The 144,179-nt window shown below is 43.6% G+C and overlaps 1 protein-coding gene across 1 annotated transcript; it reads right to left on the minus strand.

The window, feature by feature from the left end:
* Positions 1-6,245: 6,245 nt before the first annotated feature.
* Positions 6,246-103,455, minus strand: LOC149436390 (gonadotropin-releasing hormone II receptor-like). The gene is made up of 5 exons (XM_089661666.1): positions 103,347-103,455; positions 70,507-70,584; positions 55,804-56,320; positions 33,752-33,953; positions 6,246-6,724 (listed from the first exon to the last, which is right to left on the minus strand). Exons 3-5 carry the CDS (start codon positions 56,311-56,313, stop codon positions 6,321-6,323), a joined length of 1,116 nt encoding a protein of 371 aa, XP_089517792.1. The 5' UTR covers positions 56,314-56,320; positions 70,507-70,584; positions 103,347-103,455; the 3' UTR covers positions 6,246-6,320.
* Positions 103,456-144,179: the final 40,724 nt, after the last annotated feature.

Consider the following 144,179-nt stretch of genomic DNA (forward strand, 5'->3'; position numbering starts at 1 on the left):
GCATGTTATCCTATGTGTCCATCCCCGGCATGTTATCCTATGTGTCCATCCCCGGCGTGTTATCCTATGTGTCCATCCCCGGCGTGTTATCCTATGTGTCCATCCCCGGCGTGTTCTCCTATGTGTCCATCCCCGGCGTGTTCTCCTATGTGTCCATCCCCGGCGTGTTCTCCTATGTGTCCATCCCCGGCGTGTTCTCCTATGTGTCCATCCCCGGCGTGTTCTCCTATGTGTCCATCCCCGGCGTGTTCTCCTATGTGTCCATCCCCGACGTGTTCTCCTATGTGTCCATCCCCGGCGTGTTCTCCTATGTGTCCATCCCCGGCGTGTTCTCCTATGTGTCCATACACACATAGACTGGAATCAACGTTTTTTGGCTGGAAAAAAAACCCAGAACTAGTGGGTGTCTACAGGAGTTTTTTAGCTGGAAAAACGCTCTAATGTTGAAAACCGCTGAAAAATGTGGTAAAATGCTGAAAACCAGTGTTTTTGGACTTTTTTTTACCAAAAAAAAAGCTAAACCCCCCAAGGACTAGTGAGTTTCTAGAGGAGTTTTTTTGCTGTAAAAACGCTCTATTGCTGAAAAACTGGGTAATATATTTTATGTGCCCTGAAATTAACTTTAGTCAATCCATTACTGGAAATGTGTGCTTGATAAGCTATTGAAACTATGAAATGTAAACTAACCACCATTTTATTCTACAGGATGTCTGCATTCAGACAATATATTCTGTCTGGGGGTTTTATGTAAACCTCACACATAAAATAATTTTATAAATGTGTTTAACAAACGAAAATGCTGCAAAAACTGAAAGTGTTGCTAAACCCACAGCAGTAAACTCAGTCTGTAGATGCAGTAAAGCATGCTTGTTATACTCACTCTGGAACCTAAGGGGTTAATCTTCCGCATTGTGTAAAAAGGCTGTTTGATCCTGTCTTCTCTTATTCTCCCCTTCTTCTACTGTCCCCAATCCATCTGCTGAAAGAACAGAGCCTTGGGGGCAAGCTGGCCATGCTCAGTTTTTATCTTGTAAGAGTGCGCGTGATCAACACAGGGCCAATCAGCACTGTCTGGACAGAGGGTCAGGGATTTTGCAGCATCACAGGCAGGCCCAGACTGGGACAAAAAATAGGCCCGGGTATTTTAGACTGAGCAATCAATTTTTCCGGCGGTAGGGGGTGCAAGGGCGTTTGCAGGGGCAGTTGATGACGGAATATTCACGGAGTCAGTCCTCCGCACTGTAATGTAAAGGAGTACTGTGATATAAAGGGGACTGCACTGTAAAGGCGCACTGTATTAATTACAGTGCCCCTTTACAGTGCAGCCCCCTTTATATCACAGTGCAGCTAGAGATCTAATCACAGTGTCCCCTATATATTCAGCAAAGAGACATCCCAATCCAGCAAAGAGACATCCCCATATAGGAAAGAGACATTTCAATCCAGTAAAGAGACATCCCCATCCAGCAAACAGACATCCCCATAAAACAGAGACATGCCAATCCAGCAAAGAGACATCCCCATCCAGCAAAGAGACATCCTAATCCACAAAGATACAGGATGTCTCTTTGCTGGATTGGGGTGTTTCTTTGCTGGTTTGGGCAGTCTCTTTGCTGGATTGGGATGTCTTTGTTGGATATGATGTCCCTTCTTGGACTGGGCTATGTCTTTGCTGGATGGGGATGTCTCTTTGTTAGATGGGAATCCAGAAAAGAGACAGCCCAGTCCAGCAAAGAGACATCCCCACCCAGCAAACAGACATCCCGTCCAGCAAAGAGACATCCCAATCCAGCAAGGAGACATCCCATCCAGCAAAGAGGCATCCTGTCCAGCAAAGAGACATCCCAATCCAGCAAGGACACATCCCATCCAGCAAAGAGACAGTCCATCCAGCAAAGAGACAGCCCATCCAGCAAAGAGACATCCCTTCCAGCAAAGAGACATCCCAGCAAAGAGACATCCTGTCCAACACAGAGATATCCCAATCCAGCAAAGCGACATCATGTCCAGCAAAGAGGCATCCTGTCCAGCAAAGAGACATCCCAATCCAGCAAGGAGACATCCCATCCAGCAAAGAGACATCCCTTCCAGCAAAGAGGAATCTTGTCCAGCAAAGAGACATCCCAATCCACCGCCGCTACAGAGTGGGACTGTTTGGCTGTCACAGTGTGCCAGCTGGTGAAAGAGAGAGGGTGCCGTTGTACCTTCAATGCGGCTTTGTGTGCAGCGGCCAGCTGAGGAGGTGTCTGTGTGTCCTCTGTGGTGCTTCCTACATGTCAGCCCTGCTTTAGGTATAACCCCATAGTGGGAGTTGAGCCGCAACCGCAGTCCATGTTAACCCTGTTCAGACCAAGGTAGTCGCTTACCAGGATTGTTCTCATGAAAACTCTCGCTAAGTACTTAATACCCATTACTGTAAACTACTTTCTGATATACGTATAATTGTCACAGTATTCTGTTGCTCACATCATCCAAGAAAACACTACAGTAGATTTAAGTTTGCTTAGTGAATACAAAAATACTTTACTTGTGCCAATTAGACCCCAGGGATCTCTGAGATATGACAGTGTGACTTCAGATTTCATTTCATTTCATGCGCCAAACAGATAAAAAAAACAAACATTCTTACATGCACCAACGTAATAAACATAATTCACAGAGAAGGCCAGGAAGGGCATGTATGTGTATATATAGAACTCAGTATCTGGAAAATGTTCAGTGGAGAATTGTGATAAGGTTCCGGTAATTACTCTAATTGGACTCTCAGAGAAAAGAACGCATTTCCAGAGCTAGGCTCACCCATGAGAGACAAACAGAAAAAGTAAAAAGCTTCTTTCCAGGTATCTTGTTATTAGCAGCAGATTTTCCTCCTTTTACCTACATAAAGTGGATATCGGCCTTCTTCTGGGCTTACAGGCTGCTTTCTGTTCAGCCCAGTGGTGGACTGACCATTTGGGCACTCGGGCACTGCCTGAGGGCCCAGGGTCAATAGGGGCCCCATACGATGCCCCTAGTACCTTTCATAGGCTTTTTTTGGGTGTGGTTTGAGTGTGTGTGAGGACACAGGGGCCCTTATGATCCCCAATTACCCAGGAGCCCCATGAGTTGTCAGTCTGCCCCTGGTTCAGCCCATGAAATGGCCAACTTTTTAACTTACTTTGTAGAAACAAACTAAATAAAAAAAAAATGCCTGCTTATACCCCTGATACAGGGGTGGACTGACCATTTAGAAACTCGGGCACTGCCCGAGGGCCCGAGGTCAGTAGGGGCCCCATGAGATGCCCCTGGTACCTTTTTCATAGGCTTTTTTGAGTTTGGGCAAGGACACAGGGGCCCCATGATCCCCTATTGCCCAGGGGCCTCATGAATTGTCAGTCCGCCCCTGCCCTGATATACAGTAGGTGGGTTGTTGCGGGGCCCTTTCACACTGATCTTGTTTTCCTCCATTATTGCATTACCAGAAGCGGAAGAAAAATGCATGACCATTGGGGATGGGCAGCACAGTGGATAAATGGTTGGCACTTCCACCTGGCAGTACTAGGGTCATCAGTTCAAATCCCAACCACAGCACCACCTGCCTAGAGTTGCATGTTCTCCCTGTGTCTGCATGGGTTTCCTCCGGGTACTCGGTGTTCTGTCCTAATATTGGGGTGGGGGGTTGTTGATTGATGTTATGTGGTTTCATCCCATTGTTCTATTGTTTGGGAGCAAACTATTATGGGATGTGTGTGTTTATGTGTATTAGCTTAGTGTGTGTGTGTGTGTGTGGGGGGGGGTGTCTCCAGCAGCCCTCCCTCCTGATGGGACTGTCTGCTGTCTAGCACCCCCTAGATCCGGCCCCGCTAGAAAGTTGGTTGAACTACAACCTAGATGGACTTGTGTCTTTTTTGCAATCTGACAATGTGACTAAGCTCACAACCTGCCACAGTTCCTTCTACAGCCTTCAGCCTCCCACAGCCTCCAGATGTGACTTAAGCTGTGACTTCAGTTGCATGATTGACAGCTGCTGGGGAGCAGTGCCCTCATTCACAAAAACACAAGCCAATAACAGCACAAACACTGGAATTTGTCTGAGAGAGACTAATTCTCAACCCCCCACCTCACCCCTTCGGTCTCTGCCCGAATCACACACCTACTGAGCGACATATCAGACTGGATGTCGCTCCACTTCCTCAAACTGAACCTCTCCAAAACCGAGTTTCTTGTCTTCCCCCCATCCCGGACACCACCCCCCATTGACTTCTCCATCACATCCAACAACGCCACCATCAAACCCGCCCCGCAGGCCAGAGTACTTGGTGTCATTCTGGACTCCAACCTATCCTTCCAGCCCCAAGTCCAATCTTTAACAAACTCATGCAGACTCCACCTCCGCAACATTGCCAAAATCCGCACGTTCCTAACCCCAGAAACCACTAAACAGCTCATCCACTCCCTCATCATATCATGACTCGACTACTGCAACTCCCTCCTCACTGGCCTGCCTCGCCGCTGGCTATCCCCGCTTCAGTGCATCCTGAATACGGCTGCCAGACTAATTCACCTTTCCAACCGCTCCATCTCCGCCACCCCCCTCTGCCAATCCCTCCACTGGCCTCCGATTGCGCAACGGATCAAATTCAAAATCCTAACACTGACGTACAAAGCCGTCCACCATACTGCCCCGAACTACATCACTGACCTAATATCCAAGTACCACCCAACACGCACACTCCGCTCCTCACAAGACCTCCTTCTCTCTAGTTCCCTGGTCTCCTCCTCCCATGCCCGCCTCCAGGATTTCTCCAGGGTGTCAACCATCCTCTGGAACTCCCTGCCCCAACCCATCAGATTATCACCTACTCTCCTCTCCTTTAGGCGCACCCTGAAAACCCATCTCTTCAGGGAAGCCTACCCCACCCCCTGCTAACTTACCGGCCTCCTCCACTCTTCCTACCACTCCATCCCCCACAGCTATCTCCTCCTCTGCCACCATCCCCTCCCTCCTAGATTGTAAGCTCGAAAGAGCAGGGCCCTCGATCCCCTCATGTTTTGCATTGTATTGGTATTGTTCTGTCACATGTTCTGTCCCCCTTTGTAATGTACAGCGCTGAGCGAACTATCGGCGCTTTATAAATACTGTATAATAATAATAATGTAGTAGCTTTTGGAGTGTGCTGTTGTCAGCTTGTGTTTTTGTGAGCTTCAACATGGTTTTCCCCATTTATGAACAACTGATACACTCTTATAGACCTTTCTTTAAGGTGATGCACACAGGTGAATAGCTACGCCTCCCAAGATTGGCAGGTAGATTTAAGATGGTCATGCACAGCTCAACAATGGTCAATATGAATTTTCGAAGAAGCCGGACAGAAAATTGTTGGCCGTATCCAATTAGATGCAGTCACTGTTTGGGTATTCAAGCAGCTATGGGTGCTCCGGCTGTTTAAAGTGGTTGTAAAGGCTCAAGGTTTTTTTGCCTTCATGCATTCTGTGCATGAAGGTAAGAAAACCTTCCCTCTGCAGCAGCTCCCCCAGCCCCCCAGATACTCACATAAGCCCCTTCTCAATGTGCATGGAGTTACGGCAATCCCAGGACTCCCTCTCCTCATTGGCAGAGCCATTGGCTCCTGTTGCTGTCAATCACAGCTAGTGAGCCAATGAGAAGAGAGAGGGGGTGTTGCCAAGCCACAGCTACGTGTGTGAATAGACACACGGAGCCGAGGGTGCCCCCATAGCAAGCTGCTTGCTGTGAAGGCACCCAAAGGGAGGGAGGGGCCAGTAGAGCCGGCAGGGAACCTGAGAAGAGAAGGATCTGGGCTGCTTTGTGCAAAACCACTGCAGAGAGGAGGTAAGTATGATGCAGGGGCGGACTGACCATTCGAGCACTCGGGCACTGCCCGAGGGCCTGGGGTCAGTAGGGGGCCCCATGAAATGCCCCTGGTACCTTTTTGTAGGCTTTTTTGGGTGTGCTTTGAGTGTGGGCAAGTAGACAGGGGCCCCATGAGTTGTCAGTCCACCCCTGGTATGATATGTTTTTGTAATTAAGCCTTTAATATTCCTTTGGATACAATGCCAGCAGTGTAGATTCCTGATGCTGTTTAGCGTGGATGGGGAATTCACTGATTTTTTTCAATGATCCTGTGGGGCAGAACAAGAAAAATCTAAGCATGTATGGCTAGCCTTATCCTATTTCGAGATGAAAGAATTATGGAGATTAGCAACCTGAGAACTTTTCTTATTCAATAAAGGATGTAACAACCTGATAAAATAGATCTCATATGTTTTCTAGATTTTGAAGACAGCCGCACAGTGAAAATTCAAAGTGGGCAAAACTGGTTTCAAAAGACAGACTGTACTGTGGTGGCAGTAGTTGTTGGCCCATCCATGGAGGTAAAGTCTTTGATGTTCATCTCAGAGTCTGCAAGGGGCTTGCTGTCCTTGGCTTTCCTTGTCAGCAAACCTCCAAGTCTCCTAAACCATGTGCGCAAATCCTCTTTGAATGAAGGGGTGTATAATCCATAAACCAGAGGGTCAGTGCAGGTGTGCAGGAGGCCAAAGAGAAACAGGCTGTGGTGGATATACTCGGGAGTCAGGTGGATCATCTCTGGTTGGAACCAATACCATATTCCCAACAGGTAGTAAGGGGTCCAACACACCATGAAAGATACCACAATAACCAGCGTCATCTTCAGTGTTTTTAGCCGAGCTTTGGAGATGAGGTCATTCTTACTCCTTGCGAGCTCTGGAAAATATTAAAAGACACATCAATTATAAAGTGTTTGCAGGTCACTGCCTACATCATCCAGGGAGACTCAACTGCAGACAAATACATTCACCATTGCTTCAAACAGATACAATCCCACCACATGTTTAATATTTTACAGAACAGGTGATCTGCAACATGATTGGAGACTAAACTACGTAATTCTGTTATTCCCTTGTTTACAATGTATCTAATCTAAAGAACAAAAATGTAATAAACTTGCTGCTTACGCATCCTTAGTTGTGGTGACTGCATTTGTTTTCTTTACTCACCTATTTTATCCTTTATTTCCACTGGCTGATTCTGCCAGTAAAACACTTCCTGTCGTAGGGTGACAGTTCTTACTCACTGTACTCTACCTATAGAGTTAGATTGTAATCATAGGACAAGACTACAGAACACCTCCCCCTTCCGGCTGGGGAAAAAGAGCAAGGTGCATAACACAGATTGGGATTTCATTGCACTGTATGTTAGAAGCTCATTTGATTTCTGGTAGACCCACAAGTATTTTTCTGTACATCTCACAATATATGCACATGAGAAATTTGCATGTACAGTATTGTGTCAGGGAAGAAGAGCTTTGCATCTGTGCACATTTGTGCGCCAACGTGGGGTTCCCGATGGCCGTGCCGGTGCGCATGCGCACACTGCACTGGTGGGCTATTTAAACCCCTGCTGCAAACAGAATGGTGCCTTCTGGTCTACTGTGTGCTATATCTGTATCCTGAATCTGTCAGGAATGGACTCAGCACTGGTGGTGGGACTCACCTGCCGTGTGGGCTGCAGTACCAGGGCTGACCAGCGGGTGCTCTTAACAGCCAGAAGCTCACTCCTGTAGTCAGCCAACACCTGGGGCTGATTGCAGGAGGTGTATTTAAGGAATGACCAGGCCTGTGATCAGTGCCTTGGTGTATGTTTCCCATGAGCCCCTGTACCTGGTATCCTGTGTTCCTGCCTCGTTGCTGACCCTGCTTGATCCTGACCTCTGCTGACCGTCTCCTGCACTCCCCTGCCAGTACTCTCTACCACAGCCGGACGCACTCAGGGGTCGCGACCTGGTTCCAGTCTGCACCAAGTCCATCCCCACTATCAGGGGCCCTGGTGAATAGCAGGCTGGGACTTAGACCCCGCGCCCTGAGGAAATCCGTGCTGTGGGCTGCTAGAGACACTGCCAGGCGGCACCTGACAGTACCTTACGGCCTGCCTGACCATTCCACCTCTCCAGCCTGACTACGCCTGTGTTCCTGAAGCCTGCTACTTCCCTGTGTCAGTCCACACATTTCTGGTCATACCCGGATCCCTAACAGAATCCTGTGATCTACCTGCTTGACTCTGACTATGACTGAACTCCGCCTGCACCGACCCGGCTCTCCCTTTGACTATCCGCTTGTCTATTCCTCTGTACCTGATCTGTTCGATTGATCATGACCCTGCCTGCCTGACTATTCTACCTCTCCTGCCTGTGACTACCTCTGGCTATCAGCTGCCATGGTCATCCGCATCTCAACTACACCTCTCTGCTGCTGCACATGCTCACTTGCATCATGGTACCTGCATCCTGGTGTTCCGGGTCTTCACATGGCAGCTGTCACCGCAGACCCGTCAGGCACTCGTGTCCCTCCCAGCTCGATACCTCCTGTCTACCCTATCAGGGGTCCCAAACAGGAGTGGAGAGAGAACACCCTCTCTCCACATCAGGCTCCACCACCAGGTACGTTACAATTGTGAGATGTACTGAATAATTGTTGTGGATACATAAACTTTCAATACAACTTTTTGAAGCAAGAGGTTTAATTTGTGGATATTCTATGAACTGCTCTAATTTTATAGAAGCAAACTAAACAGTTCTTAGAATAGTTCACTTGTTATATTTCAAACTACTGTAATTACAAAAAAGCAAGATTAAATCTGATTGGTTGATAAGATTTGGCAAGTCATCACTGCTCTTTGCCTGGATCATGATATCCAAGCTGTGACAGTGCTACACCTTTTCATGGTATCAGAAGGGGTATATGTCACACTAGGTTCTCAATGGTGCAGGTCGAGGGACTCCAGGATGGCTATTCTTAGTGGAGAAAACAGTTTTTACATTTAGTTGGCAATTTGTTTCGACTGGTAACTCTTGGATTGAGCACTGGAGTTCAGAGGCTTTGAAAAGTCTTGGGAAAGTTGAATTCTCTGGATTCCAGGACCCAGTTCTTGAGTTACCAGTCCTAGAGCCCTTCAACCTGCACCATTGAGAACCCTGTGTGACATATACCCCTTCTGATACCATGACAAGGCATAGCACTGTGACCCAAAGAGACAAAATTAAGCGCTGCTCAGGTAGGGAGATGAAGTCCAAACTAGATCGCTGACAGGAATAGGGAGCTCGTCCTAGCTCCAAGCTGCAACAATGTCAGATTTGGCAAGTCATCACTGCTGTTTGCCTGGATCATGATATCCAAGCTGTGACAGTGCTACACCTTTTCATGGTATCAGAAGGTGTATATGTCACACTAGGTTCTCAATGGTGCACGTTGAGGGCCTCCAGGATGGCTATTTTTAGTGGAGAAAACAGTTTTTACATTTAGTTGGCAATTTGGTTTCGACTGGTTACTCCTGGATTGAGTACTGGAGTTAAGAGGCTTTGAAAAGTCTTGGGAAGGTTGAATTCTCTGGATTCCAGGACCCAGTTCTGGAGTTACCAATCCTGGAGCCCTTCAACCTGCACCATTGAGAACCCTGTGTGATATATACCCCTTCTGATACCATGACAAGGCATAGCACTGGGACCCAAAAAGACAAAATTAAGTGCTGCTCAGGTAGGGAGGTGAAGTCCAAACTAGACCGCTGACAGGGATAGGGAGCTCATCCTAGCTCCAAGCTGCAACAATGTCAGATTTGGCAAGCCATCACTGCTGTTTGCCTTGCTCATTATATCCAAGCTGTGACAGTGCTACACCTTTTCATGGTATCAGAAGGGGTATATGTCACAAGGTTCTCAATGGTGCAGGTCGTGGGGCTCCAGGATGGCTATTCTTAGTGGAGAAAACAGTTTTTACATTTGTTTGGTAATTTGATTTCGTAAATCCTGGATTGGGTACTGGAGTTCAGAGGCTTTGAAAAGTTTTGAATTCTCCGGATTCCAGGACCCAGTTCTGGAGTTACCAATCCTGGAGCCTCTCAACCTGCACCATTGAGAACCTTGTGTGACATATACCCCTTCTAATACCATTATTATTATTATTATACAGGATTTATATAGCGCCAACAGTTTGTGCAGCACTTTACAATATAAGGGAGACGATACAATTACAATACATTTCAGTACAGAAGGAATAGGAGGGCCCGGCTCGTGGAGCTTACAATCTAAAGGAAGGGGGAGGTGATACAAAAGGTGATAGCTGCGGAGGATTATCTGGTGGAGGTGATTCAAGCACAGTTCTTAGGTGGAGGTGGGGTAGACTTCCCTGAATAAGTGAGTTTTCAAAGATCGCCTAAAGGCAGACAGGGTGGGGGCTGACCGGACATACTGTGGAAGGGAGTTCCAGAAGATGGGAGAGGCTCTGGAGAAGTCCTGGAGGCGAGCGTGGGAGGAGGTGATGAGGGAGCTAGAGAGGAGGATATCATGGGAGGAGCGGAGTGGGCGATTTGGGTGATATCTGTGGTTGAGGTTGGTGATGTAGCTAGGGGCAGTGTTGTGGATGGCTTTGTAAGCTGTGGTTAGTATTTAGAATTTTATACGTTGGATTAGTGGAAGCCAGTGAAGAGATTGGCAGAGAGGGGCAGCAGTCGCTGATCGGTTGGTAAGGTGTATGAGTCTAGCAGCAGCAGATACCATGACAAGGCATAGCACTGTGACCCAAAAAGACAAAATTAAGCACTGCTCAGGTAGGGAGGTGAAGTCCAAACTAGACCGCTGACAGGGATAGGGAGCTCATCCTAGCTCCAAGCTGCAGCAATGTTAGAAGGAAATATCCATAAGCCACACATCTAAGGAAAACCCATGTGCATGAGGTGAGATGAATGGCAGCCTGTAATAAAAAATGCTGGGTGCAATAACTAAAAACAAGTCATATACACACACACAATCAACATGTAGTCATGCAGGTACCTTTTAATCAGCATTTAAACCATTACATGTCCTACGCATTGTGAAAGACCAACTACCAAATGAATACCTGCCCTGGCACATCATAGCATTCACCCGGCACTCCAAGAAATAACAAAATCCAACTGCAATATTCTTGCACTGTCAAAACCTCCACTTTTATTATCACACGACACAGGAGGATATATCTTATAGTCATCACAATCTGCATAATAACACACACCAATAATAATGTGAGCATTACAGCATGAAATAGACACATCATTGGACAGCGTCACAGCATAGAATTAATACATTACCGAAGCTATGTGGAAGCTGGGAGGAACAAATCCCATCAGAACCAAACTGCCCGGGGGGTAATGGAGAAGCCGCAGGCGCGACCAGTCGATGAGCCCATATAGCCTTGGCAAAAATCCCAGCGTCAGAGCATCCTCTGGCCACTAAAGGGGAAGGGGGGACTTCTACTGGTCTCGCCCAGACTTCCTCCATATAAACCCATTTTCTGGAAGATGTCCAATAGTGGGTGGCGCCATACCCACCACAGGAGCTAGCAGAAGGGTTCCTCGAGGATAACAGAGTCACGTTCAACCACCATATTCGTTATCTGAAAAGTCACACTTTTCCTTCTTATCTACCCCAAAACCTCTTTTCATCTCCCCCAGACTTAAGGATTTCTAACTTAGATGTCCTTAAACAGGTTTTTTTTGTCTCCTAATGTGAGGTTACTAGATGTCATAAGCACGTTTCTTTCCATAAACAAGTATTTATCTTGCTCTCAGCAGAATATCTTGTGACTTTGTTCCTTTGACCTAGAGAAAGAGACACATCAGTCACCTCTCATGCCCCTGTCATTTGGGTACAATGCTTTATTGTAAAAATTACCCAAGAAACAAAGGGTCCAAGGCCAACACATTTCATAGGCATTACACAGCCTTAGCCCGCACTCTAGCTAGGCCACGAGGCATGGCCTGGCTGGAGTCCAGGCTGAGGCTGCCATTCATCTCACCTAATGCACATAGGTCTGCCTTTGATGTGCGGCTTATGGATCTTTCCTTTTGACAAGGCATAGCACTGTCACAATGCACAGAATATGATTGTCAATGGTTTCATCCAACCTTCACTTATGACTTAGTAGCTAGCAACTGAATCCCCAGGGTGACTGTTCTAAAAGGACCTAGAAAGAGCTTAGTTGGATTTTTTTCAGCTGACTGACTTCAATTTCTCTAAAATAAGGTTAGTGCCATCCGTGTTTGGATGTTTTCCCGTTTGCTACTCCACAGTCTGAAGAGCAGAGCACAATGTACCATGGTTGCAGATCACCAAAGGCAATTCCACGCAATATGTTAAATAACTTGGTTAAGTTACTAATGCCATCCAGAAAGTGCTGCAACTATGCTAATGTCTTATTATGTATTCAATGCACCTTAACGTGACATTAAAGAAAATGTATTCAAGTATATATTCTTAATTCAAAAATATCTCCTCTATTGCTCTCAGCCTCCTCCAAATCTCCAAATTCCTTTTTCCTGGTGCCTACACACCTGTGATAAAGCTCTGCCCAGGGGCGGACTGACCATTTGGAAACTCGGGCACTGCCCGAGGGCCCGGGGTCAGTAGGGGGCCCCATGAGATGCCCCTGGTACCTTTTTCATAGGCTCTTTTAAGTTTGGACAAGGACATAGGGGCCCCATGATCTCCTATTGCCTGGGGGCCCCATGAGTTATAAGTCCACCCCTGGCTCTGCCTCTAACCTCTTCAGGACCAGTGAATAGCAAAAAAAAGGTTATGGTCCCCCAGCAATTGCCTTTTTTCCCTCATGCACAAGCGAAGCAAAGCAGTTATGTCCCTACCTCTCCCTTTGGGCAGAATCTGCCCGGATTCAGCCTCTCCCAGGAGCAGTCCAAGTTCTTGGGCTACTAAAGGTGCCAAAAAGTCTTGGAGCCCATTCTGTCGGTCTTTTAGGACATTCAGTGTCTCCTAACTAGGAGCAAGCCCACCTGGCGTTAGGTGCAGCATGATGATGACTGCATTCAAACAGAATATCCAGATCTCGCTCTGAAAATGAAATCACTCTTCCTCACCTCTTGAGCATTCTCATCTCTCCAGAAGGAAGACCGAGACAGGAAGACAGATATAAAAAGTCGACCTGTAACATCTCTCCTTAATCATGTGGTACGAGACTCAATTTCAGAGTTCCCTTCAAGATTCTCAGTACAAACATCTTCTCAGTTTCCTCATCAAGATAGCTAGTGTCAGGGCCAGGATCTGAACCTGCAGATTTTGTTGTGTCTGGCGATGTCTCTTCTTACTAAGTGCTCCCGGAATGCTGGCAGAGCTCCCTGCACAATTCCTTGAATGATCATGCCTTGAACCTGGTTTGTCTTGAACTTTGAAATCCTTGCTCCTCCCATGAACTTCCTATTTAAAGTGAAGTAAAGTGAAGTGAACTTCCTATTTAAAAGGTGGAAGTTCCACGTTAATGCTTTGTTCCCCCGCTCCCCATTAAGGATTGGCACCTTTGGTGTGCAGGTACCTGAATTTGACAGGTACCCACTCCCACTTCTGCTGCAATTGCCTAGGCGATCGGAAGTGGAAGTTTTCATCCCCCCTCCCTCCCCGTAGTCTTCTGGGACACGTGACAGGTCCCAGAAGACTGCGGGGCCATTCACAAAGCTCAGCGTTTCTCACGCATGCGCAGTGGGCACCAGGCTGTGAAGCCGCAAGCTATCACAGCCGGGTGCCCACACTAAAGATGCTGGCGCCAGGGAGAGAAGACAGCTGGTGAAACCAGTCCGGCCCCCCAAAACTCTGAAGGACAATAAACTGGCCCTTTGTTTGGAAAGTTTGGAGACCCCTTGTGATGGGAGTCACTTTGGGTGGGGGGCCCATGGAACACAGCCCCCTTTGGAGAGACGGGGAGACCCCTGTCTCAGCTCCCCATATCCCTCCTATGTGTAAGTCACCCTATGCCTGTTAGGGGTACAGGGTGAAATGTCCTACTATTGTGTAGACATGTATAGGTGGGGTGTGGGGGTTGTTCATTGTTTACTGCCAAGTGGTCCCATTGTTCTATTGTGTCTTGCTTGTGAGCAAACTATTATGGGATGTATGTGTTTATGTGTATTGACTTGGTGGGGGGGGGGGTTTCCAGCAGCCCTCCTGACGGGACTGTCTGTTGGGATGTGTCTCTTGTTACTAAATGTATTGTCCCGCCCTGTGTATACATCTTGTGTCTGTGTTAAAATAAAGCAGTCTATTTCCTGTTTTAATACAAGTCTGGTGCTATCTCGTCTTGTATGGTCAGCGGTGGTGCCCGTGGATCTGTGTTCGGACAGCTAAGCCGGAGTCTAACGGAAATACCCTAGTGCAGTCTAGATCAAGGGGTTAAATGTGTGCCTAACTATGTGTAATGTGTGTAAAGTGTGCTGCTTTTACTAAGAGATTTCTATGTTTCTCATCCCTGCTTTGCAGGCATGAGAAACAAAGAGATTGTTCTCTCTGTACTCTGATTGTCAACACAAAGCTCTGGGCTGTGATCAGACTGAGCCGATCAGCAGATCCAGCTGTGAATCAATGTCCTGCTGAGCGGGAGGGGGGGGCATGCATGTACGCAACAGAAACGGGTACGCCGATTTGCCTACAATGGTAGCCCGTCTGCTGTACATTGCGGGTGGATGGTCGCTAAGTGGTTAAAGAGACTAAATTGTTACAAATTCCTCAAAAAAGATGCCAGCTGAAATCTCTACAAACAATAACCAGGAGACTGCCCCTATGGAAGAAAAATATATTTGAAACATATTTAAAAAATATTCTTCCTAAATATATTGACATATATTTGAAATACTACAATTTTGGCCATATTCAATATATTTCAAAATTAAAATGCGTTTTTATTACAAAATATATGAAAAATATTTTTAAAAATACATTTCAAATATACTGTATGTCTTTAAAAATACAAATCTATATTTTTGGAATGCATTTACAAATATATGTAAAAATATATGTTAAAATTACTTTTTTATATGTTAAAAAAATCTGAAGAATATAATTAAAAAAAATCTATTTAAAAAAATATTTTTCATCTATTTTGTAATATGTAAAAAACGCATTTCAACATTCAGTATGTATATATATATATATATATATATATTGTTTTTCTTTATATATATATATATATATATATATATACATATATATATATATATATATAATTTTTTTTTATCTATTTAATATAATTATAATATCTAATAATATATAAAAAACACATTTCAACATGCAGTATGTATATAAATATATATAAAAATATAATTTTTTTTATATATATATATATATATATATATATATATATATATGTTTATTTTCTTTATAAATATACATATATATTTATATATATATATATATATATATATTTATTTATTTTTTACTTTTTAAATATATATATATATATTTTTTTTTTAAATATATTTTGAAATATATTTAAAAAAATATTTTTCATATATTTTGTAATATATAAAAAATGCATTTCAACATGCAGTATGTATATAAATATATATAAAAATATAATTATTTATATATATATATATATATATATATATGTTTTTTTCTTTATAAATATATATATATATTTTTTAAATATATATACAGTATATATATATATATATATATATATATATTGAAATATATTGAATATGGCCAAAATTTTAGCATTTCAAATATATGTCAATATATTTGGGAAGAATATATTTTAAATATATTTCAAATATATTTTTCTTCCATGTGGGTGGCATTTGCAATGGCATATTTCACCATAGTGTGTTGCGCTCCTTATTAATTAATATCTCTTTAAATACTTATAATCTCTTATTTATACCCAAAATAAATAATCATATATTTCCTAGTGATCTAATTTGCAAAAATGTTTAAACATGGATTCATACCTTTAACCAAAATTCATATATAATAATAACTTAATATACTTTAAAAAATAAAAATCCTCAATAAGTCATATTATTAATCCATATCCGTGATTAGAAAATTAATTATAATTAAACCAATTGTGCATCATAATTAGTGAAAATAATAAATTAATATAAAAAAAATGTGAATAAATACTCATATACAGTCAGGTCCATAAATATTGGGACATCGACACAATTCTAACATTTTTGGTTCTATACACCACCACAATGGATTTGAAATGAAATGAACAAGATGTGCTTTAACTGCAGATTGTCAGCTTTAATTTGAGGGTATTTACATCCAAATCAGGTGAACGGTGTAGGAATTACAACAGTTTGCATATGTGCCTCCCACTTGTTAAGGTACCAAAAGTAATGGGACAGAATAATAAACATAAATCAAACTTTCACTTTTTAATACTTGGTTGCAAATCCTTTGCAGTCAATTACAGCCTGAAGTGTGGAACGCATAGACATCACCAGACGTTGGGTTTCATCCCTGGTGATGCTCTGCCAGGCCTCTACTGCAACTGTCTTCAGTTCCTGCTTGTTCTTGGGGCATTTTCCCTTCAGTTTTGTCTTCAGCAAGTGAAATGCTCAATCGGATTCAGGTCAGGTGATTGACTTGGCCATTGCAGAACATTCCACTTCTTTCCCTTAAAAAACTCTTTGGTTGCTTTTGCAGTCTGCTTTGGGTCATTGTCCATCTGCACTGTGAAGCGTCCAATGAGTTGTGAAGCATTTGGCTGAATATGAGCAGATAATATTCCCGAAACACTTCACAATTCATCCGGCTGCTTCTGTCAGCAGTCACATCATCAATAAATACAAGAGAAGCAGTTCCATTGGCAGCCATACATGCCCACGCCATGACACTACCACCACCATGCTTCACTGATGAGGTGGTATGCTTAGGATCATGAGCAGTTCCTTTCCTTCTCCATACTCTTCTCTTGTACTCTGGTACAAGTTGATCTTGGTCTCATCTGTCCATAGGATGTTGTTCCAGAACTGTGAAGGCTTTTTTACATGTGGTTTGGCAAACTCTAATCTGGCCTTCCTGTTTTTGAGGCTCACCAATGGTTTCCATCTTGTGGTGAACCCTCTGTATTCACTCTGGTGAAGTCTTCTCTTGATTGGTGACTTTGACACACATACACCTACCTCCCGGAGAGTGTTCTTGATCTGGCCAACTGTTGTGAAGGGTGTTTTCTTCACCAGGGAAAGAATTCTTCAGTCATCCACCACAGTTGTTTTCCATGGTCTTCCGGGTCTTTTGGTGTTGCTGAGCTCACCGGTGCGTTCCTTCTTTTTAAGAATGTTCCAAACAGTTGTTTTGGCCACGCCTAACGGTTTTGCTATCTCTCTGATGGGTTTGGTTTGTTTTTTCAGCCTAATGATGGCTTCACTGATAGTGACAGCTCTTTGGTACTCATCTTGAGAGTTGACAGCAACAGATTCCAAATGCAAATAGCACACTTGAAATGAACGCTGGACCTTTTATCTGCTCATTGTAATTGGGATAATGAGAGAATAACACACACCTGGCCATGGAACAGCTGAGAAGCCAATTGTCCCATTACTTTTGGTCCCTTAACAAGTGGGAGGCACATATGCAAACTGTTGTAATTCCTACACCGTTCACCTGATTTGGATGTAAATACCCTCAAATTAAAGCTGACAGTCTGCAGTTAAAGCACATCATTTCATTTCAAATCCATTGTGGTGGTGTATAGAGCCAAGAATGTTAGAATTGTGTCGATGTCCCAATATTTATGGACCTGACTGTATAATTAATTAATTTTGTGCAAAAACAATGTCCCATTAATCATAAAAATAGTGACTCTGTGCTTTATTTAATCTTCAATCCGTGACTGTTTGTGAATCCTCCAATTAGTGCAGATGTAAGCTCACCTCCTTATCTGCCTACAATTAGGCTATATGCGCTTTTGGTTCACCTCCTTTGGAACCTGCTTGATTAAGATTTCTCCTCTTTAGATTGTGGAATAGGGATATCCTTTATCACTGATTATCCCCTCTGGGATTAATCCGTCCTCACGATGATACAAGCCCCTATACTCTTCTCTCCATGCGTCCCTCCACATACAGGGAAAAAATGCCAAACATAGTGTTTTATCCTTTTAAAACACTGCTTTATTCCTTCCAAGTAGTACACTCACATTTACTGCAATCAATATAAGGCAATCTAGTGTGTAACGAATCCTCCGCCGACCATTGAGTCATGCACCCGCCGTCTGTCAAACAATCCGGCTGATCTCCGAGTGACGTTGCAGCCCCACCCCTACGCGTTACGCCACTGGTCACGTGGCTTCATCAGGGGGTTTTGATAGGAATGACATAGACTTTGCAATGGCATAGACTCATCTACAATTCTGAAGTCTCCCATTCGGCCTTTGCACATTGTCCAAGGACTTTCCCCAAAGTGTTATTTTCAGTTTTTGAAGAATCACTTTAAATCACTGAGCTGGCAAACAGAGCCCCCTATACAAAGTCTATTCCCAGCTTTGACTGGAGTGTATATTTAGGTGAAGTAGACACCGAGCAATGGCTGTTCCTCTCTTATATCCTCCAACACGTGCTGCAATTAGATTAGTAGCTCTTCATCAGATGGAGAGGCACAGTTTGCCTGAAGTTTCTTATGGCATTTTAAAAGCTTTTTTGCTGCACCTCCTGAGGAAAGACTCTCAGCAATAAGCCATTATCTCTCGTGTCGTTTGCGATGAAATAAATGAGATTTTCAAGCTTCCACTGAGCGTGGCATTAAAGGGCTGTCAGAAGTGCCAATTAGCAGACTTTCTTTACATTAAAAAAGCCGCCGGGAGTGCGTGGACATTGGATGGCAGCAGGGAAGACTTCACAAGCTGTACATTGCGTGGGATAATACGAGAGGATTTTCACGTCTCCGTTCCCAGACATTGACCTCTTATCTTCCATGTTGTTTACTGCAGTTGGTGTCTGACGGCATGTTCTGTGCAACCGTATGGAATCAGTAAACTCAGAGAATGTAACAATACGAAGAGCGAAACTGGACTGAGGACATACGAGTGCTGTGCCGAAAGTGGTGCAAAACTTAACTTACGTAGGTCATTCGGATTTCACAGGTTGGTAGAGTAACCTTTCCTCTAGATAGTAACCCTTCCCCTAGATAGTAACCCTTCCTCTAGATAGTAACCCTTCCTCTAGATAGTAACCCTTCCCCTAGATAGTAACCCTTCCTCTAGATAGTAACCCTTCCTCTATATAGTAACCATTCCCCTAGATAGTAACCCTTCCTCTAGATAGTAACCCTTCCTCTAGATAGTAACCCTTCTTCTAGATAGTAACCCTTCCCCTAGATAGTAACCCTTCCTCTAGATAATAACCCTTCATCTAGATAGTAACCCTTCCCCTAGATAGTAACCCTTCCTCTAGATAGTAACCCTTCCTCTATATAGTAACCATTCCCCTAGATAGTAACCCTTCCTCTAGATAGTAACCCTTCCTCTAGATAGTAACCCTTCCTCTAGATAGTAACCCTTCCTCTAGATAGTAACCCTTCTTCTAGATAGTAACCCTTCCCCTAGATAGTAACCCTTCATCTAGATAGTAACCCTTCCCCTAGATAGTAACCCTTCCTCTAGATAGTAACCCTTCCTCTAGATAGTAACCCTTCCTCTAGATAGTAACCCTTTCTCTAGATAGCAGCCCTTCCTCTAGATAATAACCCTTCCTCTAAACAGTAACCCTTCCTCTAGATAGTAACCCTTCCTCTAGATAGTAACCCTTCCTCTAGATCGTAACCCTTCCTCTAGATAGCAACCCTTCCCCTAGATAGTAACCCTTCCTCTAGATAGTAACCCCTGCTCTTGATACTAAACCTTCCTCTAGATAGTAACCCTTCCTCTAGATAATAACCCTTCCTCTAGACAATAACCCTTCCTCTAGAGCAGTGGTTCTCAACCTTTCTAACGCCGCGACCCCTTAATACAGTTCCTCATGTTGTGGTGACCCCCAACCATAAAATTATTTTCGTTGCTACTTCAGAACTGTAATTTTGCAGTGGGAGGAATAGTGCCCCATCATTGGTATCAGTGGGAGGAATAGTGCCCCATCGTTGGTATCAGTGGGAGGAATAGTGTCCCGCCATTGGTGTCAGTGGGAGGAATAGTGCCCCATCATTGGTATCAGTGGGAGGAATAGTGCCCCATCATTGGTATCAGTGGGAGGACTAGCGCCCCATCACTGATGTCAGTGGGAGGAATAGTGTCCCATCGTTGGTATCAGTGGGAGGAATAGTGCCCCATCGTTGGTGTCAGTGGGAGGAATAGTGCCCCATCATTGGTATCAGTGGGAGGAATAGTGCCCCATCATTGGTGTCAGTGGGAGGAATAGTGCCCCATCATTGGTGTCAGTGGGAGGAATAGTGCCCCATCATTGGTGTCAGTGGGAGGAATAGTGCCCCATCATTGGTGTCAGTGGGAGGAACAGTGCCCCATCATTGGTATCAGTGGGAGGAACAGTGCCCCATCATTGGTGTCAGTGGGAGGAATAGTGCCCCATCATTGGTATCAGTGGGAGGAATAGTGCCCCATCATTGGTGTCAGTGGGAGGAATAGTGCCCCATCATTGGTGTCAGTGGGAGGAATAGTGCCTATCATTGGTGTCAGTGGGGGGAGGAATAGTGCCCCATCGTTGGTGTCAGTGGGGGGAGGAATAGTGCCCCATCGTTGGTGTCAGTGGGGGGAGGAATAGTGCCCCATTGTTGGTGTCAGTGGGGGGAGGAATAGTGCCCCATCGTTGGTGTCAGTGGGGGGAGGAATAGTGCCCCATCGTTGGTGTCAGTGGGGGGAGGAATAGTGCCCCATCGTTGGTGTCAGTGGGGGGAGGAATAGTGCCCCATCGTTGGTGTCAGTGGGGGGAGGAATAGTGCCTATCGTTGGTGTCAGTGGGGGGAGGAATAGTGCCTATCATTGGTGTCAGTGGGGGGAGGAATAGTGCCTATCATTGGTGCCAGTGGGAGGAATAGTGCCCCATCGTTGGTGTCAGTGGGAGGAATAGTGCCGCATCGTTGGTGTCAGTGGGGGGAGGAATAGTGCCTATCATTGGTGTCAGTGGGGGGAGGAATAGTGCCCCATCGTTGGTGTCAGTGGGGGGAGGAATAGTGCCCCATCGTTGGTGTCAGTGGGGGGAGGAATAGTGCCCCATCGTTGGTGTCAGTGGGGGGTGGAATAGTGCCCCATCGTTGGTGTCAGTGGGGGGAGGAATAGTGCCCCATCGTTGGTGTCAGTGGGAGGAATAGTGCCCCATCGTTGGTGTCAGTGGGAGGAATAGTGCCCCATCGTTGGTGTCAGTGGGAGGAATAGTGCCCCATCGTTGGTGTCAGTGGGGGGAGGAATAGTGCCTATCATTGGTGTCAGTGGGGGGAGGAATAGTGCCTTATCGTTGGTATTAGTGACAGAAATGATGGAGCACTATTCCTCCCACTGACACCAATGATACTTACCTTGCTGACCCCTGCTCCAGCCTGGGCTCGCTCTCTCCCTCTCCCATCTACAGCCTGCAGAAGCAAAATTTGCACTTACCTGTCAGCTGTCTTCCTTCTCTGGCCTCTCTCCTCTTCACTCGGTCCTGCAGCTCCCTCGATCTTCTTCGATCTGCGCGCTCTGCCGCTCGGCTCCTCCTCTCCAAGCTCCACCTCCTCGCCGGTGATTGGCCGCCTGTGTGCCTCTCCTGAGCTACAGTTCCGGTGGCAATCAGCGGCGAGGAGGCGGAGCTGTTGAGTGATCCCGGAGGTGTGGCCAGGTGACAGGGGCAGCATATCATCCCGCCCACAGATCGCGAGACAGAGCAGCGGTGTCTCGGTTCCTAAGACCATCGGAAATATGTGTTTTCCGATGGTCTTAGGCGACCCCTGGGAAATGGTCGTTCGACCCCCAAAGGGGTCGCGACCCCCAGGTTGAGAACCGCTGCTCTAGAGAGTAACCCTTCCTCTAGATAATAACCCTTCCTCTAGATAGTAACCCTTCCTTTGATAGTAACCCTTCCCCTAGATAGTAACCCTTCCTCTAGATAGTAACCCTTCCTCTAGATAGTAACCCTTCATATGACGTCCTCACACTCTAACCGTGCGCAGCGCGGGGATCGGCAGTGCGCTGTGTCCCTTGGTTACAGCGGATCACCTATCAACGGAAAGAGCCAAAGATGTCGGCTCGGTCATGTGATCAGCTGTGTCCAATCACAGCTGATCCCATGTAAATAGGGAAATGCCGGTTATCGGCATTCCTCTCCTCACGAGCCGTCACGCTGACAGGAGAGGAAAGCCTGTAATCAGCTTTACTCAGAGGGGACATGATCATCAGTGTAGCCCCAGCAGTGCCACCTGTCAGTGTCCATCAGTGCCTTGTGTCAGTGCTCATCAAAGCCACCTGTGCCTACCAGTGTACATCAATGCCACACATCAGTGTCCATCTGAGCTGCCTTTTAGTGTTACCTTTAAGTGCCAGTCAGCGCTACCTATCAGTGCTGCCAGTCAGTACCAGTCAGTGCCGCCTATCAGTGCTGGTCAGTGCCGCCTATCAGTGCCCGTCAGTGCTGCCTATCAGTGCCACCTAACAGTGCCAGTCAGTGCCACCTATCAGTGCCATATATGAGTGCTGCCTTTCAGTGCCCATCAGTAATGCCTGTCAATGCCCATCAGTGCCACCTACTAGTGCCTCCTCATCAGTGCCCATCAGTGTCCATCAGTCTCATTAGCCTCATTAGCGTACATCAGTGAAGGAGAAAAATCACTCATTTGCAAAAGTTTATAACAAAAATTAAGAAAACTTTTTTTTTTCAAAATTTTCAGTGCTTTTTGGTTTGTTTAGCAAAAAATAAAAAACCCAGAGGGGATTAAATACCACCAAAAGAAAGCTCTATCTGTCACAAAAAATGCTATAAAATTCATATGGGTACAGTGTTGCATGACCGCACAATTGTCATTCAAAGTGTGAGAGCGCTGAAAGCTGGAAACTGGCCTGGAAAGGAAGGGGGTAAAAGTGGCCGGTAGGTGAGTGGTTAAAGCCGAGTTCCAGTTGAAAAAAAAAAGTCAGCAGCTACAAAAACTGTAGCTGCTGACTTTTAAAATACAAACACTTCCCTGTCCCTCGGTCCAGCCGTGTCCTCACCACGGTTGGTTTCACCGGCCGTCTTCTCTCCCCGGCGCCGCCCGGCTATGACAGCTGGCGGCTTCACAGCCGGGTGCCCACTGCGCATGCGCGAAAAGCGCTTCACTTTGTGAATGGCCCCGTAGTCTTCTGGGACCGGTCACGTGTCCCAGAAGACTACGGGGAGGGAGGGGGGGAGGACAACTTCCGCTTCCAATCACCTTAGGCGATTGCAGTAGGAGCGGGTACCTGTCAAATTTGGGTACCCAGCCGGGGACACAGCATTTGGGTAGAGCTCCGCTTTAAGTGCAGAGGAGAAATTTGGGGTTTTATAAACCTCCGATCTCCCCATAAAGAGTACCTGTCATGTGCCTATTGCTGTCACAAAGGATATTTACAAGCAATAAAAGTAATAAAAAAATAAAGTAACAGTATAAAAAAAATGAATAATTAAAATAAAAATTAGTGTCCCCCTGCCCCTTGGTGCTTGTGCGCAAAGGCAAACATATGCGTTGGTCCCACTCGCACGCAAACAGCGATCGTCCCACACATGTAAGGTATCACCGCAAACGTCAGATCACGGGCAGTACTAGCACAAGACCTCCTCTGTAAATCTGAAGTGGTAGCCTGTAAAGGCTTTTAAAGCATCGCCTATGGATAGTGAGATTTACGTTGTTTGTCACGGGCGTGCGCAATTTTATTGACATGTTTGGTATCTATTTACTCAGCATAACATCATCTTTTATATATATATTTTTTTAAAATGGGTTATGTGTTGTGTTTTTTTTGCATTAAAATTCAAATAAGTGTATTTTTTCCCAAAATATTGTGTTTGAAAAACCGCTGCGCAAATACCATGTGACATAAAAATTTGCAAAACCCACCAATTTATTTTTTAGGGCCTCTGTTTTAAAAAAAATATAGAATGTTTGGGGGTTCTAAGTAATTTTCTAGCTAAAAATAAAAGATTGTTTCATGTGAACAAAAAGTGTCAGTAAATGCCTGGTCCTTAAAGCGATTCTAAAGGTTCATTTTCTTTTTTCTGTTAATAACAAACATGTCTGAACTTACCTGCTGTGTGCGGTGGTTTTGCACAGAGCAGCTCAGATCCTCCTCTTCTCTGGTCCCCCTCCGGCTCTCCCTGTGCCTCCTGTCTGTCGGGTGCCCCCACAGCAAGTAGCTTGCTATGGGGGCACCCTTGGCTCCGTGTGTCTATTCACACATGTAGCTGCGGCTTGGCAACGCCCCCTCTCTCTTCTCATTGGCTCATTGATTGACAGCAGTGGGAGACGATGGCTCCTGCTGCTGTCTCAGCCAATAAGGAGAGGGAGTCCTGGGATTGCCAAAACTCCAGTGCACATCAAGAGGGGGGCGCGGCTTGGCCCTGCCCCCTCTCTCTCCTCATTGTCTGACTGGCTGGCTCCCTCTTGCTGTCAGCCAATGTGAAGGCAGAGAACCCGGACAGCCAAGGATCGCAATGAGGCTCAGGTAAGTATTGAGGGGGCTGGTGCACACAGAAGGTTTTTTACCTTCATGCATGGAATGCATGAAGGTAAAAAACCTTCAGCTTTTACAACTGCTTTACAGTGTTCCTAAACCCAGGACCCTGCATTCACTATATCCGCTCTCCCCGGACCCTGCATTCACTATATCCGCTCTCCCCGGACCCTGCATTCACTATATCCGGTCTCCCCGGACCCTGCATTCACTATATCCGGTCTCCCCGGACCCTGCATTCACTATATCCGCTCTCCCCGGACCCTGCATTCACTATATCCGCTCTCCCCGGACCCTGCATTCACTATATTCGCTCTCCCCGGACCCTGCATTCACTATATCCGCTCTCCCCGGACCCTGCATTCACTATATCCGCTCTCCCCGGACCCTGCATTCACTATATCCGGTCTCCCCGGACCCTGCATTCACTATATCCGCTCTCCCCAGACCCTGCATTCACTATATCGTGTGTCCCTGGACCTTGCATTCTCTATATACGTTCTCCCAGGACCCTGCAGTCTCTTTATCCCATCTCCCCAGACCCCGCATTCACTATATCTGGTCTCCCCAGACCCCGCATTCATTATATCTGGTTTCCCTGGAGCCAGTATTCACTATACTTGGTCCCCCTGGACCCTGCATTCACTATATCTGCTCTCCCCGGACCCTGCATTCACTATATCTGCTCTCCCTGGACCCTGCATTCACTATATCCGCTCTCCCCAGACCCTGCATTCACTATATCTGGTCTCCCTGGACCCTGCATTCACTATATCTGGTCTCCCTGGACCCTGCATTCATTATATCTGGTTTCCCTGGAGCCAGTATTCACTATATCTGCTCTCCCCGGACCCTGCATTCACTATATCTGCTCTCCCCAGACCCTGCATTCACTATATCTGCTCTCCCCAGAACCTGCATTCACTATATCCGGTCTCCCCGGACCCTGCATTCACTATATCTGCTCTCCCCAGACCCTGCATTCACTATATCTGCTCTCCCCAGAACCTGCATTCACTATATCCGCTCTCCCCGGACCCTGCATTCACTATATCTGGTCTCCCCGGACCCTGCATTCACTATATCTGGTCTCCCCGGACCCTGCATTCACTATATCCGCTTTCCCCAGAACCTGCATTCACTATATCTGGTCTCCCCGGACCCTGCATTCACTATATCCGCTCTCCCCAGAACCTGCATTCACTATATCTGCTCTCCCCGGACCCTGCATTCACTATATCTGCTCTCCCCAGACCCTGCATTCACTATATCTGTTCTCCCCGGACCCTGCATTCACTATATCCGCTCTCCCTGGACCCTGCATTCACTATATCCACTCTCCCCGGACCCTGCATTCACTATATCCGCTCTCCCTGGACCCTGCATTCACTATATCTGGTCTCCCACAGTACACAGAACATGGAAATGCAATTATTTTAGTAAATATAAACTGCTAAATACCTTTTCTCATCAGCAGTATATAGCAATTTTGTGACTTCTATCAGTGTCCAGCAGAGCACTAGTTAATCTTGTAGGAGGAGTTTTCATTCTCCTCTGATTGTCCTATGAGGCTACATGACCTCTGTCCCCTCTGTCTGGACAATGCTGATTGGCCCTGTGCTGATCACATGCACTCTTCCCAAAAAAATAAAACTTCTCTAGCAATACACACTAAACTGAGCATGTGCAGAGTGACTCCTAGAGCTCTGTACCATCAGCAGCTGGATTCGGGACAGTAGAAGAAGGGGAGGATCATATGAGACAGGATCAAACAGCCTTTTTACACAATGTGGAGGATTAACCCCTTAGGTTCCACAGTGAGTATAACAAGCATATTCAGACTGATTGTACTGTGGTGGGTTTAGTAACACTTTAAATAAAGGAACCAACATATAAAATTTAAATGACCTAGGAAGGCAAATTCAAGGTGGTTTTTGTTGGTTTTTAAAGATGCAAGGTGCACCGAACCGTTTGGTGATCCCAACTGAAAACCTACTGGACTGAGATATTTTTGGTGGACTATCATATATTTACATTTGGACACTATATTTTTGGATATATATTTATTTCCATTAATCTCTGGATATTTATTTTTGGAATTTTTATTGTTTATTTATTAAGCTATTTAATTTATTTTAATTTCATTTATTTTGTATTCCTATATACGGGTTTTTGAGCGTAAGTGAAGGAAAAGGTTTATTATTTTATTTGCTTTCAAGGGTACCTTATATTGTACGCCCCTTGAGGGTTAGGGACCTTAGATTGTACCCCCCTTGAGGGTTAGGGACCTTAGATTGTACCCCCCTTGAGGGTTAGGGACCTTAGATTGTACCCCCCTTGAGGGTTAGGGACCTTAGATTGTACCCCCCTTGAGGGTTAGGGACCTTAGATTGTACGCCCCTTGAGGGTTAGGGACCTTAGATTGTACCCCCCTTGAGGGTTAGGGACCTTAGACTGTACACCCCTTGAGGGTTAGGGACCTTAGATTGTACGCCCCTTGAGGGTTAGGGACCTTAGACTGTACACCCCTTGAGGGTTAGGGACCTTAGATTGTACCCCCCTTGAGGGTTAGGGACCTTCGATTGTACACCCCTTGAGGGTTAGGGACCTTAGATTGTACACCCCTTGAGGGTTAGGGACCTTAGATTGTACACCCCTTGAGGGTTAGGGACCTTAGATTGTACACCCCTTGAGGGTTAGGGACCTTAGATTGTACCCCCCTTGAGGGTTAGGGACCTTAGATTGTACCCCCCTTGAGGGTTAGGGACCTTTGATTGTACACCCCTTGAGGGTTAGGGACCTTAGATTGTACACCCCTAGAGGGTTAGGGACCTTAGATTGTACACCCCTTGAGGGTTAGGGACCTTCGATTGTACACCCCTTGAGGGTTAGGGACCTTAGATTGTACACCCCTTGAGGGTTAGGGACCTTAGATTGTACACCCCTTGAGGGTTAGGGACCTTAGATTGTACACCCCTTGAGGGTTAGGGACCTTAGATTGTACACCCCTTGAGGGTTAGGGACCTTAGATTGTACCCCCCTTGAGGGTTAGGGACCTTTGATTGTACACCTCTTGAGGGTTAGGGACCTTTGATTGTACCCCCCTTGAGGGTTAGGGACCTTTGATTGTACACCCCTTGAGGGTTAGGGACCTTTGATTGTACACCCCTTGAGGGTTAGGGACCTTAGATTGTACCCCCCTTGAGGGTTAGGGACCTTAGATTGTACCCCCCTTGAGTGTTAGGGACTGATGTGAATGTACAATATATATGTAAAGTGCTGCGTACATTGACGGCGCTATATAAGTACCTGAAATAAATAATAAATAAGGGTGAAAGTGTGATTTTTCTTAGGGGTGATTGCAGTGGCAGTTTCACTATTTTATATTAGGGTAGAAGTTGCTGAGTGATCATTTGTCCTACTGAAAACCCGTCTTTTTTAGAAGAGATGGAACCGTCTGTGTTAATGAAACCAGAAGCCCCAATGAAAGAATCTATCTAGTTGGCTCTGAGGAAGAGGCAAAGCCCTCGAAACGCGTTAGCCTGTTGGAAGTCCAGGGTTCCCATTGAGGCTGGACATGTAGTGTGGATTGGACGGCGCTGCTCTTTGTGATGGGCCTTTGACATTTATGTTGATTGTGAGCACGGTACCTATTTTTTATCAGTTCAATAAATGTTTTTTACGGTAATGCACAGGGCTTCTGTTTTCAGAAAATAAAATGCAGGTCTTTACCATGTGCGGAAATTAAAAAATGTTTGCAGCCAGATCCTAGCTATTCAGTGAAAGTGATCCAGGTGGCTATAAAGCCGCTCGATCATTTTTATGTTTGTTTTCTTTATATCCAGTGCATTTGGACTACCCCGGTCTGTTGAGGGCAGCAAGGAGTGCGCATTCCATAAATATATATATATATATATATATAAATATTCAATATAAATCCTGTATAATAATAATAATAATAATTCCAGGACATCCAAGATGTAGCCATAGCCCCAGGGAGTCCATCCCCAAGTGCAGGAGTATTTGAGTTTGCTGGTTTTTGAAGTTCATCTACGGTCTGAAGTGGTAAACTAAGGAGACGTTGGCTAGCTCCCCAACAGAGACTGTGTTGCAGTGGAGGCTGTAAATATATATATCCTGGCTATTCAGTAAAAGTGATCCAGGTGGCTGTAAAGCCGCTCGATCATTTTTATGGTATTATGAAGGGAAGCTCCCTTGCAATAGCAATCAAGTTAAATGAAAAAGAAAGTGTTTAAAATGTAGATTATAATAAAATGGATAAAAACAACAAAACATTTTTACAAGCACCTCCATTTCCTTGCGCGCGCATGCAAATACAAATGGACGTGCATTAATGCTTTTGTGTTTTTACTAATTTTTTTTTTAATTTTACCAAAAATTGGGTATTATATTGTTTGTATGCACTAACTTTCTTTATATTGTATTTTTTTTCCTGAAAATATGGATTTGATAAGCGCAAAATATCATGCAACATACAAAATTGCAAATACCACCATTTTATTCTACAGGGCCTCTGTTTTCAGAAAATAAAATGCAGGTCTTTACCATGTGCGGAAATTAAAAAATGTTTGCAGCCAGATCCTGGCTATTCAGTAAAAGTGATCCAGGTGGCTATAAAGTCGCTCGATCATTTTTATGGTATTATGAAGGGAAGCCCCCTTGCAATAGCAATCAAGTTAAATAAAAAAGAAAGTGTTTAAAATGTAGATTATAATAAAATAGATAAAAACAACAAAACATTTTTACAAGCACCTCCATTTCCTTGCACGCACATATAAATACAAATGGACGTGCATTAATGCTTTTGTGTTTTTACTAATTTTTTTAAATTTTACCAAAAATTGGGTATTATATTGTTTGTATTCACTAACTTTCTTTATATTGTATTTTTTTTCCTGAATAGCGAAAAATATCATGCAACATAAAAAATTGCAAATACCACCATTTTATTCTACAGGGCCTCTGTTTTCAGAAAATAAAATGCAGGTCTTTACCACGTGCAGAAATTAAAAAATGTTTGCAGCCAGATCCTGGCTATTCAGTAAAAATGATCCAGGTAGCTGTAAAGCCGCTGGATCATTTTTATGGTATTATGAAGGGAAGCCCCCTTGCAATAGCAATCAAGTTAAATGAAAAAGGAAGTGTTTGTTTAAAATATAGATTATAATAAAATAGGTAAAAAAAACAGCAAAACATTTTTAGAAGCACCTCCATTTCCTTGCACGCGCATGGAAATACAAATGGACGGGCATTAATGCTTTTGTGTTTTTACTCATTTTTTTTTTAATTTTACCAAAAATAGGGTTTTATATTGTTTGTATGCAATAACATTCTTTATATTGTATTTTTTTTCTTGAAAATATGGATTATATAAGAGCAAAATATCATGCAACATATAAAATTGCAAATGTCACAATTTTATTCTACAGGGCCTCTGTTTTCAGAAAATAAAATGCAGGTCTTTACCATGTGCGGAAATTAAAAAATGTTTGCAGCCAGATCCTGGTTATTCAGTTAAATATGTTTGAATTTTAATTCTTTAGCTGTAAATTTCCACTTTTATATATATATATAATAAAAACAAAAGACGAAAAAACAAAAGCTTTGTAAATCTCTTTACAGTCAGAAAATCCCTAAACTAAATTGTACATGAATCTCTTGCCGTCCACAGACTAATTATAAACAACTTGGAACACAAGTGGTTAAAACAAGGTCATAGCTGCAGAGGCCCTGTGCTTAGAGCCATTTTTTACAGCCAGATACTGGCTGTTCAGTAAAAGTGATCCAGGTGGCTGTAAAGCCGCTCAATCATTTTTATGGTATTATGAAGGGAAGTCCCCTTGCAATAGCAGTCAAGTTAATTTTTTTTTAATTATTCTACAGGGCCTCTGTTTCAGAAAATAAAATGCAGGTCTTTACCATGTGCGGAAATTAAAAAATGTTTGCAGCCAGATCCTGGCTATTCAGTGAAAGTGATCCAGGTGGCTATAAAGCCACTCGATCATTTTTATGTTTGTTTTCTTTATATCCAGTGCATTTGGACTACCCCGGTCTGTTGAGGGCAGCAAGGAGTGCGCATTCCATAAATATATATATATAAATATTCCATATAAATCATGTATAATAATAATAATAACTCCAGGACATCCGAGATGTAGCCATAGCCCCAGATGAGTCAATCCCCAAGTGCAGGAGTATTTGAGTTTGCTGGTTTTCGAAGTTCATCTACGGTCTGGGGTGGTATAACAAGGAGACGTTGGCTAGCTCCCCAACAGAGACTGTGTTGCAGTGAAGGCTGTAAATATATATATCCTGGCTATTCAGTAAAAGTGATCCAGGTGGCTGTAAAGCCGCTGGATCATTTTTATGGTATTATGAAGGGAAGCTCCCTTGCAATAGCAGTCAAGTTAAATGAAAATGAAAAAGTGTTTAAAATGTAGATTATAATAAAATAGATAACAACAACAAAACATTTTTAGAAGCACTTCTATTTCCTTGCGCGCGCATGCAAATACAAATGGACGTGCATTAATGCTTTTGTGTTTTTACAAATTTTTTTGTAAATTTTACCAAATATTGGGTATTATATTGTTTGTATGCACTAACTTTCTTTCTATTGTATTTTTTTTCCTGAAAATATGGATTTGATAAGCGCAAAATATCATGCAACATAAAAAATTGCAAATACCACCATTTGATTCTACAGGGCCTCTGTTTTCAGAAAATAAAATGCAGGTCTTTACCACGTGCGTAAATTAAAAAATGTTTGCAGCCAGATCCTAGCTATTCAGTGAACGTGATCCAGGTGGCTTTAAAGCCATTCAATCATTTTTATAGTATTATGAAGGGAAGCCCCCTTGCAATAGCAGTCAAGTTAAATTTTTTTTTTTTATTCTACAGGGCCTCTGTTTTCAGAAAATAAAATGCAGGTCTTTACCATGTGCGGAAATTAAAAATTTTTTGCAGTCAGATCCTGGCTATTCAGTAAAAGTGATCCCTGTGGCTATAAAGCCGCTCGATCATTTTTATGGTATTATGAAGGGAAGCTCCCTTGCAATAGCAATAAAATTAAATGAAAAAGAAAGTGTTTAAAATGTAGATTATAATAAAATAGATAAAAACAACAAAACATTTATACAAGCACCTCCATTTCCTTGCGCGCGCATGCAAATACAAATGGACGTGCATTAATGCTTTTGTGTTTTTATTTATTTTTTTTTTATTTTACCAAAAATTGGTATTATATTGTTTGTATGCACTAACGTTCTTTATATTGTATTTTTTTCCTGAAAATATGGATTTGATAAGCAAATACCACCATTTTATTCTACAGGGCCTCTGTTTTCAGAAAATAAAATGCAGGTCTTTACCATGTGCAGAAATTAAAAATGTTTGAAGCCAGATCATGGCTATTCAGTAAAAGTGATCCAGGTGGCTGTAAAGCCGCTGGATCATTTTTATGGTATTATGGAGGGAAGCCCCCTTGCAATAGCAATCAAGTTAAATGAAAAAGAAAATGTTTGTTTAAAATGTAGATTACAATAAAATAGGGAAAAAAAACAACAAAACATTTTTAGAAGCACCTCCGTTTCCTTGCACGCACATGCAAATACAAATGGACGTGCATAAATGCTTCAGTGTTTTTACTAATTTTTTTTAAAAAATTACCAAAAATTGGGTTTTATATTGTTTGTATGCAATAACATTCTTTATATTGTATTTTTTTTCTTGAAAATATGGATTATATAAGCGCAAAATATCATGCAACATATAAAATTGCAAATGTCACAATTTTATTCTACAGGGCCTCTGTTTTCAGAAAATAAAATGCAGGTCTTTACCATGTTTGCAGCCAGATCCTGGCTATTCAGTGAAAGTGATCCAGTTGGCTGTAAAGCCGCTTGATCATTTTATGGTATTACGAAGGGAAGCCCCCTTGCAATAGCAATCAAGTTAAAATTTTTTATTCTTTATTCTACAGGGCTTTTGTTTTCAGAAAATAAAATGCAGGTCTTTACCACGTGCGGAAATTAAAACATTTTTGCAGTCAGATCCTAGCTATTCAGTGAAAGTGATCCAGGTGGCTATAAAGCCATTCAATCATTTTTATAGTATTATGAAGGGAAGCCCCCTTGCAATAGCAATCAAGGTAATTTTTTTTTTTTTAATTCTACAGGGCCTCTGTTTTAAAAAAATAAAATGCAGGTCTTTACCATGTGCGGAAATTAAAAAATGTTTGCAGCCAGATCCTGGCTATTCAGTTAATATGTTTGAATTTTAATTCTTTAGCTATTAATTTCCACTTTTATATATATATATAATAAAAACAAAAGACGAAAAACAAAAGCTTTGTAAATCTCTTTACAGTCAGAAAATCCCTAAACTAAATTGTACATGAATCTCTTGCCGTCCACAGACTAATTATAAACAACTTGGAACACAAGTGGTTAAAACATGGTCATAGCTGCAGAGGCCCTGTGCTTAGAGCCATTTTTTACAGCCAGATACTGGCTGTTCAGTAAAAGTGATCCAGGTAGCTGTAAAGCCGCTCAATCATTTTTATGGTATTATGAAGGGAAGCCCCCTTGCAATTGCAATCAAGTTAATTTTTTTTTTCTTTATTCTACAGGGCTTCTGTTTTCAGAAAATAAAATGCAGGTCTTTACCATGTGCGGAAATTAAAAAATGTTTGCAGCCAGATCCTAGCTATTCAGTGAAAGTGATCCAGGTGGCTGTAAAGCCGCTCAATCATTTTTATCGTATTATGAAGGGAAGTCCCCTTGCAATAGCAGTCAAGTTAATTTTTTTTAATTATTCTACTGGGCCTCTGTTTTCAGAAAATAAAATGCAGGTCTTTACCATGTGCGGAAATTAAAAAAATGTTTGCAGCCAGATCCTGGCTATTCAGTGAAAGTAATCCAGGTGGCTGTAAAGCCGCTGGATCATTTTTATGGTATTATGAAGGGAAGCCCCCTTGCAATAGCAATCAAGTTAATTTTTTTTTTTTTTTAATTCTACAGGGCCTCTGTTTTCAGAAAATAAAATGCAAGTCTTTACCATGTGCGGAAATTAAAAAATTGCTCTGGACACAAAAGTCGTTTAATAATTATTGACTAGAAATTAATTGTTACACAATTCCAGACTAAAGATTGTCAATGGAGAACTAAGATCCCTGAGAGTCCTGGGTTAACCATGCTTCATGAAAGGACCAGCGGCACAGCCGGCTGGGCAAGCAGATGGTAAGCCAGAAGTTTCTCAGTCTAGGTCTTGGGTTCTAAACCTTTCTCACCGTTCTTGTGCTTCATCTGTTTGCCGATTTCCCAGAGTATCCGCGTGTAGCACACAATCATGACGCCCAGCGGAGTGACAAACAGAGTGCAAAACGTGAACATGTTGTAGGCCGTCTCCTGCCAGCGCTGGGCAAAGCTCCCATGTGTTGCACATTGTGTGAAATTGGCTCCCGGGACCGTCCGCAAACGGAACAGGAAAAGCTGAGGAAACAATAAAAAAAGAAAACTTGTCATGTCATTATTTCCGATAAAACCCACATTACTATTTCACAGGTTTAATCCTTTTTATAAAGCAGCGTGATAGCTGCCTACTAAAGAAGTCCTACCTTTCCATCAGATGTGTGCCTGGGGCCAGGGCTGCTGTTAGAAACCACGGGGCCCCATACAGCCAACCTGACAGCCCACCACCCGAAAATTTTTCTTTTAAACGAGGATTTAGGTATGAATGAACACAGTGATTGATCGGTACCAATCACTCATTGTGTTCATTTAGAAAATGAAGGGCCTGGTAGTTACATAGTTAGTCTGGCTGAAAAAAGACAAAAATCCATCCAGTTCAACCATTAAAAAAAAAAAATTTATAATCCTACACCCACAGTTGATCCAGAGGAAGGCAAAAAAACCCAGCAAAGAGTGATCCAATTTGCTCCTGCAAAAAACAATATTTTTGACTTTTTGCTATTAAACATGTGCAGTAAAAAAATAAAAAAAATCAAATTTCATCATAAATTTAGGCCAAAATGTATTCTACTCCTTGTCTTTGCTAAAAAAATCCAGATATGTGTAAATTAATTGGTTTACGCGAAAGTTATAGCGTTTACAAATGGCGGTATATATGCTGGAATTTTTTATTTTTTTTTTACTACTAATGACGGCAATCAGCAACTTATAGCGGGACTGCAGCGGGCATTCTGACACTGGTGGGAGAACTGACCAATACAGTGATCAGTGCTAATAAAAAGCACTGACCAGGGGCGGACTGACCATTTGGAAACTCGGTCACTAGGGGGCCTCATGAGATGCCCTTTTTCATAGGCTTTTTTGAGTTTGGGCAAGGACACAGGGGCCCCATGATCCCCTATTGCCTGGGGGCCCCATGAGTGTCAGCCCTCCCCTGGCACTGACACTGTACTAATGACATTGGGCAGGCAGGGGTTAACATGTGGCTGATCAAAGGGTTAACTGTGTGCTGTTTCACTATATGGGCTGTGCCCATGTCCTCACTGTAAGCGCAATGCTTTGCATGGCTCTGCTATGCACAGCCATACAAAGCAGTGTTCAGGAGCTGAGAGAGGAGAGAACTGTTTTGTTTACATACAGGTCTCTCCCCCCGTCAGAAATGCTCAGAGATCACTGGATGTCGGCCAGGAATCACTGGACCCAATGATTGACTGCTGAGGCCGCCAATGGCAGAGCGGGTAGGGAGTGCGCGCTCCCTGCCCAGGACTGCAAAATCACGTATATATTGATTTTGTTCACCCATGCCGCACTGTAGCAGTATTTCTGCTATACGGGGCACGGAAGCGGTTAAAGAGGACCTTTCATGCATATTTCTATTGCAAGGGATGTTTACATTCTTTGTAATAGGAATAAAAGTGATAAAAAAAATAATAAAGGGATGGTGTAAAAAAAAACAAAAAAAAAAACAAAACTTTTTTTTTTAAGTGCCTCCATCCCACCATGCTCGTGCACACAAGAGAACACATATGTAAACTGTGCACGCATCTCGATCTCCCCCAATGAATACAAGATCGCAGCATATGCTGTTGGTCTCTTGTTTAACCTTACCAATCCAGAGACCTCCATACTAGAATTTCTTTCCCTGTTCAGTCAATATGGGGAGCCTTCCAATTTTTACATTCATTTTTCTAAATCAGTGGCACTTGACATTAACTTGGCAAAGGACCGTGTGGCACATTTGCAGCGCTCATACCAATTTCCTTGGGCCTCATCCTCTATGCGCCACCTTGGCGTTAACATCACTTCCGACACTTCGGCATTGTATGAGGTGAACTTTAGCCCTCTGTTATCCAAAATTAGGTCAGATATGCGCCTAACTCTCACTTGGTTTGGACCCTGTAATGCCTACAAAATGACGACACTGCCTCAGATCTTGTACCTCATACAGGTATTACCCATACATACCCCTCAGACGTTTTTTGCATCCTTGTGGACTATGCAGCTTGACTATATCTGGGGGTGAAAAGTGGCTTGGATGAGATTCACCTTGTTTACACTCCCTAAGCTGAGAGGTGGTGTGGGCCTGACGGATCTATCATTGTATTATAAAGCCTTGTGCCTCCAGGGTGGTATCCTGGTGAGCATCTACAAGATACAAGCTGTGGGCCCAAATTGAACAACAATCAGCGCAGGTACACTTGCTGCTTTGCTCTGGTTACAGATGAAATATTATTGCTCTCTTAAGAGTCACCCCACTGTGGGAGCCATGATTAGGGTTATCCATCAGATTTTTCAACAAAAGGTATTGTCCCCATATCCCTCTCCCCGTACCCCATTACTTTCCAACCCCAACTTTCCTCTAGGAAATGACAATAGGCAATTACGTCACCTGGAGGAGGCGGGCTTTACGTAGTGTAGACCTTTTACGACTACTGGATGTCCCTTCAGACCATTAGCACTCTTGTACAACCCCCATTAAGTGTCTGGTTGGCTTACCAGTTGCGCCATTTTTTATAATCAATTCCAGACTCGGGCAAATATGCCAGATCCCTCACCCCCTTTGAGCACATGTGCCACTAAGGAGTATACACCTCACCTTTAATCAGTAATTTATAAAATGTTAAACGCTCCAGAGGGGACGTTTGTTCCCTTGTACGTGCGCAAATGAGAAGCAGACCTGCAAATGTCCTTTTCGGGAGAACAAGTGAACCGGATCATTCAATTAGCTCACAAATCCTTGATAGCAAATCGCTTCCAAGAGAGGGATACAAACTTCTGTCTAGGTGTTATAGGGTCCTGGTCAGGGGCGGACTGACAACTCATGGGGCCCCCGGGCAATAGGGGATCATGGGGCCCCTGTGTCTTTGCCCAAACTCAAAAAAGCCTATAAAAAAGATACCAGGGGCATCTCATGGGGCCCCCTACTGACCCCGGTCCCTCGGGCAGTGCCCGAGTTTCCAAATGGTCAGTCTGCCCCTGGTCCTGGTGTTACTGAACAAATTTTACCCCTCAATCTCCTGGTTGCGTTGGCACTGTCAGAAGGAAGAGGGCACTTTATTGCATATCTTCTGGCAATGCCCTTTGTGAATCAGTTCTGGACAGGAGTGAGTAACTTGGTCTCCCAGTCAGGGATGGACTGACCATTTGGAAACTCGGGCACTGCCCGAGGGCACGGGGTCAGTAGGGGGCCCCATGAGATGCCCCTGGTACCTTTTTCATAGGCTTTTTTGAGTTTGGGCAAGGACACAGGGGCCCCATGATCCCCTATTGCCCGTGGGGCCCCATGAGTTGTCAGTCCGCCCCTGCTCCCAGTTGACTTTAGTGGATTTGGGAACAGATCCATTGGCCTATCTCCTTCATTTCAGCCCAGTACCATTACGTTGATATAAACGCCCCCTGACAGTTCATCTCCTGAATGCGGCACGGGCATGCATTCCAGATCTGTGGAGGCAAACGTCTCCCCCAACTATGGGTCATTGGTTTGGGAAGCTGAATGAAATTAATTCTATGGAAAGTCTAACTGCCTCCCTTAACAACAAAGCAGATGAATTTTCAGGAAACGTGGCGGCCTTGGACAATGTACACTTGCACGGCACAACACCTGGACATGGTGCCCACATCCCCCGAGCGCGACTGAGTCCTTCTCGGAGTTACTTTTCAGAGGTTAAATTCTGAACACATTGACTGGGCAGGTTCTTTGGGGGGGGGAGGTGCAGAGTAAATGGAGCAAGGACCCCTGTGACACTCTGCCCCTCCATCCCCCAGATCTTCATCCAGTACTGTCAGCATGTTCCCTCTCTATCCTTGCTGCTTGGTCTCTTTTTTCTTCTTTTTATTTATTTATTTTTAGTTTTTCTTCCCATTATTTCCCCTTTCCCTGAGAGTTGTGATATGAAATTTTTTTGTGTACATTTTTTTCTGCCTTTTCATGATCCCAATATGTGTGGGATAACATTTGTGTTTTATAATGGAAAACGTGTGAGCCAGGCTTTGAGTATTTCAGGTTCATTACCCGACACTTCCAGTATGAGTGGCGTTATTATAGTTTCTGTAACGGACAAATTGCATCTAGCCTGACATTCCTGGTTACTGGATTACTGTGACATGTTGTGCCATAATGCGCTTGTAAATATTTAATGTGAAGTTTACGTTCATGCCTTTTGTATACTGTGTGCTGGAACTTCTTTGTAAATGCACAGTGTCTAAATAAAGATTAAAAAAAAAAAAAAAGAGAGACTTTGCAGAAATAAGAGAACAACTTTTGTATGAGTATAAGTCCAAGGATGGGAGAGGCAATACAATTACTAATTCTGTGCAGCACAGTGTATATACAGTCCTGGACAAAAGTTTTGAGAATGACACAAATATGAATTTACCTGCAAGGAAACACGTGCTGTCATCCACTGCTTTGCACAAAAAGGGATTTGCAGGCAAGGATATTGCTGCTACTAAGATTTCACCTAAATCAACCATTTATCAGATCATCTAGAACTTCAAAGAGAGAGGTTCAGTTGTTGTGAAGAAGACTTCAGGGTACCGAAGAAAGTCCAGCAAGCGCCAGGACCATCTCCTAAAGTTGATTCAGCTGTGGGATCGGGGATCCACCAGTACATAGCTTGCTCAGAAATGGCAGCAGGCAGGTGTAAGGGCATTTGCCTGCACAGTGAGGTGATGACTTTTGGAGGATGGCAGCAAAGAAGCCACTTCTGTCTAGGAAAAATATCAGGGACTGATACTATGCAAAAGGTACAGGGATTGGACTGCTGAGGACTGGGGTAAAGTCATTGTCTCTGATGAATCACCTTTCCGATTGTTTGGGGCATCCAGAAAAAACCTTGTCCGGAGAAGAAAAGTTGAGCGCTACTGTGACGGGAGTGACTTTTGGGGGTGGGGGGACCTCTGTATCATCTTCCCAAATTCCCATTATGTTTAAGGCACCCTGTGCCTGTTAAGGGTTACAGGGTGTGTATGTGAATGTCTGAGTCTTGTGTATAGTTTGTGTTCCTTTGTTCTCGGCCACATGGCTGTCCATTGTCTGTTTGCCATGTGCTACCCCCCATTGTGCTGTGTCTTCCTGTCCAGCCAACTATTATGGGATGTACTGTTTGTGTATTGGTGTGGGGGTTGGTCAATATCCTTTGCCATGTGTTTCATCCCATTGTTCTGTGTCTTGGGTTGGTTCCCTGTAGCCCTTCCCACTGATAAGGCGGGCTGATGATGTATTTCCTGTTCCTGGTTGTGTTTCCCCGCCCTCTGTATATATTCTGTGTTTTGTGTTAAAATAAAGAGTTGGCTTTCTGTCTTAAGAGCTGGGTGCTGTCTTTTTCCTGAGGGATTTCAAGGGTGTGGTCCGTGGATGGTGTCCGGACAGGGGAAGCTGCAGGATAACGGAATATACCGAAGTGCGGTCGGGTACCGGTTCCGTTACAGCTACCATCAGTCCTGTGGTAATACCAACAGTAAAGCATCCTGAGACCATTCATGTGTGGGGTTGCTTCTTAGCCAAGGGTTTTTGCCTAAGAACACAGCCATGAATAAAGAACAATACAAACAGGTACAAAAACATCCTCCGAGAGCAACTTCTTCCAACCATCCAAGAACATTTTGGTGATGAACAAAGCCTTTTCCGTCATGATGGAGCACCTTGCCATAAGGCAAATGTCATAACCCAGTGGCTTGGGGAACAAAACATCTAAATTTTGGGTCCATGGCCAGAAAACTCCCCAGACCTTAATGCCATTGAGAACTTGTGGAAAATCCTCCAGAAGATTGAACAAAAAACCCCCACAAATTCTGACAAACTCATTGATTTGTCATTGATTATGTAAGAATGGGCTGCCATCAATTGGAGAAGTTGATTGGCAGCATGACAGGGAGAATTGCAGAGGTCTTGAAAAAGAAGGGTCAACACTGCAAATATTGTCTCTTTGCATAGATTGAATGTAATTGTCAATAAAAGCCTTTGACACTTATGAAATGCTTGTAATTATACTTCAGTATACCATCAGCAAAACACTGAAGCAGCAGACTGTGAAAAACTAATATTTGTGTCATTCTCAAAACTTTTGGCCAGGACTGTAGACATCATTAGGAGATGCAAAGCATGCTTATGTTATCAGTAGGGATGAGCCAAATGTACTTGGGTTTGGTTTGAGGTAGGTTCACCCAGCCGTGCTGAACACTAATACTAACTCTTCTGAAGTCAATTGGAGGCTATCAGTTCTGGGTGTTTGCAAGGCTAATAGGCAAGGGGTTGTCAAAAAAGGTCATCAGGAGTGGGGCACTCAGCTCAGGAACATGTACCAGTGAATTGAACTCAGGTGCCCTGCATAGAGTCCAGACCTCAAATCTACTGAACCAGGGGCGGACTGACAACTCATGGGGCCCCCGGGCAATAGGGGATCATGGGGCCCCTGTGTCCTTGCCCACACTCAAACCACACCAAAAAAAGCCTATGAAAGGTACCAGGGGCATCTCGTGGGGCCCCCTACTGACCCCAGGCCCTCAGGCAGTGCCCGAGTTCCTAAATGGTCAGTCCGCCCCTGTACTGAACAACTCTTGGTTGAATTGAAAGGCCAGTGGTGAGCCAGGGCTTCTCATCCAGGAGTGGGATGTGCAAATAAATAGTAAGGTGGGTGTTTCAGTGCAGCTAAGGTCTGAGTTTGTTTTAAAGGGAACAAGGAGTGCTGAGATGTATGTAGCCCTAGGCAATGCAATGCACAACTAAACAATAAATTACTGAGCAAACGGCATAATAAAAAAAGGTTGCCATATAAAACAGAATCAAAAAGACATTTCATCCTCTACATTTCAAACATGTATATGAATTACCCCCCCCCAAAAAAAACATAGAAAAGTATGGGCTTACTGGTACTCTTCACGTTTTTATAAGGCCAATATCTTCCCATACGCCACAAGGTTACAGACAGTAATTTCCAATATAGAAAATAAATATTTTATTCACAATATAATATTCATAAAATGTACCACTAACAATTCATTAAAAGTCCATCGTATAGCACACAACTGCAGAACATACATAATGCAGAGCCCTGCGTGAGCAAAGAAACAGCAAGGCAGCTAAATGGTCATCCCAGAAATATCCAATTAGTTCTGGATAAATAAGTGCATAAAAGACCAAGGAAGACAGCAACGCGCTATGCCGGGTAACAAAAATGAGTAAAATAACTCAAAGGCTTACAAAAACATTTGTTTGCTACAGAATTAATCAAGAGAATGGGAATTAGGATGTAGAACCCTCCTAATTTAGAGTAGGCCGCTAGGTAAAAGTAGGCTTAGGTTTGCCCAGTGTTTCACAGGCTGCTGTTCTGCTACTTCTCTCTGTCTTCTAGAGACTTCTGGATGTATAGTAGGAGGGACAGCAGAACAGGCAGCCTGAACATTTATGGAACTCCAGCCAATCCCTGGGAAGGTGTGCCCAGAAGGTGGAGGGATAGATAGTCTGAGGCCTGAGTGGCAGTGTGGAGTGTTCCTGGGTCCATTCCTGCAGGAGTAGACCCCCTCCCCGGAGGCAAGAGTCTGGGAGGAAGCCAGCCTGAAGACACTGAGGTCCCAGCTAGGTTTAACTGGGGGAACTATTCACAAGATCTAGTCCAAGGATCCAGTTGGGTCAGGAGAAAGCTCACGGGAGAGAGCCAGGAGGAAGCAGTGGGAGAGAGCCCAAGTTGTCCAGAGGTGGTGTTAGTCTAAATCTACCTTACTAGGCGGATATCTGCAGGAGGCAACTGATGAGTTCAAGACCCCAGTGCTGCAGAGTGTGACAGTGTGGTGCTTTGAAAACTCTGGAAGTACAGGTCGCAGTCTGTCTAGAGATCCAGTGGGACATTTTTTTTGCAAGTGCAGTACAGTCAGGAGTTGTGAATACAGCCAGGAGTTGTGCAGTGCCGCAAGAGGTTGTGTAATACAACCATAGGTTTGTGCATAGAACAAATCCCCATAGAGCCTAAACCTTGGACAAATGTATCGTCCATCAAGGACACAACCAGTGGGGAGCATCTTTTCTCCCAGATATCGTTGGTGCACAGTGGAGGAGCAGTGCTTTTTTGGTGGAGCCGTGATCATTTTCTGCCATCTAGTGGATTTCTTCTGCCCAGCTCTGTACCATCGTGTGGACCTTCATTGACCAAGGGAATACATCTACCCTTCCCATGCTGATGACTACTTTATGAACTCCATCCTTCCTACACTGCACTATTAATGTGCACTTCTGGTTAGTGTGCATTGTTACCCTAGGTCACCGCAGTTGGGACTTTCTTTGATCATTTTTATTGTGTCACATTTATTTAATTTTCTAGCGCTGCACTTTTATTTTATTTTCATGTGAGGATTTTTTTGGTTATCCTATGTGTCTTAGCTGCTTGTTTATTGAAAGCGCTCACTTATTATTCTTTGTTTTATAGGTTTGTGCTTAGCAGCCAGAAGTTATGCAATTTTCAAGTTGTACATTTTTGCAATTCCGGGGTAGGAACACTGTGGCAGTGTAGCTGGAGCCCCGTGCGGCCGCATGGTTTTTAAAAAGTGACAGCTTGAACAGGAAAGTTCTCATACTGCTGTCACAGAGAGGGGAGCAATCAGGGAGCGGCTGCAGCATTGGAGACATGTTCCACCCTCAAAACATAAATGAGTGCAATAAGCATTTCCATTTTGTCATCTTGTTTGGTATGAGGATCTCTCAAAGCGTATCTCAGTCCAACAGACCTCCTTCTTCAGGAAGTATAAAGAGTTAAGTATCTCAGTGCAACAGCAAAATATTATAATACTGAATGAAAGATTCTTTAAGTTCTAGTTAAGAGCATTTAGAAATAAAGCTTAATGACTTTTAGATATTATTTAACCTCCCTAGCAGTCTGATTATGTCCATATTTCTGTGCTCAAAGCGGTACATTGTTTTGAATGGAAATATGTATTTTTTTTTATTGTAGGCCTGTAATTTTTAGGAATATCTCACTGAAATCTGTACGAACAAAAGTCTAGTAAACATCCCGGGTAGGATAAAATTTGAAACACGAAATCATAAATTATAATTTAATAAATAATCATAAAAAATAATAATATAATAATAAATTTAATTCAATAATGTAATCAAACCAAAAACACTGAAATGTGAAATAGAGCGCCAAGTTCGCACATCGCTGAGCTCAGTCACAGAATCGTTTTCAGTGTCTGATGAGGAATTTCCCCCACGAATCATTATCACTCAATTCTGCAAGTGGTTCTGATTTACTATCGCTGTTCTCTAGCCGGTCTAAAACCGCTTTTGACCTAAAGGGACACTTTTTGGACGCCATGGATGTTTCTCAGTTTCCAGGCAGAAAGAACAGTCAAAATGCAGGCAGGGCGCCGGACAAAGCACTCGGGACAAAATGTATGTGAAATGGTTGGATACAGTAATGTTATACTATGTGTTATACTATGTGATTTTAGTGTATTTAGTGAATGTCACTTTTAAAATTTCTCACCAGTTCCGTCCCCCGTACATTCCGACGCTCGCAGGGAAGACAGATGCTGGCATCGGCCGGAGGACATTGCCGGGGACACTGCAGGGGACATATTGCGGGAGCGCAGAACAAGGTAAGTGCAGGAGGGATCCTGGAGCAACGCTGCAGTGTATTCCCAAGTGTAGATCGGGGTTACCGCTTGTGGTGCTGAAACTTTACCCTGAGCTACACTCGGGAATACCGCCAGGGGGGTTAATGAAAAACAAAAAAATGATGCATGCAAAATATTTACAGAAAAAGATTTTCCAAAAATAAACAACAGCACACATAAAATGAACTGGATGAAAATAGAAGATCCAGTTCAGTGTAGCATGAGGCCAGTTCTGGCATGTGCACTTGCGCTTAGAGATGATTCAGAATTTGCAAATAGTTTTGATGGAAAATTGAGAGCTCCAGCTGCCAACTGCAGCTGTTTTTTTGTGGACCTTCTAGAACAGTCATTCTCGACTAGGGTTGCATGGTACCTTTGGGTTCTTACAGAGGTGACTAGGGGTTCCTCAAGCTGTGGCTAACTGACCTCCCATGTGATGGTGGCTTTAAATTTCCAGGTCCAATGCCACTTTGCAGAGACCATGAGGTTGACATTCTGGCCACCACCGCAAATGAGTTATTCCTCCAACTGACCTCCCTCCCTCCATGTATGAAGAAGCTTCTAGAAGTCCCTGAGAGCTGAACATTATTTCAAGGGTTCCTCTAGGGTAAAAAGGTTGAGAAAGGCTGCCTTAGAGGGAGATACTTATCCAGCGCCCCCTTAATCAAAAGCTTAGGGGAGTGAAATAGGAGGGCTGCAGTGTTTATGATATTTTTAGAAAACCCTCCTATAATGTCAGTTTTTATAACTGTATTGATATCTTGACTACTAGGGATGATATTATGGATAATAATTGGTATTATTGCCATTAATAAATTGATACTTCCAGTGTGCAGGTAACACAGCATCATTGGTTACTAAGATGCAAGCAGTCGCTGATGTTTTAGCAACCACTATCCTGCTACCTATTGGCTTGTAAACAAACTGGTGGACATTCTTGGAGCTGTCATTGAACAAATATGTTCATGCCCATATTTGGTCAAGAATTTCAGATAGCTCCACCCCCCCCTCTTGTTTACATTCAGCTTCAGAGCTTCTAATTGTAATGCAGATTTTGTCAGGATTGGATCATCATGCGTGGTTGCCTTTTTTTTTTTGATGGGTAGATGAGGTCAAGATTTGTTTTGTTTGCCAAGGATCTTCTTTGTTGGACAATGTGAGTGACGACGGATATAATTTATGGGACATATTTTTGCATATTTTTTTTTTTATTAAAGGGTATGTTAAAGGTGTCTGTGTGGTTTACTTACATTATAATGTTTTTGTGTGTATGAGTAATCAGCGGTACTTTGTACCTGGGGAAGGATATATTTCCCTGTATAAAGTCAGTTTACTTTCACTTTCTGCTATTATGCTGAATGTTGTGTTGCACTATGCCCTCCAGTCAGCAGAGGGAGAACTATATCCAGAAAAGTCTATGGATTCCTATGCAGAATGCTGAGGATCATGGGATTTGGAGTCCAGGATGTAAGTCATATTGTGGAGCTTATGGACCCTTTGCACTATAATTCCCAGGAAACACTGGGACAAGGAGGAGCAGTGGAGCAGCTTTTCTGAAACTGTTCAGCTGAGCTCTCTCTCTTGCCACAAGGGAACCAATGAGAGCACATCTGCTATATACTGACCAAACTGCTGAAAGGGAAGACCAGCAGAGACACCTGAGGCAGCACAGCACAAACTGCAGCAACAGCATCTGAACCATTGCTGTAGGGAGACCAGAGCATCCTCTCTCCCTCTTCTTCCCAGCACTAATCACAGGAGGCATTCTATGAAGAGCCAGAAGGGGCTTCTTTCTACAGTAAGATTTCACAGGGACTGGTGAGAGTGCACTGCACATTGTTCACACTGCTAGCAGGGACTAAGTTACTGGAGGCAGGACATTATGTATACTGCACCTTTGCTGCACTTTTACTGTACTAATACTGGATGCTAATTTATTGAAACTGTTAAGTGCACCAACGCATCTTAAAGGGCCCAGGCGATAGCCGGCAGAAAAACAACATAAAGGACAGCCCTTCCTGTAAAACCATCCTACATGTCCTCCTTTTCCCTTCTCCCTTTTCTTTCACCCAGTCGGTCTAGGCTTAGCATAATCACCATTAATGCATTTTGGTGCCAAGTGTTATCTTATGTCTAGTCCTTATTATAAATTACTCTGTATGCCAAATGGTGGTATTACCATTGTTAATCCATTTCTCTGCTTACAATGTTACCAACCATATCAGGTGACAGTATACTAGGTTTGCCTTTACTAACTGGTTCAGTGACTGCTTTTTGATCTAGTACTACTGCTGGGTACTAAGTATTACTTTCAGTGATTTTCTGTGACATTGCATGCTTTGTACACTCAACCTAGTGTGTCAGAGGGGTGGAAGTTCTTAAATAGGCCAATGCAAAAAGCAGAACACCCATCCTTACCAGCAGCTTCTACGGAGATCATGCTATAGATATAATCTTAAGGTCTAAAGATGTGCATTTTAAGGTTACATAGTTACATAGTTAGTCTGGCTGAAAAAAAGACAAAAGTCCATCCAGTTCAACCATTAAAAGTTATAATCCTATACCCACAGTTGATCCAGAGGAAGGCAAAAAAACAACAAAGTATGATCTAATTTGCTCCTGCAGGGAAAACATTCCTTCCTGATCCCCCGAGACGCAATCGGATATTCCCTGGATTAACTTTACCTATAAATGTTATATCCAGTTATATTCTGTGTATCCAAGAAAGTATCCAGGACTTTTTGTAAAGCAATCCACTGAGCTGGCCAGAACCAACTATTGAGGGAGTCTATTCCACATTTTCACAGCTCTTACTGTGAAGAAACCTTTCTGTGTTTGGAGATTAAATTTAATAAAGACGTAAAGAGCGCCCCCTTGTCCTCTGTGATGACCTCAGGGGGAATAACTACACCGAGTTCACTATATGAACCACTGATGTATTATATATGGAAATCATATCCCCCCTTATGTATTATACATAGAGATCATATCCCCCCTTATGTATTATACATGGAGATCATATCCCCCTTATGTATTATACATGGAGATCATATCCCCCTTATGTATTATACATGGAGATCATATCCCCCCTTATGTATTATACATGGAGATCATATCCCCCCTTATGTATTATACATGGAGATCATATCCCCCCTTATGTATTATACATGGTGATCATATCCCCCTTATGTATTATACATGGAGATCATATCCCCCCTTATGTATTATACATGGTGATCATATCCCCCCTTATGTATTATACATGGTGATCATATCCCCCCCTTATGTATTATACATGGAGATCATATCCCCCCTTATGTATTATACATGGAGATCATATCCCCCTTATGTATTATACATGGAGATCATATCCCCCCCTTATGTATTATACATGGAGATCATATCCCCCTTATGTATTATACATGGAGATCATATCCCCCCTTATGTATTATACATGGCGATCATATTATTATTATTATAATACAGGATTTATATGGCGCCAACAGTTTGCTCAGCGCTTTACAATATAAGGGAGACAGTACAATTACAATACATTTCAGTACAGAAGGAATAGGACGGCCCGGCTCGTGGAGCTTACAATCTAAAGGAAGGGGGAGGTGGTACAAAAGGTGATAGCTGCGGGGGATGATCTGGCGGAGGTGATTCAAGTACAGTTCTTAGGTGGAGGTGGGGTAGGCTTCCCTGAAGAAGTGAGTTTTTAAAGAGTGCCTAAAGGCAGACAGGGTGGGGGCTGACCGGACATGCTGTGGTAGGGAGTTCCGGAGGATGGGAGAGGCTCTGGAGAAGTCCTGGAGGCGAGCATGGGAGGAGGTGATGAGGGAGCTAGAGAGGAGGATATCATGGGAGGAGCAGAGCGGGTGATTTGGGCGGTATCTGTGGATGAGGTTGGCGATGTAGCTAGGGGCAGTGTTGTGGACGGCTTTGTAAGCTGTGGTTAGTATTTTGAATTTTATACTTTGGGTTAGTGGAAGCCAGTGGAGGGATTGGTAGAGAGGGGCAGCAGTCGTTGATCGGTTGGTAAGGTGTATGAGTCTAGCAGCAGCATTCATAATAGACTGAAGGGGGGATAGCCTGTGTATCAGTAGACCAGAGAGGAGGGAGTTGCAGTAATCAAGGCGGGATATAACGAAGGCGTGGATAAATATCCCCCCTTATATATTATACATGGAGATCATATCCCCCTTATGTACTATACATGGTGATCATATCCACCCTTATGTATTATACATGGAGATAATATCCCCCCTTATGTATTATACATGGAGATCATATCCCCCCCTTATGTATTATACATGGAGATCATATCCCCCCTTATGTATTATACATGGAGATCATATCCCCCTTATGTATTATACATGGAGATCATATCCCCCCTTATGTATTATACATGGAGATCATATCCCCCCTTATGTATTATACATGGAGATCATATCCCCCCCTTATGTATTATACATGGTGATCATATCCCCCTTATTTATTATACATGGAGATCATATCCCCCCTTATGTATTATACATGGAGATCATATCCCCCCTTATGTATTATACATGGTGATCATATCCCCCCCTTATGTATTATACATGGTGATCATATCCCCCTTATGTATTATACATGGAGATCATATCCCCCCCTTATGTATTATACATGGAGATCATATCCCCCTTATGTATTATACATGGAGATCATATCCCCCCCTTATGTATTATACATGGAGATCATATCCCCCTTATGTATTATACATGGAGATCATATCCCCCCTTATGTATTATACATGGAGATCATATCCCCCCTTATGTATTATACATGGAGATCATACCCCCCCTTATGTATTATACATGGAGATCACATCCCCCTTATGTATTATACATGGAGATCATATCCCCCCCTTATGTATTATACATGGAGATCATATCCCCCCTTATGTATTATACATGGAGATCATATCCCCCTTATGTATTATACATGGAGATCATATCCCCCCTTATGTATTATACATGGAGATCATATCCCCCCTTATGTATTATACATGGAGATCATATCCCCCCTTATGTATTATACATGGTGATCATATCCCCCCTTATGTATTATACATGGAGATCATATCCCCCATTATGTATTATACATGGAGATCATATCCCCCCTTATGTATTATACATGGTGATCATATCCCCCCTTATGTATTATACATGGAGATCATATCCCCCCTTACCTATTATACATGGAGATCATATCCCCCCTTATGTATTATACATGGAGATCATATCCCCTCCTTATGTATTATACATGGTGATCATATCCCCCCTTATGTATTATATATAGAGATCATATCCCCCCTTATGTATTATACATGGAGATCATATCCCCCCTTATGTATTATACATGGAGATCATATCCCCCCTTATGTATTATACATGGAGATCATATCCCCCTTATGTATTATACATGGAGATCATATCCCCCCCTTATGTATTATACATGGAGATCATATCCCCCTTATATATTATACATGGTGATCATATCCCCCCTTATGTATTATACATGGAGATCATATCCCCCTTATGTATTATACATGGAGATCATATCCCCTCCTTATGTATTATACATGGTGATCATATCCCCCCTTATGTGTTATACATGGAGATCATATCCCCCCTTATGTATTATACATGGAGATCATATCCCCCCTTATGTATTATACATGGAGATCATATCCCCCCTTATGTATTATACATGGAGATCATACCCCCCCTTATGTATTATACATGGAGATCATATCCCCCCTTAATCTCCTCTTCTCAAGAGAGAATAAATTCAGTTCCTCTAATCTTTCCTCATAGCTGATCTCCTCCATGTCTCTTATCAGTTTGGTTGCCCTTCTCTGTACTTTCTCCAGTTCCCCAATGTTCTTTTTGTGAATTAGTGCCCAAAACTGAACTGCATATTCCAGATGAGGTCTTACTAATGATTTGTACCGGAGTAATATGATCTCTCTCTCTCTGGAGTCTATACCTCTCCTAATACAAGAGAGGATTTTGCTCGCCTTAGAACCCGCAGCTTGGCATTGCTGCCATTATTAAGCTGGTGATTGTGTTGTTATACTAGGTGCAGTGATCAGGGACACTGGGATGGCTGGCACTTCAGTCTGTGAGTGTACATGCACTGTAACAGGCTGCAGCAACTGTTCTCTCTGCTTTCACAGCTGATCTGTGTGAGAGAACCGATATTTACTTTAATTTTTTTATTTTTCACCATGTGATTACTGTGATTAGACACAGCAATCACATGGTACAAGACCACATAATCAGAGGGATATAATGCGATCCGCTGTGTCCCGGGATCATGCCGATCATGGGGCTCCCAAGTGCGTGCTCCGTGAGCTGTGTACGAGCCTCTGATGCAGGAGGACATTCACAAGCGTCCAATCACATTGGCACACATCCCGTCTGGCCGTTTACGTACGGACTGGACAGGAAGCAATTCAATGATATGTATAGAAGAAAAATTAGACTTTAGTGGCTGTAATTGAAGCAAGCGGTGCAGTTTTAGTCTGCAGTCTATGGAGACTTTCCTTTTACATGGACTTATTGCTGAATATTAGTGGCGCTCAGGGATTATTAAATGAAAACATAAGGCTGTGCGCAGACTTGGTGCGGAAAAAGCAGAACGCTGACTACTTCATGATTCAGGTTTGTATTTTTAGGTATCTAATGCAGAATTAATCTGAGATGCTCTTTACAGTGAAAAAAAAATTCTAGCGATCCAACCAGTGAAACATTTCCTGTCTATGCAGTTTGCGTTTGATCCATTTGGTGCGTTTTGCATTTTTGCACACATTTCATGTGGTTTTTGTTTCCAACTTGTTGCTGGGCAGATTAAAACATGAAATGCATAAAAACCATATCAAAGACACATCAAGACTGCATCATATATGCACTACATGCATTTCTGCAGAGTTTCTATTGAAGTCTATTGAACCAAAAAAGCAAGGTTTTGTGTTTGTTTTTTGTTTCATTTAGCAAAAAATTTAAACAAACTCAGTGGTGATTAAATACTACCAAAAGAAAGCTCTATTTGTGTGAAACAAATGATAACAATTTCATATGGTTACAGTGTTGCATGACCGCGCAATTGTCATTCAAGGTGTGACAGTGATTAAAACGTGAAATGCATAAAAACCACATCAAAGACACGTGAACAACACATCAAATATGCACTACATGTATTTCTGCAGCGTCTTCATTGAAGTCTATTGAACCAAAAAGGCAACGTTTTGCGTTTAAAAAAGTCGCTGACTCTTTCCAAAAAACGCACCAGGTGAAAATGCGGAGATGTGAACAGGGGTGGACTGACAACTCATGGGGCCCCTGGGCAATAGGGGATCATGGGGCCCCTGTGTCCTTGCCCACACTCAAAAACCCTATAAAAAAGGTACCAGGGGCATCTCATGGGGCCCCCTACTGACCCCGGGCCCTCGGGCAGTGCCCGAGTGCTCAAATGGTCAGTCCGCTCCTGGATGTGAACTTGTCCCATAGGATATCATGTTAACACCTTCCCGCCCGGCCTATAGCAGATTGACAGCCGGACGGGACACTCGCCGTTGTGACTGGGCGTCATATGATGTTCTGTCAAAACGAGCCACTCATGCGGCCGTGGGTCATGCGGCCGTGGGACCGCGCAGTGGCCTGATCTGTCATCGGCTGTGTCCAGTGTCATGTGACCGCTGTGACCAATCACAGCAGATGACATGTCTATTGTATACAATGGATGGCTTCCTGCCATGCCATCCATTGTATACAATTATGTTGTAAGCTGTGACTGATCAAGGCAGTCACATGATACAGACAGGGCCAATCACAACCCATCTGTATCATGTGATCAGCTTTGCCTAATCACAACAAAAGACTGAATGAATCAGTTTCATTCAGTAACAATGATTGCAAATATCAATGAAATACATCGGTATTAGCAATCATAATGTGTTATAAAAAAAAAAAAACCTGATCACTTGCCCAGAGTAGTTCAATGTTACTATGGTATGGTGCGCTGAAAAATAAAATAGTAAAAAAAAAGAAAAAATGTAATAAAAGAAAAAAATAATAATAGAAACATTTGAAAAAAATACAAATTCAATTATTATTATTATTTTCACCAAACAAATGTAGCAGAATACATTTTGACCTAAATTTATGAAGAAATATTATTTACTTGCAAACATTTATAACAGAAATGAAGAAAAGTGTTTTTTTTTTTCAAAAGTTTCAGGGCTCTATTTTTTTAATTAGCAGAAAATAAAAAACTCCGTGGTGATTAACCATTTCAATACCGGGCAATTTTCCCCCTTCCTGCCCAGGCCAGTTTTCCGGTTTCAGCGCTCTCACACTTTGAATGACAATTGCGCGGTCATACAACACTGTACACAAACTAAAATTTTATCATTTTCTTCACACAACTAGAGCTTTCTTTTGGTGGTATTTAATCACCGCCGGGATTTTTATTTTTTGCTAAATTAACAAAAAAAGACCAAAAATTTTGAAAAAAAACCCACGTTTTTCTTTGTTTCTGTTATAAAAGTTTACAAATAAATAATTGTTCTTCATAAATTTAGGCCGAGATGTATTCTGCTACATGTCTTTGGTGAAAATAACCCAAATTAGGATGTATTATTTAGTTTGTAGGAAAGTTATAGAGTTCACAAACTATGGGATAGATCTGAATATTGATCAATCCTGTACTGACAGCCAATCTAATTTCTTGAGGTCCAAGAATGTCAGAACAGTACAGATATCCCCCCAAATGTCAGAACAGTACAGATATCCCCCAAATGTCAGAACAGTACAGATATCCCCCAAATGTCAGAACAAGACAGATATCCCCCAAATGTCAGAACAAGACAGATATCCCCCAAATGTCAGAACAGTACAGATATCCCCCAAATGTCAGGACAGTACAGATATCCCCCAAATGTCAGAACAGGACAGATATCCCCCAAATGTCAGGACAGTACAGATATCCCCCAAATGTCAGAACAGGACAGATATCCCCCAAATGTCAGGACAGTACAGATATCCCCCAAATGTCAGAACAGGACAGATATCCCCCAAATGTCAGGACAGTACAGATATCCCCCAAATGTCAGGATGGTACAGATATCCCCCAAATGACCCCTTTTTGCAGAGTAGACAGTCCAACGTACTTCATAACAGGCATGGGACCTGGTGATTGGCATGTCAGGGAGCCAATGAGAGCGCGTGACCCCCCCTGCCTGGAAAAGCGAAATCTCACACACACACATATATATACCCTGTTTCCCCGAAAATAAGACCTAGTACTATTTTTGGGAATTGCTGAAGTATAAGACCGACCCCGAAAATAAGACCTAGTTGTGACCTAGATTTTTTCAGCTGAGACGTGGCGCAACGCCGTTGCGCCACCTCTGGTGCTGGCCCTGTGCACACCAATGTCTACTGTCTCTTATCAACACAGATGTGTGGCTTTTGTGTTTGCAAGTGACAGTCCTTCTTGTAAGTGACGATCCGCGCCCACAGAACCTCCCTACCTCTGTACTCACTGCGGAACAGGGAAGGGACAGTTATCTGTGAGCGCAGTGTGCAGTGTGTTTAGGGGCGGGGCATCTCATCCTGCAGCCTATTGCAGGGAAGCCGATGCCCCAGGGGTGATCGCTGGCCAGTGGGGAAGAGGCTGTGTGAGTGCGTTTGGAAGATAGGACCCAAAACGGGAATTACTATAGAGAGGGGCCGGCTGTTGACAGCTGTGTTCTGCAAAGCTAGCTAACCATATGAGGGCAGTGGGGGGGGGAGGGGGGATGTGTATAGCTGCAGTCAGGTGTTGCAGAGGTAAATTTACAGGTGAGTTGCAGAAAGGGTGCAGAGCTGAGCTGTGGCTGGGGGGTGCAGAGCTGAGCTGTGGCTGGGGGGTGCAGAGCTGAGCTGTGGCTGGGGGGTGCAGAGCTGAGCTGTGGCTGGGGGTGCAGAGCTGAGCTGTTGCTGGGGGGTGCAGAGCTGAGCAGCGGCTGGGGGGTTGCAACCCACATCTTCACCCCCCTGCCACAGCTCAGCTCTGCACCCCCCAGCAACAGCTCAGCTCTGCACCCCCCGGCCACAGCTCAGCTCTGCACCCCCTGGCCACAGCTTTACTCTGTACCCCCCTAGCCACAGCTCGCCTCTGCACCCCCCCAGTCACAGCTCACCTGTGCACCCCCCCAGTCACAGCTCACCTCTGCACCCCCCAGCCACAGCTCACCTCTGCACCCCCCAGCCACAGCTCACCTCTGCACCCCCCATCCACAGCTCAGCTCTGCACCCCCCAGCCAAAGCTCACCTCTGCACCCCTCAAGCCACAGCTCGGCTGTGCACCCCCCAGCCACAGCTCAGCTCTGCACCCCCCAGCCACAGCTCAGCTCTGCACCCCCCAGCCACAGCTCAGCTCTACATCCCTCCAGCCACAGCTCACCTCTGCACCCCCCCAGCCACAACTCAGCTCTGCACCCCTCCAGATACATTTTGCCTCTGCACCCCCCAGCCACAACTCAGCTCTGAACCCCTCCAGATACAGCTTGCCTCTGCACCCCCCAGCCACAACTCAGCTCTGCACCCCTCCAGATACAGCTCGCCTCTGCACCCCCAGCCACAGCTCACCTCTGCACCCCCACCTCTACACCTCCCCAGCCACAGCTCACCTCAGCACCCCCCAACCACAGCTCACCTCTGTACCCCCCAGCCACAGCTCAGCTCTGCACCCCTCCAGCCACAGCTTGCCTCTGCACCCCCCAGCCACAGCTCACCTCTGCACCCCTCCAAGCACAGATCACCTCTGCATCCCCCAGCCACAACTCGCCTCTGCACCCCCCAGCCACAGCTCACCTCTGCACCCCCCAGCCACAGCTCGCCTCTGCACCCCCCAGCCACAGCTCACCTCTGCACCCCCCAGCCACAGCTCACCTCTGCACCCCCCAGCCACTGCTCACCTCTGCACCCCCCAGCCACAGCTCACCTCTGCACCCCCCAGCTACAGCTCACCTCTGCACCCCCCATCCACAGTTTTCCTCTGCACCCCCCAGCCACAGTTTTCCTCTGCACCCCCTGTCCGCAACTCAATCCATGCACCATCTGTGGCTCATCTCTGCACCCTGTCTGAAAGTCACCTGTCAATTCACCTCTACAACACCTGACTGCAGCCCACAACTGTCATCAGCCGGCCCTCTATAGTAACCTTCATCCACAACTTTCTTCATCAAAAATGCATGCACAGCGTTTTCCATGTATTCAAATGGACCCGGTACACCAGCGCAGTCAGTTGCAGGTTTCGTGTGCAAGAATAAATGGTAGAATGCGCTGCATTATTTCTGCACAGAACTGTACTGGAACACACCAAAAGAGCACAAGGAGTGTTGTGAGCACTCCAGAATGCATCCGAGGCATTACAGGCATTAAAGCACTATGTAGCTCCTCCCACAGCGCCGAGAACGCTTCACAAGCCACTTTTGCTACAATTACAACACCCATCAGAAAGTAGTGCTCTCTCTGCTTCTGCTCTCTCTATTTCTCACAAAATGTCAGAAATGGTTAATTATTTACTATTTTTCAGTGCATTCTGGGTATTTAGGAGGGTCTCCTGAGATTATCTTTTAAAGATGCTTCTAAACGCAAACGTGCATAACCGTGGCTAAACGCGCATAAACGCGGTAGGTAAACGCGACTAAACTGACGTTTTTAACCTATGTTTTCTAGCAGTCAGTTTCCACCATTCAGAAAAGTTTTTCTGTACATGAGCCCTAACTACAGGTATATTTTTTCCAGGTCCTGTGCTGAGCGGCTCCTCTTCTAGTAACCATAGGGCTTACTCACTTGTCACAGCTGCCATTCACAGAATACCTTGTATTTTTTCAATGAATACAAGGCGTTCTTTGAATGGATGAGGTGGAGAGGCAGGGCAGTAACAGAATAGGACCTGGAAGACCTCAGCGATCATTATAGTAGCTAGCAACTGCTACAGTGATTCTCTACTTCCGTAGCTGTCCTACATGTATGAGATATCCAAGCTGGACTGATGTAACTAATTAACCTGGAGTTCAGATTTTTGAAAATTTTGGAAAGAGTAGGGTAGAACTCCAGTTCTGGTGGCCACATGACAAATTAGGGGAAACCTCCATAATGGGGACACAGAATTCCTCTTTAAATTATACCGGTAAATTTTAATGTATTAACAAATCATTGACCTCTACCTGGGGTGATGCCAGTAGCAGACTGCCGATCCAAGCTGTCCATAGCATGATACGGTTGCGTTGTCCAGCGCTGGTGAAGCTGAGGGGGTACAAGATTGCCCAGTGGCGGTCCAGACTGATTACCACCAGAACTAATGCTGCAGAATACATGGCAAACAACTTTCCAAAATTAAGGATCTTGCAGGAAAGTTCATCTGCATACCACTGAATCATTATATTCCACATGGCATCCAGCGGCATGACCAAGAGAGTCACCAGCAAGTCGGCCACGGAGAGGCTGAGGATGAGAATCCGGAGGTGAGACTTACATCTTTTACCACTGATGCTGCACAGAACAGCCACGTTGCTGCACGACGCTATCAGGAAGAAGCAGCAGGTGACACCTACACGAACTTTAGCAGCTGCTGTGAATGTAGGTTCTCTCCAGGGGCCTGGGAATCCCAAAGCTGAGACGTTGGCATCAGACACTACCAGATGGCTTTGATTCACGATAGCTGGCTGCATCGCCATGTTTAGTCTAAAAACATATACAGAAAAAAAAAGAAACATTTAGAATAATTTGACTTGTAGTAAGGTCAGACTTCATTATTTATTTTCTTTTTATAAAATTATTTGTGGTCCTCAAACACTTTTAATGACATCATAAATGGCGGAATCAACCAACATTTTTGAGGACTATAAAAGAATAAGTTCACCCAATGCTTATTTGTTAATTTGACGCCATCAGAGTTAAATCATGTACCCAATGATTGCAGAGACAGGAGAATGGGCCACCAAGAATCCCACCTTGCCCCAGTGGTTTTAATATTGTAGTAATTTATCAGTTCATATAGTAAACTGCCCAGGGACCGATGATGCTGGTGGCAGCACTATGTGGGTTCATGTCCATGGTAGCACAGTGGCTTAGTGGTTCGCCCATGATTGGGATTTTGGTGGTTAGCCCTTGGTTGGGATTTTGGTGGTTAGCTCTTAGTTGGGATTTTGGTGGTTAGCTCTTAGTTGGGATTTAGGTGGTTAAGCCTTGTTGGGATTTTGGAGGTTAGCCCTTTGTTGGAATTTTGGTGGTTAGCCCCTTGTTGGGATTTTGGAGGTTAGCCCTTTGTTGGGATTTTGGTGGTTAGCCCTTGGTGGGATTTTGGTGGTTAGCTCTGACGCAGGTGGCAGGACTATGGGGGTCATGTCCATGACAGCACAGTGACTTAATGGTTAGGCCTTGGTTGGGATTTTGGAGGTTAGCCCTTTGTTGGGATTTTGGTGGTTAGCTCTTGGTTGGGATTTTGGTGGTTAGCCCTTGGTTGGGATTCTGGTGGTTACCCTTTGGTAGGGATTTTGGTGGTTAGCCTTTGGTTGGGATTTTGGTGGTTAGCCCTTGGCTGCGTTTTTTTTGGTTAGTTCTTCATTGAGATTGAGGTGGTTAGCCCTTGGCTGTGATTTAGGTTGGTTGGTTGGGATTTTGGTGGTCAGCTCTTGCTTGAGATTTTGGTGGTTAGCACTGATGCTGGTGGCAGCACTATGTGAGCTCATGTCCATGGCAGCACAGTGGCTTAGTGGTTAGGTCTTGGTTAGGATTTAGGCGGTTAGCCCTTAGTTGGAATTTTGATGGTTAGCCCTTGGTTGGAATTATGGTGGTTAACCTTTGTGACAGGAGTCACTTTGGGTGGGGGGCCCATGGAACCCAGCGCACTTCGGAGAGGTGGGGAGACCCCTGTCTCAGCTCCCCATATCCCTATTATGTGTAAGTCACCCTGTGCCTGTTAGGGGTACAGGGTGATCTGTCCTAACATTGGGTAGGCATGTATAGGTGGGGTGGGGGGTTGTTGATTGTTTAATGCCATGCGGTTGCATCCCATTGTTCTATTGTTTGTCTTGCTTGGGAGCAAACTATCATGGGATGTATGTGTTTATGTATATTAGCTAAGTTGGGGGGGGAGGCTTAGTTGTCTCCAGCAGCCCTCCCTCCTGATGGGACTGCCTGCTGGTGTGAAGTTTGAATACCTGTGTGTCGTCTCGTCTTCTATGGTGTACGGTCAGCAGTGGCGTCTGTTGTCAGTGTTCGGACAGGAAAGCGGGAGTTTGCCGGAAATACACAAGTGCAGTTGGGGTCGGTTCTGTTACATTGATGGTAGCAGTGGGATTGTGCTTCCAAGCTGTGAACACGTTCAAACCACCACCAGGATTCAAGATCAGAAAAGTAGATGTTGGTCATCCCAGTGGAGATATGGACATGGCATCAGAGTTCCTGGGGCTGCTGCAGATCGTTCTTACAACATACCCCAGGACTGTGTCTGCGGATGAGTACCTGGAGCTCAGGCAGCGGATTTGGGTGGTGCTTTTGAGTGGAGCCCTCCAGGTTGCTGGTATGTACAAGGACAAGTACTATCCAACCCCAGGGGAATGGGCCAGGGACCAACGGAAGTTACGGATGCCATTCCTGGGAGAGCGACCTCAGGAGCAATGGGTGACTGAGTTGGACAAGCTGGTCCAGCAGGAGATAGAGCTGGACAACCGATATCGGGCTCTGCAATGGTACACAGAGAAATATTTAGGGGTGATAACAGAATGCTCTCCGGAGGGATAGGACTTTAGTGGCCCTGGATTGCTGTGGGAGAGCCTTACAGATCATTTTGTGTTTGGCGATGAAGGAGAACCTACCCTTGAGGACCTGTGGGAAGACAGAGGTTATGTTCAGCCTCACAAGGGTCTCAGAGCTTGAACCAGATCTGGAATACCTGCTGATGAAAGAACAGCATCTGGAAAGGGCATACAGGCAACTGCTAAAACATGTTCAGCAGCATGCCCAAGAATCAGCAGTGGAAATTCCAGAGATTGCTGTCCCCAAACCTGTAGTGCTGACAAAAGGGCAGAGCTCTACTAGCCGCTGCCCAGCGCTGGTAACATCTTCTGGGTTCCACGAACAGGAGATAGTGAACCCCTAGCCCCAGACACCAGTTCCAGAGACTGGGGATTTGATAGACTTCTCTACTGAGGAAAAACAACCTGGTGAGCCTCCAGCAGAAGAGCTGGCAACAGGGCCAAACATTGCTGAACTCTGCCCAGCACTGGTAACATCTTCTGGGTTCCACGGACAGGAGATGGTGAACCCCTATCCCCAGACACCAGTTCCAGAGACTGGGGATTTGATTGACTTTTCTGTTGAGGAGGAACCAGCCGGTGTGCCTCCAGCAGAAGAGCTGGCATCAGGGCATGGCGTTGTTGACCTCTGCCCATAACAATCAGCACTGCAGGAGCTACAGGAAGAGGATATAATCGGCACCTCACAACTGCAGCTTGAGCTGATGTCCGTGGATGGGACTTCGGTCTCCACTGACACAACCCCAGAAAAGGGTCTGGCATTGGGATAGGAGGATGTCAGCCTTACTTTCCGAACACTGGGGGATGTCCATCAAGTCAAAGTGGATGAGACTACAGTCACCACCTGGCTACCCCAGGGTTGCTGGTCAGTCGGCCCAGCCACCCTGTCTTCTCTCCAGCAGCTGAGAGGACTTCAGGGAGAAGGACCAGCCCGTACTTCTCCCTAGCGGCGGGTATGTTCTACGAAAGAGGCAGAGGTTGGCTGGGTAAGTAATGCTTTGTGTGGGACAATTTGCTTGGGGTACTGTGTGGGTGGTGGCAATGAGGGACTGGAAGTACAGATAACTTCGGAGTAAACCTGTTTGGGGTCTCCTCCTGCGTTAGTCTAAAGCCGAAAGGGGAGATATGTGATGGGAGACTCTTTGGGTGGGGGGCCCATGGAACCCAGCGCACTTCAGAGAGGTGGGGAGACCCCTGTCTCAGCTCCCCATATCCCTATTATGTGTAAGTCACCCTGTGCCTGTTAGGGGTACAGGGTGATCTGTCCTAATATTGGGTAGACATGTATAGGTGGGGTGGGGGGTTGTTGATTGTTTAATGCCATGTGGTTGCATCCCATTGTTCTATTGTTTGTCTTGCTTGGGAGCAAACTATCATGGGATGTATGTGTTTATGTGTATTAGCTTAGTGAGGGCGGGGGGTGTCTTCAGCAGCCCTCCCTCCTGATGGGACTGTCTGCTGGTGTGAAGTTTGAACACCTGTGTGTCGTCTGGTCTTGTGTGGTCAGCTGTGGTGTCTGTTGTCAGTGTTCGGACGGGGAAGCGGTACTCTAATGGAAGTACCCTAGTGCAGTCTGGGGTTGGTTCCATTACAACCTTTGGTAGGGATTTTGGGGTTAGCCCTTGGTTGGGGTTTTGGTGGTTAACACTTGGTTGGGATTTTAGTGGTTAGGTGGTTAGGCCTTGGTTGGGGTTTTGGTGGTTAACACTTGGTTGGGATTTTAGTGGTTAGGTGGTTAGGCCTTGGTTGGGATTTTGGTGGTTAACCCTTGGTTGGGATTAATGTGGTTAGTCCTTGGTTGGGATTTTGATTCAGATCCCAACCAGGTAACTATTGGGATCGGAACGTTCATGTGAAAGGGGCCAAACAGGGAAATCTCCCACACTACAAAGACATGCTAGTAGGTTAATTGGCTCCTGTCTAATTTGGTCATAGTATGTGTATGTATGTGAGATAGGGACTTTAAATTTTAAGCTCCTTGTGAGCAGGGACTGACGTGAATGTACAATACATAAATTACTGGCGCTATATAAATATCTGTAATAATACAAATTAAATTGAACATGGTGTCGGCAAATCATAAACAAGCAAAATACACTTACGATAATGTATGTTTTTTGGTGCATTTCTAATGTGTTTACCTACCAAAAAAGTAAAGCCTACATATAGCTACAAAAATCAAAGCACAAACTAAGCATAAGGGACATGACTTACGGTACCTTCAGTGTGATGCATCCCTGGTGCTTATGTCTTTTACCTGCTCAGGCATCAAGTATCAACATTTTCAGCCGGCAATTTTATTTACAGTAGAAGTGATTCAAGTGGCTATAGAGCCACTCGATCACTTCTACAGGTGGCAGAAAGGGGTACCCCTTCTCCCCTGCCGCCTTTGATTGGTGGCATCACATGGACTGAACAGAGAAAGTGGAACTGATGTTGTTTCTCTCTCTCTGTGAGATCAGAAGCTAGGAGAGATGAGGATTATGTCACTTCCGGTTTCAGGAGAGACGAGGATTATGTCACTTCCAGTTTCAGGAGAGACGAGGATTATGTCACTTCCAGTTTCAGGAGAGAGGAGGATTATGTCACTTCCGGTTTAGGTTTAGTGTTTGCAATCTCTTACAGGCTTGTACAAGCATCTGCTCAAACTGATGAGAGATATGGGGTCTCATACACCCCTGATCTCTCCATAAAAAGGTGTCTCCAAACTTGTCACAGCCCATGCTATCACAGGGGGTGTTGTCCATCCATTGTGATAGTAATAACGTTTATAAAACAAAAATTAAAGGGACAGTGTAAAAAAAGTTTTAAATAAATAATAAAATAAAAACGTTTAAAGCGCTCCCGCCCCCCATGCTCATACGCAAATGCGAACACAAGTCCCACACGGGGTTCGCACCACACATGTGAACGTCAGAGCAAGAGCAATCATTTTAGCTCCAGACCTCCTGTGTAACTCTAAACTGGTAACCTGTAAAAGCTTATAAAGACTTGTCCATGGAAAGATTTAGGTACCGTAGTTTGGTGCCGTTTCACCGGTGTGCGCAATTTTAAAGCATGACATGTTTGGTATCTATTTACTCATCTATTATAATTTACCAAAAATTGGCTATTATATTGTGGCTCTGTGCACTAAAATTCATGAAATTTTATTTTTTCCCAAAAGGTTTGTGCTTGAAAAACTGCCGAGCAAATAAAACATTGTGACATAAAAAATTTGCCCCACCATTTTATTCTCTAGGTACTCTGCTTTGGGGGTTCTAAGTAATTTTCTAGCCAAAAAAATATTATTTTTACATGTATGACAGACACGTCAGAATTGGCCTGGGTGGCAAGTGGTTAAAAAGACTGAGAAAAACTTGAAAACATCAAAGATACATTTGTCAAAGCTTATATTGCTTACTAGGTTTACATCTACTGTAAGTGTTCTCGTCTAATAATATATCTTCCAATTACCAAGCACTTTGAGAACAATGATGTCCCAAATTTGAACCTTTTAAAAGCAAAGCTGAAAGAAGGATTCTTTTTCCACTGATTTTAATGAAAAGTAATAGTCTGCTTGAAAGGATCTACTTATCCTCAATGGTTTTCTCATTCATACCATACTCAGCCCTAAATGATTGAACTCCCCAGATATTTTCGTTCTATGGAATTAAAAAAATACCTGTGTATATCAATAGACAATGGACATGCTCCATGTTCTAGCAGACATGGCGTATCCTAATTTTTACCTTTATTACTTTGCCACTCAGAACCCTGTCCATGACCGGCTAATTCCTGGGAAATGGCACCATTTTATCAAATTGCACCGGTTTATCTCTAATAGAGTATTTATGTCTCCCAAATCAATCATTGACCTTTTGAAGTGTTTTTCCAATGTAATGATATCCACATGGGCATTTCAACAAATAAACCGCAAAACTCATCCGGCATGTATATTATTCCTTGATGTTGATCTTGTAATCCAAATGTGGATGGTGAAATTCCTTTGATCATATGGGAACATTGAATACAACTTAAAGTCCTTTTCACATGGGTTGGAATGTAAACATCCTCTGTGACAGCAATAGGCAGTGACAGGCAGTGGCGTCCCTAGGCAGGTGCGGGGGCTGCGGCCCGCACCAGGTGACACTGACCGCATGGGGTGACACTGCACCTGCCGACAATCCCTGCAGGATGGATTCAATCCATCCTGTGGGGATCGTCGGCTTGCTTTACAACTTACCTTTTCATAGAGCTGGTCCAGTGTCACCCCATATATAGGTGCAAGAAAAAGTATGTGAACCCCATGGGATTACATGGAGTTTTGCATGAGAGGACACTTCATGCAAGTCTTCAGAAGCTTCATGCAAGTCAACAATTCTTGATCGTAGGTCTTCTGAGAGCTCTTTTCTGCGAGGCATGGTTCACATCAGACAGTGCTTCTTGAAACCAGTAAACCCAAAACAGGTGTGTGTTTTTTAAGGGCAGGACAGCTGTCAGCAACACATCCAATATAATCACACTTATTGGAGTCAAGGTTGGCTCACTCCTGGCTCCAATTAGCTCTGGGAGAAGTCATTAAGCTCGGGCCTCACACACTTTTTCCTCCCTGCACTGTGAATGTTTACATGTTATGTGCAATTAAACCATGGCAACATCTAATGTTTGTGTAGTATTATGTTCAGCAGACTGTGTTCTTCTATTGTTGTGACTTAGATGACGTTCAGAGCACATTTTATGCCCAATTCATGCAAAACTCCACGTAATCCCAAGGGGTTCACATACTTTTCTTGCAACTGTAGGTTGCATGCCGACGATCCCCGCAGGATGGATGGGATTTGCGGATTAGGGAGCATAATGGATCGGACTCCGATCCATTATGTTCAATCCGCAGATCCGAACTATCCTGCGGGGATCGTCGGCATGCAACCTTTACAGGGTGACACCCCCTCCATGAAAAGGTAAGTTGTAAATAATGCCGACGATCCCTGCAGGATGGATCAGATCTGCGGATTGAGCATAATGGATCGGAGTCCTATCCATTATGCTCAATCCGCAGATCCGATCCATTCTGCGGGGATCGTCGGAGGGGGTGTCACCAAGTGTTACCGCACCGGGTGACACCAACCCTAGGGACGCCTCTGGTGACAGGTACTCTTTTCAGAGAGATCTGGGTTCAATAAGACTTCAGATCTCTCTTGTGCCCTTAAAATCATTAATCACACTTCTCCTATCTCTATTCTCACTCTTCCCTTTGTATTTTAACTCGCCTCCTCTCTCCATTCCCTGGGTTTGAACATCTTCCATCTATAGGTCCCTGAGGGACCCCATTGGTTATGATCAATAGATATTTATTTTTCTTATTGAAACATTGTATTTTGCACATTACCAGTTCTGGCCCAAATGGGCTGCAGTTTGTATGGGATGCAGGGGGAATGGATGTATATCTTCTCTGTACTGACTTGTAATTTCTTATGAAAAAAACGAATAAACAAAATCATTAATCACACCAAGATCCGTGTGATTAAATGCTGTTCTTTTTTAACCTCTTCACGCCGGCCGAATGCAAATGTGCGGCCTGCCAGTGTCTGGGCCTAGACGCAGAGCGGGCGCACATTTGCTTTCTATTAAAAAAGCACATATGTGCCGAGTGCGCGCTCCCAGCACACATGTCCTGTACTCACAGAAAGGTCCCGATCTCCTCTTTCGATCGGGACCTTTCCCGATCATGTGACCGGCGCGACGGCGCGTCACGGTGGTCACATGACCCTAAACCCCGCCCCGCGTCCTGGCTTCTGAAACTCTTAAAGGGCCAGGAGGCGCCGGCGTGAAGGGGTTAAGAATGGCGCCATTTATTTCTGAGTAAACCAGAAGTGATATACAGCTCCGTTCACACCTAAACATTTTTTTTCGTGCTTTTTGCAGAAAGGCACTAAAGTCCATTTAACATGGTTTCCTATGGAACCCGTTCACATCTACGCTTTTTTTGAGCTGCTGAGTTTTTGGAAAGGGTCGGGACTTTTTTAAAAGCAAAAAGCAGCATTTTTGCTGCAATAGAGTTCAATTGAGAAGCTGCTGAAATGCATGGCAGTTTGTTTTTGCGGCGTTTTGCATTTTTATTCTGTCCGGCAACAAAAATAAATTCCATTTTAACAAAAAAAAACAAAAAACAGCTGAACAAAATGCAAAGTTCAGTAAAAACGCATCAAAACGTATGTAGAAAAACACAAAACAAACTGTGAAAATCACTGGAGAAAGCATCAAACGCAAACTGCATATACAGTATCTCCCAGAAGTGAGTCCACCCCTGACTTTTTTGTAAATATTTGATTCTCTCTTTTCATGTGACAACACTGAAGAAATGACACTTTGCTACAATGTGACGTAGTCAGTGTACAGCTTGTATAACATGGAAATGTGCTGTCCCCTCAAAATAACTCAACACACCACTAGGGGCAGACTGACAACTCATGGGGCCCCCAGGCAGTAAGGAACATGGGGCCCCTGTGTCCTTGCCCAAACTCAAAAAAGCCTATGAAAAAGGTACCAGGGGCATCTCATGGGGCCCCTACTGCCCCGGGCCCTCGGGCAGTGCCCGAGTTTCCAAATGGTCAGTCCGCCCCTGCACACCACCATTAATGTCTAAACCACTGGCAACAAAAGTGAGTACTTTACATCGTAGCAAAGTGTCATTTCTTCAGTGTTGTCACATGAAAAGATGTTATAAAATATTTACAAAAATGTGAGGGGTGGACTCACTTCTATGAGATACTGTATGTGAACGGAGCCCAAGGTCATCACTTTCAGGTTACTATATCATAGAGCCAAACAAAGCTGATCTGGTCTTTGTTCAGCTCTTTGATCAGCCGGTGGAAGCGCTGGCTGGTCAATCTACCGATGGGATGGGGGGAGTGTGGAGGGCACAATACTGGGATCAGGAGGGCACAGTACAGGTTCTGGGATATAATCTTGCATTATATTATACTTGCCAACTGTCCCGGATTTGCTGGGACAGCTTAGTAAAAAGCGTGACTGTCCCAGCAAATCCGGGACAGTTGGCAAGTATAATGCAATGCAAGATTATAATTGGGCCCCCAAGCCCCTGGGCAGTGCCCAAAGGTGCCCATGCATTGAGACAGCCCTGATCCCCACAGCCCCTTAAAAAGAATATGCTCCTGATATACTGGCATGAAATCTGTGTACTTTACCTGGTTACTAAACTGAGTGCGCATAGAGACAAGTTTTGTTGTCTTTGTTCTCTTTCTTATATGTATACAGTGAGCCAAGGTATGCCCATTTGGCTCCATTTTGTACTTTTGTATGCATTAACATCTAAAAAAAAACGATGGAAATGCTTACATAGTTAAATTGGACCAGCTTGTATCAATGTAACTATGTGTATACCATACCCTTAGGATCCCTCTAGAAGCTGGAAATCACTGTATAGATGCCGTTACTCCACTAGCTTCCAGGTCCTGTGCCAAGTGGCTGCCTTGCTGCATTGTGAGCACAGGAGCTCAACCGCTGGGCACAGGCGCCAATCAGAGATCACTTGGCATTTTCTCAATGAATGCAAAATGTTCTCTGATTGGATGGGGTGGAGAGCATGACGTTACTGTGTCTACTACAATAATTTCCAGCTTCTAAGGCTATCAAAGACAGCTTTGTGTCTCTGCTAATGATCCAGTTATGTGACCACTGTATCAGCCAATCACAGTTGTCACCAGGGGCGGATTGACCATTTGGGCACTCGGGCATTGCCCAAGGGCCCGGGGTCAGTAGGGGGCCCCATGAGATGCCCCTGGTGCCTTTCATAGGCTTTTTTGGGTTTGGTTTGAGTGTGGGTGAGGACACAGGGGCCCCATGATCCCCTATTGCCCAAGGCCCCATGAGTTATCAGTCCGCCCCTGGTTGTCACATGCTCGGCTGATCCTTCACACCCTTGGCATAAAGACCCTCTTAAAGGGAAACCAGGACTGGTCTGGAGCGCTTGTTTGAGGTTTATATATTCGTTATACCCATGTCCAGGTGGACTAATGTAACTATGCAATTAAATACATAACTGGAGTTCATCTTTAAGTTTTTTTTTCGCCATCAGCACAAGGGACAGTACTAGCATTGAATGAGAACGTCCCTTGAGCTGATGCTGAATGTCATATTTAACATTTTTGATCCCCTGCACCCCCGTACCCCCACAGTGGTAATCTTCCGGTGCTGTTGCTGGTAATATGTGTCACTAGACCTGTCACAGGCACTTGTCAAGTGTGCTAACTATGCCCACCCTTTCTGCTCCTTTCATAGAAGGATAGATATAGATGAATGTTTTTTGAAAATGATAAGGAATTGAAAAAAAAAATGTGTACTATTGTTTCTGGGTACAAGAACAAATAATGCGAACGTATGGGGCGTCACCGCGATCGGCAGGAGTAGGAAAATTCATTTTGCTGGGTTTTTTTTGGTGGTGGGTTGTGGTAATGGCATAAAAATCTAAATTGTAGAAAATTATATTTTCTAATATTTTTGGCCAGTTTTTTTTTTTTTGTAATAAAACTAAATCAGGAGATATCCAATAACATAAACCACCAAATGAATTTGTCCTGAAAAATATATCTAGATCAAGTAGTTGTGACAATATGTACAGTTTTACAAACACGTCAGAGTTGTAAAATTGGGTGGTAAAGAGTAAATTTGGTTTTGTTGAGAAAAAAATAAAACACTCTGAGCGATCTATGTCCATGGCAGGGATTGTAACAAATTTTGTTGCAGATTCCTACCAGGGGCGGACCGACAACTCATGGGGCCCCCGGGCGATTGGGGATCATGGGTCCCCTGTGTCCTCGCCCAAACCCAAAAAAGCCTATGAAAAAGGTACCAGGGGCATCTCATGGGGCCCCCTACTGACCTCGGGCCCTCGGGCAGTGCCTGACTGCTCGAATGGTCAGTCCGCCCCTGATTACTACCTTTTGTTATTGTGAAGAAATAGCTGGTTGTATCTCTGTGTTTATGTGCAATCTAATGGGAGTGAATCTAATGGGAGTGAATCTAATGGGAGTGAATCTAATGGGAGTGAATCTAATGGGTGTGAATCTAATGGGTGTAAATCTAATGGGTGTGAATCTAATGGATGTAAATCTAATGGGTGTGAATCTAATGGGTGTAAATCTAATGGGTGTGAATCTAATGGGAGTGAATCTAATGGGAGTGAATCTAATGGGTGTGAATCTAATGGGAGTGAATCTAATGGGTGTGAATCTAATGGGAGTGAATCTAATGGGAGTGAATCTAACGGGAGTGAATCTAACGGGAGTGAATCTAATGGGTGTAAATCTAATGGGTGTAAATCTAATGGGTGTGAATCTAATGGGAGTGAATCTAATGGGAGTGAATCTAATGGGTGTGAATCTAATGGGAGTGAATCTAATGGGTGTGAATCTAATGGGAGTGAATCTAATGGGAGTGAATCTAATGGGTGTAAATCCAATGGGTGTGAATCTAATGGGAGTGAATCTAATGGGAGTGAATCTAATGGGTGTGAATCTAATGGGAGTGAATCTAATGGGTGTGAATCTAATGGGAGTGAATCTAATGGGAGTGAATCTAATGGGTGTAAATCTAATGGGTGTGAATCTAATGGGTGTGAATCTAATGGGTGTGAATCTAATGGGTGTAAATCTAATGGGTGTGAATCTAATGGGTGTGAATCTAATGGGAGTGAATGTAATGGGAGTGAATCTAATGGGTGTGAATCTAATGGGAGTGAATCTAATGGGTGTGAATCTAATGGGAGTGAATCTAATGGGTGTAAATCTAATGGGTTTGAATCTAATGGGAGCGATTATTTAATTATCATTCAGCTGCTGCACTTGCAGGGTTCTAATGTGGCAAATGGCAGGGTCTGCATCCCTTTTAGACGTAATTTCCCTTGAAAAAGAGAGGTTAAATACGATTAACATTCAGTTACACTATGACTTTTGTTGCAATTGCATATGCTATGTTATTTTTTGCTTTTTGTTTTCCCCACGAAACTGGAGTTACCCTTTAAATACACCATTGAAGGTGTTTTATTACATCTGTTCAACAAGTCCAAAAAAATAAAGGTAGCTGTTTACCCAACCAGAAATGTTGTGAGATCATAACTTCCTGCACTCTCCATGTGGAAAGTGAACCTAATGGGAGTGTTTTTTATAGCTGTCAATCAGCTGCTGCAGTTGCAGGCTTCTAATGAGGAAAGTGGCAGGATCTGCATCCCTGTGATGTGATTTTCCTTTAGAAGTACCCCACCAAAAAAATGAAATTTTTGTTGCAGGGGATGCCCAAAATCTGACTTGTATCTTAGTGTAGATTTCTGGGAAAATCAATACGCCAATCACACAAGAAGGAAATGACATTTCGGGGGGGGACATTCACCATCTTTGTACAGAACATATCCAGGTAGCCATTTTGCATTTGACAATAATTTACAGCGCTGGTGACTGAAAAGGAAAGGTCATTTTTATTAACATTTAATTACAATATGACTTGTGTAGCCATTGTATACGCTATAATATATATATTTTTTTATTTTCTATTTTTTTTTCTATTTAACCTCTTGCTAACTGTGCTATAGCTGAATGACGGCTACAGCGCGGTTATCCAGTCCTGGGAGGGCGTCATATGATGTCCTCCCAGAAAGTCCGATCCATTATGCTCCCTAATCCGCAGATCCGATCCATCCTGCGGGGATCGTCAGCATGCAACCTATACGGGGTGACACCGGACCCAATCCACGAAAAGGTAAGTTGTAAAGCAAGCCGACGATCCCCGCAGGATGGATCGGATCTGCGGATTGGGGAGCATAATGGATCCATTATGCTCAATCCGCAGATCCGATCCATCCTGCGGGGATCGTCGGCTTGCTTTACAACTTACCTTTTCGTGGAGTGAGTCCGGTGTCACCCCGTGCGGTAGGTGTTACCAGATGCGGCGAGCACCTCCCGCACCTGCCTAGGGACGCCACTGCTGCATATCAATGCCACCTCATCAGTGCAGCCTATCAGTGCCCATCAGTACCGCCTATGATTGGCCATTAGTGTCGCCAATCAGTGACCATCATTGCTGCATATCAGTGCCACCTTGTCAGTGCCACCTCATCAGTGCGCCTATCAGTGCCCATCAGTACCGCCTATCAGTGCCCATCAGTGTCACCTATCAGTGACCATCATTGCTGCATATCAGTGCCACCTCGTCAGTGCCGCCTCATCAGTGCAGCCTATCAGTGCTCATCAGTGCTGCCTATCAGTGCCCATCAGTGCTGCCTATCCGTGCCCATCAGTGCTGCCTATCCGTGCCCATCAGTGCTGCCTCGTGACCGCACATCAGTAAAGGAGAAAAATTACCTTTTTGCTAAATTTTATAATAGAAACAAAGAAAAACTTTTTTTTTCAAATTTTTTGCTTTTTTTTAGTTTATATGTAAAAAATAAATTCCCCCAGCGGCGATTAAATATCACCAAAAGAAAGCTCTATTTGTGTGAAAAAATGACAAAAATGTCATATGGGTACAGTGTTGCATGACCGCTCAATTGTCATTCAAAGTGCAACAGCGCTGGAGGCTGAAAATTGGCCTGGGCAGAAAGAGGGTGAAAGTGCCCGGCAGGCGAGGGGTTAAGGTTTGCTTTGACCTTTGATATGAAGGGGTTAGTAAGGGGGCGGACTGACAACTCATGGGGCCTCCGGGCAATAGGGGATCATGGGGCCCCTGTGTCCTTGCCCAAACTCAAAAAAGCCTAGGAAAAAGGTACCAGGGGCATCTCATGGGGCCCCCTACTGACCCCTGGCCCTCGGGCAGTGCCCGAGTTTCCAAATGGTCAGTCCGCCCCTGGGTTAATATATGACCCCCGTAGTTGTTTCCAGTGCAGAATCCCTTCTCCTGCGTCTTGCCTGGTCTGCGGCATTTAACACCAGCAGAACGTAATGACTTGGTCCTCTCGGGGGACCGACCTGTCACAATATCATCCTTAATATTTATGACATTGTTGCAGAATAGAACGCTAAGCAGAACTGTTCTTTTTTTTTTCCTAAAGTGATGCTGAGATAATGAAAAGCAGTCGGGAGAGCCATCTGTTTTCTAGCACATTGTAGGTTGTCTCACCAAATCACAGATCTGGCTTCTCCAGGCGTGTAATCCGTGCCCGCTCACTTGTCATCAGCATGGTCGCTCACGTGCGTTCTGCAAAAAAAAAGAAAGAAAAGGCAAGCAGACGTTAATAGCGACCCCGAGTGGCAGGTTTAATAAAGCCGTGAGTCTGGCATTCACCAAACATTCACTGCAGGTGAACCTGTCCGGAGCATGTGTCTTTAATGATCGATTGATTCACTACCAACGAATGTTCAGTGAAAGTCACATTTACTGCTTTATAACCACTTGAAGCTTTTACCCTCTTCATGATCAGTCCATTTTTTTTTTGCTATTCAGCACTGCGCTACTTTAACGGACAATTGTCTACACAAATTCAATTTATATTATATTTTTCACACAAATAGAGCTTTCTTTTGGTGGTAATTGATCACCACTGGGTGTTTTATTTTTTATTTGATAAATGAAGAAAACTGAAAAGTTGGGGAAAAAAACTATATTTTTTACTTTCTGCTATAAGATATTCAATTAAAAAAATACAATTTCTGCATAAGTTTAGGCCAAAATGTATTCTGCTACCTATCAGTGACCATCATTGCTGCATATCAGTGCCACCTCATCAGTGCAGCCTATCAGTGCCCATCAGTGCTGCCTATCCATGCCACCTCACCAGTGCCCATCAGTGCTGCCTATCCATGCCACCTCACCAGTGCCCATCAGTGCTGCCTATCAGTGCCCATCAGTGCTGCCTATCCATGCCACCTCACCAGTGCCCATCAGTGCTGCCTATCCATGCCACCTCACCAGTGCCCATCAGTGCTGCCTATCAGTGCTGCCTATCCGTGCCACCTCACCAGTTCCCAATAGTGCTAGTGCTGCCTATCAGTGCCCATCAGTGCTGCCTATCCGTGCCACCTCACCAGTTCCCATTAGTGCTAGTGCTGCCTATCAGTTCCCATTAGTGCTGCCTAACAGTGCCCATCAGTGCTGCCTATTCGTTCCACCTCACCAGTGCCCATCAGTGCTGCCTATCAGTGCCCATCAGTGCTGCCTCATGACCGCACATCAGTAAAGGAGAAAAATTACCTGTTTGCAAAATTTTATAATAGAAACAAAGAAAAAGTTATTTTTTTTTTAATTTTTTGCTCTTTTTTTAGTTTATACTGCAAAAAATAAAACCCCCAGTGGGTATTAAATACCACCAAAAGAAAGCTCTATTTGTGTGAAAAAAAATGTAAAACATTTCATATGGGTACAGTGTCACATGACCGCGCAATTGTCATTCAAAGTGCAACAGCGCTTAAAGCTGAAAATTGGCCTGGGCAGGAAGGGGGTGGGGGAGAAGTGCCCGGTAGGCAAGTGGTTAATCCGTGCCCACTCACTTGTCATCAACATGGTTGCTCACAGGGGCGGACTGACCGTTCGAGCACTCGGGCATAGCCCGAGGGCCTGGGGTCAGTAGGGGGCCCCATGAGATGCCCCTGGTACCTTTTTATTGGCTTTTTCATAGGCTTTTTGGGTGTGGGCGAGAACACAGGGGCCCCATGATTCCCTATTGCCCGGGGGCCCCATGAGTTCTCAGTCCGCCCCTGGTCGCTCACGTGCGTTCTGCAAAGAAAAAAAAAAAAGAGGCAAGCACATATTAATAGCGACACCGAGTGGCAGGTTTAATAAAGCCGTGAGTCTGGCATTCACCAAACATTCACTGCAGTGAACCTGTCTGAGGCATGTGTCATAAATGATCGATTGATTCACTACCAACGAATGTTCGGTGAAAGTCACATTTACTGCTGTATAACCACTTGAAGCTTTTACCCTCTTCATGACCAGTCCATTTTTTTTTTTTTGCTATTCAGCACTGCGCTACTTTAACTGACAATTGTCTACACAAATTCAATTTATATTATATTTTTCACACAGCTTTCTTTTGGTTGTAATTGATCACCACTTTGTGTTTTATTTTTTATTTGATAAATGAAAAAAAATGAAAAGTTGGGGAAAAAAACAATACTTTTTAACTTTCTGCTATAAGATATTCAATAAAAAAAAAAAAAAGTTCTGCATAAGTTTAGGGTAAAATGTATTCTGCTGCATGTCTTTGGTGAAAAACAAAACAAAATAGTAATGGCAGTGATCAGCGACTAATAGTGGGTGTTTTATTTTTTATTTTGTAAATGAAAAAAGACTGAAAAGTTGGGGAAAAAAACAATATTTTTTTACTTTGTGCTATAAAATATATTCAATATAAAATGAAAATCAATTTCTTCATAAACTTAGGCCAAATGTATTCTGCTATATGTCTTTGGTAAAAAAACAAAACAAAATCCCAATAAGCGTATATAAATTGGTTTGGGATATACTGTATACTGGAATTTTAAAAAATATACACTACTAACGGCAGTGATCAGTGAATTATAAAGGGACTGTGATAGTGTGGCGGGCAATCTGATACTAAATGACACTTTGTGGTCATTATGTATAATACATAAGGGGGGATATGATCTCCATGTATAATACATAAGGGGGGATATGATCTCCATGTATAATACATAAGGGGGGGATATGATCTCCATGTATAATACATAAGGGGGGATATGATCACCATGTATAATACATAAGGGGGGTATAAACTCCATGTATAATACATAAGGGGGGATATGATCTCCATGTATAATACATAAGGGGGGATATGATCTCCATGTATAATACATAAGGGGGGATATGAGCTCCATGTATAATACATAAGGGGGGATATGATCTCCATGTATAATACATAAGGGGGGGATATGATCTCCATGTATAATACATAAGGGGGATATGATCTCCATGTATAATACATAAGGGGGGATATGATCTCCATGTATAATACATAAGGGGGGATATGATCACCATGTATAATACATAAGGGGGGATATGATCTCCATGTATAATACATAAGGGGGATATGATCTCCATGTATAATACATAAGGGGGATATGATCTCCATGTATAATACATAAGTGGGATATGATCTCCATGTATAATACATAAGGGGGGATATGATCTCCATGTATAATACATAAGGGGGGATATGATCTTCATAAGTAATACATAAGGGGGATATGATCTCTATGTATAATACATAAGGGGGGGAATATGATCTCCATAAGTAATACATAAGGGGGGCATATGATCTCCATGTATAATACATAAGGGGGGATATGATCTCCATGTGTAATACATGAGGGGGATATGATCTTCATAAGTAATACATAAGGGGGATATGATCTCTATGTATAATACATAAGGGGGGGAATATGATCTCCATAAGTAATACATAAGGGGGGATATGATCACCATGTATAATACATAAGGGGGATATGATCTCCATGTATAATACATAAGGGGGGATATGATCTCCATGTATAATACATAAGGGGGGATATGATCTCCATGTGTAATACATAAGGGGGATATGATCTCCATGTATAATACATAAGGGGGGATATGATCTCCATGTATAATACATAAGGGGGGATATGATATCCATGTATAATACATAAGGGGGGATATGTTCTCCATGTATATTACATAAGGGGGGATATGATCTCCATGTATAATACATAAGGGGGGATATGAGCTCCATGTATAATACATAAGGGGGGGATATGATCTCCATGTATAATACATAAGGGGGGATATGATCTCCATGTATAATACATAAGGGGGGATATGATCTCTATGTATAATACATAAGGGGGGATATGAGCTGCATGAATAATACATAAGGGGGGATATGATCTCCATGTATAATACATAAGGGGGGATATGAGCTCCATGTATAAATATATAAGGGGGGATATGATCTCCATGTATAATACATAAGGGGGGATATGATCTCCATGTATAATACATAAGGGGGGATATGATCTCCATGTATAATACATAAGGGGGGATATGATCTCCATGTATAATACATAAGGGGGGATATGATCTCCATGTATAATACATAAGGGGGATATGATCTCCATGTATAATACATAAGGGGGGATATGATCTCCATGTGTAATACATAAGGGGGGATATGATCTCCATAAGTAATACATAAGGGGGGATATGATCTCCATGTATAATACATAAGGGGGGATATGATCTCCATGTATAATACATAAGGGGGGATATGATCACCATGTATAATACATAAGGGGGGATATGATCTCCATGTATAATACATAAGGGGGGATATGATCTCCATGTATAATACATAAGGGGGGATATGATCACCATGTATAATACATAAGGGGGGATATGATCTCCATGTATAATACATAAGGGGGGATATGATCTCCATGTATAATACATAAGGGGGGATATGATCTCCATGTATAATACATAAGGGGGGATATGATCTCCATGTATAATACATAACGGGGATATGATCTCCATGTATATTACATCAGTGGTTCATATAGTGAACTCGGTGTAGAGTTATTCACCCTGAGGTCATCACAGAGGCTAAGGGGGCGCTCTTTACGTCTGGAGGAAAAGAAATTTAATCTCCAAACACGAAAAGGTTTCTTCACAGTAAGAGCTGTGAAAATGTGGAATAGACTCCCTCAAGAGTTGGTTGTGGCCAGCTCAGTGGATTTCTGTAGGAAAGTCCTGGATTCTTTCTTGGATACACAGAATATAACTGGATATAACATTTATAGGTAAAGTTGATCCAGGGAATATCCGATTGCCTCTCGGGGGATCAGGAAGGAATTTTTTTTCCCAGCAGGAGCAAATTGGATCGTGCTTTGCTGGGGTTTTTTTTGCCTTCCTCTGGATCAACTGTGGGTGTAGGATTATACATTTTTTTATGGTCGAACTGGACCATAAAAAAGATGGACTTTTGTCTTTTTTCAGCCAGACTAACTATGTATCCCAAAGGCTGTGTTTTTTTTTTAAACAAGTGACCAGCAGCAGAGGACTAGAAGCTCCTACTGCCACTGTTTCCCTGCAGACAGTGTGGGAAAGAGCTGGTTCATGTGATAGCTGTATATTGATTAGGAAAAACGGTACTTGATTTTCTTTTTTTTTTTAATTAAAATAATCACAGTGCCATCATCCATACACAGAAAGAGAAGGGAGAATATAAATTAAATGGTGTGTGTTTAGTATCACTTTAACTTTTATATTTTTTTAGCTATACCCAGATTGACTGGACATCTGACAACTAGCTTGGTTAAATAAATGTACAGCAAATCCAAGCACACACACATGGTCATCAAACATTTACGGGTATCCATAGATGAGAGATGACAGTTGCCCAATCCAATAATTTTCTCCCACACAATGTATGCATGCACCCCCCTCTGCCAATCCCTCCACTGGCTTCCGATTGCACAACGGATCAAATTCAAAATCCTAACACTGACATACAAAGCTGTCCACCATACTGCCCCGAACTACATCACCGACCTAATATCCAAGTACCACCCAACACGCACACTCCGTTCCTCACAAGACCTCCTTCTCTCTAGTTCCCTGGTCTCCTCCTCCCATGCCCGCCTCCAGGACTTCTCCAGGGTGTCACCCATCCTCTGGAACTCCCTGCCCCAACCTATCAGATTATCACCTACTCTCCTCTCCTTTAGGCGCACCCTGAAAACCCATCTCTTCAGGGAAGCCTACCCCACCCCCTGCTAACTTGCCGGCCTCCTCCACTCTTCCTACCACCCCATCCCCCACAGCTATCTCCTCCTGTGCCACCATCCCCTCCCTCCTAGATTGTAAGCTCCAAAGAGCAGGGCCCTCGATCCCCTCATGTTTTGCATTGTATTGTTATTGTTCTGTCACATGTTCTGTCCCCCTTTGTAATGTAAAGCGCTGAGCGAACTATTGGCGCTTTATAAATACTGTATAATAATAATGTACGCTTGCCTCTAATGTAATGTCTGTTTGGATTAAATTCATAGATGCACTATACCTACTTGATTTAGTTGCTGAACAACTGGATCTGTAATATTTCTCTGTACATGTACAGGGGTTGAACAAAAACATGGAAACACGACATGTTTCGCAGGTGTGAAAGTGACAACATGTTTTGCGTTGGAAGCGGAAGTGATGTAACACTCTTTTGCTTCTGCTGTGTGATGAGACACCTAGCTAACAGGTGGGAAGCCTCACTTTCCTCATTCGCTGCGTGCGCTGCTAGTAATACGGAGTCATGTCAGAGCTTACGGAGCTTCAAAAAGGGCAAATTGTTGGTGCCGCTCAGCTGGTGCCTCTGTGACTGAAGTCGCCAATTTTTTTTGGTGGCGAGGTCCAGTATCAAAGGTTATGGCGACATATACAGCTTCCAGGAAAATGTTGTCTGATAAGCATAAGCGCGGTCAACATGGTCCACTGATTGAAAGAGACAAAAGGACATTGTGTAGGATTGTGACCCGGAATAAGAAAATAACTGCTGAAAAAGTGACTGCAGAGCTCAATCTCAGTCTTCCAAAGGCCGTGTCCACAAACACTGCAGAGGGAACTCCATAAGCAAAACATTCACGGGTGAATTATAATCGCCAAATTTCTAGAGACCAATATTAATGCTCAGAAGAGGAGAGAGTGGTGCAACACACAGAAATCGTGGACTATCGATCAATGGAAGACAGTAATTTGGTCCGATGAATTGAGCTTCATATTGTTCCCAACCACCAGACAGGTTTACGTGTGACCAACAGCATCCCAAGCTTATTATTATTATTATACAGGATTTATATAGCGCCAACAGTTTGCTCAGCACTTTACAATATAACAGGAGACAATACAGTTCAATACAAGAGGGATAGGAGGGCCCTGATCCTTGGAGCTTACAATCTAGGAGGGATGGGCTAGTGGTACAAAAGGTAGTAACTGTGGGGGATGGACTGGTTGGAAGAATAGAAGATTCCATTATTAGCTGAGGGCAGGATAGGTTTCCCTAAAGAGATAGGTTTTCAGAGATCGCCTAATAGTGAGCAGAGTAGGCGATAGTCTGATAAATTGGGGTAGAGAGATCCAGAGGATGGGGAAGCTCCAGAGAAGTCCTGGAGACGAACATGGGAGGAGGAGACAAGGGAGCTAGAGAGCAGGAGGTCGTGCGTTGAGCGGAGAGTACGGTTTGGGTGGTATTTGGAGACAAGATCGGTGATGTAATTTGGGGCGGAGTTATAAATGGCTTTATATGTTAGTGCTAATGTTTTGAATTTTATCCGTTGGGCAATGGGAAGCCAGTGGAGGGATTGGCAGAGAGGGGTGGAGGACACTGAGTGGAGGCCAGTGGAGGGATTGGCAGAGAGGGATGGAGGACACTGAGTGGAGGCCAGTGGAGGGATTGGCAGAGAGGGATGGAGGACACTGAGTGGAGGCCAGTGGAGGGATTGGCAGAGAGGGGTGGAGGACACTGAGTGGAGGCCAGTGGAGGGATTGGCAGAGAGGGATGGAGGACACTGAGTAGAGGCCAGTGGAGGGATTGGCAGAGAGGGATGGAGGACACTGAGTGGAGGCCAGTGGAGGGATTGGCAGAGAGGGATGGAGGACACTGAGTAGAGGCCAGTGGAGGGACTGGCAGAGAGGGGTGGCTGATACAGAACGGTTAATAAGGTGGATGAGCCTGGCAGCAGCATTCATAATAGCCTGCGATTAGGTAGGTCAATGAGGAGGGAGTTACAATAGTCGAGGCGAGATATAACAAGGGAGTGAATAAGTTGCTTAGTGGTTTCCGAGGTTAAGAACGGCCGTATCTTGGAGATGTTGCGGAGGTGATCATATCCCCAGGTCTTCTGCCAACAGCAAAAGTATGTTGGTGGTGCATTCATAGTTTGGGAAGCCATATCTTGGAATTCTGGAGGCCCCATTATCACCTTGAAAGGTAGAGTTGCTACTAGGGACTACATGCAAATTTTGGTTGACCATGTGCACCCCATGGTGCAGAAATTGTTTCCCAAAGACAACACCATTTACCAAGACAATAAAGCCCTGATTTACATAGCTGGTGTTGTCAAATCGTGGTTTGATGAGTATGCAGACCAAGTCTCACACCTTCCCGGGGCTCCGCAGTCTCCAGACCTCAATATTATTGAGCAAATATGGTCAATTTTGGAGGACAAGGTTCCGGCTCGTTTTCCGCTTCTGGCATCTCTGCGAGCAGTAAAACGATTTTTGCATGAAAAGTGGTATCAGATTCCTTTATCCACCATCCATGACTTATATTTATCAATTCTCAGGAGAATTCAGGCCGTCTTGGATGTCAAAGGAGGTCCAACACCATATTAGGTAACAATTTCATTCTTTTACTTGGTGTTTTCATAATTTAATCCAACCCCTGCATCAGTGGTGTATTTCCGTTCTGTGCTGCCCTAGGCAACATGCGCTCCCACAAAGAGAGCCTGACATTGACCAACAACGCCCCTGCCCACCTCCCACCTGACAGAGCCTTCCACTAACATTCCTCCCCCTCCCCCAAGCTCACCTTCACAGCTCCGGACATCCCCGGGAACCAGAGTTGGGCTCTCCATTCCATACACCATCAAGCAGTCCGCAGCCTCTCTCGGATCTCACCTGGTCCCACATGTGTCCCTTCTTCAATCCCTTCTTCCAGGGGGTGGTGCTGCCCCCCTGAAAAATGCTGCTGCATGCCCCTGCCCTGCATATGCATAGATCTAACAGGTGTATCTGATAGGGATATGTTGTGTAGCGCACCCCCCAAAGGAGCCGCTGTAGACTGCTTCCTTCCCCAATTGTAGTGCAGAGGCAGCCAGGTACACAGCATATTGTCTCTCTGGCTCAAATGGTCTAGGGAATGTCTTTTTTGTTTTTTGCAGTTTTTTGCTTGTAGAAAGTTGAGTAAGTGGAAGGGAGGAGCATGGGATACCCCAAGGACACTGAATAACCAGAGGACATGTCTCCCTTTTTCTTAACAGTCTCTGTGCATCAGGCAAAAGAGATAGATGGAATTAGGTTCTCATAAGGGCCACCGCAGGCTGAACAGTTACTGGAGCCCTCTGAAGAGAAGATAACCAGTTACTATGGCTAAGAATTTAGCCTAGTACTCACAATGATCATCGGTAGCCTACTTCCGATATCCACCAGGCATTCTTCAGTGAGGGAGAAACAAAGCTCAACTTCTGCTGAGCATGAATGTTGGAAAACTTTGGTTGATCAGCGTCTGGAGCCAATTGGAAAGAGTCCCATTGTCAGAATGCATGTCATTTGTGTGGATAGAGGAGGCTAATCATCTGTGGCCAACTGAAGGAGCACCTGGTCTTCGCCAGAGCTCCTGATGGTGAAGATGGATTTCACTGGGGGGCAGCTCCCAGGTTGCGGTCCCCAAGCACACCCATGCAGGCTACAATTGACCTGATTCAAAGAGCCACTGGAGTCAAGACTGAAGAGAGCACAAGAATGCTGGACTCACAAGAAGGCAGGTGTTCACAGAGGCACATTGTAGCTGGGAGACAGGATACTGGTTGGAGTGTACCAGTGACACACTGGAGAAGGAATCCTTGATGTGGTTGGGGTGTATGGGGAACACAATGGAGCTGGAAGACTGGATGTGGCTGGGTTGCACAGGAATACAATGGAGCTGGTAGACTGGATGTGGCTGGAATGCACAGGGAACACACAAGTGCTGGAAGACTGGATGTGTCTGGGGTTCCAGGGAATAACTGAAGCTTAAATAATGGATGTCATCCATGGTGGACAGGAACATACTAGAGCTGGAAGACTGGATGAGTTTTTGGTACACAGGAATACACTGAAACTGGAAGACTGAATATAGATGGAGTTCACAGGAACACACTGAAGCTAGAAAACTGGAAGCAGCTGGGGTGCACAGGATCACACTGGAGCTCAAAGATTGGATGCTGCTGGAGTGCACTGGACAACTGGATGGGTCTGTGGTGAACAGAGAGCACACTGGAGCTGGACAACTGGATGAATCTAGGGTGTGCAGGGAAGCCACTGGAGCTGGAAGACTGGATGTGTCTGTTGCACAGGGAACACACTGGAGCTGGAAGACTGGATGTGTCTGGAGTGCACAGGGAACACACTGAAGCTGGAAGATTGGATGTGCCTGCGGTGCACAGGGAACACGTGGGAGCTGGAAGACTAGATGTATCTGGTGCACAGGGAACACACTGGAGATGGAAGATTGGATGTGTCTGGGGTGCACAGGGAACACACTGGAGATGGAAGACTGGATGTGTCTGGGGTACACAGGGAACACACTGGAGCTGAAAGCCTGGATGTATCTGGGCTGCACAGGGAACACACTGGAGCTGAAAGGCTGGATGTGTCTGGGGTGCACAGGAACACACTGGAGCTGGAAGAGTGGATGCAGCTGGAGTGCACAGGAACACACTGGAGCTGGAAAACTTGATGTGGCTGGGGTGTACAGGAATACGCTGGAGCTGGAAGACTGGATGGGTCTGGAGTACACAGGGAACATGCTGGTTTTTGAAGGCTGGATGCAGCTGGGGAGCACAGGGAGCACACGGAGGCTGGATCCATCTATGGCCATCTTTAGTCTGTAAATATAGGTGCCAACAGACACCAAAATCCATCAACTCGAAATAGAAGCGCTCACAACATATGGGGTTCACCACCCACAAAAATATACCTGACAAGAACTTCCGGGGTCTACTATTTCCTATAGGAAAGTTGGCCATATACAGGTGAAACTCAAAAAATTTGAATATCGTGCAAAAGTTCATTTATTTCAGTAATGCAACTTAAAAGGTGAAACTAATATATGAGATAGACTCATTACATGCAAAGCAAGATAGTTCAAGCCGTGATTTGTCATAACTGTGATGATTATGGCTTACAGCTCATGAAAACCCCAAATCCACAATCTCAGAAAATGAGAATATTGTGAAAAGGTGCAATATTCTCAGCTCAAAGTGTCCCACTCTAATCAGCTAATTAAGCCATAACACCTGCAAAGGGTTCCTGAGCCTTTAAATGGTCTCTCAGTCTGGTTCAGTAGGAATCACAATCATGGGAAAGACTGCTGACCTGACAGTTGTGTAGAAAACCATCATTGACACCCTCCATAAGGAGGGGAAGCCTCAAAAGGTAATTGCAAAAGAAGTTGGATGTTCCCAAAGTGCTGTATCAAAGCACATTAATAGAAAGTTATGTGGAAGGGAAAAGTGTGGAAGAAAAAGGTGCACAAGCAGCAGGGATGACCTTAGCCTGGAGAGGATTGTCAGGAAAAGGCCATTCAAAAGTGTTGGGGACTTTCACAAGGAGTGGACTGAGGCTGGAGTCAGTGCATCAAGAGTCACCACACACAGACGGATCCTGGACATGGGCTTCAAATGTCGTATTCCTCTTGTCAAGCCGCTCCTGAACAACAAACAATGTCAGAAGCGTCTTACCTGGGCTAAAGAAAAATAGACCTGGTCTGTTGCTCAGTGGTCCAAAGTCCTCTTTTCTGATGAGAGCAACTTTTGGAAACCAAGGACCCAGAGTATGGAGGAAGAATGGAGAGGCCCAAGGACCCCGAGTATGGAGGAAGAATGGAGAGGCCCAAGGACCCCAAGTATGGAGGAAGAATGGAGAGGCACACACTGCAAGATGCTTGAAGTCCAGTGTGAAGTTTCCACAGTCTGTGTTGATTTGTGGAGCCATGTCATCTGCTGGTGTTGGTCCACTGTGCTTCATTAAGTCCAGGGTCAACGCAGCCGTCTACCAGGAGATTTTGGAGCACTTCATGCTTCCTTCCACAGACGAGCTTTATGGGGATGCTGACTTCATTTTCCAGCAGGACTTGGCACCTGCCCACACTGCCAAAAGCACCAAAACCTGGTTCAATGACCGTGGGATTACTGTGCTTGATTGGCCAGCAAACTCGCCTGACCTGAACCCCATAGAGAATCTATGGGGCATTGCCAAGAGAAAGATGAGAGACATGAGACCGAACAATGCAGAAGAGCTGAAGGCCGCTATTGAAGCATCCTGGTCTTCCATAATACCTCAGCAGTGCCACAGGCCGATAGCTTCCATGCCACGCTGCATTGAGGCAGTAATTGCTGCAAAAGGGGCCCAAACCAAGTACTGAGTACATATGCATGCTTATACTTTTCAGAGGTCCGATATTGTTCAACAAATCCTTGTTTTATTGATTGCATGGAATATTCAAATTTTCTGAGATTGTGGATTTGGGGTTTTCATGAGCTGTAAGCCATAATCATCACAATGATGACAAATCACGGCTTGAACTATCTTGCTTTGCATGTAATGAGTCTATCTCCTTATATTAGTTTCACCTTTTAAGTTGCATTACTGAAATAAATGAACTTTTGCACGATATTCTAATTTTTTGAGTTTCACCTGTATAATTGTTACCTAATTTAAAAGCCTAATTATGGGTAATTCTTCACCGCACAGGACCAAGACAACTGGACCGACAATGGCTACCTGCACTGGTGACTACCATCTACCATACCAAAGGTTTGATGTCCAGTGAGTGCCAATCATAATCTATTACTGTGACTTGATCTGTTCCTCGATCCTTCATTTGTACTAGTATTTTTTTCCTATAGATTATTTTTCTTCCTCTGTAATCCACATAAAGATCAGAGAACAGACAATGTGCAGCCATGAATCGGTTCACATCTCCTCTAAATTGTTTTCCCAGGGGTCTCAGCAGGAACAACACTTTTAGTCTCCTTGTACCAGCTGCTCTTGTCATTATCAGTTACACTTTGCAAAATATTCTCCAGCTGTGAATTGTCAATGGGACCCTGAATGCTGGTCGCTCATTAAATCCTAAGCATCCATTCCCTTGCAGAGGAGTCTGCGGAACTCACAGCGCTGACTCCTATTTAGTTTAACTTCAACAGGGGTGGACTGACCATTCAGGTACTCGGGCACTGCCCGAGGGCCCGGGGTCAGTAGGGGGCCCCATGATATGGTATCTTTCATAGATTTTTTTGGGTGTGGTTTGAATGTAGGTGAGGACACAGGGGCCCCATGATCCCCTATTGCCCGGGGGCCCCAGAAGTTGTCAGTCTGCCTGTCAGGGCCGGAGCGGGGGAATGGACAGGCAGGCCTTATGGTAAGGTCACGCACCGACTGACGACAGCCACCACCCACAGACCGGAGTCCCTCAGGGCGCGGGGTCTAAGCCCCAGGCTGCCTTTCACCAGGGCCCCTGATGGTGGGGATGGACTTGACGCAGCCTGAGACCCCCAAGTAACCCCAGTTGCGGTAACCAATGACGTATAGCTAGTGGGAGCCAGATGGGAAGACGTATAGTGTGGTCGGACAGGCCGGGTCGATAACAGCGGAACAGACAGTACAAGACGGTAGGCAAGAATACTCAGGTCACGGGCCGGGTTCAGCAATGGGAGGTCAGGTAATGGGATAAGGCAGAGAAATGTCTTGTCAAAGCCGGGTCGGTTTCCAGTAGAGCAACGAGAGCTGAACAAGAGCTTGCGGCAATGAAACATACAGGACACGAATGCAAAGAGCAGCTGCAGACAGCAGGCTTAAATGTGATCAGCCACACCCTCCTGGAGGAGGAGCGGCAGAGGCCTGAAAGCATAAAGGCTCCCACCTTGCTTTGCAGAAACCTAAGATGGATGCCAGCACATGGAGCAGCAAGCTCTGAGGAAAGATAGGACCTTGACAGTACCTCCTCCTCAAGGACCCTTCCCCCTCTGCGGCTCAACATAAGGCTTCTGAGGAAAGCAGCCATGAAAAGCGCAGAGGAGGGCAGGAGCATGAACCCAGGAACGCTCTTCGGGACCATAACCATGCCAATGGACCAGGAACTGCACCCGACCGCGGACCAACCGAGAGTCCAGTATGTGGCTCACCTCATATTCCTCATGACCGTCAACCCAGATAGGACGAGGCCGAGAGGAAGTAAAGTGATTGCAAACCAGAGGTTTCAACAGGGATACGTGAAAGACATTGGAGAAACACATCCCAGGAGGAAGAGCAAGGATGCGGAAAGGACCAACAAAAGGGGGAGCAAGTTTTGGTGTGGGCACCTGAAGATTGAGGTTACGAGTAGATAACCACACCCGATCTCCGACCTGGTATGAAGGAGCGGGCAACCGTCTACGATCAGCCTGGAGCTTCTGGCGCTGTGCTGAGTCCTTCAAGGACCTCTGGATCTGCCCCCACGAGGAACGCAGGGCAGCAAGATGGTTATCCACAGCTGATATGTCCTGTGGCGAGAACAATTCAGGCAATACCGCAGGTTGGATCCCATAGTTGGCCATAAAGGGAGACATCCCGGAAGAGGAGTTGACAGCCGAGTTCCTGGCAAACTCCGCCCATGGCAGGAGATCGACCCAATTGTCCTGATGGTCTGAGATATAGCAGCGAAGGAATTGTTCCAGGGCCTGGTTGGAACACTCCGCAGCCCCATTGGACTGCAAGTGGTAGGCTGAAGAGAAGGAGAGCTTGATACCCAACTGGGAGCAGAACGCGCACCAGAACCTGGACACAAACTGATTCCCACGGTCCAAGACAATCACCTTAGGCAACCCATGCAAGCGAAAGATCTCCCTGGCAAAAACCGTGGCCAGTTCCTGCGCAGTCGTCAACTTCTTGAGCGGAACACAATGGCACATCTTGGAAAAACGATCAATGACCATGAGAATGACCGTATGACCTCTGGACGCAGGGAGATCCACAATAAAGTCCATGCCCAGGTGCAACCAGGGACGCTCCCCATTGGGAATGGGTTGCAGAAGACCAAGTGGAAAATGCCGAGGAGATTTGTTCTGGGCACAGACACAACATGCAGCTACATATGAGGCACTGTCAGAACGGAGAGATGGCCACCAGAATAAACGAGAAACGACCCAGGACAACTGGTTCCTCCCCGGATGACCGGCAGTCTTGGACTTGTGGTAGCTGCGCAGCAGGCAGGTGCGCAATCCCTCTAGTACGAAACATCTACCCTCCGGTCTCTCAGGAGGAGCATCAATTTGAGCCGCCAAAATCTGTTCCCCAAGGGGAGAAGTCAGGCTGGTCCGAATGGCAGCCAGGATCTCATCCGGAGGTATGACCAAGGTCGGCTCAGAGTCCTCCCTGGACAGCTCAGAGTATTGCCGTGACAATGCATCAGCCCTGACATTCTTGGAGCCAGGCAAATAGGAGACCACATAGTTAAAACGCGACAAGAACAAGGCCCATCTGGCCTGACGGGGCGTCAATCTCTTAGCCTCCGAGAGATACGTCAAGTTCTTGTAGTCAGTGAGAATAAGGACCGGAACCGCCAAACCCTCGAGCAGGTGCCTCCATTCCTTGAGAGCCTGAATAATGGCCAACAACTCCCTGTCTCCAATCTGGTAGTTGCATTCTGCAGAGGAAAGCTTCCTGGAGTAGAACCCACAGGGAAGTAGGGGTCCGTCGGGCGACCGACGCTGAGACAGGAGGGTGCCTACTCCCACCTCAAATGCATCAACCTCGAGGACAAGGGGCAGCCCAGGATTCGGATGAGACAGGATCGGAGCAAAAGTGAAGGCGGATTTCAAAGCCTCGAAAGCTAAGATGGCCTCGGGTGACCATTCGTGAGGGTTACTGCCCTTCTTGGTCAGATCTGAAAGAGGCTTGGCCAGCGTGGAGAAGTTCCTGATAAACATTCGATAATAGTTGACGAAACCCAAAAAGCGCTGAATGGGCCGAAGACCCTTGGGGCAAGGCCACTGCAGAACCGCTGAAACCTTCTGAGGATCCATGGAAAATCCCACCGCGGAAATGATGTAGCCCAAAAAGGCAACCTGAGATTGATGGAATTCACACTTCTGAGCTTACAGAAAAGCTTGTTCTCACGTAACCGTTGCAGCACCTGCTTGACGTCCTGGATATGCGACTCCATGGAGACAGAGTAAATCAGGATGTCATCCAAGTAAACCACCACGCACTGCTGCAACAAGTCACGAAAGACATCATTGATGAACTCCTGAAAGACCGCGGGCGCGTTACACAACCCGAATGGCATCACCAGGGATTCATAGTGGCTGGTTCTAGTGTTAAACGCGGTCTTCCACTCGTCCCCCTCCTTGATCCGTACGAGGTTGTACGCCGCCCTGAGGTCGAGTTTAGTAAAGACCGTTGCTCCCTTGAACTCCGCTTTAACACCAGAAAGTGATACTTGGCTCTGTATTCTCCTAAAGGAGCGGTACTGGGAGGTGGATAGGGGGGCAGAGAAAAAAAAGGAAGACAGCAAGGAAGGGGGGCAGAGACAATAATGGAAGACATCAAGGAAGAGGGGCAGAGACAATAATGGAAGACAGCAAGAAAGGGGGGCAGAGACAATAATGGAAGACAGCAAGGAAGGGGGGCAGAGACAATAATGGAAGACAGCAAGGAAGGGGGGCAGAGACAATAATGGAAGACAGCAATGAAGGGGGGCAGAGACAATAATGGAAGACATCAAGGAAGGGGGGCAGAGAAAATAATGGAAGACAGCAAGGAAGGGGGGCAGAGACAACAATGGAAGACAGCATGGAAGGGGGGCAGAGACAATAATTGAAGACAGCAAGGAAGGGGGCAGAGAAATTAATGGAAGACAGCAAGGAAGGGGGGCAGAGACAATAATGGAAGACAGCAAGGAAGGGGGGCAGAGACAATAATGGAAGACAGCAAGGAAGGGGGGCAGAGACAATAATGGAAGACAGCAATGAAGGGGGGCAGAGACAATAATGGAAGACAGCAAGAAAGGGGGGCAGAGAAAATAATGGAAGACAGCAAGGAAGGGGGGCAGAGACAACAATGGAAGACAGCATGGAAGGGGGGCAGAGACAATAATTGAAGACAGCAAGGAAGGGGGCAGAGAAATTAATGGAAGACAGCATGGAAGGGGGGCAGAGACAATAATGGAAGACAGAAAGGAAGGGGGGCAGAGACAACAATGGAAGACAGTAAGGAAGGGAGACAGAGACAATAATGGAAGACAACAAGGAAGGGGAGCAGAGACAATAATGGAAGACATCAAGGAAGGGGGGCAGAGACAATAATGGAAGACAGCAAGGAAGGGGGGCAGAGACAATAATGGAAGACAGCAAGGAAGGGGGGCAGAGACAACAATGGAAGACAGCAAGGAAGGGGGGCAGAGACAATAATGGAAGAAAGCAAGGAAGGGGGCAGAGACAATAATGGAAGACAGCAAGGAAGGGGGGCAGAGACAATAATGGAAGACAGCAAGGAAGGGGGGCAGAGACAACAATGGAAGACAGTAAGGAAGGGAGACAGAGACAATAATGGAAGACAGCAAGGAAGGGGGGCAGAGACAACAATGGAAGACAGTAAGGAAGGGAGACAGAGACAATAATGGAAGACAGCAAGGAAGGGGGGCAGAGACAATAATAGAAAACAGCAAGGAAGGGAGGCAGAGACAATAATGGAAGACAGCAAGGAAGGGGGGCAGAGATGATAATGGAAGACAGCAAGGAAGGGGGGCAGAGATGATAATGGAAGACAGCAAGGAAGGGAAGCAGAGACAATAATGGAAGACAGCAAGGAAGGGGGCAGAGAGAATAATGGAAGACAGCAAGGAAGGGGGGCAGAGACAATAATAGAAGACAGCAAGGAAGGGGGACCAAGACAATAATGGAAGACAGTAAGGAAGGGGGGCAGAGACAATAATGGAAGACAGCAAGGAAGGGGGGCAGAGACAATAATGGAAGACAGCAAGAAAGGGGGGCAGAGACAATAATGGAAGACAGTAAGGAAGGAAGGGGGGCAGAGACAATAATGGAAGACAGCAAGAAAGGGGGGCAGAGACAATAATGGAAGACAGCAAGGAAGGGGGAAGAGACAATAATTGAAGACAGCAAGGAAGGGGGGCAGAGAAAATAATGGAAGACAGCAAGAAAGGGGGGCAGAGACAATAATGGAAGACAGTAAGGAAGGGGGGCAGAGACAATAATAGAAGACAGCAAGGAAGGGGGGCCAAGACAATAATGGAAGACAGTAAGGAAGGGGGGCAGAGACAATAATGGAAGACAGCAAGGAAGGGGGGCAGAGACAATAATGGAAGACAGCAAGAAAGGGGGGCAGAGACAATAATGGAAGACAGTAAGGAAGGGGGGCAGAGACAATAATGGAAGACAACAAGAAAGGGGGGCAGAGACAATAATGGAAGACAGCAAGAAAGGGGGGCAGAGACAATAATGGAAGACAGTAAGGAAGGAAGGGGGGCAGAGACAATAATGGAAGACAGCAAGAAAGGGGGGCAGAGACAATAATGGTAGACAGCAAGGAAGGGGGCACAGACAATAATGGAAGACAGCAAGGAAGGGGGGCAGAGAAAATAATGGAAGACAGCAAGAAAGGGGGGCAGAGACAATAATGGAAGACAGTAAGGAAGGGGGGCAGAGACAATAATAGAAGACAGCAAGGAAGGGGGGCAGAGACAATAATGGAAGACAACAAGGAAGGGGGGCAGAGACAATAATAGAAGACAGCAAGAAAGGGGGGGCAGAGACAATAATAGAAGATAGTAAGGAAGGGGGGGCAGAGACAATAATGGAAGACAGCAAGAAAGGGGGGCAGAGACAATAATGGAAGACAGCAAAGAAGGGGGGCAGAGACAATAATGGAAGATAGCAATGAAGGGGGGCAGAGACAATAATAGAAGACTGCAAGGAAGGGGGGCAGAGACAATAATGGAAGACAACAAGGAAGGGGGGCAGAGACAATAATGGAAGAAAGCAAGGAAGGGGGGCCGAGACAATAATGGAAGACAACAAGGAAGGGGGGCAGAGACAATAATGGAAGACATCAAGGAAGGGGGGCAAAGACAATAATGGAAGACAGCAAGGAAGGGGGCAGAGACAATAATGGAAGACAGCAAGGAAGGGGGGCAGAGAAAATAATAGAAGACAGCAAGGAAGGGGGGCCAAGACAATAATGGAAGACAGCAAGGAAGGGGGGGCGGAGACAATAATGGAAGACAGCAAGGAAGGGGGGCAGAGACAATAATGGAAGACAGCAAGAAAGGGGGGCAGAGACAATAATGGAAGACAGTAAGGAAGGAAGGGAGGCAGAGACAATAATGGAAGACAGCAAGAAAGGGGGGCAGAGACAATAATGGAAGACAGTAAGGAAGGGGGGCAGAGACAATAATGGAAGACAACAAGAAAGGGGGGCAGAGACAATAATGGAAGACAGCAAGAAAGGGGGGCAGAGACAATAATGGAAGACAGCAAGAAAGGGGGGCAGAGACAATAATGGAAGACAGTAAGGAAGGAAGGGGGGCAGAGACAATAATGGAAGACAGCAAGAAAGGGGGGCAGAGACAATAATGGAAGACAGCAAGGAAGGGGGGCAGAGACAATAATGGAAGACAGCAAGGAAGGGGGGCAGAGAAAATAATGGAAGACAGCAAGAAAGGGGGGCAGAGACAATAATGGAAGACAGTAAGGAAGGGGGGCAGAGACAATAATAGAAGACAGCAAGGAAGGGGGGCAGAGACAATAATGGAAGACAACAAGGAAGGGGGGCAGAGACAATAATGGAAGACAGCAAGAAAGGGGGGCAGAGACAATAATAGAAGACAGTAAGGAAGGGGGGCAGAGACAATAATGGAAGACAGCAAGAAAGGGGGGCAGAGACAATAATGGAAGACAGCAAGGAAGGGGGGCAGAGACAATAATGGAAGACAGCAATGAAGGGGGCAGAGACAATAATAGAAGACTGCAAGGAAGGGGGGCAGAGACAATAATGGAAGACAAAAAGGAAGGGGGGTAGAGACAATAATGGAAGACAACAAGGAAGGGGGGCAGAGACAATAATAGAAGACAGTAAGGAAGGGGGGCAGAGACAATAATGGAAGACAGCAAGAAAGGGGGGCAGAGACAATAATGGAAGACAGCAAGGAAGGGGGGCAGAGACAATAATGGAAGACAGCAATGAAGGGGGCAGAGACAATAATAGAAGACTGCAAGGAAGGGGGGCAGAGACAATAATGGAAGACAAAAAGGAAGGGGGGTAGAGACAATAATGGAAGACAACAAGGAAGGGGGGCCGAGACAATAATGGAAGACAAAAAGGAAGGGGGGCAGAGACAATAATGGAAGACAGCAAAGAAGGGGGGCAGAGACAATAATGGAAGACATCAAGGAAGGGGGGCAGAGACAATAATGGAAGACAGCAAGGAAGGGGGGCAGAGACAATAATGGAAGACAGCAAGGAAGGGGGGCAGAGACAACAATGGAAGACAGCAAGGAAGGGGGGCAGAGACAATAATGGAAGACAGCAAGGAAGGGGGCAGAGACAATAATGGAAGACAGCAAGGAAGGGGGGCAGAGACAATAATGGAAGACAGCAAGGAAGGGGGGCAGAGACAACAATGGAAGACAGTAAGGAAGGAAGGGGGGCAGAGACAATAATGGAAGACAGCAAGAAAGGGGGGCAGAGACAATAATGGTAGACAGCAAGGAAGGGGGCACAGACAATAATGGAAGACAGCAAGGAAGGGGGGCAGAGAAAATAATGGAAGACAGCAAGAAAGGGGGGCAGAGACAATAATGGAAGACAGTAAGGAAGGGGGGCAGAGACAATAATAGAAGAGAGCAAGGAAGGGGGGCAGAGACAATAATGGAAGACAACAAGGAAGGGGGGCAGAGACAATAATAGAAGACAGCAAGAAAGGGGGGGCAGAGACAATAATAGAAGATAGTAAGGAAGGGGGGCAGAGACAATAATGGAAGACAGCAAGAAAGGGGGGCAGAGACAATAATGGAAGACAGCAAAGAAGGGGGGCAGAGACAATAATGGAAGATAGCAATGAAGGGGGGCAGAGACAATAATAGAAGACTGCAAGGAAGGGGGGCAGAGACAATAATGGAAGACAACAAGGAAGGGGGGCAGAGACAATAATGGAAGAAAGCAAGGAAGGGGGGCCGAGACAATAATGGAAGACAACAAGGAAGGGGGGCAGAGACAATAATGGAAGACATCAAGGAAGGGGGGCAAAGACAATAATGGAAGACAGCAAGGAAGGGGGCAGAGACAATAATGGAAGACAGCAAGGAAGGGGGGCCAAGACAATAATGGAAGACAGCAAGGAAGGGGGGCGGAGACAATAATGGAAGACAGCAAGGAAGGGGGGCAGAGACAATAATGGAAGACAGCAAGAAAGGGGGGCAGAGACAATAATGGAAGACAGTAAGGAAGGAAGGGAGGCAGAGACAATAATGGAAGACAGCAAGAAAGGGGGGCAGAGACAATAATGGAAGACAGTAAGGAAGGGGGGCAGAGACAATAATGGAAGACAACAAGAAAGGGGGGCAGAGACAATAATGGAAGACAGCAAGAAAGGGGGGCAGAGACAATAATGGAAGACAGCAAGAAAGGGGGGCAGAGACAATAATGGAAGACAGTAAGGAAGGAAGGGGGGCAGAGACAATAATGGAAGACAGCAAGAAAGGGGGGCAGAGACAATAATGGAAGACAGCAAGGAAGGGGGCAGAGACAATAATGGAAGACAGCAAGGAAGGGGGGCAGAGAAAATAATGGAAGACAGCAAGAAAGGGGGGCAGAGACAATAATGGAAGACAGTAAGGAAGGGGGGCAGAGACAATAATAGAAGACAGCAAGGAAGGGGGGCAGAGACAATAATGGAAGACAACAAGGAAGGGGGGCAGAGACAATAATGGAAGACAGCAAGAAAGGGGGGCTGAGACAATAATAGAAGACAGTAAGGAAGGGGGGCAGAGACAATAATGGAAGACAGCAAGAAAGGGGGGCAGAGACAATAATGGAAGACAGCAAGGAAGGGGGGCAGAGACAATAATGGAAGACAGCAATGAAGGGGGCAGAGACAATAATAGAAGACTGCAAGGAAGGGGGGCAGAGACAATAATGGAAGACAAAAAGGAAGGGGGGTAGAGACAATAATGGAAGACAACAAGGAAGGGGGGCCGAGACAATAATGGAAGACAAAAAGGAAGGGGGGCAGAGACAATAATGGAAGACAGCAAAGAAGGGGGGCAGAGACAATAATGGAAGACATCAAGGAAGGGGGGCAGAGACAATAATGGAAGACAGCAAGGAAGGGGGGCAGAGACAATAATGGAAGACAGCAAGGAAGGGGGGCAGAGACAACAATGGAAGACAGCAAGGAAGGGGGGCAGAGACAATAATGGAAGACAGCAAGGAAGGGGGCAGAGACAATAATGGAAGACAGCAAGGAAGGGGGGCAGAGACAATAATGGAAGACAGCAAGGAAGGGGGGCAGAGACAACAATGGAAGACAGTAAGGAAGGGAGACAGAGACAATAATGGAAGACAGCAAGGAAGGGGGGCAGAGACAACAATGGAAGACAGTAAGGAAGGGAGACAGAGACAATAATGGAAGACAACAAGGAAGGGAGACAGAGACAATAATGGAAGACAGCAAGAAAGGGGGGCAGAGACAATAATGGAAGACAGCAAGGAAGGGGGGCAGAGACAATAATGGAAGACAGCAATGAAGGGGGGCAGAGACAATAATAGAAGACTGCAAGGAAGGGGGGCAGAGACAATACTGGAAGACAACAAGGAAGGGGGGTAGAGACAATAATGGAAGACAACAAGGAAGGGGGGCAGAGACAATAATGGAATACAGCAAGGAACGGGGGCAGAGACAATAATGGAAGACATCAAGGAAGGGGGGCAGAGACAATAATGGAAGACAGCAAGGAAGGGGGGCCGAGACAATAATGGAAGACAACAAGAAAGGGGGGCAGAGACAATAATGGAAGACAGCAAGAAAGGGGGGCAGAGACAATAATGGAAGACAGTAAGGAAGGAAGGGGGGCAGAGACAATAATGGAAGACAGCAAGAAAGAGGGGCAGAGACAATAATGGAAGACAGCAAGGAAGGGGGCAGAGACAATAATGGAAGACAGCAAGGAAGGGGGGCAGAGAAAATAATGGAAGACAGCAAGAAAGGGGGGCAGAGACAATAATGGAAGACAGTAAGGAAGGGGGGCAGAGACAATAATAGAAGACAGCAAGGAAGGGGGGCAGAGACAATAATGGAAGACAACAAGGAAGGGGGACAGAGACAATAATGGAAGACAGCAAGAAACGGGGGCAGAGACAATAATAGAAGACAGTAAGGAAGGGGGGCAGAGACAATAATGGAAGACAGCAAGAAAGGGGGGCAGAGACAATAATGGAAGACAGCAAGGAAGGGGGGCAGAGACAATAATGGAAGACAGCAATGAAGGGGGCAGAGACAATAATAGAAGACTGCAAGGAAGGGGGGCAGAGACAATAATGGAAGACAAAAAGGAAGGGGGGTAGAGACAATAATGGAAGACAACAAGGAAGGGGGGCCGAGACAATAATGGAAGACAAAAAGGAAGGGGGGCAGAGACAATAATGGAAGACAGCAAAGAAGGGGGGCAGAGACAATAATGGAAGACATCAAGGAAGGGGGGCAGAGACAATAATGGAAGACAGCAAGGAAGGGGGGCAGAGACAATAATGGAAGACAGCAAGGAAGGGGGGCAGAGACAACAATGGAAGACAGCAAGGAAGGGGGGCAGAGACAATAATGGAAGACAGCAAGGAAGGGGGCAGAGACAATAATGGAAGACAGCAAGGAAGGGGGGCAGAGACAATAATGGAAGACAGCAAGGAAGGGGGGCAGAGACAACAATGGAAGACAGTAAGGAAGGGAGACAGAGACAATAATGGAAGACAGCAAGGAAGGGGGGCAGAGACAACAATGGAAGACAGTAAGGAAGGGAGACAGAGACAATAATGGAAGACAACAAGGAAGGGAGACAGAGACAATAATGGAAGACAGCAAGAAAGGGGGGCAGAGACAATAATGGAAGACAGCAAGGAAGGGGGGCAGAGACAATAATGGAAGACAGCAATGAAGGGGGGCAGAGACAATAATAGAAGACTGCAAGGAAGGGGGGCAGAGACAATAATGGAAGACAACAAGGAAGGGGGGTAGAGACAATAATGGAAGACAACAAGGAAGGGGGGCAGAGACAATAATGGAATACAGCAAGGAACGGGGGCAGAGACAATAATGGAAGACATCAAGGAAGGGGGGCAGAGACAATAATGGAAGACAGCAAGGAAGGGGGGCCGAGACAATAATGGAAGACAACAAGAAAGGGGGGCAGAGACAATAATGGAAGACAGCAAGAAAGGGGGGCAGAGACAATAATGGAAGACAGTAAGGAAGGAAGGGGGGCAGAGACAATAATGGAAGACAGCAAGAAAGAGGGGCAGAGACAATAATGGAAGACAGCAAGGAAGGGGGCAGAGACAATAATGGAAGACAGCAAGGAAGGGGGGCAGAGAAAATAATGGAAGACAGCAAGAAAGGGGGGCAGAGACAATAATGGAAGACAGTAAGGAAGGGGGGCAGAGACAATAATAGAAGACAGCAAGGAAGGGGGGCAGAGACAATAATGGAAGACAACAAGGAAGGGGGACAGAGACAATAATGGAAGACAGCAAGAAACGGGGGCAGAGACAATAATAGAAGACAGTAAGGAAGGGGGGCAGAGACAATAATGGAAGACAGCAAGAATGGGGGGCAGAGACAATAATGGAAGACAGCAAGGAAGGGGGGCAGAGACAATAATGGAAGACAGCAATGAAGGGGGGCAGAGACAATAATAGAAGACTGCAAGGAAGGGGGGCAGAGACAATAATGGAAGACAACAAGGAAGGGGGTAGAGACAATAATGGAAGACAACAAGGAAGGGGGGCCGAGACAATAATGGAAGACAAAAAAGAAGGGGGGCAGAGACAATAATGGAAGACAGCAAGGAAGGGGGGCAGAGACAATAATGGAAGACATCAAGGAAGGGGGGCAGAGACAATAATGGAAGACAGCAAGGAAGGGGGGCAGAGACAATAATGGAAGACAGCAAGGAAGGGGGGCAGAGAAAATAATGGAAGACAGCAAGAAAGGGGGGCAGAGACAATAATGGAAGACAGTAAGGAAGGGGGGCAGAGACAATAATAGAAGACAGCAAGGAAGGGGGGCAGAGACAATAATGGAAGACAACAAGGAAGGGGGACAGAGACAATAATGGAAGACAGCAAGAAACGGGGGCAGAGACAATAATAGAAGACAGTAAGGAAGGGGGGCAGAGACAATAATGGAAGACAGCAAGAATGGGGGGCAGAGACAATAATGGAAGACAGCAAGGAAGGGGGGCAGAGACAATAATGGAAGACAGCAATGAAGGGGGGCAGAGACAATAATAGAAGACTGCAAGGAAGGGGGGCAGAGACAATAATGGAAGACAACAAGGAAGGGGGTAGAGACAATAATGGAAGACAGCAAGGAAGGGGGGCCGAGACAATAATGGAAGACAAAAAGGAAGGGGGGCAGAGACAATAATGGAAGACAGCAAGGAAGGGGGGCAGAGACAATAATGGAAGACATCAAGGAAGGGGGGCAGAGACAATAATGGAAGACAGCAAGGAAGGGGGGCAGAGACAATAATGGAAGACAGCAAGGAAGGGGGGCAGAGACAACAATGGAAGACAGCAAGGAAGGGGGGCAGAGACAATATTGGAAGACAGCAAGGAAGGGGGCAGAGACAATAATGGAAGACAGCAAGGAAGGGGGGCAGAGACAATAATGGAAGACAGCAAGGAAGGAGGGCAGAGACAACAATGGAAGACAGTAAGGAAGGGAGACAGAGACAATAATGGAAGACAGCAAGGAAGGGGGGCAGAGACAACAATGGAAGACAGTAAGGAAGGGAGACAGAGACAATAATGGAAGACAACAAGGAAGGGGGACAGAGACAATAATGGAAGACAGCAAGAAAGGGGGGCAGAGACAATAATAGAAGACAGTAAGGAAGGGGGGCAGAGACAATAATGGAAGACAGCAAGAAAGGGGGGCAGAGACAATAATGGAAGACAGTAAGGAAGGGGGGCAGAGACAATAATGGAAGACAGCAATGAAGGGGGGCAGAGACAATAATAGAAGACTGCAAGGAAGGGGGGCAGAGACAATAATGGAAGACAACAAGGAAGGGGGGTAGAGACAATAATGGAAGACAACAAGGAAGGGGGGCCGAGACAATAATGGAAGACAACAAGGAAGGGGGCAGAGACAATATTGGAAGACAGCAAGGAACGGGGGCAGAGACAATAATGGAAGACATCAAGGAAGGGGGGCAGAGACAACAATGGAAGACAGCAAGGAAGGGGGGCAGAGACAATAATGGAAGACAGCAAGGAAGGGGGCAGAGACAAAAATGGAAGACAGCAAGGAAGGGGGGCAGAGACAATAATGGAAGACAGCAAGGAAGGGAGACAGAGACAACAATGGAAGACAGTAAGGAAGGGAGACAGAGACAATAATGGAAGACAGCAAGGAAGGGGGGCAGAGACAACAATGGAAGACAGTAAGGAAGGGAGACAGAGACAATAATGGAAGACATCAAGGAAGGGGGGCAGAGACAATAATAGAAGACAGTAAGGAAGGGAGACAGAGACAATAATGGAAGACAGCAAGGAAGGGGGGCAGAGACAATAATAGAAGACAGCAAGGAAGGGGGCAGAGACAATAATGGAAGACAGCAAGGAAGGGGGGCAGAGACAATAATAGAAGACAGCAAGGAAGGGGGACCAAGACAATAATGGAAGACAGTAAGGAAGGGGGGCAGAGACAATAATGGAAGACAGCAAGGAAGGGGGGCAGAGACAATAATGGAAGACAGCAAGAAAGGGGGGCAGAGACAATAATGGAAGACAGTAAGGAAGGAAGGGGGGCAGAGACAATAATGGAAGACAGCAAGAAAGGGGGGCAGAGACAATAATGGAAGACAGTAAGGAAGGGGGGCAGAGACAATAATGGAAGACAACAAGAAAGGGGGGCAGAGACAATAATGGAAGACAGCAAGAAAGGGGGGCAGAGACAATAATGGAAGACAGTAAGGAAGGAAGGGGGGCAGGGACAATAATGGAAGACAGCAAGAAAGGGGGCAGAGACAATAATGGAAGACAGCAAGGAAGGGGGCAGAGACAATAATGGAAGACAGCAAGGAAGGGGGGCAGAGACAACAATAGAAGACAGCAAGAAAGGGGGGCAGAGACAATAATGGAAGACAGTAAGGAAGGGGGGCAGAGACAATAATAGAAGACAGTAAGGAAGGGGGGCAGAGACAATAATGGAAGACAGCAAGAAAGGGGGGCAGAGACAATAATGGAAGACAGCAAGGAAGGGGGGCAGAGACTATAATTGAAGACAGCAAGGAAGGGGGGCAAATACAATAATGGAAGACAGCAAGAATGGGGGGCAGAGACAATAATGGAAGACAGCACTGAAGGGGTCAAATACAATAATGGAAGACAGCAAGGAAGGGGGGCCAAGACAATAATGGAAGACAACAAGGAAGGGGGCAGAGACAAAAATGGAAGACAGCAAGGAAGGGGGGCAGAGACAACAATGGAAGACAGCAAGGAAGGGGGGCAGAGACAACAATGGAAGACAGCAAGGAAGGGGGGCAGAGACAATGGTCAGTGTGCAAAGGTAGGTCAGGGACAGGGACAAGGGGCGACTTGGGATAGGAGGAGTACCTGCACCTATTATCTGGGGCAAAAAAGCCCTGGCTAGCAGCTTAAAGAATAAAAATAGTTAAGGTGGATTGGAAGCAGGGGTGGACTGACCATTCGAGCACTCGGGCACTGCCCGAAGGCCCGGGGTCAGTAGGGGGCCCCATGCAATGCCCCTGGTACCTTTTAAAGGCTTTTTTGGGTGTGCTTTGAGTGTGGGCAAGGACACAGGGGCCCCAGGATCCCCTATTGCCCAGGGGCCCCATGAGTTGTCAGTCCACCCCTGATTGGAAGAGTATAGTTTTCCTTTAGGGCTTTAAGATTTTCTGGCAAAGTGTTCAGGATAACGGCTTCCTATTGTTTCCTATTAAACACCATACAGCCACTAATGGGGCGATTGTTTTTAATTAAGAAGCCATAAACAGTGAAATGATGCTCATCTAATGTTCATTAGAGCTCTGTAAATAAAGTTCGTACTTCCCAAGGCATGATTGTCATGACACAAAATCATTCCACCCAGTAATTGGGGATCTCTATCTGTATTCAAAGAATGTGATAAGATAAGGAATATTCAGGACCCCTTACTGAATAATTAGAATCTTTTATTTATTTCCAAGGACATAACTAACGTCTATTTTTTTCAAATGGGATTCTTTGAAAGACATGGGCTTGTGTTCTGTGTCTGCTGGAGGTGATTAACATCTGAGATGTGGATATAACGTCAGGTCTAGTCCAGAATACAATGTGGTGTCTCTAATGGTCTGCTGACTTTAGGCAAGGCATTTCAAAGTATTGTTACAGTAAATAATAGAAAACATTGTGTACATTGTATCGCTTTTATCATTTCAGACAGGCTTGTATCCTTCTACTTCAATTATTGTGTATTACTATAGGAATGCCTCCTGACCCTGAGCCAGCACTGATCAGCACTCAACCTGTCCTGGTCCCTGTCCAACCTTATTGGATGAAACAAAGGATGGAACCGCTCCGGATACGTGGCAGGCTTTTACATTGCTTATTAGAGAGAACTGGAACACCTTGCTAACAATTTGTTTCGCATGCAATAACTCTGGTGTCAGTGAAAGGAGTTGTTAACAAAGGATTATTATTAGTAGTAATATTATTATCACCAGTACTATTATTAGTACTGTTATTGCTATTTAATATAATTGTATTAAATATTATTATTAATATTATTATTATCACTGCAGGTACTATTATTATTACTGTTATTGTAATAATAATAAAAATTGGTATTATTAATATTGTTAGTATTGCTATTGTTATTATTATTATTATCACCATTAGTACTAATATTATTACTGTTATTGCTATTATAATAATTATTATTGTTATTATTAATATCATTCCTAATACTAATAATATTACTGTTATTATTATTATTATCATCACTAGTACAAATATTTTTACTGTTATTGCTATTATTATTATTAATATTTATTATTATTAATATTACTATCATCATTAGCACTATTATTATTACTTTTATTGTAGTAATAATAATATTTATTATTATTATCACCACTAGTACTAATATTTTTACTGTTATTGCTATTATTATTAATATTGTTATCATTAGCACTATTATTATTATTGTTATCACCACTAGTACTAATATTACTGTAATTGCTATTATAAAATTATTATTATTTTATTAGTATTAGTATTGTTATCATCACTAGTACAAATATTATTACTGTTATTACTATTATTATTATGAGCAGTAGTAGTAGTGTATTTATTATTATTATCACCACTAGTACTAATATTATTACAGTTATTGTTTTTATTATTATTATTATTATTAATAATAATAATATCATCCCTAATACTAATACTATTACTGTCATTGTTTTTATTGTTATTATTATTTGTGTAATTATTATCACTAGTACAATTTTTTTTACTGTTATTGCTATTATTATTATTATCATCATTAGCACTATTATTATTACTGTTATTGTAGTAATAATAATAATAACAATTATTATCATCACCACTAGTACTAATATTACTGTATTTGCTGTACTTTACTTTTTTTTTACTGTATTATAATATTATTATTTTATTCTTATTAATATTTTTATCATCACTAGTACAAATATTATTACTGGTATTGCTATAATTATTATGAGTAGTAGTAATGTATGTATGTATTATTATTATTATTATTATTATTAATAATAATAATAATAATAATAATAATAATAATATTTTATATTTTTATTTATATAGCATCATTGTGAAGTGCTTTACAATATAAAAAGAAACAATACAGTTACAATTCAAATCAAATAAAGACAAGACGGTTAATTTTCTTGCTGGCAAGCATTTTAAAACCGATGGGTAACTCCATTCAAAAAGATTTATAAGCACAGAAAAATAACATTAACCTTTGCTGCACTAAGGGGTGTATTCATAAAAAATTGGAACAGCAATTTGTCCAGTGCAAGCGTATGCACAATTATTTTAAGAGATTTGTAAGCAAATAAATAGGTAATTGATCTTGTGAAATTATTTGCTACAGCAAGGAAAGCATTTACAAAAAATTTGAAATAGCAATTCAGCCACCAAAAGTATAAATTGGCTCCTGTCTAAATTGTCCCTAGTATGTGTATGTATGAATGTAAGTTAGGGACCTTAGATTGTACCCCCCTTGAGGGTTAGGGACTGATGTGAATGTACAATATATATGTAAAGCGCGGCGTAAATTGATGGCGCTATATAAGTACCTGAAATAAATAAATAAAATAAATAAATGTACATTAGCTCTGTGCAAATGGGTGAAAAAAAGCCAAAAACAAATGTTATTCGTTTATTTCCTGTGTTGGTTGAATGTTTTTCATTGATTTGACCACAAGTTGGCATTATGTATCATAAGAATGGCCATCTAGTGGTCAAATGATAGATTTTCTGTTTTGTAAAAAATGAAAAACATTCATCCAGCACAGGAAATACCCAAATACCATTCTTTTTTTTTATTTGCTCCATTGGCAAAGAATGAATGTACATACACTTTTACTGGGCAAATTGATATGCAATTTAAAAAAATTTGGATAGCTAGATAGATAGATAGATAGATAGATAGATAGATAGATAATAGATAGATAATAGATAGATTATTGAGAGATAGATAGATAGATAGATAGATAGATAGATAGATAGATAGATAGATAGATAGATAGATAGATAGATAGATAGATAGATACATAGATAGATACATAGATACATAGATACTGATAGATAGAAATTTATAGATAGACAGATAGAAACGGATAGAGAGATAGATAGATAGATAGATAGATAGATAGATGTAGATAGGTAGATAGATAGATAGATAGATAGATAGATAGATAGATAGATAGATAGATAGATAGATAGATAGATAGATAGATAGATATTGATAGATAGATAGATATTGATAGATAGATATTGATAGATAGATAGATATTGATAGATAGATAGATAGATAGATAGATAGATAGATATTGATAGATAGATATTTTGATAGATAGATAGATAGATAGATAGATAGATAGATAGATAGATAGATATTGATAGATATTGATAGATAGGTAGATAGACATAGATACTGATAGATAGAAATTTATAGATAGACAGATAGAAACGGATAGAGAGATAGATAGATAGATAGATAGATAGATAGATAGATAGATAGATAGATAGATAGATAGATGTAGATAGGTAGATAGATAGATAGATAGATAGATAGATAGATATTGATAGATAGATAGATATTGATAGATAGATATTGATAGATAGATAGATATTGATAGATAGATAGATAGATAGATAGATAGATAGATATTGATAGATAGATATTTTGATAGATAGATAGATAGATAGATAGATAGATAGATAGATAGATAGATATTGATAGATATTGATAGATAGGTAGATAGACATAGATACTGATAGATAGAAATTTATAGATAGACAGATAGAAACGGATAGAGAGATAGATAGATAGATAGATAGATAGATAGATAGATAGATAGATAGATAGATAGATGTAGATAGGTAGATAGATAGATAGATAGATAGATAGATAGATAGATAGATAGATAGATATTGATAGATAGATAGATATTGATAGATAGATATTGATAGATAGATAGATATTGATAGATAGATAGATAGATAGATAGATAGATAGATAGATAGATAGATAGATATTGATAGATAGATATTTTGATAGATAGATAGATAGATAGATAGATAGATAGATAGATAGATAGATAGATATTGATAGATATTGATAGATAGGTAGATAGATATTGATAGATATTGATAGATAGATAGATAGATAGATAGATAGATAGATAGATATATATTGATAGATAGATATTGATAGATAGATATTGATAGATAGAGATAGATAGATAGATAGATAGATAGATAGATAGATAGATAGATAGATGTAGATAGATAGATAGATAGATAGATAGATAGATAGATGTAGATAGATAGATAGATGTAGATAGATAGATAGATGTAGATAGATAGATAGATAGATAGATAGATAGATAGATAGATGTAGATAGATAGATAGATAGATAGATATTGATAGATAGATAGAAATTGGGATATACATAATGTCAGGTATGTATGGATAGATAGATAGATAGATAGATAGATAGATAGATAGATAGATAGATAGATAGATACAGTATATATGTATAGATAGATTGTGCCAGATACATATATATGTTTCTGGCACGATCTATCTATACATACATACTGTATCTATCTATCTATACATACCTATCTATCTTTCTACATATGTATTTGACATGTGTCTCCCAATTTCTATCTATCTATCTATCTATCTATCTATCTATATATCTATATATATATATATATATATATATATCACTATCTATCAGATAGATAGAAATTGACAGATAGATAGACATTTATTATCTGGAATACTTTGAGTATTTGTAGGTAAGATATCTATGACTTGCAGTCCCACATCTCACATACGGTAACATTTTAATTAAATTCTACTTTTCTTTAATAACTTCCAATAAGAAGTGACATCTTCTGTCCCTCATGGTTTTTCCTTCCATCTGCCATTCTCAGGACCCCGAGCGGTGAAGGTGATAATCCTTTCATATATATGTGTGTGTGTGTTCATGGGTATATGCATACATTTAAATGAAAGCAATGAATCTCTCTTGTTTAGTTTCCAGTAGCCATCCTTACATGTTGTAAATGTGGAGTCTGCTTCCTAATCCTGCACAAATCATAACCCATTGTATCTGTAGCATACAGGCTGTATATGATATTCTGTATATCAGGGAACTCACCTTGTGTTGGGTCCGGTGAAGTTGCTGCGGGCTCGGTTCTCACGTCCTCATCCATCCTCTGTACTGAGGGATCCTGTGTGTTCAGCTGAGAGATGAGCTGGGATTAGTGGGAGGGGAGTCAGAGCATCTCGCCACTAACAGGCGCCCCATTGAAGATGAAGTACAGCTCCCAGCACCATAGGGGACCACAAGATGTCCTAATATAATATAAAACAGGAAATATTTTTACAAACTGCAACTGGATAGGAATAAAAATTTAAAGGGGAATGTTGCTCTCCTCTGCCTGCTCTCCCCTCCCTATAACACATTTGCAAAAAAAAAAAAAATGTAAACGTAAAAAGGCAAAAATGGCGCACCCAGGTCATGCATATGCACAGGAGCACTGCTGCTCACCCAGGGATCCATTGCAGCATTTCTGAAACCTGCCTCCTGCGATTTCCACGTTGCTCATCCCCAGAGGCAGCTCCTGCGATCTCCTGCATGTGTAGAAATGGCGCAGAAGTCTTGCCACTTTACTGGCGGGACTTGCAGCGTACCTGCACATGTGCAAGGGGTCCGGCGTATGCGCAGACATGCCACTGGGATCTGTCAAGTCTCATAGACCGGGCAAAGATCCCTCTGGCATGTCTACATATGTTGTGAATTCAAAATGGTGTCACCAGAGAGGAGCAGTGTAGGGAGAACCAGGGGCGGACTGACCATTCGAGCACTCGGGCACTGCCCGAGGGCTCGGGGTCAGTAGGGGGCCCCATGAAATGCCCCTGGTACCTTTTTTATAGGCTTTTTTGGGTATGCTATGAGTGTGGGCATGTGGGGGGGGGGCATGAGTTGTCAGTCCACCCCTGGGGAGAACTTTCCCTACAAGCAAGACAACACTGGACTCCATGGACTAGCAAGTATGTTTTTTATCAATTTTATACAATGACAATTTTTAGGATTTATGAAAATGACTATGGATCGTCAGGGTGGAGTTCCCCTTTAAGAAAAATTTGCAAGGCTGCTAACGCGGCGGCTGGAACACCTGGTTTTTGTGCTTTTTTTTTCTTTTATAATTTGCACAAAAAGATTTGAACCATTCGGCTGCAAAATCGGACAAGTATATTTGGGCAATGACAATTTAATCCCACTGTGTGAATTTGGCGGCAGTAATTGGCTGCCTGCGTTCTCTTAAACAGCCAAGTTAGTAATTGAGATTGGGTGAATCGGAACATATTGCTGCAGCAGTAAGTGGTGTAAATCCTAAAAAAAATATTGCAGGAATTACGATCAATTTGTTCTTCAGATAACAAATTCTTTGATCTATAGTCACACACACAATATACTGTATATACCATATATAACAATCATATTATTATTATTATACAGGATTTATATATTATTATTATTATATAGGATTTATATATTATTATTATTATTATACAGGATTTATATATTATTATTATTATATAGGATTTATATATTATTATTATTATTATACAGGATTTATATATTATTATTATTATACAGGATTTATATATTATTATTATACAGGATTTATACATTATTATTATTATACAGGATTTTTATATTATTATTATTATATAGGATTTATATATTATTATTATTATACAGGATTTATATATTATTATTATTATTATTATATAGGATTTATATATTATTATTATTATCATACAGGATTTATATGTTATTATTATTATTATTATACAGGATTTATATATTATTATTATTATTATATAGGATTTATATATTATTATTATTATATAGGATTTATATATTATTATTATTATACAGGATTTATACAACATTATTATTATTATACATGATTTATATATTATTATTTTTATTATACAGGATTTATACATTATTATTATTATTATACATGATTTATATATTATTATTATTATTATTATACAGGATTTATACATTATTATTATTATACAGGATTTATATATTATTATTATTATACAGGATTTATATATTATTATTATTATTATACAGGATTTATACATTATTATTATTATACAGGATTTATATATTATTATTATTATACATGATTTATATATTATTATTATTATTATACAGGATTTATACATTATTATTATTATACAGGATTTATATATTATTATTATACAGGATTTATACATTATTATTATTATTATACAGGATTTATATATTATTATTATTATTATTATTATTATTATATAGGATTTATATATTATTATTATTATTATACAGGATTTATATATTATTATTATACAGGATGTATATATTATTATTATTATTATACAGGATTTATATATTATTATTATTATTATATAGGATTTATATATTATTATTATTATCATACAGGATTTATATGTTATTATTATTATTATTATACAGGATTTATATATTATTATTATTATTATATAGGATTTATATATTATTATTATTATACAGGATTTATATATTATTATTATTATACAGGATTTATATATTATTATACAGGATTTATATATTATTATTATTATACAGGATTTATGGCGCCAACAGTTTGCTCAGCGCTTTACAATATAACGGGAGACAATACAGCAACAATACAGTTCAATACAAGAGGGATAGGAGGGCCCTGATCCTGGGAGCTTACAATCTAGGAGATATACCCATCCCCCATACACACTCTCTCTACATATATTCACATACACAGGGGTTGGACATAATTATGGAAACAAGTATCAAAATCGTTATCTAATATGGTGTTGGGCTGCCTCTGGCATCCAAGGCGGCCTGAATTCTCCTGGGAACTAACAAATAGAAGTCTTGGATGGTGATAATGGAATCTGATACCACTCTTCATGAAAAAATCTTTCCAGTTCTCACAGAGATGCCGGAGGCAGAAAATGCCTAGAATTGGGAGTCTAATGCAATGCTGATCCTAGTACAAATCCTCTACTCCCCCAAATCCCCCCAACCCCGGCACAAATCTTCTAACGTTCCAAATGCTCCCCTCTCAGCACATTGTCCCTCTTAGAACAACCCCCCTCCCCCCCAAAAAAGTAACTCTCTTAGGCTGGCCATACACTATACAATTTTCTTACAGTTTTCTGCCCAATTTCCTTTAGATTTACCTTCCATTATGTAGTGCAAGGTTCTACCTACTTAGATACACTTGAAAGTGTTGTTTGGGTCTGACATCCTATTATATGGTTTTTGGTCAATTTAAAGCAAAAATCTCAAGAAAATTGTATAATGTATGGCCAGCCTTAGGCTCAAATCGCACCACATATAAATCGCATGTGATATGCAAAGGTATGCGGTGCATTTCCTGAGCGAATGACATGCGATGTGCTGCACCGCATCAGTGTGAACCCAGACTTAAGGATTAGATCCCTAATTTCTCATCTTCCCTTCATTGGAGCTAATCAAGCACAGATCATGCTTGATTAGCTACTTTTTTTGGTTAGAGCAGCTGAGGGTTACACCATTTACTGTGGTCCCGAGCTTCCTGGAGCAACATGAGAGCCCAGGAACCACCACATGTGGTGGCACCAAGAGAAGGGGGTGGTACATATTTATCTTGAACACCAGGATGTTTCTATTTTTATTATTATTATACAGTATTTATATAGCGCCAAAGGGTTTGCTCAGCGCTGTACAGTAGCAAGGGGGACAGAACATGAGACAAGACAGTAACAATACAATACACGAGGGGTTCGAGGGCCCTGCTCTTGCGAGCTTACAATCTAGGAGGGAGGGGATAGTGGTACAGGAGGAGATGGCTGTGGGGGATGGAGTGGTGGGAGGAGTGGAGGAGGTCGGCTGTTAGGCGAGGGTAGGGTAGGCTTCCCTGAAGAGGTGGGTTTTTAGGGTGTGCCTGAAGGTGAGGAGGGAAGGTAACAGTCTGATGGATTGGGGTAGGGAGTTCCAGAGGATGGGGGGAAGTCCTGGAGAAATCCTGCAGTCGGGCGTGGGAGGAGGAGACCAGGGAGCTAGAGAGTAGGAGGTCCTGTGAGGAGCAAAGGGCACGGCCAGGGTAGTATTTGGGTATCAGGTTGGTTAGGTAGTTTGGGGCGGCATTGTGAATGGCTTTGTAGGTCAGAGTTAGCAGTTGGAATCGATAGGTAAGGAGTTATATCCAGGCACCGCTGCATATCCTGCCTTCACTTTACTCCCCCACTGCTCCATTCACCACCAGGACTGATGGCAAGGAGCCTTGTGTGAGCTCCAAGTAAACCCCAGTCTGCTACAGCCTCTCTCATTGCCCCTGTGCGATAGATGATTGCCCCTCTTGTGCTTGACAACTGGCCCAGCAGAAGGTCATTAGGTCACAATGTATCGGTATTGCTTTTCTTTCCCATTGCAAATGGATTTGAAAGAAGCAAAGTAAGGGGGAGTATGTGCAGGGGACGAGCTGGTCATAGGGTCCCATCCATACTGGGCATTTAGCCCCGGGACATGAGATTCCGGGGAGAAGCCAGAAGTCACAGTCACATTGTCGCACTCTATGAGAGGCTAAAAGCTGCTGCAGCTGGACAGGGCTGTACAGTGCACAAGTGCCTATAGGTGAATATACGGGTGTGAGAATAGTGTCTATGCAAAAACTACATAAAACCCCCGTCGCTAAAAATACATACTTCCTCCCCCAGAAAGTCCAAAATGTGCGATCCAAATCTTTCAGCGTCTTAATGTCCTAAACACCAATGGGTGTGATTATCTTCTTCAGCAATATTCTCCCTCCAAATGTGAAATTTCTTTGTATTCCAATTTAACCTTCAAAAGAAAAATTATAATCGCACATAACGCATTATCCACAATATGTGATATTATTCACAAAAAAGCACTTTCAAACTAGTGCCAAATCGTGCAAAAAAAACAACTCACCGCGTGTTCACTTCTACATATCTGTCATCCTTACTCTTACCCTATGTGAACTTGAGAATAGATTTAACAAATTCCACCCCCAACTTCCTCCGTGATTATTATTATTCCTGCCTATTGCTGTGGAGTTGTCTCCAGTAGTTAGTGCGAGAGGCAACGAAGTGTGAATCATGAATATTTATCTGCCTTACCCAACCACTGAGGGTCCAGCGGTGTGACCTGGGGAAGATGATATATGGTGCCATGTTCTAGAAGGGTGCCTGGTAAGGATGCCACAAGAAACGGATGTTCTGTCTTAGGGCTTTTCCCAGCCTGGGGCTTGTGTTGGAGGCCTGATGGGCCTCAGGAAATGGATCTTCTGTCTTAGGTCTTGTCCCAGCCTGGGGCTTGTGTTGGAGGCCTGATGGGCCACACGAAACGGATCTTCTGTCTTAGGTCTTGTCCCAGCCTGGGGCATGTGTTGGAGGCCTGATGGGCCACAGGAACGGATCTTCTGTCTTAGGTCTTGTCCCAGCCTGGCGCTTGTGTTGGAGGCCTGATGGGCCACAGGAAACGGATCTTCTGTCTTAGGTCTTGTCCCAGCCTGGGGCTTGTGTTGGAGGCCTGATGGGCCATAGGAAACGTATCTTCTGTCTTAGGTTTTGTCCCAGCCTGGGGCTTGTGTTGGAGGCTTGATGGGCCACAGGAAACGGATCTTCTGTCTTAGGTCTTGTCCCAGCCTGGCGCTTTTGTTGGAGTCTGATGGGCCACAGGAAATGGATCTTCTGTCTTAGGTCTTGTCCCAGCCTGGGGTATGTGTTGGAGGCCTGATGGGCCACAGGAACGGATCTTCTGTCTTAGGTCTTGTCCCAGCCTGGCGCTTGGGTTGGAGGCCTGATGGGCCACAGGAAACGGATCTTCTGTCTTAGGTCATGTCCCAGCCTGGCGCTTGGGTTGGAGGCTTGATGGGCCACAGGAAACGGATCTTCTGTCTTAGGTCTTGTGCCAGCCTGGGGCTTGTGTTGGAGGCCTGATGGGCCACAGGAAACGGATCTTCTGTCTTAGATCTTGTCCCAGCCTGGGGCTTGTGTTGGAGGCCTGATGGGCCACAGGAACGGATCTTCTGTCTTAGGTCTTGTCCCAGACTGACGCTTGTGTTGGAGGCTTGATGGGCCACAGGAAATGGATCTTCTGTCTTAGGTCTTGTCCCAGCCTGGGGCTTGTGTTGGAGGCCTGATGGGCAACAGGAAACAAATCTTCTGTCTTAGATCTTGTCCCAGCCTGGGGCTTGTGTTGGGGGCCTGATGGGCCACAGGAAACGGATCTTCTGTCTTAGGTCTTGTCCCAGCCTGGGACTTGTGTTGGAGGCCTGATGGATTTGAGCTGCCCTGCTGGAAGCCACACACCCCCTTGGAATCTGGGACAGTAGGGAGGTATGATAGTGGCTCCCTCTGCAATAAATCAAATCCGGGAACATACCGTCCTACACATTAGTGGCACTTGTGCACCCCAAATCTTTCAGCGTCTTAATGTCCCAAACACCCATGGGTGTGATTATCTTCTTCATCAATATTCTTCCTCCAAATGTGACATTTCTTCATATTCCAATTTAACCCTCAAAAGAAAAATTATAATCCCACATAGCGCATTATCTACAATATGTGATATTATTCACAAAACCGCACTTCCAAACTAGTGCCGAATTGTGCAAAACAAAACAATTCACTGCGTGTTCACTTCTACACATCCGTCATCCTTACTCTTACCCTATGTGAACTTGAGAATAGATTTAATAAATTCCACCTCCAACTTCCTCCGTGGTTCAACCTCCCAAATCCGTCCTCCTCTGCGTAGGAGATGCACCTCCGAAGAAATCAGATATAATGTAATATCCTCAAGACAATATCCACTCTCTTGTGCTCCCCTCACGTCTCCACAAATCACAATCTATGCGCCAACACCGGGTACCTGTCAGCTGTGCTGGTGTGCATACGGTTTCGCACACGCGAGTGCGCACGCCAGCATGCACAGGCGGGCTATTTAAACCCCTGCTGCACTTAGAATGGTGCCTTCTAGTCTACTATATTCTGTGTTTGTATCCTGATTCCCATTATCTACCTGATTTGATCTGACTACGATTGAACTACGCCTGCACCGACCCAACTCATCCCTTGACTGTCCGCTTGCCTGCTCCTCTGTACCTGATCTGCCCGATTGATCCTGACCCGGCTTGTCTGATGCTTCTACCTCTCCTGCCTGTGACTATCTCTGGCTGCCAGCTGCCACGGTTGTCTATACCTCCGCTATACCTTCCTGCTGCTGCCCCTGCTCACCTGCATCCGCAACCGACCTGCATCCTGGTCTTCCAGGTCATCATCTGCCAGCTGTCACTGCAGACCACTCGTGCCCCTCCTACCTTTTGTCTACCCTATCAGGGGTCCCGAGCGGGAGTGGTAAGAGGACACCCTCTCTCCACGTCAGGCTCCCCAACCAGGTATGTTACACAATCCACCACCTCATAGACCATACACATTACCAGACGATAAAAATCCACCAGCAAAGATAGGCTCCTCCCATTTCAGAATATTTATACGATTTCCAATGGAATCATAACATACGTCAGAACAAATCAATATAATGTAGTAAGTACACTTCTGGTTTATGTCCGACGCTACGGCTGATGCGTTTTGTCACTTCCAACTTCACCACCTCATATACCATGCACCTTACCAGACGATAAAAATCCACCAGCATAGATAGGCATAGGCTCCTCCCATTCCAGAATATATATGATCTCCAACGGCATCATAACATATGTCAGAACAAATCAATATAATGTAGTAAGCAATAGTAGGAATTGGGCCATTTGTTAATAAAACTGCACTTACAAACAAATTTTTTGATGAAGTCGGAAGTGACGCAACGCGTCAGGACGTAACGTTGGACGTAAACCGGAAGTTGCGGAGTGGCCATTTTGAAGAAGGTTTTTACATATCATGCTGAGTTTGAGAGTAAATGTACGCTGAGACACAAGAATTTGTTTGTAAGCGCAATTTTATTAACCACTTCCTGTCCGGACCATGTACATAAACGGCCTGACGGGAGCAGTGCAAGAGCGGGTTGTCGTTCATAAATGGCGCCCGCATTTATAGGCTGTGCGCGCTCCCTGGGACACAGCGGAACACCGATCGCTGTACGGGACCTCTGTGTGAGGTCCTAATCATGTGATTACTGATTGGCAAATCAGTGATCACATGCAGAGTAGTAAGCAAGATGTCACTTCTGACATCATTGCTTACTACGTGTGAAATCTGTGAATGATCACTGAGGTCACATGGTACAGATCTATTCACAACAACCTTGTACCATGTAACAAGCTGTCACCAATCACAACTCTCACAGTATTTCTCAATGGCTGCAAGAATGCAGCCAGAGAGAAGGAGAAGTGATTGCTTTTACAGCCTTTATGGGTGTAAAAGCAATCACTATTAAAAAAAAAAATCTTCATCACCCCCACAAGTAGTACAGTGTCACTATGGTGACACTGTACTGCTAGGGTGACAGTATGTTAAAAAAAAAACCAAAACAGTAATAATTAAAAAAAATATATATATAAAATTGTAAAAAAAAAGTTGAAGAATTATAATTTTTGGTTATAAACTAATTTGGGTTATTTTTTTTTTTTAACTAAAAAGATAACCAAATACATTTTGGCCAAGATTTATGAAGAAAGATTATTTATTTGCAAAATTTTTTAAGAAAAACACTTTTTTCTAAATTTTTGGACTTTTTCACTTATATAGCGAAAAAAAATAAAAATCCCAGCGGTGAATAAATACCACCAAAATAAAGCTTTATCTGTCTCAAAAAAATGCAAAAAAATTCATATGAGTTGCATGACCGCGCAATTGTCATTCAAAGTGCGATAGCGCTGAAAGCTGAAAATTGGACTGCACATTTAGAGGAAGAATATTGATGAAGAAGATAATCACACCTATGGGTTTTTAGGACATTAAGACGCTGAAAGATTTGGGGTGCACAAGTGCCACTAATGTGTAGGGCGGTATGTTCCCGGATATGATTTATTGCAGAGGGAGCCACTATCATACATCCCTTCTGTCCCAGATTCCAAGGGGGTCCAACACAAGCCCCAGGCTGGGACATGACCTAAGACAGAAGATCCGTTGCCTGTGGCCCATCAGGCCTCAAAACACAAGCCCCAGGCTGGGACATGACCTAAGACAGAAGATCCGTTTCCTGTGGCCCATCAGGCCTCCAACACAAGCCCCAGGCTGGGACAAGACCTAAGACAGAAGATCCATTTCCTGTGGCCCATCAGGCCTCCAACACAAGCCCCAGGCTGGGACAAAACCTAAGACAGAAGATCCGTTTCCTGTGGCCCATCAGGCCTCAAACACAAGCCCCAGGCTGGGACATGACCTAAGACAGAAGATCCGTTTCCTGTGGCCCATCAGGCCTCCAACCCAAGCGCCAGGCTGGGACAAGACCTAAGACAGAAGATCCGTTTCCTGTGGCCCATCAGGCCTCCAACACAAGCCCCAGGCTGGGACAAGACCTAAGACAGAAAATCCGTTTCCTGTGGCCCATCAGGCCTCCAACACAAGCCCCAGGCTGGGACAAGACCTAAGACAGAAGATCCGTTTCCTGTGGCCCATCAGGCCTCCAACACAAGCCCCAGGCTGGGACAAGACCTAAGACAGAAGACCAGTTTCCTGTGGCCCTTAAGCCCTCCAACACAAGCCCCAGGCGGGGACAAGACCTAAGACAGAAGATCCGTTTCCTGTGGTCCATCAGGCCTCCAACACAATCCCCAGTCTGGGACAAGACCTAAGACAGAAGATTTGTTTCCTGTGGCCCATCAAGCCTCCAACACAAGCCCCAGGCTGGGACAAGACCTAAGACAGAAGATCCATTTCCTGAGGCCCATAAGGCCTCCAACACAAACCCCAGGCTGGAACATGACCTAAGACAGAAGACCCGTTTCCTGTGGCCCTTAAGGCCTCCAACACAAGCCCCAGGCTGGGACAAGACCTAAGACAGAAGATCAGTTTCCTGTGGCCCATCAGGCCTCCAACACAATCCCCAGGCTGGGACAAGACCTAAGACAGAAGATCCGTTTCCTGTGGCATCCTCCCCAGCAGGGGCGGACTGACCATTCGAGCACTCGGGCACTGCCCGAGGGCCCGGGGTCAGTAGGGGGCCCCATGAAATGCCCCTGGTACCTTTTTTATAGGCTTTTTTGAGTGTGGGCAAGGACACAGGGGCCTCATGATCCCCTATCGCCCGGGGGCCCCATGAGTTGTCAGTCCGCCCCTGCTCACCAGGCACCCTTCTAGAACATGGCACCAAATATCACCTTCCCCAGGTCACACCGCCGAACCCTCAGTGGTTGGGTACGGCAGATAAATATTCATGACTCAGACTTCGTTGCCTCTCGCACTAACTACTGGAGACAACTCCACAGCAGTAGGCAGGAATAATCAATGCCCTTCACTTAGGAGAAACCTACAGAGCACAGAAAATCGAAAACAAGCTCAGCCTGGCTACAAAAAGAACACTACTTTTAAAGGATAAGTTCACCTTTTGCTAAAAAAAAAATAATAAATGCACATTTGTGCAAAAAAATATGCATTTATTATTTTCGGTTGCAGGAGAGTCTAAAGCAGGGGTCTCCAAACTTTCTAAATAAAGGGCCAGTTTACTGTCTCACAGACTTTTTGGGAGCCAGACTGTGTGAGTAGAAAATGCTTTTGCATCAGTGGGAGTAATCAATGCTTCATCATTCATATGAGAGGGAGCAATAGTGCGAATTTTTGCTATCAGTGAAAGGAATAGGTATCCACATTTTAGGTGTCAGTCGGAGGAATTAACCGCATGGAATAAAAATATACAGTATGTGAAATATATTTTAAAAATATTCTTCCCAAATAAATTGACATATATTTGAAATACTACAATTTTGGCCGTATTCAATATATTTCATAATATATTGCAATATATATAAATATGTATGTATATATACTGTATGTTGAAATGCATTTTTTATATATTATAAAATATATGGAAAATATTTTAAAAAATATATATATTTTTAAAAGACATAGTTACATAGTTAGTCTGGCTGAAAAAAGACAAAAGTCCATCCAGTTCAACCATAAAAAAAAAAAAAGTATAATCCTATACCCACAGTTGATCCAGAGGAAGGCATATATATATATATATATATATATATATATATATATATATATATATATATATACATTTATATATATATATATATATATATTCTTCAGATTTGTTTGAACATATAAAAAAGTAATTTTAACATTTATTTTATATATATTTGTAAATGCATTCCAAAAATGTAGATAAAATGTATTTTTAAAGACATACAGTATATTTAAAAATCAATTTTTAAAAATATTTTTCATATATTTTGCAATATATAAAAAACACATTTCAACAAAGGGCCACAGTTTGGAGACCACTGCTCTAAAGCATGGCACCAGCGATCAGCAGATCGCTGTTGCAATACAGTTCTCCTGCAGACCTGTCAGTATATCTGCTTGACCATACAGGATGTATGAGCAAGCAGATATATTGACAGGGAGACTCAATGAACTTCCACAGGGCTCCTCAGCACCATTGTAGTCCATTGAGAACTACAAGGCTGTCGGGACTTGTAGTTTCTCATTTACAGTCCACAAGGTTTAGGAAGGTGTCTATGGGAAGGTTGGACCATTCTTCCAGAAGCACATTTGTCAGGTCAGGCACTGATGTCGGGGGAGGAGGCCTGGCTTGCAGTCTTCGCTCTAATTCATCCCAAAGGTGTTCTATGGGGTTGAGGTCAGGACTCTGTGCAGGCCAGTCAAGTTCCTCCACCCCAAACTGGCTCCTCCATGTCTTTATGGACCTTGCTTTGTGCACTGGTGTGCAGTCATGTTGGAACAGGAAGGGGCCATCCCCAAACTCTTCCCACAAAGTTGGGGGCATGAAATTGTCCAAAATGTCTTGGTATGCTGACGCCTTAAGCGTTCTCTTCACTAAAACTAGGAGGCCAAGCCCAACCCCTGAAAAACAACCCCACACCATAATCCCCCCCTCCACCAAACTTTACACTTGGCACAATGCAGTCAGGCAAGTACCGTTCTCCTGGCAACCACCAAACCGAGACACGTCCATCGGATTGCCAGACAGAGAAGCGTGATTGGTCACTCCAGAGAACACGTCTCCACTGCTGTAGAGTCCAGTGGCGGCGTGCTTTACACCACGGCATCCGACACTTTGCATTGCACTTGGTGATGTAAGGCTTGGATGCAGCTGCTCGGCCATGGAAACCCATTCCATGAAGCTCTCTACGAACTGTTGTTGGGCTCATCTGAAGGCCACACCAAGTTTGGAGGTCTTTAGCTATTGACTCTGCAGACAGTTGGCGACTTCTGCGCACTGTGCGCTTCAGCATGCACTGACCCCGCTCTGTCATGTGACGTGGCCTACCACTTGGTGGCTGAGTGGCTGTTGTTCCCAGTTGCTTCCACTTTGTTATAATCCCACTAACAGTTGAGCGTGGAATATTTAGTAGCCAGGAAATGTCACGGATGGACTTATTGCACAGGTGGCCACCTATCACGGGACCACGCTTGGAGTCACTGAGCTCCTGAGAGGGACCCATTCTTTCACCAATGTTTGTAGAAGCAGTCTGCATGCCTAGGGGCTTGATTGTATACACCTGTGTCCATGGAGGGGATTGGAACACCTGAATCACATGATTGGGAGGGTGGGGCCAATATGTTTGGCAATATAGTGTATGTATTAGTGTGGACATGTTACTCACAAACTGGCGAGTAACAATCTACACTAATACACATACATACGACATAATGAGAAAATGTTTTGCATGTAATTTAATATGACTGGGATTGAATTGTAGATATTTCAGACTAATAATAAATATAATAATAATTAATTTTACTTTTTTAAGGTTATGGGTTAATTATTATTTGTTTATTATTAATTTAGCGTGATTTTTTTTTATTTTTATGTGTATTTATTTTATTTATTTGACATCTATTTATTCATATATTATTACAAAACCCACACCAATCGCACAATTCTATTCTTTTCTATAATACAAATGCACCAAAAATGTGCAAATCTGCCCAATTTGAGCTGCAAAAGTGGCTCCAAAACTTTTTTGAAATTTAGGCGTTCAGCTTAAATAATAATAATAATAATAATAATAAATATAATAATAATTAAATTTACTTTTTTAAGGTTATGGATTAATTATTATTTGCTTATTATTAATTTAGCGTGATTTTTTTTTATTTTTATGTGTATATATTTTATTTATTTAAGATCTATTTATTCATATATTATTACAATTTTTTTTACATATTCTTATTTATGCAAAAAATCAGGCAAAATGTGCGAAAACGCGCAAAAAAACCCCACACCAATCGCGCAATTCTATTCTTTTCTATGATAATAAAAATGCACCAAAAACGTGCAAATCTGCCCAATATGAGCTACAAAAGTGACTCCAAAACTTTTTTGAAATTTAGGCGTTCAGCTTAAATAATAATAATAATAATAATAAATATAATAATAATTAATTATATTTTTTTAAGGTTATGGGTTAATTATTATTTGTTTATTATTAATTTAGCGTGATTTTTTAAAAAATTTTATGTGTATTTATTTTATTTATTTGACATCTATTTATTCATATATTATTACCATTTTTTTTACATATTTTTATTTTCTCAGAAAATCAGGCAAAATGTGCGAAAGCACGCAAAAAAAAACCCCACACCAATTGCGCAATTCTATTCTTTTCTATGATAATAAAAATGCACCAAAAACGTGCACATCTGCCCAATTTGAGCTACAAAAGTGGCTCCAAAACGTTTTTGAAATTTAGGCGTTCAGCTTCAGGTGACTTGGAGTGGAGATGTGAACCATCTCCATAGAGTAATATTTATTTATTTCAGGTACTTATATTGCGCCATCAATGTACACAGCGCTTTACATATATATTGTACATTCACATCAGTCCCTAACCCTCAAGGGGTGTACAATCTAAGGTCCCTAACTCACATTCATACATATACATACTAGGGACAATTTAGACAGGAGCCAATTCACCTACCAGCATGTCTTTGGAGTATATTGATCCCCCGCCCCCTTGAGCATTTTGGGGCTTCGCACTACCAAATGTGAATGGGGCCCTTAAACCCATCATAGATGGTAGCGGTTTGCATTAAACTGTAACTAGACATGCCAATTCAGCCCCATTGTTCGATCCATATAATTAAAAATAATTCTTGATGGAATACTGCATGTTACTGCATACCCAGTGGCGTCCCGGGGCAGGTGCAGGGGGTGCGGTCCACTCCGGGTGACACCTACCCAGGGGCGGACTGACAACTCATGGGGCCCCCCGGGCAATAGGGGATCATGGGGCCCCTGTCTTGCCCAAACTCAAAAAAGCCTATGAAAAAGGTACCAAGGGCATCTCATGGGGCCCCCTTCTGACCCCGGACCCTCGGGCAGTGCCCGAGTTTCCAAATGGTCAGTTCGCCCCTGCACCTACCCTAGGTACGCCTCTGTGCAGACCATTACTCTTTATAGCATGTTATTAAATGAGCTTATTACAACCAAAAAGCCTTTTGTCTCATGTATGTGCGTTCCTATACAGACGTGGCTAGACGTGTTTAGCCGTTTTGATTCTTTTAGAATAAAATATCAAATAGTTGGAAAATAGATATTCCTGTTTTCATCTTCAGTTTCCCCTTCAATGGAGAATGCACTTACAGCGAACCAGAAGGCAGTGATTTAGTGTTCGGGGATCATAGAGCATTTGGACAGAAGTGAGTATCAGCCACATTGCTCATTAGGGACGGCCTGAGGCAGTGACTGCTGTATCTGTCAGAGCGGCAGGTCACCGAACGTCACGCTTACATTGATCAGAACACGATGCAACGAGTCACTGCTTAGACCGAAATCTAGGTAATGTGCGTTTATTTATGGAGATCCTGAAGATATAGATCATTATGGAGAGTCATCCCAGTCAGTTATCAGTTTGTCTGTCATGCAGTGTCTGCGTAACATTAAAATGGACTAAAAACAAGCAGTAGACAGTTCTTCAAAAGATGAAATACTCAATATTTGTAATAATAAAGACAACATTATTTATTAAATGTATAATGCAGTTGATACAATAGCTACAGAATATATTATTATTATTATAATACAGGATTTATATTATTATTATTATACAGGATTTATATATTATTATTATTATTATTATACAGGATTTATATTATTATTATACAGGATTTATATTATTATTATTATACAGGATTTATATTATTATTATACAGGATTTATATTATTATTATTATACAGGATTTATATATTATTATTATTATTATTATACAGGATTTATATTATTATTATACAGGATTTATATTATTATTATACAGGATTTATATTATTATTATCATACAGGATTTATATATTATTATACAGGATTTATATTATTATTATTATTATCATACAGGATTTATATATTATTATCATACAGGATTTATATATTATTATCATTATTATTATTATACAGGATTTATATATTATTATTATTATACAGGATTTATATCGCGCCAACAGTTTGCTCAGCGCTTTACAATATAACGGGAGACAATACAGCAACAATACAGTTCAATACAAGAGGGTTAGGAGGGCCCTGATCCTTGGAGCTTACAATCTAGGAGGGAGGGGCTAGTGGTACAAAAGGTAGTAACTGTGGGGGATGGACTGGTTGGAAGAGTAGAAGATTCCATTATTAGCTGAGGGCAGGATAGGCTTCCCTGAAGAGATAGGTTTTCAGAGATCGCCTAAGAGTGAGCAGAGTAGATGATAGTCGAATAGATTGGGGTAGAGAGTTCCAGAGGATGGGGGAAGCTCTGATCCTGGGAGCTTACAATCTAGGAATATATAAGCATTGTTGCATCATTCGAACCTCCATGTAAAGGTAGTAGCCTGATGGCTAAATTCTTCTTCTAAGGCCCCATGTACACAGGACGTTTCTGAACGATGGAAACTGACTGCTGGAAAACGTAGGTAAAAAAAGTCTGTTTAGCCGCGTTTGCATACTGCGTTTATGTGCATTTGCGTTTAGAAGCGTTTTTTTAAAGATAAGCACAGGAGAACCTCCCAAATGCCCAGAATGCACTGAAAAATTATTAACTATTTCAGACTGTTTCAGAGAAATACAGAGAGTAGAAGCAGAGACAGCAGTATGTGTTGAGATTAGCTTAGGTGTGAGTTGCTCATTAACATTTCTTTTGTTTCCAAGGATGGGAAAGGTGTCTGGTGGAGGGAGTCATTAAGGTCACCTGGCAATGGGTCTTCGTGAGGAATTTGAGGTGTGAATGGTCATTAACATATCTTTTATTTCCAAGGGTGGGAAAGGTCTGAGGTGTGAATGATCATTAACATATCTTTTGTTTCCAAGGGTGGGAGAGGTCTGATGTGTGAATGGTCATTAACATATCTTTTGTTTCCAAGGGTGGGAAAGGTCTGAGGTGTGAATGATCATTAACATATCTTTTGTTTCCAAGGGTGGGAGAGGTCTGAGGTGTGAATGATCATTAACATATCTTTTGTTTCCAAGGGTGGGAGAGGTCTGAGGTGTGAATGATCATTAACATATCTTTTGTTTCCAAGGGTGGGAGAGGTCTGAGGTGTGAATTGCCCATTAACATTTCTTTTGTTTCCAAGGATGGGAGAGGTCTGAGGTGTGAATTGGTCATTACAATGTGTGACAAGCTTGGTAGGAACATCCTGTGTTCAGTGTTTTGTCCATCTGAGTACCTTGGAAATGCCTTGCATGCATTTTTCATGATGAAAAAAGGCTCTGGACAGCATCAGGAACTGGAAGAGTAAAAAAAAATTTCAAACGAAAATGCTTATAAACGCGAATTGCCGCATTTACAAGCATTTTGCGCTTGAAATGCTGATAAAATCGACTGCTGAACGCAAGTTTGGTGTGTTAAAAAAAACAACTGTAAACTCAACTGCCTGTAAACGAAGATGTGTACATGGACACATAGGAAAACATTAGGGAGAGTTCAGGGGCTGCAGAAAAAAAACACTGAACAGCTCCTAAACGTTTACCAGCTGCAGTGTACATTATTATTATACAGGATTTATATAGCGCCAAAAGGTTTGCTCAGCGCTGTACATTATAGTGGGGGACAGAACATACAGTAACAATACACAAGGGGTTCGAGGGCCCTGCTCTTTCCAGCTTACAATCTAGGAGGGAGAGGAGTACATGAGCCCTACGGGAGCCCTATTCGTAAAGTTGGTATGTATAAGTTCCTGATATTTCATCACATACAGGACTTTTATCATTTTAAAAAAGGAGTACCTTTTGCTAATAAAAAGCCAAAATTAAAGAGAACCTGAGCTGTAGGATTCGAGCCCACAAAAAGGTAAGCAGAGGACAAAGGACTGTAATTTAATGGTAGCCATGTCGCTGGGCTGCAGGTCTTCCATGTGTACAATTGCCAAATGTTGTCGGAATATGTCATCTTTTCAACCCATTCCTGCCTAGCCCTAGGTTCCCACATGGAAGAAAAATATAGTTGAAATATATTTATATATATATAACTATTCTTCCCAAATATATTGACATATATTTAAAATGCTACAATTTTGGCCATATTCAATATATATATATATATATATATATATATATATACTGTATATATATATATTAACAAGTGGTAGGCACATATGCAAACTGTTGTAATTCCTACACCGTTCACCTGATTTGGATGTAAATACCCTCAAATTAAAGCTGACAGTCTGCAGTTAAAGCACATCTTGTTCGTTTCATTTCAAATCCACTGTGGTGGTGTATAGAGCCAAAAATGTTAGAATTGTGTCGATGTCCCAATATTTGTGGACCTGACTGTATATATATATATAGTGCATGTTTAAGTGCGTTCTTATTACAAAATATATGAAAAATATTTTTAAAAATACATTTCAAATATACTGTATGCCTTTAAAAATACAAATCTACATTTGTGGAATGCATTTACAAAGATATGTAAAACAAATCTGAGAAGTATATTTAAAAAAAATACATATTTTTAAAAATATATATTTTTAAAAATATATTCTTCAGATTTTTTTTTAACATATAAAAAAGTCATTTTAACATATACCTTTACTTATATTTGTAAATGCATTCCAAAAATGTAGATTTGTATGTTTAAAGACATAAGTTATGTTTGAAATGTATTTTTAAAAATATTTTTCATATATTTTGTAATAAAATGCATTTCAACATGCAGTATATATATATATATATATATATATATATATATATATATTTATTTATTTATTGAAATATATATTGAATATGGCCAAAATTGTAGCATTTCAAATATATGTCAATATATTTGGGAAGAATATTTTTAAAATATATTTCAAATATATTTTGCTTCCATATGGGTTGGCTCCCTAGACCAACTAGGTTACTATGGGCTTGAGATTTCCAAGGTACCCACTGCACCAGCCAGAATGCCTGTACCTAAGTCACATTCTGAGAGACCCCTGGCCTGGCCTCACAGCACCCCCCAGACATCTGGCCCCTATCTGCTTCATACCTTACAGCAATGGACCCCAGCTGCAGACTAGATGCATAGTGCTTCAGATGATCTCACACTGCAGGTATACAGCTAAGAGGCTGTAGGCCCAGGAGATCCTAGGTGATGAAAGTACTGTTTTTCAGGAGGAATTTAAAACAAAAAGGTAAACTTTTCAGCTCACTGCATAGGCACAATTAACATTTCTAAATGTTCCCTAAAACATACAAAATTTTTCCTTTTTTGAGTTCAGGCCTACTTTAAGATCCAGCCATGTGCCTAGGCTTGCGGAAGACAGTGGAACACTGATCGTCATACAGGACCTCTGTACGAGGTCCCGATCATGTGATCACTGATTGGCCAATCAGTGATCACATGCAGAGTAGTGAGCAAGATGTCACTTCTGACATCATTGCTTACTACGTGTGAAATCTGTGAATGATCACCAAAATCACACGGTACAGGTCTATTCACAACAGCCTTGTACCATGTGACAAGCTGTGACCAATCACAGCTCACACAGTATTTCTCAATGGCTGCAAGAATGCAGCCAGAGAGGAGAAATGATTGCTTTTACAGCCGTTATGGGTATAAAAGCAATCAGTGTAAAAAAAAAAAAACATCTTCATCACCCCCCACAATAAGTACAGTGTCACTGTACTGCTAGGGCAGTGGTTCTTAACCTGGGTTCGATCGAACCCCAGGGGTTCGGTGAGTCAGTCTTGGGGGTTCGGCGGAGGTGACCCACACCCGACTCATATGATTTGTGATGACATGCCCCGCTTGTCCATCATTGGCTGCAGGTGGTCACGCAACATCGCTTAGCCCAGTGGTCGGCAAGCCGCGGCTCTTGTGTGTCGGGCGCCCGCTCCCCTCCCTCCTCTCGGGCGGCAGGGACTCAAATGCAATGATTGGCCAGTCTCGCTGCCACTCACATCCTGATAGCCAGTGATTGGCTGTCGATGTGTGTAGGCGGGGCAGCGTGACGAACGTGAGAGGAGCTAGGCTCCTCTCACAGTCCGCCCTGAAGACCGGAATGGCGCGGGAATACAGCGAGAGGAACGCGCGGAGCAAAGGTAAGTGAATTGACACAGGGGGGACTTGGGGACTTAATATGGGGGATGAATTAATATGGAGAATGAATTACTATAGGGGGGATGAATTACTATATGGGAGATGAATTACTATATGGGGGATGAATTACTATATGGGGGATGTATTACTATGGGGGATGAATTACTATATGGGGAATGTATTACTATGGGGGATGAATTACTATATGGGGGATGAATTACTATATGGGGGATGAATTACTATATGGGGGATGTATTACTATATGGGGGATGAATTACTATATGGGGGATGAATTACTATATGGGGGATGTATTACTATGGGGGATGAATTACTATATGGGGAATGTATTACTATGGGGGATGAATTACTATATGGGGGATGAATTACTATAGCGGGGATGAATTACTATGGGGGATGAATTACTATATGGGGGATGAATTACTATGAGGGATGAATTACTATGGGGGATGAATTACTATATGGGGGATGAATTACTATATGGGGGATGAATTACTATATGGGGGATGAATTACTATGGGGGATGAATTACTATATGGGGGATGAATTACTATATGGGGGATGAATTTTCATACCGTTTGTTACAACATATCTTTGCGAGCAATCCTTTTCGAGGATGCTGGACATAAAGACGAAGAAAAGGAACAGACTTTGTTGCGAAAATGACATGAGAGTGGCACTTGCCAAGGTAATGCCGCGCATTTCTGAACTGGCCTCTGAAAGACAACAGCAGAAGTCACACTGATTTGCGGTAAATATTCATTATTTTGTTTTTGTGTGAAAATCATGTTTTAATGGTTTTGTTCTTTGTTCTTAATGGTTTTGTTCATTTTGTGCACCTATGTATAAATATATACCTATGTTTTGAATTTTAAAAATCATATTTTATTTTTCCAATTAAGAAGGGTTCGGTGAATGCGCATATGAAACTGGTGGGGTTCAGTACCTCCAAAAAGGTTAAGAACCACTGTGCTAGGGTGACAGTATGTAAAAAAACAAAAAACAAATAATAATATTAAAAAAAGGTAAAATGTAAAAAAAGTTTAAAAAAATAATTTTTGGTTCTAAACTAATTTGGGTTATTTTTTTTTTTACTAAAAAGATAACTGAATACATTTTGGTCAAGATTTATGATGAAATATTATTTATTTGCAAAATTTTATAAGAAAACACCATAGTGACACTGTATTGCTAGGGTGACAGTATGTTAAAAAACATAAATAATAATATAAAAAAAATAAAAATGTAAAAACAATTTTGGGAAAAATTATAATTTTTTGGTTATTTTTTTTTTAAGAAAACCACTTTTTTTTTCAAAATTTTTGGACTTTTTCATTTATATAGCAAAAAAAAATAAAAATCCCAGCGGTGAATAGATACCACCAAAATAAAGCTTTATCAGTCTCAACAAAAATGCTAAAAAATTCATGTGGATACAGTGTTGCATGACCGCGCAATTGTCATTCAAAGTGTAATAGCGCTGAAAGCTGAAAATTGGCCTGGACAGGAAGGGGGTGAAAGTGTCCGGACTGGAAGGGGGGAAAGTGTCCGGACTGGAAGGGGGTGAAAGTGTCCGGACTGGAAGGGGGTGAAAGTGTCCGGACTGGAAGGGGGGAAAGTGTCCGGACTGGAAGGGGGGGAAAGTGTACGGACTGGAAGGGGGTGAAAGTGTCCGGACTGAAAGGGGGTGAAAGTGTCCGGACTGGAAGGTGGTGAAAGTTTCCGGACTGGAAGAGGGTGAAAGTGTCCGGACTGGAAGGGGGGGAAAGTGTCCGGACTGGAAGGGGGTGAAAGTGTCCGGACTGAAAGGGGGTGAAAGTGTCCGGACTGGAAGGTGGTGAAAGTTTCCGGACTGAAAGGGGGTGAAAGTGTCCGGACTGGAAGGGGGGGAAAGTGTCCGGACTGGAAGGGGGGGAAAGTGTCCGGACTGGAAGGGGGGGAAAGTGTCCGGACTGGAAGGGGGTGAAAGTGTCCGGACTGGAAGAGGGTGAAAGTGTCCGGACTGGAAGGGGGGGAAAGTGTCCGGACTGGAAGGGGGTGAAAGTGTCCGGACTGGAAGGGGGGGAAAGTGTCCGGACTGGAAGGGGGTGAAAGTGTCCGGACTGGAAGGGGGTGAAAGTGTCCGGACTGGAAGGGGGGGAAAGTGTCCGGACTGGAAGGGGGTGAAAGTGTCCGGACTGGAAGGGGGTGAAAGTGTCCGGACTGGAAGGGGGGGAAAGTGTCCGGACTGGAAGGGGGGGAAAGTGTCCGGACTGGAAGGGGGGGAAAGTGTCCGGACTGGAAGGGGGTGAAAGTGTCCGGACTGGAAGAGGGTGAAAGTGTCCGGACTGGAAGGGGGGGAAAGTGTCCGGACTGGAAGGGGGTGAAAGTGTCCGGACTGGAAGGGGGGGAAAGTGTCCGGACTGGAAGGGGGTAAAAGTGGACAGCACAGTGGCTAAATGGTTAGCACTTCTGCCTGGCAATATTAGGGTCATTGGTTCGAATCCCAGCCATGGCACCACCTGCCTGGAGTTTGCATGTTCTCCATGTGCCTGCATGGGATTCCTCCAGGTAATCCAGTTTCCTCCCACACTCCAAAGACATGCTGGTAGGTGAATTGGACCCTGTCTAAATTGTCCCTAGTATGTGTATGTATGAATGTGAGTTAGGGACCTTAGATTGTACACTCCTTGAGGGTTAGGGAGTGATGTGAATGTACAATATATATGTAAAGTGCTGCGTAAATTGATGGCGCTATATAAGTACCTGAAATAAATAAATAAAAGTGTCCAGACTTGAAGTGGTTAAAGCAATCCACAGAGCTGGCCAGAACCAACTCTTGAGGGAGTCTATTCCCACTCGTGTGGGTTAAGAGAGTTAACATTATGGAAAACCTTTGAAACCGCAAGTACGGTGAAAAGAATGAAGGTCCATGTCTCCTTGATTTTGCTCTTTTACGTTGAACCCCTTTAAGTAAAGATTTCTCTAGGTTTTATTTGTTATATAATGTTTTATTTTATTTTTTATTTAACCCCCCTGGCGGAATTCCCGAGTGTAGCTCGGGGTAAAGTTTCAGTACCAAAAGCAGTAACCCTGAGCTACACTCGGGCTTACCATGCGGCGCTGCACAGGAATTCCCTGCAGCACTTACCTTGTCCTGCGCTCCCGCGATGTCCCCCCTGCAGCATCCCCGGCCATCTCCCCCGGTCGATGCCGGCATCTGGCTTCCGTGTTTCGGTCCCTGTGACGTCGGGACGTACGGGCGCCGGAACCGGCGGCAAATTTGGAAATTTAAAAAAAATGAAATTTTTTTTTAAACGATTATTTCATAGCAAAACATTCCTGTATCAAAGCATTTCACATAAATTTTGTCCCGAGTGCTTTGTCCGGCGCCCTGCCTGCATTTTTACTGTTCTTTCTGCCTGGAAACTGAGAAACGTCCATGGCGTCTAAAAAGGGTCCCTTTAGGTCAAAAGCAGTTTTAGACCGGCTAGAGAACAGCGATAGTAAATCAGAACCACTTGCAGAATTGAGTGATAATGATTCGTGGGGGAAATTCCTCATCAGACACTGAAAACGATTCTGCGACTTTGCTCAGCGATGTGCGAACTTGGCGCTATATTTCAAATTTCTGTGTTTTTGGTTTGATTATATTATTAAATTAAATTTATTATTATATTATTATTATTTTTTATGATTATTTATTAAATTATAATTTATGATTTCGTGTTTCAAGTTTTATCATCCCCGGGATGTTTACTAGACTCTTGTTCGGACAGATTTCAGTGAGTTATTCCTAAGAATTACAGCCTACAATAAAAAAAATACATATTTCCATGCAAAAAAATGGTACTGCTTTCAGCACCAAAAATCTGAAATAATCAGACCGCCAGGGAGGTTAATTTGATTGTAACTTTTTACAATGGGAAACTTCAAGATGTCTCCTGGGAGACTCGGTATGAACTGACAACAGACTTTAACCCCCCTGGAGGTATTCCTGAGTGTAGCTCGGGGTAAAATTTCAGTACCACAAGCGGTAACCCCGAGCTACACTCAGGCTTACCATGCGGCGTTGCTCAGGGAGTCCCTGCAGCGCTTACCTTGTCCTTTGCTCCCGCGATGTGTCCCCTGCAGCATCCCCGGCCTTCTCCTCCGGCCGATGCCAGCATCCGGCTTCCGTGTTCCGGTCCCTGTGACGTCGGGACATACGGGTGCCAAGATCGGAGGCAAATTTTAAAATTAAAAAAAATTTCATTTTTTTCTAAACGAATATTACATAGTAAAACATTGCTGTTTCAAACCAATTCACATACATTTTGTCCCGAGTGCTTTGTCCGGCGCCCTGCCTGCATTTTTACTGTTCTCTCTGCCTGGAAACTTAGAAAAGTCCATGGCGTCTCTTGGTTCTATTGACCCTTAGACCCCTGGTCTAAGTTCTCTGTCACTCGTTCTGTCTCCTCAGGCCTGGAGAAGCATTGGTTACAAGTAATCACACATGAGACCGTCTTGTAAGTAACCAAAAACTTCTAATTTATTCCACAACGAAAGCTCTCTTATATAGTACAATATAACGTGCAAGTGGGAATACAAGCATTTACGTCAATCCTGAATAATGATGAGAAGCAAAATTTAAGGAATGTCTATAATATTACATAAAAACTTATCTGCTACATACAATAGAATCTAGCTAGATACTTTTCAAGGCTGTGAACATGATCTTTCTCAGGCATTTGTAATTAGTTATAAGTAACAAACAATTATTTTCTCATGGAACAGAAATATTTGACATTTAATTGTATCATAACAGAAACAGGTGCTTGTTAATACAAAGAAATAATTGGATACTATCTCCATCTCTACCAAGGCTAAGCTAAGATAAAAGATAGAAGAATTTTGTGAGTATAGTTCTGTAATACATAACTGACATAGCATATTTTCATTAACTCATTCTGGTTATAATACAAAACAATTAATCAACATGGAGTACAAAATATAAAATGGAGTGGGGGAAAACAAAATGACAGACCTAAAAAACATACATTCCCCTTCAGCGTCCAAAAAGCGTCCCTTTAGGTCAGACGCGGTTTTAGACCGGCTAGAGAACAGCGATAGTAAATCAGAACCACTTGCAGAATTGAGTGATAATGATTCGTGGGGGAAATTCCTCATCAGACACTGAAAACGATTCTGCGACTTTGCTCAGCGATGTGCGAACTTGGCGCTCTATTTCACATTTCAGTGTTTTTGGTTTGATTATATTATTGAATTAAATTTATTATTATATTATTATTTTTTATGATTATTTATTAAATTTTAATTTATGATTTTGTGTTTCAAATTTTATCATCCCCGGGATGTTTACTAGACTCTTGTTCGGACAGATTTCAGTGAGTTATTCCTAAAAATTACAGCCTACAATAAAAAAAATACATATTTCCATGCAAAAAAATGGTACCGCTTTCAGCACCAAAAATCTGAAATAATCATACCGCCAGGGAGGTTAATTTGATTGTAACTTTTTACAATGGGAACCTTCAAGATGTCTCCTGGGAGACTCGGTATGAACTGACAACAGACTTTAATTCAGTATGAACCGACATCAGTATCATACAGAGAAGTGTGAATAGAGTCAGATTTGTACTTTGTTTTGGCCTCCAGTGAAGAACCCATTTTTTGTAAGGATGCTTCACAACAAATTAGCAGACTAGGTGCTTAAATCCCTTGAGTACATTTCCTCCAGCATACCAACAAATGCGGACGGAGAGGTAGCAACGCTACATCCAACATGAGTGAGTGTGACGGAACGGGGAAAGGCTCTGCTCATTTCACTTCATAGCGTTAGTTAAGCTATTCCAGCCATTGGGCTAATCAAACTGGCAGAAAACAAAGAAAACGTTCACGAATTGCCGAGAGACTTGAACATTACATTAACTAAAGTCATACCGCCAAAACATTTATTAAAGGATACATCCACCAAAGGACATTTGCAACTTGTGATGGGATGAGCTAGAAAGATTAAAAGTTAAGTTCACCTTTTCCAGATTATATGCAGTCAAGGGGGGGGGGGGGGGCAGTAGGTATTAAAAACTGTGCAGCTTTGTAAAATGTTCATTCATTTTACTGTCATACCCAGGGGCGGACTGACAACTCATGGGGCCCCCGGGCAATAGGGGATCATGGGGCCCGTGTCCTTGTCTAAACTCAAAAAACCTATGAAAAAGGTACCAGGGGTATCCTATGGGGCCCCCTACTGACCCCGGGCCCTCGAGCAGTGCCCGAGTTTCCAAATGGTCAGTCCGCCCCTGGTCATACCTGCAGGCCACTGTGGCCCCTCTGGAAGCCTTGGCTAAAATCTCCCAGTTAGCAATCCCCACATTATTATTATACAGGATTTATGGCGCCAACAGTTTGCTCAGCGCTTTACAATATAACGGGAGACAATACAGCAACAATACATTTCAATACAAGAGAGGTAGGAGGGCCCTGATCCTGGGAGCTTACAATCTAGGAGGGAGGGGCTAGTGGTACAAAAGGTATTAACTGTGGGGGATGGACTGGTTGGAAGAGTAGAAGATTCCATTATCATCTATTAAAAACTGTGCAGCTTTGTAAAATGTTCATTCATTTTACTGTCATACCTGCGGGCCACTGTGGCCCCTCTGGAAGCCTTGGATAAAATCACCCAGTTAGCAATCCCCACATTATTATTATTATACAGGATTTATATAGCGCCAACAGTTTGCTCAGCACTGTACAATATAACAGGAGACAATACAGCAACAATACAGTTCAATACAAGAGGGATAGGAGGGCCTGATCCTGGGAGCTTACAATCTAGGAGGGAGGGGCTAGTGGTACAAAAGGTAGTACAGTAACTGTGGGGGATGGACTGGTTAGAAGAGTAGAAGATTCCATTATTAGCTGAGGGCAGGATAGGCTTCCCTGAAGAGAGAGGTTTTCAGAGATCGCCTAAAAGTGAGCAGAGTAGGCTATAGTCTGATAAATTGGGGTAGAGAGTTCCAGAGGATGGGTGACGCTCTGGAAAAGTCCTGGAGATAAGCATAGGAGGAGGAGACAAGGGAGATAGAGAGTAGGAGCTCTTGTGAGGAGCGGAGAGTATGGTTTGGGTAATATTTAGAGACAAGATCGGTGATGTAATTTGGGGCGGAGTTATAAATGGCATTTTATCTGTTGGGCAATAGGAAGCCAGTGGAGGGATTGGCAGAGAGGGGTGGAGGACACCGAGAGGAGGCCAGTGGAGGGATTGGCAGAGAGGGGTGGAGGACACCGAGAGGAGGCCAGTGGAGGGATTGGCAGAGAGGGGTGGAGGACACCGAGAGGAGGCCAGTGGAGGGATTGGCAGAGAGGGGTGGAAGATACTGAGTGGAGGCAAGTGGAGGGATTGGCAGAGAGGGGTAGAGAACACTGAGTGTAGGTCAGTGAAGGGATAGGCAGAGAGGGGTGGAGGACACTGAGTGGAGGCCAGTGGATGGATTGGCAGAGAGGGGTGGAGGACACTGAGTGGAGGCCAGTGGAGGGAATGGCAGAGAGGGGTGGAGGACACTGAGTGGGGGCCAGTGGAGGGATTGGCAGAGAGGGGTGGAGGACACTGAGTGGGGGCCAGTGGAGGGATTGGCAGAGAGGGGTGGAGGACACTGAGTGGAGGTCAGTGGAGGGATTGGCAGAGAAGGGTGGAGGACACTGAGGTGAGGCCAGTGGAGGGATTGGCAGAGAGGGGTGGAGGACACTGAGTGTAGGCCAGTGGAGGGATTGGCAGAGAGGGGTGAAGGACACTGAGTGGAGGCCAGTGGAGGGATTGGCAGAGAGGGGTGAAGGACACTGAGTGGAGGCCAGTGGAGGGATTGGCAGAGAGGGGTGGAGGACACTGAGTGGAGGTCAGTGGAGGGATTGGCAGAGGGGGGTGGAGGACACTGAGTGGAGGCTAGTGGAGGGATTGGCAGAGAGGGGTGGCGGATACAGAACGGTTAGTAAGGTGGATGAGTCTGGCAACAGCATTCATGATAGACTGAAGAGGGGATAGCCTGCGGTGAGGCCGGCCAATGAGGAGGGAGTTACAATAGTCAAGGCGAGATATAACAAGGGAGGGAATAAGTTGCTTAGTGGTTTCCGAGGTTAGGAACGGGCGTATCTTGGAGATGTTGCGGAGGTGAAGTCTACATGATTTGGACAGCGATTGGATTTGGGGCTGAAAGGACAGATGGGAGTCTAGGATTACACCTAGTACTCTGGCATGAGGGGAGGGACTCATGTTTGTATTATTGGTCTTGATGGAGAAGTCAGGGGAGGGGGCATGGGGTGGGGGGAATACTAAGAGCATCCTGCCTTGTTGCTGTGTAATGGAAACTGTTGGTTTATGTGATACTTGGGATGAACATCCAACGGTCTACACATCCCAGCAACAAAGCAGGATATGGGAATTGCTACCTGGGAGGTGTTCAACCTGAAGGGGAGGATGAAAATGGAGATGAAAATGAATGAATATTTTACAAAGCTGTACTGTTTTTTAATATCTAATGGGGCCCCTCAACTGTATAGTCTATTTTCTGAAAAAAGGAGAATTTAGTCTTTAACCCCTGGACACCGACGTAACACAAATATGCAGCCTCACGGAACTGGGCTTTTTTCCAAGGGGCCGCATATTTGCATACCAGTCTTTGTGCTGGGAGCGCACTGCACGGTGCGCTCCCAGCACAAAAACCGTGGTGTCACTGAGAGCCCCGGGTCCCGTTCTAACGATCGGGACCCGTGACTCCCGATTCCGGGTCACGTGATCGCTGTGATAGCCTCTGATTGATCAGTCACTGTGCAGCATGGCCCCCTTGTTTTTTTCTCTCTCTATGAATGGAGGAGAGAGATACATTGTATTGTACTTCCTATTATACATTGTATCATTATATACATCCTATTATACATTGTATCATTATATTCATTCTATTATACATTGTATCATTATATACATCCTATTATACATTGTATCATTATATTCATTCTATTATACATTGTATCATTATATACATCCTATTATACATTGTATCATTATATACCTCCTATTATACATTGTATCATTATATACCTCCTATTATACATTGTATCATTATATTCATTCTATTATACATTGTATCATTATATACATCCTATTATACATTGTATCATTATATTCATTCTATTATACATTGTATCATTATATACATCCTATTATACATTGTATCATTATATTCATTCTATTATACATTGTATCATTATATACATCCTATTATACATTGTATCATTATATACCTCCTATTATACATTGTATCATTATATACATCCTATTATACATTGTATCATTATATTCATTCTATTATACATTGTATCATTATATACATCCTATTATACATTGTATCATTATATTCATCCTATTATACATTGTATCATTATATACATCCTATTATACATTGTATCATTATATACCTCCTATTATACATTGTATCATTATATACATTCTATTATACATTGTGTCATTATATACATCCTATTATACATTGTATCTCTCTAACTCCTGGCATAGAGAAAAAAAATGTTTATAAAAAAAAAGATAAATAAATAATTATTAAAAAGCAAGGTCAGGGTCAAAGGTCAAGGTCAAAAGGTCAGGATCAAAAGTCAGGATTAAAAAAAAATGGTATCAGTGTCAGTTAGTGTCAATGTCAGTGTGTTTTAGGTAAAAAAAAAAAAAAGACAAAAATAAAATGTGCACTATTGTTTCTGGATGGTACTACGGGTACAAACAACAAATAACATACACATATATGCAGGGGCGGACTGACTATTCAAGCACTGGGGCACTGCCCGAGGGCCCGGGGTCAGTAGGGGTCCCCATGAAATGCCCCTGGTACCTTTTTTATAGGCTTTTTTGAGTGTGGGCAAGGACACAGGGGCCCCATGATCCGCTATTGCCCGGGGACCCCATGAGTTGTCAGTCCGCCCCTGCATATATGGTATCGTCAGGAGCTGGATAATTTATTTTGGGTTGTTTTTTGGTGGTGGGTTATGGTAGTACCAAGAAAATCACAGCTAAATAAAAAAAATGATTTTTTTTTTACTATTTTGGGCCAGTTTTCTTAAAAAAATCAGGAGATATCCATTAACATTTACCACCAAATGAAAGCCCAATTTGTCCTGAAAAAAACATGGTATAATCCACCCGGATGTACAAAGTAGTTGTGATGATACGGACGGTTTTACTAACACATATCAATGTTGCAAAATTGTGCTTAGGCATTTAGATTTGTTTCACCCTTAGGTGTGAAGGGTTGAAGGGGTTAAGGCTGAGGGTTCCTATGAACGAGATTCTCCTCCTGTCCTGAAGGTATTGCCAGGCTCAGGCTATGACCTCCCTTTACTTGCGCATTACAAATGTGAAAGGTTTATTGGCTGGTTTAGATTTTTTTGTGAATAAAATATTGGATTTTGTAGAAAGTGGCAGCACATTTCTATTTTGGCAATACATCTCCCATGGGTCACAGGAGTGCACTTTGTTGTGCACTCCTGTGACCCATTTTTAGCTGCCAGTGAGCTAAAGCCCGCTGTTGGCTGACATCACTCAGCCAATCCACGTTCAGGAAAGATACCGACTTTAATGTCGGAATCCACCTAGATGCCTGGACCAGCAGCTGGCCCAAACTGTCAGTGAGCCGCTGAGAACCTGAGCTAGCTGCTTCCACCCACTCACAGTTTGGTGCTTTAGTGAGTGCTGGAGGGGCAGAGCAGAGAGCTGGTGATAGTCATCAGCTCTCTGCTCACTGTATACTGAGAACTCTGTGGCAAATGAGGTTTAATGTTGATAAATGTAAGGCTCTGCACTTGGGGGCTAAGAATATGCATGCATCATACATACTGGGGGGATACAACTGGGGGAGTCAATGGTGGAGAAGGATCTGGGGGTTCTGGTAGATCACAAGCCTAATAATAGCATGCAATGCCAAGCTGTGGGTTCTAAAGCGAGCAAAATCCTTTCTTGTATTAGGAGAGGTATAGACGCCAGAAAGAGAGATATCATTCCCCCGGTACAATTCATTAGTAACACCTCATCTGGAATATGCAGTTCAGTTTTGGGCTCCAAGTCACAAAAAGAACATTGGGGAACTGGAGAAAGTACAGAGAAGGGCAACCAAACTGATAAGAGGCATGGAGGAGATCAGCTATGAGGAAAGATTAGAGGAATTGAATTTATTCTCTCTTGAGAAGAGGAGGCTAAGGGGGGATATGATCTCCATGTATAATACATAAGGGGCGGGGGTATGATCACCATGTATAATACATAAGGGGGGGTATGATCTCCATGTATAATACATAAGGGGGATATGATCTCCATGTATAATACATAAGGGGGGATATGATCTCCATGTATAATACATAAGGGGGGGGTATGATCTCCATGTATAATACATAAGGGGGGATATGATCACCATGTATAATACATAAGGGGGATATGATCTCCATGTATAATACATAAGGGGGGATATGATCTCCATGTATAATACATAAGGGGGGATATGATCTCCATGTATAATACATAAGGGGGGATATGATCTCCATGTATAATACATAAGGGGGGATATGATCTCCATGTATAACACATAAGGGGGGATATGATCACCATGTATAATACATAAGGGGGGTATGATCTCCATGTATAACACATAAGGGGGGATATGATCTCCATGTATAATACATAAGGGGGGGGATATGATCTCCATGTATAATACATAAAGGGGGATATGATCTCCATGTATAATACATAAGGGGGGATATGATCACCATGTATAATACATAAGGGGGATATGATCTCCATGTATAATACATAAGGGGGGATATGATCTCTATGTATAATACATAAGGGGGGATATGATCTCCATGTATAATACATAAGGGGGATATGATTTCCATGTATAATACATAAGGGGGGATATGATCTCCATGTATAATACATAAGGGGGATATGATCTCCATGTATAATACATAAGGGGGGGATATGATCTCCATGTGTAATACAAAAGGGGGGATATGATCACCATGTATAATACATAAGGGGGGGATATGATCTCCATGTATAATACATTAGGGGGGATATGATCTCCATGTATAATACATAAGGGGGGATATGATCTCTATGTATAATACATAGGGGGGATATGATCTCCATGTATAATACTTAAGGGGGGATATGATCTCCATGTATAATACATAAGGGGGGGATATGATCTCCATGTATAATACATAAGGGGGGATATGATCTCCATGTATAATACATAAGGGGGGATATGATCTCCATGTATAATACATAAGGGGGGATATGATCTCCATGTATAATATATAAGGGGGGGATATGATCTCCATGTATAATACATAAGAGGGATATGATCACCGTGTATAATACATAAGGGGGGATATGATCTCCATGTATAATACATAAGGGGGGATATGATCTCCATGTATAAATACATCAGTGGTTCATATAGTGAACTCGGTGTAGAGTCATTCCCCCTGAGGTCATCACAGAGGACAAGGGGGCGCTCCTTACGCCTGGAGGAAAAGAAATTTAATCTGCAAACACGGAAAGGTTTCTTCACAGTGAGATCTGTGAAAATGTGGAATAGACTCCCTCAAGAGTCGGTTGTGGCCAGCTCAGTGGATTGCTGTAGGAAAGTCCTGGATTCTTTCTTGGATACACAGAATATAACTGGATATAACATTTATAGGTAAAGTTGATCCAGAGAATATCCGATTGCCTCTCGGGGGATCAGGAAGGAATTTATTCCAAGCAGGAGCAATATGGATCGTGCTTTGCTGGGTTTTTGCCTTCCTCTGGATCAACTGTGGGTGTAGGATAATAACTTTTTTTTTAATGGTTGAACTGGATGGACTTTTGTCTTTTTTCAGCCAGACTAACTATGTAACTGAGTGATCAACAGTCTTTAATTGCTCAGTTCTCGGTGTAGAGCCAGCGTGGCGTAGCTGCAGCTGAGATCGGTGCTGCAGCCATGTAGATAAGTATGAATGTTTTGTTTTTTTTTAAATTCACAAAGTTCTCTTTTAAAGAAGATGTAGCATTATGCTTTTTTACAGTTCTCACCCCTATGGGACAAAGTGCATGCAGCATTTTGTCCCATGTTGCTAAGTGATTTTTAACCCTAGTTATAAGATCCAACTGGCTCCTCTCTCCTCCTGAAATATTTGATCTGACAACAGCTATGAAGGAGACGGCTGATTAATAGCTGCAGCTTGTCTTGGCCGTGAGCACTTTTCTGTGATATGCAACAGAAGGGGAATTCAGGGGCTGACACCTCTCATTTCTCTGCATTCCTCTTGCCGTTGCTCATGTCTCAGGAAAGTGCTCAGAGCCGAGACAAGCTGCAGCTAGGAATCGGCCATCTCCTTCATAGCTGTTTTTTGGATCAGCTATGGCAGAAAGGTGCGCAGACAGGTCAGACCTCATAACTAGGGTTAGAAAGCACTTAGAAACACGGGACAAAGTACCACATGTACTTTGTCCCACAGGGAACAGAATTGTAACAAACAAATTATAATGATCTTCAACTACATACTTCAACAACATATGAGGCAAATGCAGATAATTTGAATGGCAAATCGTGCACACATGGGACATCCAGCTGCCATCTAAGGACCACCTTGTTTAATGTGAGCTTTTCCTTTTGTATTGCATTCATATAAATAAAGAAAACAATGTATTTTTCTAGCAATCACAGATAAGAAATTGGTAAAAGGTTTTCTCCACCAGAGATTTATTTGCTGGATGAATTATACTAATTTAATAGGGTGGACTTATCACCTGATAAAATGATATTCTTTGGGGTTTTTTTTCATTTATTGCTCTAATTTATGTTCTAATCTATTAGCTGAAGATAAACAGGGGTACTGGGTTTATGTGAAATGTACTTGCCATGTTTGTGAAATGTTTGTTGTTACTTGGTAGGTACAGTCAGGGGAAGATTAGGGGGTACTTGGCATTGCATAATTTATAACGCTGCCACCTCCTCCCCACTCCCCCTCTCTGTTGGGGTCCCTCAAGGCTCTGTCCTTGGGCCCCTTCTCTTCTCCATCTACACCTCCTCCCTTGGCCAACTGATATACTCTCACGGCTTCAACTACCATCTCTATGCCAACGACACGCAAATCTATTTCTCTACCCCTCGCCTCACCCCTTCAGTCTCCGCCCGAATCACTAGCCTACTGAACGACATATCGGATTGGATGTCACTCCACTTCCTCAAACTGAACCTTTCCAAAACTGAGCTCCTAGTTTTCCCCCCAGCCCGCGCCCCCCGACTTCTCCATCACGACCAACAATGCCACCATCAGTCCTACCCCGCAAGCCAGAGTACTAGGTGTCATCCTAGACTCCAATCTGTCCTTCCAGCCCCAGGTCCAATCGCTGACAAACTCATGTAGACTTCACCTCCGCAACATCTCCAAAATCTGCCCGTTCCTAACCCCAGAAACCACTAAGCAACTCATCCACTCTCTTATTATATCACGACTTGACTACTGTAACTCCCTCCTCACCGGCCTGCCTCACCACAGGCTATCCCCGCTTCAGTCTATCCTGAATACTGCGGCCACTTTTATCCACCTTACTAACTGCTCCGTATCCGCCACCCCCCTCTGCCAATCCCTCCACTGGCTTCTGATTGCCCAACGGATAAAATTCAAAATGCTAACACTGACCTACAAAGCTGTTCATAACACTGCCCCTAACTATATCACCTACCTGATATCCAAATACCACCCAAAACGCACACTCCGCTCCTCACAAGACCTCCTACTCTCTATTTCCCTGGTCTACTCCTCCCATTCCCGTCTCCAGGACTTCTCCAGGGCTTCCCCCATCCTCTGGAACTCCCTACCCCAATCTATTAGACTATCACCTACTCTCCTCTCCTTCAGGCGCAGCCTGAAAACCGAACTCTTCAGGGAAGCCTACCTCGCCTTCAGCTAATTGCCGATCTCCTCCACTCTTATTACCACTCCATCCCCCTCAGCTATTCCTCCTGTACCACTATCCCCTCCCTCTTAGATTGTAAGCTCCAAGGAGCAGGGCCCTCAAACCCCTCGTGTATCGCACTGTATTGTTATTGTACTGTCTCATGTATTGTCTCCCATTGCAATGTACAGCGCTGAGCAAACTGTTGGCGCTATATAAACTGTATGATAATAATAATTTCATAAACCAAGGAAACAAGTGGGACAAGGGTCTTACAGAGGAAGGGGTTGGAAACAAACTAGGTGTGTCCAACGAACGTAATCTCAAAAGGTCAAGATTTTGGTAAAATGCTATGGAAAGGTCCAGGGATCCCAGATGTACAGGTATTTATCCATTTTGTCAGTCCATTTAGCTTCTATCTTTTCATGTGGCATGACTGAGCTCATTCTTTGCTTGCTTTCAGTCAAGGGGAAGGCTGGTTATTTCAGGTTTTGGCAGTTGTCTGCTTGACGGCTATTAGAACATGCAGTAATAAACTGAAACAACTTTTGGAAAGGCCTGGAGATTCGAGATCTAAGAGAGCATGTTGAGATAAGAAAGTGATTGAGGAGTCCATTATTTCAGAAATTATCTGAAATATTTCCCCCCAAAACTGCTGGAGCTACAGGATTGGTCCACCATATGTGAAGAAAAGTCCACACCTTCTGAAGCACTGTGGTGGGTATCTGTTGACATAATGGGTGAACTCAGATGGTAATAAATACCAGTGCGTCAGGAATTTATAGTTGGTCTCCTCCACCAATACATTACCAGAACAGGATTTGACTGTTTCCCAGATTTGGGACTGATCTTCTGCATCCAACTCTAGCCCTGAATCTGTTGACCAGAGTATATTTAGGGTTTTTTTAACTGCTTGCCTACCAGGCACTTATACCCCCTTCCTTACCAGGCCAATTTTCAGCTTTCAGCACTGCCGCACTTTGATTGACAATTGCGCGGTCATGCAACATTGTACCCATATGAAATTTTGATAATTTTTTTCTCACAGATAGAGCTTTCTTTTGGTGGTATTTAATCGCCACTGGGCGCTTTACTTTTTGCGCTATAAATAAAAAAAGTGCAAAAAATTTGAAAAAAAAAAAGTTTATTTGTTTCTTTTATAAAATTTTTCAAACAGGTATTTTTTCTCCTTCACTGATGTGCGTTGATGAGGCAGCACTGATGGGCACTGATAGGCGGCACTGATGGGCACTGATAGGCAGCACTAAAGGGCACTGATAGGCAGTACTAATGAGGTGGCACGGATAGGCGGCACTGATAGACAGCACTAATTAGGGGTCACGGATAGGCGGCACTGATATGCAGCACTGATAGGCGGCACTGATAGGTGACACTGATTATGGGTACTGATAGACGGCACTGACTGGCATCACTGCTGGGCACTGACTGGCGGCACTGACTGGCACAACCCCTGGGCACTGACTGGTGGCACTGACTGGCAGCACTGCTGGGCTGCACTGGTGGGTGGCACTGGTGGGCAGCACTGGTGGGTGGGCACAGGTGGGTGGCACTGGTGGGCACAGGTGGGTGGCACTGGTGGGCACAGGTGGGTGGGCACAGGTGGGTGGCACTGCTGGGCACATGTAGGTGGCACTGCAGAGTGGCACAGGTGGGTGCACTGCTGGGCACAGGTGGGGGCACTGCTGGGCACGGGTGGGCGGAGCTAGTGGGCGCACTGCTGGGCGGAACTTGCGGGTGTCACTGCTGGGCACCGATCATCAGGGCACTGATCATCAGTGCCCTGACGATCGGTGCCGATCCCCGCTCTGACAACTGCCGGTTCTCGGCAGTACTTTCCTCACGATCTGACAGCGTGAGGAAAGTGCAGCCGAGAACCGGCACTTGCATTTCCCTGTGATCAGCGTGTCATTGGACACCGCTGATCACGTGGTAAAAGGCCGCTGTGATTGACCTTTTACCACATCACGTGATCAGCTGTGTCCGCAGGACACAGCGATCACGGAGATCGCCGGGTGCGTGCCCCCTGGGGCGCGCAGGAGAGCGCGTTCTGGGAGGACGTCATATGACGTCCACCCAGAACTGGCCGGCCGCGGTGAAGCCGTCAATCGGCTATGCGCGGTCGGCAAGAGGTTAATGAAGAGGGCATGAGAAGCATTCTGTATTATATATATTGATCATCCCTGGTGCATAGGGGTCCAAATTCATTTTTGTTCAAAAGGGGGAAAGAATCAGGAGACCTTCCGGTTTGCAAAAAATTGCTTGTATGAATTTTTATTTATTAATTTTTTTTTATACTAGCATTCTGACACTGAGGGGGGAAATAACTGTCATTGACATCCCCAGTGACACCAATACAGTGATCAGTGCCAATAAAATGCACTGACACTGTACTAATGGCACTGGGCAGGAAGGGGTTAACATCTGGGGCAATCAAAGGGTTAACTGTGTGCTGTGTGTGTTTTACTATATGTGCTGTGCTTTACTATGTAAGTAAGTTGGAGCTGACAGGGGAGAGATCTTTATTGTTTACATACAGACCTCTCCCCTCTCAGTGATACTCGGCAATCGTCGGGTGTCAGCGGGAAATCACCGTCCGGGACCCGGTGATCAACAACTGTAGCTGCCAGTGGCGGCGCAGGTAGGTATAAATATGCGATTTTTTGCAGCCCTGCCGCCCTGTAGCAGTAGTTCTGCTATAGGGTGGTTGGGAAGCGGTTAAAACATCCAAAATACTCATAAGTATACTCATAAATAAGCAAAGGCAAAAAGATCAAGCCAGTCCTGGAAATCAAACGGATCGCTTCCGGACTCCAAGGTGCGTGGCATTGTCACGAATGTCGGCTCCGCCCTACGTGTTTGGTCACATATAACATCTTCTGGGGCATGGACCATGGATGGTAGACTTTTATTTAATTATTTCGAATTGTTGAATCACATTTCTATTTTTCCACACCTGGCTGATTTAGTATTGATATGATTTTCTGAGTTTACTGTTTCTTAGCACAGCACTTATATTGTGAACTTAGAATTATGGAAAAAAAAAACATTTCAGAGGGTAAAGTAAAAAAAATAAAATAAAAAAAATAAATATATATATATATATATATAGTTGCAAGAAAAATTATGTGAACCCCTTGGGATTACGTGGAGTTTTGCATGAATTGGGCATAAAATGTGCTCTGAATGTCATCTAAGTCACAACAATAGAAGAACACAGTCTGCTGAACATAATACTACACAAACATTAGATGTTGCCATGGTTTAATTGCACATAACATGTAAACATTCACAGTGCAGGGAGGAAAACGTATGTGAGGCCCTAGCTTAATGACTTCTCCCAGAGCTAATTGGAGCCAGGAGTGAGCCAACCTTGACTCCAATCAGTGTGATGATATTGGATGTGTTGCTGACAGCTGTCCTGCCCTTAAAAAACACACACCTGTTTTGGGTTTACTGGTTTCAAGAAGCACTGTCTGATGTGAACCATGCCTCGCAGAAAAGAGCTCTCAGAAGACCTACGATCAAGAATTGTTGACTTGCATGAAGCTGGAAAGGGTTACAAAAGTATCTCCAAAAGCCTTGATGTTCACGTGTCCACGGTAAGACAGACTGTCTACAAATGGAGAAAGTTTAGCACTGTTGCTACTCTCCCTAGGTGTGGTCGTCCTGTAAAAATGACTGCAAGAGCACAGCGCAGAATGCTGCATGAGGTAAAGAAGAATCCCAGAGTGTCAGCTAAAGACCTACAGAAATCTCTGGCACATGCTAACATTTTTGTCGACACATCTACAATAAGGAAAACATTAAACAAGAATGGAGTACATGGGAGGACACCACGGAGGAAGCCATTGGTGTCCAAAAAGAATATTGCAGCACGTTTGAAGTTTGCAAAAGAGCACCTGGATGTTCCACAGCACTACTGGCAAAATATACTGTGGACAGATGAAACCAAGATTGAGTTGTTTGGGAAGAACACACAACACTATGTGTGGAGAAAAAAAGGCAAAGCACACCAACATCAAAACCTCATCCCCACTGTGAAACATGGCGGAGGGAGCATCATGGTTTGGGGCTGCTTTGCTGCCTCAGGGCCGGGACGGATTGTTGTCATTGATGGGAAAATGAATTCCAGAGTTTATCAAGACATTTTGCAGGAAAACGTACGACCATCTGTCCGCCAACTGAAGCTCCGCAGAGGATGGGTGATGCAACAGGACAATGACCCAAAGCATACAAGTAATTCAACAAAACAATGGCTGCAACAGCACAGAATACGCCTTCTGGAGTGGCCCAGTCAGAGTCCTGACCTCAACCCCTATTGTTGTGACTTAGATGATGTTCAGAGCACATTTTATGCCCAATTCATGCAAAACTCCACGTAATCCCAAGGGGTTCACATACTTTTTCTTGCAACTGTATATATATATATATATATATACACACACACACATACATTTTTTTTATTTTTTAGGTTAATTAGGGTAAATACCATGGGGATGTGTACTATGGATTCACTAGCAATTATAGTATGGTCAGCTTCCAATAATGTTTTAAAGGATAACAACAAAATTATCACTAACTGTAATTTTAACTCACTGTTGGTCTGAGGTCTGGTCAACTACCAACCTTTAATAAGCCAATACTTAAAGTGTTACCTGCATTCACTATATCCGCTCTCCCCGGAACCTGCATTCACTATATCTGGTCTCCCTGGACCCTGCATTCACTATATCCGCTCTCCCTGGACCCTGCATTCACTATATCCGCTCTCCCCGGACCCTGCATTCACTATATTGGCTCTTCCCGGACCCTGCATTCACTATATCCACTCTCCCCGGACCCTGCATTCACTATATCTGGTCTCCCCGGACCCCGCATTCACTATATCTGGTCTCCCCGGACCCTGCATTCACTATATCCGCTCTCCCCGCACCCTGCATTCACTATATCCGCTCTCCCCGGACCCTGCATTCACTATATGTGGTCTCCCTGGACCCTGCATTCACTATATCCGCTCTCCCCGGACCCTGTATTCACTATATCCGCTCTCCCCGGACCCTGCATTCACTATATCCGCTCTCCCCGGACCCTGCATTCACTATATGTGGTCTCCCTGGACCCTGCATTCACTATATCTGCTCTCCCCGGACCCTGCATTCATTATATCCACTCTCCCCGGACCCTGCATTCACTATATCCGCTCTCCCACAGTACACACAACAAGAAAATGCAATTATTTTAGTAAATATAAACTGCTAAATACCTTTTCTCATCAGCAGTTAGAGCAGTCTTGTGACTTCAGCAGAGCACTGGTTAAAGCTTGCAGGAGGAGTTTTCTTTCTGCTCTAAAAGGATGTGAAACACCTGACCCTCTCTCTGGAAAGTGCTGATTGGCCCTGTGCTGATCACATGCACTCTCCCCAAGAATAATAAAAAAAAAAAACCTCTCTAGCAATGCACACCAAACTGAGCATGTGTATGTGACTACGGATTCAGTCTGTATCAGGTGGTTATTTCAACAAGAGGAGGGGCAGAGAAGACAGGATCAAACAGTCTTTTTACACAATGCAGAGGATTAACCCCTTAGGTTCCACAATGAGTATAACAAGCATGCTTTACGCATATACAGACTGATTGTACTGTTGTGGGTTTAATAACACTTTAAGTTTTACCAGCACCAGCCTCGGGAGAGATTTGTAATTGTGACAGGAGTGACTTTTGGAGGTGGGGGGACCCCTGTCTCAGCTCCTCATGTTCCTCTTATGTGTAAGGCACCCTGTGCCTATTAGGGGTGCAGGGTGATCTGCCCTTGCTATTGTGTGGACATGTATAGGTTGGGTGTGGTGGTTGTTCATTGTTCACTGCCATGTGGTTGTTCCATTGTTTTATTGTGTCTTGCTTGCCAGCAAACTATTATGGGATGTATGTGTTCCTGTATTGTCTACTGCCAGGTGGTGTATCCCTTTGTTCTGTTGTGTGTCTTGGTTTGGTGGGGGGTGTTTCCGGCAGCCCTTCCCCCTGATGGGACAACCTGCTGATGTGTTTCCTGTACCTGGTTGTATTTCCCTGCCCTGTGTATATATCTTGTGTTTGTGTTAAAATAAAGCAGTCCACTTCCTGTCTTGAGAAGAGTCTGGTGCTGTCTCGTCCTGTATAATCAGCGGTGGTGTCCGTGGATCTGTGTTCGAACAGGGAAGCGGGAGTCTAACGGAAAT

The sequence above is a fragment of the Staurois parvus genome, unplaced genomic scaffold, assembly GCF_062004578.1.
Source record: "Staurois parvus isolate SC_StPar_1 unplaced genomic scaffold, SC_StPar_1.0 ptg001363l, whole genome shotgun sequence".
In the NCBI taxonomy this organism is placed as follows: domain Eukaryota; kingdom Metazoa; phylum Chordata; class Amphibia; order Anura; family Ranidae; genus Staurois; species Staurois parvus.

Bases quoted from the DNA above. Each gene is read 5' to 3' on its own strand.
- LOC149436390 (XM_089661666.1), bottom strand. From the start codon at position 56,313: ATGGCGATGCAGCCAGCTATCGTGAATCAAAGCCATCTGGTAGTGTCT. The intron at 33,954-55,803 runs GTAGAGGTCAAT...TTGTTTCCTCAG, and splicing joins TGCTACTGGCATCACCCCAG to CTTTTCCTGTTCCGTTTGCG. The intron at 6,725-33,751 runs GTGAGAAAGGTT...AATATTTTCCAG, and splicing joins ACAGATGAAGCACAAGAACG to AGCTCGCAAGGAGTAAGAAT.